The 102,500-nt window shown below is 42.0% G+C and overlaps 4 protein-coding genes and 1 long non-coding RNA gene across 8 annotated transcripts in view; 1 reads left to right on the top strand and 4 right to left on the bottom strand.

The window, feature by feature from the left end:
* Positions 1–9,531: 9,531 nt before the first annotated feature.
* LOC143301985 (uncharacterized) lies at positions 9,532–43,449 on the bottom strand. The gene is made up of 21 exons (XM_076616467.1): positions 43,391–43,449; positions 41,475–41,581; positions 40,725–40,788; positions 37,911–38,025; positions 37,031–37,054; positions 35,161–35,205; positions 33,300–33,341; positions 31,908–32,039; positions 30,299–30,354; positions 29,555–29,640; positions 28,096–28,189; positions 25,662–25,764; positions 24,667–24,756; positions 23,885–23,972; positions 22,373–22,513; positions 20,554–20,693; positions 18,182–18,271; positions 15,687–15,797; positions 13,436–13,533; positions 12,133–12,254; positions 9,532–11,948 (listed from the first exon to the last, which is right to left on the bottom strand). Exons 2-21 carry the CDS (start codon positions 41,560–41,562, stop codon positions 11,596–11,598), a joined length of 2,082 nt encoding a protein of 693 aa, XP_076472582.1. The 5' UTR covers positions 41,563–41,581; positions 43,391–43,449; the 3' UTR covers positions 9,532–11,595.
* Positions 43,450–50,536: 7,087 nt separating this feature from the next.
* Positions 50,537–57,146, bottom strand: LOC143301917 (uncharacterized). Its single transcript, XR_013057864.1, has 2 exons — positions 57,035–57,146; positions 50,537–56,540 (listed from the first exon to the last, which is right to left on the bottom strand). It is a non-coding gene; the product is annotated as an uncharacterized LOC143301917 (long non-coding RNA).
* A 692-nt stretch (positions 57,147–57,838) lies between these two features.
* LOC143301942 (uncharacterized) lies at positions 57,839–64,751 on the bottom strand. Of its 2 annotated transcripts, none has more exons than XM_076616400.1 (5): positions 64,659–64,751; positions 63,249–63,384; positions 61,509–61,703; positions 60,724–60,804; positions 57,839–59,487 (listed from the first exon to the last, which is right to left on the bottom strand). In XM_076616400.1, the coding sequence occupies exons 2-5, from the start codon at positions 63,331–63,333 to the stop codon at positions 59,270–59,272; spliced, it is 579 nt and encodes a 192-aa protein (XP_076472515.1). In that variant the 5' UTR covers positions 63,334–63,384; positions 64,659–64,751; the 3' UTR covers positions 57,839–59,269. The 2 variants fall into 2 exon arrangements, with proteins under 2 accessions (XP_076472515.1, XP_076472516.1); XM_076616401.1 differs by having other exon boundaries at positions 64,538–64,673.
* Positions 64,752–65,053: 302 nt separating this feature from the next.
* On the top strand, positions 65,054–82,336 carry LOC143301862 (adaptin ear-binding coat-associated protein 1-like). The gene is made up of 7 exons (XM_076616277.1): positions 65,054–65,147; positions 67,389–67,486; positions 68,142–68,246; positions 70,211–70,292; positions 73,443–73,551; positions 75,171–75,556; positions 80,048–82,336. Exons 1-7 carry the CDS (start codon positions 65,056–65,058, stop codon positions 80,100–80,102), a joined length of 927 nt encoding a protein of 308 aa, XP_076472392.1. The 5' UTR covers positions 65,054–65,055; the 3' UTR covers positions 80,103–82,336.
* An 11,539-nt stretch (positions 82,337–93,875) lies between these two features.
* LOC143301835 (mitochondrial 2-oxoglutarate/malate carrier protein-like) overlaps positions 93,876–102,500 on the bottom strand; it is an 18,024-nt gene continuing 9,399 nt past the window's right edge. Inside the window, exons 7-10 of one of the 3 annotated variants that reach the window (XM_076616250.1) lie at positions 102,447–102,500; positions 100,927–101,026; positions 99,730–99,781; positions 93,876–97,858 (exon numbers count right to left, since the gene is read on the bottom strand). The exon at positions 102,447–102,500 is cut by the window's right edge and continues 37 nt beyond it. In XM_076616250.1, coding sequence (XP_076472365.1) covers positions 97,682–97,858; positions 99,730–99,781; positions 100,927–101,026; positions 102,447–102,500 — 383 coding nt within the window. In that variant the 3' untranslated portion in view covers positions 93,876–97,681. Of the gene's footprint in view, positions 97,859–97,883; positions 97,955–98,464; positions 98,537–99,729; positions 99,782–100,926; positions 101,027–102,446 lie in introns of those variants that run through there. The other 2 variants (XM_076616251.1, XM_076616252.1) reach the window with 2 other exon arrangements.

The raw sequence follows: 102,500 nt of genomic DNA, 5'->3' as shown, positions 1-102,500 counted from the left end.
GAGAAAAAAAAAATTAGTTGGGTTATTGCCTGTCGCTTGGTGTACCGAAACTTTAGGCTTCGCGCACGCGCGCGCGTGTGTGTGTGTGTGTGTGTGTGCCTTACAAAAATTCTCAACTAATATTCAACTCGAACACGTTGAACTCCGAACGACTGCTTCGATGATTGCGTATGGTCCATGTATTGAGTATAATTTCAAAATGTAATGTTTAAGATGAGAAAGATCAGTTTAAAGCAAACTAAGTTCCCCAGCAGAGTAATTTCCCTTGTTTTACTGTCTACAGCAAAACGTTTGCAATAAATAAAACTTCCATGCTTAGCAAAAGAAGTTCCTGTTTGAACAAAAAATGATAATAATGACAGATCTTTTGTTGGATCGAATATCAGATCAAAGTGCCAAGTTTAGAGAATACAAAAACTATAAATATAACAGTAAATGCATTATACTCAATACATAAATAGCTTGGATTTTTTTAAAAAGTGTATCACAAGTGAGTCTTGAAGGCTTTGCTTTTCTTGTTCTTTCTTTCTTTCCCCCTTTTTTTTTCTGGGTGCACAAGACAACAGTACCGCAACCCTGACTAAGCAGCGAGTTAATGCAATCATTCATCCATATTTATAAACCAACCAAGCAGCTTTGTGGATCTGGTGGTGAAGTTATCTGCGATATTTTATTAACAAGAGGTATTATGGAAAGAAAAAAAAAATTAGTTGGGTTATTGCCTGTCGTTTGGTGTACCGAAACTTTGGGCTGCGCGCGCACGTGTGTGTGTGTGTCTTACAAAAATTCTCAACTAATATTCAACTCGAACACGTTGAACTCCGAACGACTGCTTTGATGATTACGTATGGTCCTCCTCTATAAACCGACCAAAGGCATAAACGGAAAGCCTCTGACCATGAAATGCGACCACAAACCTGTCTGATGCAGATGATGGGGAAACGTGGAGCTTTGCATCCCGCAGAAGGCGTGGCTGTGGGAGGGTAACTGAGAAAAAGGGGAGATACGGATGTGTATGGGAGATCATTCGTTTCAAAACCGCGTCGTCGTTTTTGGGTTGTTTTTTGTTGTTGGTTTTTTTTGTGTATTTAAGGGAGACTATTTGTGTCAATTTTTTTTTTTAATTCAAGGGGGGGAGGGAGGGGGGAGAGGGGATCGTTGTCTTTTTTTTCTTTTTTGTTGTTGTCTTTTCTCTCCCCCTTTTTTTTTAAAGTGAGTCTGAAAGCCTACACCATGCCAAAATGATCGTGATTTTTAATACTGATACATTTTTATTGTTATTGTTTAATCAGTGTGTGTGTGTGTGTGAGTGAAACGCTTTGAGATGTTCGAAAGCGCTACGAATAAACTTATTTTTTGTTATTATCGTCATTGCTATTGCCTTTTAAATTTTGTTATTGTCATCATCATAATTATTATCGTTATTATTTTGGGTAGTAGTCAGTTGAAGCTAGGAGGAGGAGGAGGAGTTGTAACAGGAGATGTGGTGTAGCGTAAATGGATTTGTCCGAACGCAGTGAGTATATACTGACGCCTCCTTAAGCTACTGATGCTACTAGTAGCTACTGTCATCCAGTTTGGAGCAGTGGCTTTGATTGTATCATTTCATTATATTCGTTTACTTATTCGTTCATTCGTTCGTTTATGTAGTTATTTATCTATCTTTTTACCTGTTTACTTTTCAACTTCCTCTCTGCGTGGGCGGAACAGGTTTTGTGACAGTGCCTGTTCGGACTCTTCCAGGTTTGTGGACAGGTTTCTCTGAACAGGGATGCTATCTTTCTTCTCCTTCTCCTTCTCTTTCCACTTCCTTCTTTATTTGTTTCGTTGGGTGTTTTTTTTATGGTGCACCAGTACTTGTTTTTGTTGGGGGAGGGGGGGGGTTGTTTTGTTTTGTTTTTGAACAGGGAAGAACTGTCATTGTTTCCCTGAGGGGAATAGAAGGAGGCAGAGTGCTGCAGTGTCCCAGAAATACCAGTTTCTCTATAGTGTTGTTTGTTTGTGTGTTTGTTTGTTTGTTCGCTTGTTTGTTTCTTCGGAAGAAGATGGGAGGAGGAGCGGGGGGTTTGGGGGTGGGGGAGTGTTGGGGTGGTGGTGAGGGAAGTCTTCATCTTTCTCGACAAGCAGGGAGGATGAGACAGGGTTTGTGTTTAGCGGAGTGGACTCTTCCAACTGAGAGGGAGTGGTGAGGGGCTGGAGGGAGGAGGGGGGTGTTGGGAGGAAGTGTGTGTGGGGGGTGGGGTGGGGCGGGGGGGCGGGGGGGGGCAAGATTTGAAGACTTAAGGAGGCTCCACATCATCCTGTCGTTTATGGGAGGGTGGGAGTGGGGGGAGGGGGGAGGGGATGCGGAGGGAGGAGGTGGGGGATCTGGGTTTGGTTCTGTTTGATTTGAATCCCTTTTTGTGTTCGCTGTCCAGCAGTTGTGGATTTCTTTTGGCTTGATGTGGTTTTTTGTTTTGTTTTTTGTTTGTTTGTTTGTTTGTTTTTTGCAAGGTAATACATGCCTCTCTATATTTAAGATATATGAGTGCGTGCATGTGTGTGTGTGTGTGTGTGTGTGTGTGTGTGTGTGTGTATGTGTGTGTGTGTGTGTGTGTGTGTGTGTGTGTGTGTGTGTGTGTGTGACAATCTGTGTGCACATCAGCTTGTATTTGTAGATGAGGAACAAAAAACAAAATTGAATAAACTATTATTTCACATGGGTAGTGGAGTTTACCAAACGCAACTGGTTTTTTGTTGTTGTTGTTGTTGTTTTGTTGTTGTTTTTGTTGTTGTTATTTTTCTTCTTTTTCTTTTTCTGCTAGCCCTCAACAGATAGAGAAGGAATGGTGCGTGTCTATCTACTACTGTTCTTAACCCTTTCACTGCCAAACTCGCATTTATGCAGCAGATAGGTAGAGGACTCATGTCACTGAATGGTGACCGGATCATTGGTCTGTTGTCCATGAACCTAATGCTCTTTATGTTCGGTGGTAGGATAGGTCATGTTTTCTACACATCACAGGGGGGATCCTCAGCTATTCTTAGACACCATACTTTCTGTGTTTATAGCACAGGGGAATTTTGCACTCTGAATTGATCTGGCGGTGAAAGGGTTAAACCACACATGTACTTACATAGTGATGGCGCTATCAACAGTTAATTTTTTTTTTTAAATAACAACAATAATAATGATAATAATTGACATTTATACTGCGTATTTCTCCAGCAATACTGCACAAAGCGCTTCACACTTCCTCCCCCACTCCCCACTTCCCCTATCAATACCACCCCCACTCTCCACCCCCCAGCTCCTCCCCCCACCCAACAACAAACACACACACACACACACACACACACGCACACACACACACGGAAGCACGTGCCAGAAAACACTCACACAACTGAACGTTGGAAACCACCCACCCACCCATGGCGCCCTCCAGAAAACACATCCCTGCAACATGCACTCAGGCACGTACACACACATGAGTGCACAGGTACTCGCAAACAACGCACCCAACACACATGGCAAACGGTTGCCCCACATTGAAGAAGACATTTAATTTTAAAACCAGATCATACCAAAACCAGCACTAAAAAAATTCACTGTTGCTGGAAACACACACACACACACAAAACAGAAAAAAAGCAACATGAATGCATATATTACACCAAACATCACACCCTTCAGCACATGTCAAAAAATTGATTTTATGGGGGAAATGGTTTTTTAAAAAAAACCCAAAAAACCCAATCAAACTGGGAAATAAAAATAACAAAACTACACAAATAACAGTCCACAGAAAAAAACAAAAAAAAACAAAAAAAAAAAACTCCGCCCAAAAACATCAACGTAAGGTCTGGTGTGTGACCAAAGCCAAAAAAGTTTCCGCTTCTGTTTCATGGGGGTGTCAAGACATGTGAACTGATCCATATAACACGCTACATCACATTTACTGGTTGACAAAAAAAAAAAATTAATAAATAAAATTTTAAAAGGCATGAAAAAAAACCAGAAGCAGGATGCCTGACACTCACATAAACCCAAAGCGCCGGTCAAACCTTGAAAGCCAAGCCTAGGCTTGTGTTCACATTAAAAGCCGCATCAATATTCAGAAGCAGTGTTCAATAGGTTGGTGTCCCAACATTTAAAAGCCACATGACTGAAGCAATAGCTGAGTGGTTAAAGCGTTGGACTTTCAATCTGCGGGTCCTGGGTTCGAATCTCGGTAACAGCGCCTGGTGGGTAAAGGGTGGAGATGTTTCCGATCTCCCAGTTCAACATAATGTGCAGAGCTGCTAGTGCCTGAACCCCCCTTCGTGTGTATAAGCAAGCAGAAGATTAAATACTGCACGTTAAAGATCCTGTAATCCAAGTCAGTGTTCGGTGGGTTATGGAAACAAGAACTCGCATACCCACCATGCACCACCCCGAAAACGGAGTATGGCTGCCTACATGGTGGGGTAAAAGCGGTCATACACGTAAAAGCCCACTCGTGTACATACAAGCGAACGTGGGAGTTGCAGCCCAAGAACAAAGAAGAAGAAGAAAAGCCACATCAATATTTTTACACAATAGTTTTAAGAATTTATCAGATAAACACTGGATTATGGAATCCAAGTTAATTTCTTCATAGGAAGCTAGCCATAACATTAGTAACTGCACACTTTTATGTAATATGGAAAAAAAAGAATTAAAAGAGAAAGTCGTAACTGATCAGGCAAAAGGCTCATAAAGCCTAACAGCTGTGACACTTGATATGATATGAATATTGATTATTCAAAAGCAGTGTTCCAGGTCAGATAGATATATCTGCTACAGGTAACCTGGATCCCAGTACTACCTGTCACAGGGTCGAATTGCTGGCGACTAAACCAGCACCCCCACCAGTCCTCTCAGGAGGATGGTGAGGAGGGTGGCTAGACACCTTAGTGGAAATAAATGACCCATCAAAGGGCGCCAGCTCTGGAGAGCTACCTGCGGCCACCTAGCTAAGGGAGTAAACCCTGGCAGAAAATCCGGTGCGGGGCCCCAAAGGCGGTTGGATGGCAAACTTTGTCACTTTCCGGCAGCTCCTGCAGCCGCATTGGCACCAAAACGTAACAGCCTTGCTGTTCCTTTGGATCTGTCAGCGAGGTGGAGAGGGGGGACAAGCTGCATGGGCAACAGCCTGTCTTCCATATCACATTGCCCAGGCTTATATCCGTTCATCCATCCACAAACACCTTGCACCTACAACCTGGAGAGGACACTCAGCTTTGCTACTAGCACTAGCGTCGGAACAACACGTGAAGCAACAGTTGCCGGTTATAAGTTAGCGCTCAATTGGCGTAGAGCCGACGCCAGGGATTGCTTCTGACGGTGGGAGGGACCCTCACGTCCCACTGGACAGCTACCGCCCGCCCAAGCTGGGCAGCCCCCAGCCAGTTAGGTGCTGTCCCGCCACGACCTGCCTTCTTCTATGGGTGTATGAAGATTAGGAGAATATCCGACAAGCAGGTCGTTAATTTCCGCACCAGGCAAAAAGAAAACTTCAAGAAACGGATCAACAATGAAACTGGCCTGTTGGAATGTCCGGACAATGATGCCTGGGCTCTCCCAAGATCTGCAAGACATCAGCGATGCCAGAAAGACGGCCGTCATAAACAGCGAGCTGAAGAGACTAAATGTGGACATTGCCACTCTGCAGGAAACACAGCTGGTTGACTCAGGAACACTAAAGGAGAGGGACTACACCTTCTTCTGGCAAGGAAAGAGCTCTGATGCCCCAGGAGAGTACGGAGTAGGCTTTGCAGTCAGGAACAGCCTGCTGAACATGATCGAACCGGGTAGCGGCGGTTCAGAACGACTCCTGTCTCTCCGCCTCAACACCTCCGAAGGCTATGTCACTCTCGTAAGCGCATATGCTCCAACTCTGTCCGCCTCTCCCAGACACCAAGGATGAGTTCTACGAAAATCTCGCATCAACCATAAGGAACATCCCCAGGACAGAAAAACTTGTTCTCCTGGGCGACTTCAATGCCAGAGTGGGCGCAGACAACGATTCGTGGCCCTCCTGTCTCGGTTCCTTTGGAGTGGGGAAAATGAAGGAGAACGGACAGCAACTACTTGAGTTTTGTGCCTGCCATGAACTGTGCATCGCCAACTCCTTCTTCAGGACGAAGCTCCAACACAAAGTCTCCTGGAGGCACCCGCGCTCAAAACATTGGCACCAACTGGATCTGATCCTAGAAAGACGAGCTGCCATCAGAAACCTTCTCCATACTCGCTCTTACCACAGCGCAGACTGCGACACGGACCAGTCTCTGGTATGCTGCAAGATCAAACTGCAACCAAAGAAGTTCCACTGCTCAAAGAAACAAGGGAACTCTCGCACTGACGTCAGCAAGATGTCTCAGCCAGACCTTGTAGAACAGTTCGCAGAGGCCTTTGAGAGAGAATTCGATGCATTGCAACCCAGAGACTCTGCCACAGAAAGATGGGAAACACTACGAGACACTATGTATCGCATTGCTATGGCCACCTTTGGGAAGAAAACCGCGAAGTCCCACGACTGGTTTGAGGCCAAATCATCAGAGATGACTCCTATTATTGAGGCCAAGCGCGCTGCACTCACCGAGTACAAACGGTCACCCAGTGAGAAGAACCTGCAAATCCTCAGGGCCGCCAGGAGTAAGGTTCAGCTTAACGCCAGGCGATGTGCAAATGAGTACTGGACAGAGCTCAGTGAAGAGATACAGAATGCTGCTGAAAGAGGCAACATCCGAGGGATGTATGATGGCAACAAGAAGGCACTGGGACCAATATAGAGCAAGACTGCCCCCCTGAAATCCTCCACTGGGGAAGTAATCAACGATCCTAGCCAGCAGATGGAGAGATGGGCAGAACACTACTCCGATCTCTACTCCACATAAAACATGGTGTCCAACTCAGCCCTCGATGCCATCAAGTGGATGCTGGTCATGGAAGATCTTGACGTAGAGCCAACTGAGGACGAACTCAGCAAGGCCATTAACAGCCTGACTCCAGGCAAGGCACCTGGCAGCGACGGAATTCGCCCAGACTTCATTAAACACTGCAAGACTACTCTTCTGCATCCTCTGCACACAGTCCTCTGTCAGTGCTGGAATGAGGGAGCTGTACCGCAAGACATGAGGGACGCCAAGATCATCACCCTGTACAAAAACAAGGGCGAAAGGAGCGACTGCAACAATTACAGAGGCATCTCGCTTCTCAGCATTGTAGGCAAAGTCTACGCTCGGGTCCTTCTAATCCACCTGCAGAAACTGGCCGAACGCGTTTACCCGGAATCACAGTGCGGTTTCCGAGCAGAGAGATCCACGGTAGACATGATCTTCTCCCTTCGCCAAATCCAGAAGTGCAGGGAGCAGAGGATGCCCCTGTATGTCACATTCATTGACCTCACCAAGGCCTTTGACCTAGTCAGCAGAGACGGCCTTTTCGGGGCTCTTCTAAAGATTGGCTGCCCCCCCCAAACTGCACAGCCTGATTGAGTCCTTCCACTCCAACATGAAAGGGACGGTGCAGTTTAATGGTAACCTCTCCAAGCCCTTCAACGTGCGCAGCGGTGTCAAACAAGGCTGCGTCCTCGCCCCAACCCTATTTGGAATCTTCTTTGCTCTTCTCCTGAGGCATGTGTTCAGCACAGCGCAAGAAGGGATCTACCTGCGGACCAGATCAGATGGCTGGCTCTTCAATCTCGCCCGCCTCAGAGCAAGGACAAAAGTCCGCGAAGCCCTCATCAGAGACATGCTCTTTGCTGACGATGCCGCAGTTGTGACCCACACCCAGCAGGACTTGCGGTCACTAATGGACCGCTTCTCCCAGGCCTGCAAAGATTTCGGTCTGACCATCAGTCTCAAGAAGACAAACGTCCTAGGCCAAGACACACCATCTCCACCAGCCATCACCATTGATGACTACGAGCTTGAAGTCATCCATCAATTCACTTACCTTGGGTCCACCATCACCGACAACCTCTCCCTTGACACCGAGATCGACAAGAGGATCGGGAAGGCAGCCACAACGCTAGCCCGCCTCACACAAAGAGTGTGGGCAAATCCCAAGCTGACCACGAAGACAAAGATGGCTGTATACAACGCCTGCGTCCTCAGCACCGTGCTGTATGGCAGCGAGGCGTGGACCACACATGCTCGTCAGGAGAAAAGGCTCAATACCTTCCACCTGAGAAGCCTACGGCGCATACTCGGCATCTCCTGGCAGGACAAGGTGACAAACACCTAAGTCCTGACTCGTGCTGGCCTCCCAACCATATATACCATGCTGAGACAGTGTCGGCTGCGCTGGCTGGGCCACGTTCGCCGCATGGAAGATGGTCGCATCCCAAAAGACATCCTTTATGGAGAGCTCGCCACGGGGCAGAGAAGCATCGGCCGCCCACAGCTGAGATACAAAGACGTTTGGAAACGTGACATGAAGGCACTTGAGATCAACACCGAGTCCTGGGAGGACCTTGCAGATGACCACAACAGCTGGAGAAGCACTCTCAAGAATCAGCTATGGACTGGTGAGGACAAACTGTCAGCTGCTGCAGCAGAAAAGCCAGCTCGTAGAAAAGGGACAGCAGCCGACGCTGTTGGGAGGCCAACGCGAGTCAGGACTTGCTAAGAGATGCCGAGTATGCGCCGTAGGCTTCTCAGGTGGAAGGTATTGAGCCTTTTGGCAGAGACTGTCTCTCTCGCATCGGTCTCTACAGTCACAGGCGATGCTGCTTGGTCCAAGCAGACAGCCCAGTTAGACATTAGGTCGGATATATACTCTATCCATGGTCAGCCATGACCGAAGGAGGCCTACTAAAGTTCCAACAAATGTTGTAAAATTATCTGTGTGTGCTGAAAGCTGAGAGGGGAGGGTGCAATACAACCATCCATTCCAAAATTGATCAGATCCTTTGTTTGTTTGTTGTTGTTTCTCTTTCTCTCTCTCTCTCTTTTCTTTTCATACATTCTACTCCACCAGTTGAACAGCTTTTTGATTTACGCAACAGAAATATATGGGGATTTACACTCGTCCGACACAATCCTATAAAAGTGATGCTGGTATGAATCCATTGTGTTGTGCATGAAATCATTTCCAAGACTACTAACAGGCATACCGATGTGACCAAATGTGAGTCTTTGGTACATAATAATAATAATTATTATTATTGTATAGTGCTGAATCTTGTGCAGAGACAAATCAAAACGTTTTCGCACCAGTCATTCACACGCATGCATAACATGAACTCATTTATAAAATTATGGAATACGCCAAGCAAGTTACTGATATCAAGATGCTATGGCAGAAAGCTAATGTGCTGAGGAGAGGGGGTAGGGTTAAAAAAGGAGAAAGAGAGAGAGAGAGACATAGAGAGACAGACAGAGAGAAAGTGTGTGTGAGAAAGTGAGACAGACAGAGAGAATGAATGAATGAATGAATGTATAAACGAATGAATTTTTCAATTTCATAATTAATAAAGAGAGGGTAACAACACAAGAACCCAGCTCCTGGCTGTGAATTGACAGGACACACTGAGTCACCACGCTTTTCAATTCTCACTTTTTATTATCAGTCACATCAACAGGACACACTGAGTCACCACGCTTTTCAGTTCTCACTTTTTATTATCAGTGACATCAACAGGACACACTGAGTCACCATGCTTTTCAGTTCTCACTTTTTATTATCAGTCACATCAACAGGACACACTGAGTCACCATGCTTTTCAGTTCTCACCTTTTATTATCAGTCACATCAACAGGACACACCGAGTCACCACGCTTTTCAGTTCTCACCTTTTATTATCAGTGACATCAACAGGACACACTGAGTCACCATGCTTTTCAGTTCTCACTTTTTATTATCAGTGACATCAACAGGACACACTGAGTCACCATGCTTTTCAGTTCTCACCTTTTATTATCAGTGACATCAACAGGACACACTGAGTCACCATGCTTTTCAGTTCTCACTTTTTATTATCAGTGACATCAACAGGACACACTGAGTCACCATGCTTTTCAGTTCTCACCTTTTATTATCAGTGACATCAACAGGACACACTGAGTCACCACGCTTTTCAATTCTCACCTTTTATTATCAGTCACATCAACAGGACACACTGAGTCACCACGCTTTTCAATTCTCACCTTTTATTATCAGTCACATCAACAGGACACACTGAGTCACCACGCTTTTCAATTCTCACCTTTTATTATCAGTCACATCAACAGGACACACTGAGTCACCACGCTTTTCAATTCTCACTTTTTATTATCAGTCACATCAACAGGACACACTGAGTCACCACGCTTTTCAGTTCTCACTTTTTATTATCAGTCACATCAACAGGACACACTGAGTCACCACGCTTTTTAGTTCTCACCTTTTATTATCAGTCACATCAACACAGTTCAACAACGCAGCTGCTGTTTCATCAAGGAATACTACACACACACACACGGACACACACACACACACACACACACACGGACACACACACAGAGATGCTCTAACTTCTCTCTCACTCAACCACACAATATAAGCATGCTCACACACACACACACACACACATGTATACCAAAATAGCAAAAAATAAAAGTGAAATAAAATTAAAATGAAAACACTTTTACACACACACACACACACACACGCACGCACACACTCAAACATACACGCACACACATTCAGCAAATAACAGAGACTTGTCTCCAGTGTACAGCACCTGACCATTGTGAGGTCAGTCCTAAAACACCATTCTCTCCCCCTCTCTCTCTCTTTCACCCCCTCCCAAAACAAAAACCCACTGCCGTTGCTGGTGACGTGAGCACAAGTCAAGCCTAGTTCTGTGCACATGTCCAATGACCTCCTTCATCGTTTGCATTAATGTGAGGTCAGTCCTAAAACACCATTCTCTCCCCCTCTCTCTCTTTCACCCCCTCCCAAAACAAAAACCCACTGCCGTTGCTGGTGACGTGAGCACAAGTCAAGCCTAGTTCTGTGCACATGTCCAATGACCTTCATCGTTTGCATTAATGTGAGGTCAGTCCTAAAATACCATTCTCTCCCCCTCTCACCCCCTCCCCAAACAAAGACCCACTGCCGTTGTTGATTAGGCGAGCACTAGTCAAGACTGGTTTTGTGAACATGTCCAATGAATGACCTCCTTCATCATCTGCTCTTATACAGGGATTCAAGTTGATGTGTCATTTCATGATTATACACAAACTAGCCAGTCATCCCACACAGACAGTTGATGTGTTTCGTGAGTCAATGAACACATATGCCTTTAAATTTCAGTGAAGCATGCACATTTATAAACTTGACGAGTCACTGAACATAGATTCCTTTAACTTTCAGTGAATTCTGTACATTTATAAACTCACAAAGTCACTGAACACAGATGCCTTTAAATTTCAGCAAATCCTGTACATTTATAAACTCACCGAGTCACTGAAAACAGATGCCTTTAAATTACAGAGAAGCCTGCACATGAATAAACTCACAAGTCATTGAACAAAGATGCCCACCCCGCCCCCCAAAATGCCCGTCACGTTCTGACACCACATCTGCACAGCGTTCGTTCCCAGCTCTCACTTCTGCCCCCCTTTCTTCGCTTTCTCTTTCTTCTTCTTCATCTGCTGTTGCTGTTTCTTAGCAGCGGAAGGGCTGACCGTTTTTCCCTCGGCAGCGTTCCCCTGCGACTCTTTGGAAGAGCTGGCCATTTTTCTGTTGGCGTTCCCTTGCGACTGTTGGCTCTTCTTGGCTTTCTTGAGCTTAGGTCCCCCCCTCCCCTCCTCCCCCTTCCTCTTCTGGCCGACTTTAGCTGGAGGGGTGGTGGTGGTGGTGGCGGCTTTGTCTTGGCTGTCGCCTTTGGGTTTCTTGGTTGATTTTTTTGGCTGCTGGTTGTTTTTCTTGGTGTCTTTTTGCTGGTTCTGGTTCTCCTCTGTGGACAGAACAAACAGTGAAACCAGGGTTCGGTCTTTCTCTGTTGTTTTTGTTTGTTTTGTTTTGTTTTTGCTTAAATTTGAAATTCAGAAAAATATGCAGAAAATCGTAATTTCGAATCGGGTCTAAAATTCAGAAAACTTCCTAAAAACAGGAATGGTTGGCAGCTATGCAACACCCACCTGTCGGCTTGTTCTGGGCCATCTTCTGCAGCTTGGCGACAAAGAACCCGTCCAGGTTGTGAGTGTGGGGGTAGAACCGCCGGGCCAACTTCATGGCTGGGTGGAACCGGTGCTGCTGGAAACTGCACACATGATGACACCGTCACAGCACTGATGTCATGGAGTCATCGTCAGTCAGTTACACACACTATCACAGCACTGTCATGGGGTCATCGTCAGTCAATTACACACACCATCACAGTGATGTCATGGGGTCATCGTCAGTCAATTACACACACCATCACAGTGATGCCATGGGGCCATCGTCAGTCAATTACACACACCATCACAGTGATGTCATGGGGTCATCGTCAGTCAATTACACACACCATCACAGTGATGTCATGGGGTCATCGTCAGTCAATTACACACACACCATCACAGTGATGTCATGGGGTCATTGTCAGTCAATTACACACACCATCACAGTGATGTCATGGGGTCATCGGCAGTCAATTACACACACCATCACAGTGATGTCATGGGGTCATCGGCAGTCAATTACACACACCATCACAGTGATGTCATGGGGCCATCGTCAGTCAATTACACACACCATCACAGTGATGTCATGGGGCCATCGTCAGTCAATTACACACACCATCACAGTGATGTCATGGGGTCATCGTCAGTCAATTACACACACTATCACAGTGATGTCATGGGGTCATCGTCAGTCAGTTACACACACCATCACAGTGATGTCATGGGGTCATCGTCAGTCAATTACACACACCATCACAGTGATGTCATGGGGTCATCGTCAGTCAGTTACACACACCATCACAGTGATGTTATGTGTCATCAGGAAAGTACTACATCACGCAGACAACAGGATGTAAAACCCAGAAAAAGAAGAGAAAAAGGGTGTAAACAGGTGTCCAACATTTTCATAACATCGATATATTACAATATATCTTTATTTATTAACCTGACAGGAGATTTTTCAAAAGATATGACACTTAACGAAATGTCATTTTTTGGGCATGGTTTTTGTTTTTCTCCAGTTATCTATGATTTCAAAATCCTTTCACTGTTTCATGCGAAACGATAACACAAACACACACCATTACCCATTAATGTCTCTTGTCTTTTTCACACACACACACACACCCTCAAATGCACCCACACACACCACTACCACCACCACCCTATACACATGCACCCACACACACGACACCACCCACACACTTAAGACAAACCACAACCACCACCCACACACATACACCCACAAACAGCACACCCACACACACAGGTGACTCACTTGGTAAAGCCCTCCACACCAAAGGACAGGCCTGTGGGCATCAGTCTGACGTTCCTCATGTTCAGGGCGTACTGCACCACCCACTCATTCTCCTCCACCTCAACACACAAACATCACCACTATTACTGTCATCTTTTTTTCAACCATCAGTCACAGGATACACCATGTTCAGTGTTGGCCTCGTGGTAACACATCCACCTTGGAAGCCAGATGATCTGAGCACACTGGTTCCAACCCCACAGTCACCTGTATTTTCTCCCCCTCCTCTAAACCTTGAGCGGTGGTCTGGATGCTAGTTATTCGGATGATGATGATGATGATGATATGAGTAATTATATAGCGCCTATCCTCGGTCAAAGACCAAGCTCTAAGAGCTTTACAGAGTCATTTGCATAACAGACTGCCTACCTGGGTAGGGCCAACTGACAGTTGCCATTTGGGCGCTCATCGTTTGTTTCCTGTGTCATTCAATCAGATTTCAGTTACACACACATACACACTCATACAGACATGTAACATTTTGACGATGAATCGAGGTCCAATATGCAGCATGCACTTAGCACACGTAAAAGAACCCACAGCAACAAAAGGGTTGTCCCTGGCATAATTCAGTAGAAAAATCCACTTCGATATGAAAACAAATAAAATTGCTGGCAGAAAAAAATAAAGCAAAATGGGTAGCACTCTCAGTGTAGCGATGAGCTAACCCTGGGGAGAGCAGCCAGAATTTGACACAGAGCAATCTGTTGTGACAAAAATTAATACAATACAATACAATACAATACAACACAATACAATACAATACAACACAATACAGACACACTTCCATTTCTATCACTGAGTGTTTGCAGTTACAGTTTTCTAAGTGGAGATTTGAATATGCCTGGAGGGAGGAAGCTATTTATCATACATTCTGGGAGCAGTGTTAACTGCATGAAGGGGATGCCCAGATTGACTTGTGGCGTTAACCCTTTCTATACTAAGGTATGCTATAGCGTACCTCTTGCGCACAATGTTTTGTTACTGTGGTACGCAATATTGTACTGCAAGTTTAAAAATTCACAGTTCATAGGTTAACCGTCTTGTGGGAAACTAAATGGCACAACTCTGCTCTACAGTCACCCAAAAGTGCACCTGTACTTTTATTGTGGCTAAGAATGCCTTTGTTTGAGTACAATACAATCATGCAGGCGCACAGTCACCCAACTCTGCCTTCTCGCTAGCTTGCTCAACAAGATGGCGTCTCCACCAACTTCGGCAAGTACTGTGGCTCAAAGTCGAATGCAAACTGATTCTATAGTGGATATCCTCTGTACATATGCATTTGCCCATTCAATCGCTACAATTAGTAAATGTCTATGGTTACAAAAGACCACATTTGTAAAATTTCAATTACATGAGAAAAACTCACCCCCTTTATGTCAGTTGTGAAAAACATGGATTTTATTTTAAAATATGATAAATCTGTCAATAATAAAGTGAGTGCTTTGAAACTTTGCCAGATGTTAGTTCATTCTACCCATTATATAAACACAAAATTTCACTGCTGTATGTACTTGCATTATGTTTTAGATATTTTTCTTGCAACATAAGCAATCGTCCAGTATATAGAGTATAATGAAGGAAGTCACCGGCCAGTACAGAATGAGTTAAAACAGTGACCAATAACAGGAGGGCTTTATCCTTATACTGTCAAAATGCATATAAAAACATCAAATTTTCCTACTAGCGTAACTCCTACATTATCAGTATTACCTAGTCATTACACAATGAACCTTATTTCACACTCCTGATCCAAATCAAAACATGAAACAAGACAGTCATGTGGTAACCTCACCGCATATTTGAGTAATTACAACTGATTCTTTTTTCACACAGTGACACACACAACACACATACACACAGTGACACACACAACACACACACAACACACACTCACACAGTGACACACACACACAGTGACACATACATACACAACACACACACACAACACACACTCACACAGTGACACACACAACACACACAGTGACACACACAACACACACACACAGTGACACACACAACACACACACACAGTGACACACACACCACACACACACACACACACAGTGACACACACAACACACACACACAACACACACTCACACAGTGACACACACACACACAGTGACACATACATACACAACACACACACACATACATACACACACACACAGTGACACACACACACACATACACAATACACACTCACCAGCACGCTGCATGTGGAGTAGACAACAAAGCCGCCAGTGGTACAGCAATCTATGGCAGCCAGAATCAGCTCTTTCTGAAGGTGGGAACAGCGCTGGATGTCCTTCTCATCCTGTCTCACACACACACACACACACACACACACACACACACACACAGCGACCTTCAGTCACTCAAACACTGGACTTTCTAAATGCAAAAAAGTTAAGTTTCCCTAAAATTTAAAATGTGCATTAGTATCCACAAAAAGACAAAGACAGCCACGCCAATATCCTTATCTTTAATCTTTGAACATGAAATGAAATACAGAAACATTTAAATGCATTAAACAGATATATATGGAATGGGAAATGTTGATTAAGAATTAAACGACAAGGGAACAGGTGGGAATGAAGGGGGTGGCAGCATCTGTCTTTGTAGAATTTTGTGTGGGACACTTTTATGCATATTGTTTGGAATATTTAGTGTTCAACTTCAATATCTTTATGAAATCAAACACACACACACACACACACACAAACATGCACATGCCAGCAAATAAAACCCTGTTTAGAGGTAACCATACATAAGAAATGATACAACGAAATGTACATGTATATGAAATCAGACAGACATGTACTTATGGATGTATGTTCATTTATTTTTCCTTTTTTTTTTCTTCTTTTTTTGTTGTTGTTGTTGTTGTTGTTGGGTTGTTGTCTTTTTTTTTTTTGGGGGGGGGGGGGGGGAGGGTGTGTGTGGGGGGGGAGGGGGGGGGCAATGAGCTGCATGCAACCAGGCCACAAAAATATTTTTTAAAAATTTTTTTAAATTTTAATAGAAAAAAAAAAGTTTTCCCAAAATTGTATGTCAGTCATGTCCAACTATAGTATGACCATCAGAACAGCAGAGGAGGCAACTGCTGTCCTAACTATCTGGGCTAGAATTCGATTACGGTGGAGAGTGTCTTGCCAAAGTTATATCCCCAATCTCTCGGCCAACAGGATTTTACTTTTAGGACAGTCGGCGTTGGGATGGTTCCCAAAGGCCAACTAGCCCACAAGACTGCAGCACAAAGAGCCAGTGCAATTTTGTCTCCTACTTTGAGAGTCGCAGTCCTTCATAAAGGACTAAGCTGTGGAAACCACTGATCAAACAGCTCTCACTTTGCTGTTGGCCCAACTGTACTAGTAGTGTAAGGCATGTCAGTCTGTGATATGGACTGTGCAATGATTATTCCCTAAAATTGTTGTTTAATTGACATACTCATTACAGTTCCCATAGATGTGACCAGACAAAAACTCCACACTTTTTCTGGACCGGACTGAACATTTTCCATGCCACACACAAAGCCAAACTTAATAAAATAGAGAATACAAAGAACCTGTCTGTGACACTACTACTGTACTAATGAAAGAGACCAGTGGATATCCTGGCATGTTCAATTTCCACCACTTTTTGTTTGTTTTAGTGGGGTTTTCTTTAATGCAAGTAACTCTCTGTCAAATGGTACTGGACAAGTGTTTTATCAAAATTCCAAGACTATTCCAGATCCTGAAGGCCAATAGATATTCTTCCAAGACTTTTTTTTTTTCCAGCCCTGGGAATAGTTCTCTCATTTTTCCATGAAGTTTTCCAGCCCTGGAAATGGTTCTCTCATGGCTAATTACCTCCCTTCCTCTTATTACCTCCCTCAGTCTTATCTTCGAAGCACCCTCTTTTCCTGGAAACCATCTTTCTTTCCTGTTTCAGTAGTTCATTAAGGCTCAGTATCTTCTGAGGTTTCAGGTTGTCCGCACTGCATCTGAGGTCAAGTCTTGTGGTAGCGCCCAAAATTAATAACAAGAAAGAGGAAAAAGAAGATATCTATACGGCACATTCAAACCTCTCTCAGCGTCTTAGAATAACACATCTATCAGATACAAAGCACACAGGAACACACACACATATGCATGCTACTGCATGCACAAAAATGAGACGCACACACACACACACAGTACACACACACACACAGCACACACACACAAACACACAAGTGAAGAAAGATCAACAATCAAGCCCCACACAGACCGTGGCCACTTTGATGGAGGTGTCTTCAACACGATACGATACAATACAGTACAATACAATATACAATGCAATACAATACAATACAGTACAATATAATACAGGACAGTACAATGTAGTACAGTACAGTGCAATACAATACAACCTGGGCCACTTTGATGGGGGTGTCTTTAATACAGTACAATACAGTACACTGTGATACAACACAACAGTACAGCACAGTGCAGTACAGTACAGCACAGCAAAACACAGTACAGCAAAACACAGTACAGTACAGCAAAACACAACACAGTACAGTACAGTACAATAAAGTACAGTACAATACAATACAGACCTTGGCCAGGTGTCTTTCATACAGTACAATACAGTACAATATAGCACAGCACAACACAACACAGTACAAAACAATACAATACAATACAATTCAATTCAGTACAATACAATACAGACCTTGGCCAGTTTGATGGAGGCGTCTTTAGCCACCACACCTGTACCACTGCACGGAGCATCCAGCAGCACACGGTCAAAGCCGTGCATGATCTGCAACACACAGGTACACAGGTGAACATCGTCACCTATTGTGTCCGCGCCTCTCCTCACACAAAACATCCATAACACATTATTATTATTATCATATAGATACTTATACAGCACCTATCCTCGGTCGGAGACCAAGCTCTAAGCGCTTTACAAACACAGCGTCATTTGCACAACAGGCTGCCTACCTGGGTAGAGCCAACTGACGGCTGCCGTTGGGTGCTGATCATTCGTTTCCTGTATCATTCTTATCAGATTTCAGACACGCACATATACACACTCAGATGCACATGTATGACAATTTTGTACATTTATCCCTCCATGTAGGCAGCTATACTCCATTTTCGGGGGTGTGCATGCTGGTGTGTTCTCGTTTCTGTAACCCACCGAACACTGACATGGATTACAGGATCTTTAACGTAAGTATTTGATCTTCTGTGTGTGAAAACACAAACGAATGGGGTTAAGGGACTAGGTCTGCACATATGCTGACCTGGGAGATTGGAAAAATCTCCAGGTGCCGTTACAGAGATTTGAACCCGGGACCCTGAGATTGAAAGCCCAACGCTTTAACCACTCTGCTATTGCGCCATCTATACACGTCTCTATCATTCATCCTTTTTGTTGTGTCATTTAAGCATGCTTTTTTAAAGGCAATAAATCGACTGCGGAATTCAAAGGATACACTGTTTAAATCTTTTTTTTAATTTTTTATTTATTTATCGCCAACGCCACAGCAACTGGGATGTGGTAATATGGTGTTTTCGGAATCCCGGAAAAGGCCTCAATGAAATAAACTGTTAATGATATGGGAAACACAGCTTAATTCGGGAGACTTACAAACTGGTATGACTGTGAAGATTTTTTTCACTACAATTTTTAAGCCAAATTTGGTATTGACAGACTAAGTATTTCCAGGGAAAATGGCAATGTTAAAGTTTACCACAGACACACAGACATACATACACACACACATACACTTTGTTTACACAAGTGAGTAAAAAAAAAAAAAAAAAAACCCTCCAAACTGCAGCCTCAGTTCTAGATACATCAAATCACACACACACACCCTCCCTTATCCTCCAATCATTCCAACTTCCTCCCCCTCCCCCACCACCAACCAACCTGCAATGTCTACATGTTATATATCAGTCTATTTGTACAAACAGACATTACGATAAAAATGATTACTGATAACCCAGGCAATTTTAGAACCCGTATATTGTTGACGTTACTGAAGAGACAGCATTCAAACAGATTGCAGTTCAACATTGAGTCTGTTATTCTATTGTATGAAATGACGGTAACTCTATTAATTAAACAGACTGCAGTTCAACATCGAGTCTGTTATTCTATTGTATGAAATGACGGTGACTCTATTCATTAAACAGACTGCAATTCAACATCGAGTCTGTTATTCTATTGTATGAAATGACGGTGATTCTACTCATTAAACAGACTGCAGTTCAACATCGAGTCTGTTATTCTATTGTATGAAATGACAGTGACTCTATTCATTAAACAGACTGCAGTTCAACATCGAGTCTGTTATTCTATTGTATGAAATGACGGTGACTCTATTCATTAAACAAGACTGCAATTCAACATCGAGTCTGTTATTCTATTGTATGAAATGACGGTGACTCTACTCATTAAACAGACTGCAGTTCAACATCGAGTCTGTTATTCTATTGTATGAAATGACGGTGACTCTACTCATTAAACAGACTGCAGTTCAACATCGAGTCTGTTATTCTATTGTATGAAATGACGGTAACTCTATTAATTAAACAGACTGCAGTTCAACATCGAGTCTGTTATTCTATTGTATGAAATGACGGTGACTCTATTCATTAAACAGACTGCAATTCAACATCGAGTCTGTTATTCTATTGTATGAAATGACGGTGATTCTACTCATTAAACAGATTGCAGTTCAACATCGAGTCTGTTATTCTATTGTATGAAATGACAGTGACTCTATTCATTAAACAGACTGCAGTTCAACATCGAGTCTGTTATTCTATTGTATGAAATGACGGTGACTCTATTCATTAAACAAGACTGCAATTCAACATCGAGTCTGTTATTCTATTGTATGAAATGACGGTGACTCTACTCATTAAACAGACTGCAGTTCAACATCGAGTCTGTTATTCTATTGTATGAAATGACGGTGACTCTACTCATTAAACAGACTGCAGTTCAACATCGAGTCTGCTATTCTATTGTATGAAATGACGGTGACTCTGCACCACCAACCCACAGTGTCTTGTGACCCTGACCTTGGGGAAGACGCGGCCGTCGTAGGAGGAGATGACGGCGTTGTGCACGCCCATGCGGTGCAGGTTGGATACAATGGCCTTGGCTCGCTCCGGATTGGCGTCATTGGAGAACAGACTGCCAGTGTTTTTCATCAAGGCCGCTGGACACGTGGCGAATTATGATAATCATAATAATATTGTCCTTAATGATGGGATCAAAGCGCCTCACATGAGATAATACATATAACTGTGTATACCACACACAAGCACATGTGGACGATCCAACATAGAAGTGGAAGCACATCTATACACACCAATACAATACTACAAATTGCAGATAATAAATATTTATAGTTATTGTCTATAGAATAAATCGACAGTCTGTATTTTTGTACACATATCTAATGAATGAATGAATATATATATATATATATACACATACATAATTCAATCAATGAAAAACAATAATGGCAGTGAACATTTATATGGCACTGTGAATGAACATGAAAAATTATCTTTAACCAGGCTAAGACTTCTTCTACAGTGATTTACTGATTACATACACACACAAGCACACACACTGAAAGAAAGGCAAAACACACACGCACATACAAATGAGCACACAAATACAAATGTACACACACACACACACATGACTAAACAAATATAACCACACAAAAAACCAAGTTGTACATCAACACCGACAGTCATCAACACTTCACCACCACCACCACCCCCCTGCCCTCCTTCCCCGATGTACTGATGTATGAGGACTCCGTCAGGAGCAGCACCCATGTCCACTCTCACCCCCCCCCCCCCCACCTCCCCACAACCCACACACCCCACCCTCCCCCTCCATTTCTCCGTCACCACCCTGACTTACTAATGTAGAAGGACTTTCCACATGGGGCATCACGCATGAGCACTCCAACATGATCGCCCCCACCCATCCACCCACCCCCAACGACCCCACTCACTCCACACACACCCCACCCCTCACCCCACTTGACGTACTGATGTAGGACTGTCAGCCCAGACAGAGCACATGTCAACCCCTCCATCCCACACCCCCTTGACATATTGATGTAGGGAGGACTGTCAGCCCAGACAGAGCACATGTCAACCCCTCCATACTACACCCCCTTGACCTACTGATGTAGGACTGTCAGCCCAGACAGAGCACATGTCAACCCCTCCACCTCACACCCCCCTTGATGTACTGATGTAGGACTGTCAGCCCAGACAGAGCACATGTCAACCCCTCCATCTCACACCCCCTTGATGTACTGATGTAGGACTGTCAGCCCAGACAGAGCACATGTCAACCCCTCCATCCCACACCCCCCTTGACGTACTGATGTAGGAGGACTGTCAGCCCAGACAGAGCACATGTCAACCCTCCATCTCACACCCCCCTGATGTACTGATGTAGGACTGTCAGCCCAGACAGAGCACATGTCAACCCCTCCATCTCACACCCTCTTGACCTACTGATGTAGGAGGACTGTCAGCCCAGACAGAGCACATGTCAACCCCTCCATCTCACACCCTCTTGACCTACTGATGTAGGAGGACTTTCAGCCCAGACAGAGCACATGTCAACCCCTCCATCTCACACCCCCCACCCCCATACGCCCGACCTGTCCACCCCCCGACGTACTGATGTAGGACTTTCCATCCAGGAGCAGCATACATGTCCATTCATCAATCTCCCACCCCCACCTTCCCTCCATTGCCGCCCCCCCCCCTTCCCTCATTGATTCCCCTGCCACCTCCCACACCTTCACTCACTCCATACACACACACACACACACCCACACACACACACACCCAGACATACCAATGTAGGAGGACTTTCCACCAGGCGCAGAACACATGTCCAGCACACGTTCCTTTTCCTGCGGGGCCAGCGCCATGACTGGCAGGAAACTGGACCCCCCCTGAAGCATGTAGTGTCCAGCCAGGTACTCCGGCGTCGCTCCTGTGTGTCAGTCATACAATGGTAAGGACAGAGAGAGGCACAGAGAGAGGGAGAGACAGAGAGGGGGGTGACAGAAGAAGGGAGTAAGAGAGACAGAGACAGAGACAGAAAGCTGGAGCCCCGCTGAAGCATGAGTGTCCAGCCAGGTACTCTGTAGTGTCAGTCATATAATGATAAGGTCAGGGAGAGACAGAGAGGGGGAGAAACAGATAGAGAAAGTTAGATTGAAGCAAAGACAAAGAGAGAGGGGTGGATGGAAAGGGAGAGAGAGACACAGGGAGAGATGGAGAGAGAAGGGAGGGAGACGGAAAGGCAGAGAGCAACACAGGAAGAGACGGAGAGAGGGAGACGGAAAGGGAGAGAGAGACACAGGGAGAGACGGAGAGAGGAGGGAGGGAGAGGGAAAGGCAGAGAGAGACACAGGGAGAGACGGAGAGAGGAGGGAGGGAGACGGAAAGGCAGAGAGCGACACAGGGAGAGACGGAGAGAGGAGGGAGGGAGAGGGAAAGGCAGAGAGAGACACAGGGAGAGAGGGAGAGAGGGAGAGGGAAAGGCAGAGAGCGACACAGGGAGAGACGGAGAGAGGAGGGAGGGAGAGGGAAAGGCAGAGAGCGACACAGGGAGAGACAGACTTGGGGAGTGACAGAGAAGGAGAGATATCTGAACTCGTCCTGTGGCATGAGGTGACCTGCTAGGTATTCTGGTGTCACTTCTGTAGTGTGGACAGGTCAGTATGGGTCAGTAATACAATAAGAATGCCTTTTTTTTTAAGGAGGGAGGGAAGGAGAGAGAAGGAGGGAGGGAGGGAGGGAAATGGAGAGAGAGAGAGACAAAGACATACAGAGAAAGAGATATGGAAAGACAGAGAGAGAGGGGAGAGGGGGAGAGAGAGAGAGAAAGAGAGAGAAGACACAGAGAGAGAGGGAAAGGGAGACAGCGACAAAGACAGAATGCTGGACCCTCCATCGTAGCAGGGTGACACGTCTTAGAGAGAGAGAGAGAGAGCGGGGGGGGGGGGGGGGGGGTGAGGGACAGAAAAAGAGGGAGAGAAAGAGAGAGAGAAAGGGAGGAAGAAAGAGAGAGAGGGAGAAAAGAAAGAGGAAGACAGGGAGGGAGGGGGACAGAGACAGGGACTGAGGGAGGGACAGAGTGAGACAGAAAGCAGGTCCCACCAGTTACTCTGTCAGAGTGATTTGACTAAAAGGTCTTAATGAATGAATGAATGAATGAATGAATGAATCTTTATTTTCCAATGGTGAAGATATTAGCACTTTGGACGACTTACACATCTGCCACTGTTCTAAGAGACACACAAACATGTGAGGGGGTGGGGGAAAAGATGGAGAGAGGGAGAGAAAAAAACAAACTGACCAATCGGAACCTGTGACTCAGAGATGACCAGACCAACTTTTGACCACGGACCAATGGGATCCAAGTTCACTCCACGGCTGATCAGTGCCTGAAATAATAATCATGACTCATAAAAATGATGATGATAACAACAACAATGATAACGATAATGATAATAATAATGATGATGAAGATGATAATAATAGTAATTCTTCTTCTTCGTTTGTGGGCTGCAACAACTCCCACCACTCCTATGTACATGAGTGGGCTTTTATGTGTATGACTGTAGGCAGCCCTACTCCGTTTTCAGAAATAATAATAATAATAAACAATATCACCAGCAAATTACAATTCAAAAGGAATCCATGTTCGTTTTTCATTCCTTTTTCTTTTTTTGTCCTTTATCTTTTATCTTTCTTCTTTTTCACAGCACATTTTACACAAGTAAACCTGTTCCTATGTGGAGGCCTACATGGTGGAGAAAAAATAAAAAATAAAATAAAAAAATAAAAAACCGAAGAAGAAGAGCAAGAAGAAGACAAAGAAGAAGAAGAAGGAAAATAAGAAGAAAAAGGAGGAGGAAGAATACGAGAAAGAAGAAGAGTCAGAAAAAGAAGAAAGAGGGGAAAAAAAAAGAGGAAGAAGGAGAAGAAGAAGAAGAAGATGAAGGCAAGGAATAAGGAGGAGGAGGAAGAGGAGAAAGGCAGAAAAAGCTGATGAAGAAGAAAAAGAAGCAGAAGACAACAACAGCAATGAAGGTGACGACGAGGAAGCAGAATCACAAACACGACCACACAACCCACCTGAGCCAAGTCACGTCGCCGCGTTTTCAGCGTGTTGGTGCGGATGGTGATGGGTCGGGGAACTTCATTGGCCTCCAGGTAGTCCGTGATCTGAAAGCATCACACACTGCACTACACCTGTCATACACTGCACTACACCTGTCACACACCTGTCACACACTGCACTACACCTGTCATACACTGCATTACACCTGTCACACACTGCACTACACCTGTCACACACCTGTCACACACTGCACTACACCTGTCACCACACCTGTCATACACTGCACTACACCTGTCACACACTGCACTACACCTGTCACACACCTGTCACACACTGCACTACACCTGTCACACCACACCTGTCACACACTGCACTACACCTGTCACCACACCTGTCATACACTGCACTACACCTGTCACCATACCTGTTACACACTGCACTACACCTGTCACCACACCTGTCATACACTGCACTACACCTGTCACCACACCTGTCACACACTGCACTACACCTGTCACCACACCTGTCACACACTGCACTACATCTGTCACCACACCTGTCACACCGCACTACACCTGTCACCACACCTATAACACACTGCACTACACCTGTCACCACACCTGTCATACACTGCACTACACCTGTCACCACACCTGTCACACACTGCACTACACCTGTCACACTACACCTGTCACACACTGCACTACACCTGTCACACACTGCACTACACCTGTCACCACACCTGTCACACACTGCACTACACCTGTCACACACTGCACTACACCTGTCACCACACCTGTCACACACTGCACTACACCTGTCACACACCGCACTACACCTGTCACCACACATGTCACACACTGCACTCACCTCTCTCTCACCCCCCACCCTTTCCCCACCCCGTCCTGTGCGCACACATGCATGCACGACAGAAAGTGTGGCAGCCAGGAGGAAGAAGAAGAAGAAAACCAAAAGAGGTGTGAAAGAAAGAATGGATGTGACGACTCACGTCTTGGGGGAACAGCTCCATCAGCTTCTCCATCAGGAACTCGTTGTAGGAGTAGTACAGACACAGATCTCTCCTCAACTGCACGATGTAGTCCTGTCTGCTCCTGCACACATTTTCATTTTATGTAAATTAATTAATTAGCTAATCAGTTAATTAACTGAATATGTGTGTGTGTGTGTGTGTGTGTGTGTGTAATTATGTAATGTAATACACGTAATCTCTGAATCTGTTTTATATTACTGTGCGCTAAATCATTATTTTTCTTCTTCTTCTTTTTGTGAGTTATTGTGTGTGTGTGTGTGTGTGTGTGTGTGTGTGTGTGTTTAATGTTTACAACTTTATTGTAAAGCGTTTTGAGCTCTCTTTAAGGGAGGAAAGCGCTCAACAAATGGCCATTATTATTATTATTATTATTATATTATCATTATTATTATCATTCAAAATTCAAATTCAAAAACACTTTATTAATCCACATGGAAATTAATGTGTGCAATCACAGGCTCGTTGTAGACACCAACATAAAAATGAACATGTGTACAATACACTAAAACAAGTCAGATAAAAACTCACAGTAGCTGACTAAAACAACACACACAACCCACCCCACACCCCAACACCCCACACACATGTGCACACATTAAGACAATAAAGTATTGCACAACAAGGTATACCAACAGAAAACATCCAGCAAGTAAAATATAAATATTCAACCCTCACCCCCACCCCCATGTTAAGACACACAAGGTAGTGTACAACAATGTTAAAAAAAAAAAAAAAAAAAAAAAAAAAAAAAAAATCCAACATATAGATCGTATGTAAATGTAAAATGCACACACACACACACACACACACACACACGTTCAGACAATAAGGTATTGCAAAAACAATGAAAACAAATAACATTGTTATTAATATTAGAGAATAATGAGGCTAGAAGAGTACAGGACGAACAAACAATAAACAGTGGTACCAAATCCACCTGACACCATGATAAACATGATTAAAAAAAAAAAAAAAGCCTCATTATTCTTTACTTTCGAGTCACATACCCAACGAAGCAACCATGTTTGTTCTGTATTATCTGCATATTCTGTGTAGCATATTCAGGATTCAAAAGGCTATGCCAGCCTTGAATAAAACGCTAATTTGTGTTTGCACATTCCATTGCTGCTGTGTGCACATGTCAAATGATCAGAATAAGGACAAGGCTGGAGCTTCCTTTTATGCAGAAGTGTCTGGGTTTGCTCTAATGTTCCTTTTATTTACCTGTGTGCTAGCTAAATTGGTAGCATAAGCAGCATTGACTTGAAATTGTGTCCCTTGTACATGGAGAAAGTTACCACTCTTTATTGTTTATCAATTAATCAAATGACTGTATATTAACTAATTAATCAACCAATTAATATATTAATTAATCAATCAATCAATTAATTAATGTATTTATTCATTCATTCAAATATCAAAGGTGCAACTGGCAGAAAAATTTTAAAAACCTGAAATTGTGAAAAGCTGGGGTCCACGCTGCATATATGGGCAGAGCCATGTTTGGGGAGGGAGGTTTTCATTCATTCATTCATTCATTCATTCATTTTTTATTTTTTCTTCTCCCTAAAGGCCTGATAAGTGCATAGGGGTACACTGCTGGTCAGGCATTTGCTTAGCAGATGTGGTGTGGTGTAGTGTATTATGAATATATGGAGTCGTCTGAATGCAGTGACGCCTCCAACTGTGCTCCTACACACACACACACACACACACACACAGATACACCCACACACACACACAGAGTCCCACATGTAATTACCAACATGGTGCAAAAGCTCTTGATTAGATAACATGCCCAGTTCCATTTCAGTTTCAAGGAGGTGTCTTATTCTTCTTCTTCTTCGTTCGTGGGCTGCAACTCCCACGTTCACTCCATGTACATGAGCAGGCTTTCATGTGTATGACTGTTTTCACCCTGGCATGTAGGCAGCCATACTCCCTTTTCGGGGATGTGCATGCTGGGTATGTTCTTGTTTCCATAACCCACCAAATGCTGATATGGATCACAGGATCTTTAACATGTGTATTTGATCTGCTTGCGTATACACACCAAGGGGGTCAGGCACTAGCAGGTCTGCACATATGTTGACCTGGGAGATTGGAAAAATCTCCACCCTTTACCCACCAGGTGCAGTTACTGAGATTCAAACCTGGGACCCTCAGACTGAAAGTCCAACGCTTTAACTACTCGGCTATAGTGCCCATCCAAGGACGTGTCAAAGTGTGCAGACTGATCCATACTTTTACAACACATCTTCTGTTAAAAAAAAAAAAAAAAAAGAAATGAAAAAAGGAGCAGATGTCTGACTTTTGAGCCTTCAGAGCCTTCCCTCTGTTTAAGTGAAAACACAAGATGCCAGGCTACAGCAGTCACCAGCCACACACTCACCTGTCTTGCTGTCGGCGGCCCTTAAAGTCGGCCAGAACAAACTGCACATCTTTGATCCTCTGGTGGACGATCGTCAGGTCAGCTGACAGGTGGGGTACAAAGGTTAAGGTCACACAATAAACACAAGTGGACATTACCACAATAGGAAGAACCCTGCTGCTGTCAACCGGCTACAGGTCTGATACGGAGAAGGTACCGGTGGGGGAGGGTGTGTGTGTGTGCATGTGTGTGTGAGTATGTGTGTGTGTGCATGCATGTACGTGTGTGTGCATGTGTGTGTGAGTGTGTGTGTGGGTGTGTGTGTGTGTGTGTGTGTGTGTGTGTGTGTGTGTGTGTGTGCATTCATGGTGTGGTGTGGTGTGTGGGGTGTGTGTGTGTGTGTGTGTGTGCATGCGTGTATGTGTGTGTGCATGCATGGTGTGGTGTGGTGTGGTGTGGTGTGGGATGTGCGTGTGTTCGTTCTTTAGTTTAGCGTCTTTTCACTATCAGTGATATTAGACATTTTTAAAAAATAAAAAAATAAAAAAGGGGGGCCGGGGCAGGGAAGAGGAAAACAGAAAAGGTAGAAAACTAGAAAACTACCAAAAAATGCATAACTACCATGCAATTACATTTAACAGTAACAATTCAATAACAATAATGATAATAATCAGAAACCATTAACACAATTCTGAAGTACATTAAGGGAATGTAGAAATAGGGCTATGAACTAATGCCCGTGAAAGTTTGACCATAAGAACCTTGTCAGAAATAACTTTACAAAAATCATCTGCAGAATAATTATTCTCTTTGAAATACTTGGGCAAGAAGGTATGTAACTGCTGACAGTGAAACAAACAATGATGCAAGCTGAACTGCTTACCACAGATGCATGTAACATTTTTACTATACTTTGTCTTCAGTGCATCAAGTTTTATACGGAAGAAAGTCGAGGCTATTAATCTTGTATAGCAAGCTGATGGATTCAGTATCTTTTCTTTAATAATATTCTCAGGGAATAATGTTCCATTATGTTTTAAAAACTTTTCTTTCCATCGGTTATGAAATCGACTCCATGCTATGTGTGCGTGTGTGTATGTGTGTGTGAATGGAATAGAATAGAAAAGAATGTGTATGTGTGTGGGGGGAGGGGCTGGGTGGAGGGATGTGTGTGTGTGTGTGTGTGTGTGTGTGTGTTTGTTTGCATGTGCATGAGCGTGTGGTGGTGCTGTATTTGTGTGTGTGCATGCATGTGTATGTGCGTGTGCATGCATGTGTATGTGTGCGTGCATGCCTGTGTGTGTGCTTGCCTGTGTGTATGTGTATCAATGTACATGCGCGTGTGTGTACATGCTTGCATGTGTGTGTTTATGCATGTGTGTGTGTGTGCGCACGTGCATGCGTGCACATGTTCAAACGCCAGCTCAGTGACCGATCTACAGAAGAAGCACGACTGAAAAAACAATGCTCCAAAGGATATCATCCTTCTCAATCTCCTGTCCGCTGGGCAGAACAAACTTCTCTGTGGCTGCGATGTTGGTCTGCAGCTCATCTTCCGCTAACTGACTGTCAAACACAACATGAAGCATCGTTCAGCACATGACATGATTTCACACATTGCAAGTCCATTTATATCATGCTGTTTGCATGACAGACGAATACCTAAACTGACATGCTACTGGAGTTTACAAATAAGCAAACTACTTACAAATCATGTCAGTATGATGTACATGTACAGCTAGTCATGTAGAGCTCAACAGACCTAATTAATCATTACAACACTGAAGTGAAATCTGATCTTCACCAAACTGAAGATTAAACTATAAATGTACACCCTTGCGTGGCCCCACGTTATTCCATCGTTTAATGATTAGTATTACAATGAATATCATAGTCTGTCTATCTGTCAGTATGTCTCTCTCTCTCACATACACACACATACACAAACACATCATGTTTACTTCTCTTTTTTATTTTAACATCACATCCATTTGCTTTATAACTGACAGTTACTGTGGACAGGAGAGTGTTATCCTAGCACTATGTACATATATATATATATATATATATATATATATATATATATATATATATATATATATATCCTACACACACACACACACACACAGAGACTAAAGAAAACAAAACAAAAAGCAATATAAATTAACTAAATGGAAGCTGATAACAAAAAAAACAAAAAAACAAAAAAAACAGAGAGACCAACCTGTCTTTTTTAGATTTCTTTTGCTGCTTCTTTGCTGCTTTTTCAATGGGCAAAAGCTGCACACAGACACAACACACACACACACACACACACACACAGAGGCACACACACACACACACACACACAAACATACACACATGCACACACTATCATTAACAACAACATAATAACACACAAACACACACACATGCATGCGCACACACACACACACACATGCACGCGCGCACGCACACACACACACACATACACACGCACACAATCATTAACAACGACATAATAACACACAAACACACACTCACAAACAACATAATAACACAATACGTTCCACAATCTGTCAGCTGTGAGTCATTTCAAGCAGAAGAAAGCGCTAGACAATGTCAAAAATGCTGTGCTGCTGTGAGATACTCAGTGCGCACAAAACAAAATTCACAAATTTAAAAACCTATTCAGCACAAACAGAAAACCAGACACAGAAGGCCCATTTCTCCACCTCATGTAGTCTTCCTGTTGTGTGCATTTGAATTGAAAACACTGCAATGCACCAACCCTGAAACAGCTCAAGAGCCAGGATCCTGAATACCATTTTTCTACCTTGGCCCACACCTAAAATTTGTACTCCTAGTCTCTTCCTTTGATGCAAAAGTTGTCCAAACATGAAATAATTTTCTACACAGCATATACACACACTGAGACTAAAAATGCTATTTCTGTTCTTCTTTGTTAGTCTCTTCATACATCCAACCCAAATTGTGGCTCCTCTCTTAGCAAAGTGACCAACTTAGCGCATGTAAGAGAACCCATAGCAACAAAAGGGTTGTCCCTGGCAGAATTCGATAGGAAAAACAAATAAAACTACACGCATGAAAAGAAAAAAAAGGGTGGCGCTCTCAGTGTAGTGACACGCTCTCCCTGGGGAGAGTAGCTCAAATTTCACACAGAGAAATCTGTTGTGACAAAAAAAGAGAAATACAAATACATACAAATACAACTAAAAACATCAACAACAATAACAAAGACACGTGAAATGTAGTTTTAAATGCCTTGGCGGTAAAGATGACCGTCTTTAGCACCAAAGTAATCAAAACACGGTTCTATGTGTCTGTCAAGAGACCTGTCTTATTTTCCTTGGGTTTGATCAACAATAACAAAAAGAAATAAAAAAAGGAAGAGTGTTATGTGGAGCGTTGGCCTGGACGTAACGCATCTGCCTAGGAAGCTTGAGAGTCTGAGGGCACTGGTCTGATACCCACGCTCGCCAGTATTTTCTAACCCTCCACTAGACCTTGAGTGCTGGTCTGGAGACTAGTCATTCGGAAGAGACAATAAACCAAGGTCCTGTGTGCAGCATGCACTTAGCACACGTAACAGATATCCATGGCAACAAAAGGGTTATCCCTGGCAAAATTCTGTTCAAAATCCACTTTGACAGGAAAATAAATACACTTGCAGGCAAAAACAGAAAAGAAAAAAAGATGGCACTCTCATTGTAGTGACAAGCTCTCCCTGGGGAGAGCAGCCCAAATTTCACATAGTCTGTCGTGACAAAAAGTGTATAAAATATAATACAATGCAATAAAATATAATGCAAAACAATGTCCTGCACACATACCTCTGATTCATCTGCGTCTGAATCATCTGAAGAACCACCCTCCTCCTCCTCCTCCTCCTCCTCATCATCATCATCATCATCATTGTCATCACCATCTTCGTCATCATTGTCATCATCATCGTCACTCTCCTCCTGTAGCAGATTATTTTCATAGGAAATAAATGAAATAAATCAATCAACATAAAACCAATCAGAAAAAAAAAAAAAAAAAAAAAAAATATATATATATATATATATATCATACACTTATATCTGATATCAAAGATTTCAACAAAGCATCCAATCAAGAAAATGATTCTATCATAGACTTGTTTGACAGAATAAACAAATCCACAAACTTCCCATAACAGAAAATAAAAAAATAATGATATCACATACATGTTGGTCTGAACGGTTTCTGAAAAGAATGTCCCACACACATACCTCGGATTCATTTGCGTTTAAAAACACATTATTGAATAAATAAAACAATATAATACAAATCAAGAGCAGCACTCTCAGAAAAGACGTGCATCAGAAAAAAAACCGACAAAAAGTGTTTCCTGTGTTCTTTGCAATATCATTTTGAAAGACACACAGAATGACAGATACACGTTTCTTCTTCTGCGTTCGTGGGCTGCAATTCCCACGTTCACTCATATGTACACAAGTGGGCTTTTACGTGTATGACTGCTTTTAACCCGCCATGTAGGCAGCCATACTCCGCTTTCGGGGGTGTGCATGCTGGGTATGTTCTTGTTTCCATTACCCACCAAACGCTGACAGGATCTTTAACGTGCGCTTTTGATCTTCTGCGCGCGTATACACACGAAGGGGGCTCAGGCACTAGCAGGTCTGCACATATGTTGACCTGGGAGATCTGATAAATCTCCACCCTTTACCCACCAGGCGCCATCACCGAGATTCTAACCTGGGACCCTCAGATTGAAAGTCCAACGCTTTAAGCACTCGGCTATTACGCCCGTCAGATACACAATCAAAAAATGGAAGATAACAATCATTGATTTTGTCAAATAAAAAAGGGAGATAACAAACACCCTCTATGAAGAGGGACAGTAAGCCACAACAGATCACATTGCACAAAATAATTACTGACAGAACTCCTGTTTAATTTATCAATAAATTTTTTGATTGATCAATTAATCATCTATTTATCTGTCTAATTATTCAATCATGCACAAAATAATTACTAACAGAACTCCTGTTTAATTTATCAATAAATTGATTGATCAATTAATCATCTATTTATCTAATTATTCAATCTTTGTCTGTTTATTTTTATACTCTTTTATACACACCTCTTCTCGTCAACAAATTGATTGATCAATTATTCATCTATTTATCTATCTAATTATTCAATCACTGTCTGTTTATATACTCTTTTATACACACCTCTTCTTCGTCAACTTCTGAGTCATTGAACTCGTCGCCACCCTGAAGAACAAAACAAAAGAAAGAAAACATAGTAGAACAATTCATATTTGAGATGTGTTATTGTTTGCTGGGTTGTTGTTTTTTTGTGTGTGTGTTTTTATTTACTTTGATTAAACCTGCTTGAGTGAGTAAACAGGTGTGTAATTTGAGCAACTTGTGTGTGTATACTATAGTCATTCAGATGAGACAATAAACCAAGGTTCCCGTGTGCACCATGCATCTGACACATGTAAAAGAACCCAGGACAACAAAAGGCTTGTTCCTGGCAAATCTCTGTAGAAAAAAAAATTGATGGTAAAACAAACATACTTGTAGCTGTAGACAAAAACAAAAGAAAAAGAGAGAGAAAAAAAAGGTGGCAATGCACCAAAACAATGTGCTCTCCTCGGAAGGGGGAGAGGCAGGCAGACAGACATACAGAACCAGAAACAGAAGGAGAGACAAAGATACAGTATTAACAACACACCACTCTTCATCGAACACTCTCATGGTTCTTTCGATTTAGCACATCTTTTTGACGACTGCTTATCGAATAAGTTTCCACATGAAAAATTACACATTAAATTCTGTAAGCAATTACTGGGAGTACACAAAAAAGCTATGGTGCTTCCTGTGTTAGGTGAACTGGGCAGATTCCCAATAAGTTTAAAGATAATGTGCCAAATTGTTACATACTGGATTCACATTATTCAATTACCAGAAACTTCCCTCATCAACAAAATATATAAGTCCATGTACCAACAAGAAAATACAACTTCCCCATGGTTGATTTTTGTTAAAAAGATACTCGAAATTATAGGCCTTGATCACATTTGGAAAAATCAATTCACATTCAGCGTACATAGACTGAAATACGTCGTGTATAAAAAAAATTAGAAAATGAATATATCAAATACTGGAAAGATAAAAGAGAAAAAACATTAAAGCTAAAATTTTACAATACGATTGTAGCAGAGTACAAAACTGAAACCTATCTTTTAAATATATCAGATACAAAACACAGACAAGCTTTAACGAAACTCAGAATAAGCGCGCATGACCTAAAGATTGAGAAAGGTAGATATTTAAATATTCCACAAGAAGACAGATTGTGCAACAAGTGTAACATCCTGGAAGACGAAATCCATCTTCTTGATCATTGTATTAAATATAAAACCTTAAGGCAACAATTTTTAAAGGATATTCAAAATTCGAATAACACAGGACATATTCTCAGTCAGGTGATGCTAACAGATGATGAATATATACAAACAAGATTGGGAAAATTTGTTTATGAATGCTGCTGCAATTTAGTGCATTAACTGATTGATTAATTGTGTGTTTATCATTCATTCATTCATTTACCATGGCACTTGTGTCTTATAAAACTTACGGTTTCATGACAATAAAATCTATTCTATTCTATTCTATTCTCTCACAACACCTGTCTCATTTCCCCAGCCATGTAAAACTCCATCCCTACCCCTTCCCTGCCCCCCAGGCAAAAAAGTCCCCCTGGCATTCAGCAAGAGAGACACAGGGAGAATGGGGGAGGAGACAGACAGATGGACAGAGACAGTGTGCGTGTGTGTGTGTGTGTGTGTGTGTGTGTGTGTGTGTGTGAGCGTGTGTGTATGGGTGCATGTGTGTGCATGTGTGTGTGTGTGTGTGTGTGTGTGAGCGTGTGTGTATGGGTGCATGTGTGTGCATGCGTGTGTGTGTGTGTGTTTGTGTGTGTGTGTGTGTGTGAGCGTGTGTGTATGGGTGCATGTGTGTGCATGCGTGTGTGTGTGTGTGTGTGTGTGCGCGCGCACGCGTCTGACAACATATATAAACATACCTCCACTTCTTCTCCCACTATGGGATAGTCAGAAGACTGGCCCACCTGAAATCACAGCACAATACACACACACACACACACACACACACACACACACACACACACACACACACACACACACACACAGTACAGCAACGGGCACAACAGCCGAATGGTTAAAGCGTTGGACTTTCAATCTGAGGGTCCCAGGTTCGAATCTCAGTAACGGCGCTTGGTGGGTAAAGAGTGGAGATTTTTCCGATCTCCCAGGTCAACATATGTGCAGACCTGCTTGTGCCTGAACCACCTTCGTGTGTATACGCACGCAGAAGATCAAATACAAACGTTAAGATCCTGTAATCATGTCAGTGTCCGGTGGGTTATGGAAACAAGAACATACCCAGCATGCACACTCCTGAAAGCGGAGTATGGCTGCCTTCATGGTGGGGTAAAAACAGTCGTACAAGTAAAAGCCTACTTGTGTACATGTTATGAGTGAACGTGGGAATTGCAGCCCATGAACGAATAAGATGAAGATACAGTACAGAAACTGTATAGTGCTGGTGTCTCTGCCGCTTGTCATAGAGACAGGTGTGCGTCAGTGTCCGTTTGGATCAATACTGATCTCATGTCAATCAATGTAATTACTTAATTGTGTCATGATAGCCACATGAGCATATGACTTGGATCACATTCAAGGTATTTACAATGGGCATTTTCCTGTTTAAATGTCATTCATAATATTAACTGCACCACTTGCACAGAAATAACAAACAGGACGATCAAAACACACCAAAGATTACATATCTGCACTTCTTTTTACAGTTTACTCAAAACTTGAGCACGTTAAACTGTTTCAACAAAATGAATTCTATTTGTTTTGTTTTTCATGATCAAACATTGCAGCATTTTTTTTCATTGATTCATTGTGGCCACTATCTATTTGCATAATTTACAAACCTAATCTGGTAAACCTCACACACACACACACACACACACACACCACACACACACAGCCCAGAGAGTCACGGATGAAAATCACAGAGGAAAAGACAACAAAGGAAGGTCCCATGTGCACTGGTGCACTGAAATATAACACATCAAAACAAAAGTGCTGTCCTCTGGTAGAATAATGTTGAAAAAATCCTCTCTGACAGGTACACACAGGTATGCATGCACTTAAGGCCTGACTAGTGCGCTGAGCTATGCTGCTGGCATTGATTATCCAGTATGTCCCTCCAGTATGTCTCCTCCTCTTTTCCCACATATGTATGTATTCGCATCCACCCCCCAACCCCCTTTTTATCCACCCCTATATGTATGTTCTTTGCTGAAAAAAAAAGGCTGTTGAATATGATTGAGATTGCTCACGATGTTATATATATATATGACAGTCAGTCGTGTCCGACTATGACCCTCAAAACAGCAGAGGAGGCAACTGCTGTTCCCGACTATTTGGACTAGAATTTGATTATAGTGGAGAGTGTCTTGCCTAAGTACATCCCCACTCTCTCAGCCAAGAGGGTTTTAGGACAGTCGGCGTTGGGATGGTTCCCAAAGGCTAACTAGCCCACAAGGCTGCAGCACTAAGAGCCAGTGTAATTTTGCCTCCTAGTTTGAGAGTCATAGTCCTTCACAAAAGAATAAGCTGTAAATGGTTTCCTATTGACTAGAGAAACCATTGGTAATACAGCTCTCACTCTGCTGTTGGCCCAAATGTTCACTATGTACTTGTACTGAATAAAACAAGTTTGTTTGTTTGTTTTTTTTAAAAAGAAAAAAAAAGTGTCTGCCCAGGATATGTGGTGTAACATATATGGATTTGTCCAAACGTAGTGACACCTGCTTAAGAAAGTGCACACTTAAACTGGAACAGAGTGGTTCAGCTTACCTCTGCCTCAGGGAATTCGTCAGCCTGCAAAAATGACAAACAATGGTTTTACATTCTTAAACAAATCTATTATTATCGTTATTAATGTTTGCCAATGGTATGCTGTACTATAATCCCGTATATTTATACAAACATGTACGGATAACTTTCATTGTAAATGCCGTAAGCTTCACCAGTCCATTTCTGGGAGGTGTGAGAGTCTTCTTCTTTCAAGTTCTTTGTTCATCGGCTGCAACTCCCACATTTACTCGAATGTACACGAGTGGGCTTTTACACATATGGACCGTTTTTACCCCGCTATGTAGGCAACCATACTTTGTTTTCGGGGGTGGTGTGAGTCAGTCTGTATTGTTAGGGTGGGTGTGCAGCCCAATTTTTGTTGCTCACACAGCGAGAAGTAGGTCACATGATGACATGGGCAACCCACCACCGTAACCGGCTTCTCTGAGTTTGCACTGCCTTTGTTCAGACAACTTTTCAGAAGAGTTTATAAATCATAAATGGATCAGTTTGAATACGTAATGGCAGATATATGACAAGAAACACGCTCAAGGTAAACACAGAAGACAAAAGCAAATAATGGGTGTAATTATTAAAACCAAATATATCTCGTAAACTTGCAAAAGTAGTCACCAAAAATGTTCAAAATCCTTTCGTCAGAACAGCAATTTCCACAATGAGATTTTAGCCTTACGGTGACTTGGAAAAACAGGAAACGGAGACATGCATGCACACGCAGTTCTCGTTAAAAATAACCAGGGAACCCCCAAGAAAATCATATCAAAGTTGGTCTGGACACCCTCCCTAGTGACAAACAAACTCTGACATATAAAATAAATAAATAAATTTTAAAAAATAAAATATTAAAAAAAAGACTGACCAAGGCCTCGTCACCAGACATGTCATCGGAGTCGTCAGGGGATGGAGGTGTGATCACTTCTTTCAGTTTGGTCGGTGCTGGCTTCTGCTTCTTGGTCTGGGTGGGTTTGAGCAAACTGTGCGGGGGAAGAGGGGTGGGGGAGGGGGAGGTGGGGCAACCATGGAAAAGAAACAAAACACACATATGTGAGCAAAACATTCTGATCTTCATCTGGTAGTGATATAAATATCGCACTGGTAGAAGCTGCACAGGCCAGATCATTGTAGCGGAGTGCTTTGAATGGCAGATGCTACTCACAGTCAATTTTGATTTTCAGAAGGCCTTCAATAGTATAAACAGGTAACCCGTGTGGAATATTGCATCAGAATATAGAATACCCAGCAAGTTCATCAACATAGCAAAAGGCATCTACATGGACTTAAAATGTTCATACTGATATATAAACAATGGCTGCTCAGAAAGGTTTGCTGTCAACACAGGTGTCAGGCAAGGATGTGTCCTCTCCCCATTTCCATTTGTCCTGACCATGGATGGGTAATGAGGAAATGCACACATGACAACAGAGGCTTCAACTCACTGCGAACGAAGGGTTCCAATCAAGGCCCTACAGTTTACAACCGTTTCAGATGAAGGAGCCCAATCGGGACTTTAGATAGCTTTGACGTTTTAAGATAAGAATATCTTATCTGACCTTTGCACTCTCCAAATGCAGAGTGTGTTGATGTGCTCACAAGCAGGAGAGTTATTTTCACGGTGACTGGTTCACGTGAACATTGCAGATAAATAATGGTGTCTGATCCAGTTTCTTCTCAAACACAAGGCAGACAACAGAATTAGACGAAAGGGTGCTAATGTGGCGATATAACGTTTTGAATTTTATCTGTTTCATACTCTGTGTGTTTTCCTGGATTCATTTACAAGTCATCAGTGTGTGCAAAGTTCGAACAAAAACTATGAATACTTTCATGATCTCACTGACTGACAGCATAAGAAAGGAGGAAGTTTCACATTTAGTTTGCAACTAACTCGTTATGTTACTAATTGTTAGTGATCAGTTTGGAAGTTTTCAATTAACTGATTTTAAACTTTGTTTTTTAGTGATCTTATTTCTTTCCCATTGAAATGGGTCATCAGTGGGAAAGTCAGGGGAGCTAACTGGCAGTACAAAGTGAGTTAAGTGGTCAGAGACAACAACTTGGACATGCAGAAAACCTAGCATTACTCTGCAACTCATATGACAACCAACAGGAACTGACAGATGTATTGACAAAGGCTGCTGGCAGTGTTGCACTCCTCATCAGCACACCAAAAACCAAATCAATGAATTTTAATGCAGAAAAAGGAACAGTTCAAATCCATGAAGAGGACCTTGAAAATGTAGAGGAGTTTACATATTTAGGAAGTAAAGTGCTGTCAGAAGGCAACATTGTCATGGAAATCAGAACTAGCATTGCAAAAGCTGCTTTGTAATTCAATTCTCTGAACAGCATCTGGAAAAACCAAAACATCAGTAGAAGAACAAAGCTGAACCATTTCAAATCCAAGGTCCTCATGATTCTAACATACCAATCAGAATCTGAAAGTTGGTGTGGTACTAAAGCCTTGTACAAGACATTGAATGCCTTTGAAAACAAGTGCCTCAAGAAGATTCTAGGCATTAGATGGGATGAGTTTGAATCCAGCAAGTAAGAGAAATTACTCAACAGCTATAGTATACATAACAAATGTCATCAGAAAGATGGAAATATCATGGGCTTGTACTAATTGTTGATGTATGGAGAAGAGACAACAGGAAAAACAAATAAAACTGTATGCAGGATAAAATACAAAAACATGGGTGGCGCTCTCAGTGTAGCGACATGCTCTCCCTGGGGAGAACAGCCCGTATTTCACACTGAGAAATCTGTTGAGACAAAAAGAGAAATACAATACAATACAATACAATAAGACTACCTAAGGAAGTGTTATTCTGGAGGCCAAAAGGTAAAGAAAAAGAGGATGACCAAAGCACAACCCTCAAAAGAAACTCCTGTCTGAAGGAAGAGCAGGAAACATCAAGGACCTGAAAGCAGCTGAACAGAAGGTAGCCAACAGAGAAAGATGGAGAACCCTGGTCCCAATAATGTCAATCAGGAAGAAACTTCTTCTTTGTCTTCCGTGTTCCCTAACCAGGTTAGATTTTCAGTCCAGTCAGGACAGTGAAGTCCACAGTCCACTGCAGGGACCCTGCCAGTCCCCACAGTTTCTCCTGGAGCTCCACCATGCTGGGCCATGCCTGGCATCTTAGAACGTCAAAGGTGGGGCAGGACTGCAGGATAAGGGAGGGGGTCAGTATGTGATACAAGGAAGGAGCCATTCCTATAGTCTATACTAGTTTACTACATGCCTTTGACTCACAGAATTTTTAACAATACAAGAAGAGACAATAATAATCAACATGCAGGGGAACATGGCACAGACAGAATGATTTATATAAACACGCAATTTAATTCACACAAACACACATGCATACACACAGTGAAAAATGAAATTACCAACCACCTACACCTGAAAACACACACACACACACACACATTGATAAACTATTTTAGTATTTACAAACATTTATATATAAGTTTTATAACATACACTCACTCCAAAGTCCAGTACACAGTCTGACACTCCACCTCTCCCCAAACCTCTGCTACTGGTACCAGTCCACACACACACATTCATACAGAGTGACAGACACACACTAGCAGATGTAAAAAAAAATACACACATGCACACATTCATTTACATGTCAATTATGAATACAGAATATATAACACATACCCATTCTTTTTCTTTTTCATAGGCTTCAGCGACTTTTGGTTGATAGCCATTATTTCCTCCAGTTCTGAAAATAAAAATGTCAGGATACAACCCAATCAGATCTTTCTATTAATTCTATTTCTAAAGTTTTTATCCATTTATTTTTATTTTTCTAATTTTTATGCTCCCATGTAAAACACTGACACTTTATAATCAAACAGACTGACTTCAGTTTATTTTCATCAAGCATTAGAGATTCAGACTAATATAACTTTTATAAGAAAATATTAGTCATGTTTCATTGAATTTTTCCACTTTTTGTTTAAAAAAAGTCTTCGGACACATGTGTATGAATTTTGTATACAAATAAAAGAACTATGATTTCCGGGGTTTTACAGAAAATGAGAAATGACCAAACAAAATTCCATACTTTTCCCAGACCTTTTTCAAACCACACTAAAACACAAAGCAAAACTGAAACAAAAAATCAATCAGCCGTTCTGCTGGTTGAAAGAAGACTGGCAGATATCCCATATTCCTGGCATCAATATTACATTTTCATCACTTTTTGTTTGTTTGCTTGTTGTTTGTTTGTTTTAAATGCACTAAGCTCTGTTTTATTAGAATTCAGTAACTTTTCCAGCCCTGGAAATGGTTCTCTCATTAATTTCATGATTTTTCCACACTTCAAAGACTGTATCAGTCCTGATATTGGGGGAAAAAAAAGCAGAAAAAAAAGCACTGATCCTGCAAAGACATAATTATCTTTACCTGGATCTTTCTGACGCTTCATTTTCCGTTTGCCTTTCGATTTGTTGCCAGGGCCTGACTGTGTGTCCTGCTGTCTCTTTCTCCCCATGGTGCTGCTTTCTGAAAACCTTCACACACAATACACATCCCTTTAACTCACTGAGCACTGCGCCCAAGCATTTCTCTGTCGTCAAAATCTGTCTCATGAAAACTGTATTCACATTCCTACATATGCATAAACCACAAAGAAAGGGAAATAACACCTGCAGTATTTCTGTATGGGTCCACATGTAATCTGGAGGAAAAGCAATATATTTTGAGTGCTTTGGGGTGTTCCCCCCCAATCAATATGTCATGGAATTCTGCCATGGCTGTGTAAACACTCAGGGTTAAATGGTCTAACTAAACACATGACAGGATTGACAACACCAAGTCAGTGCTTCTAACAACACATGATTAATAATAATATGCATACATTTTTGACACTTTGGAAATGGAAAGGATGCACTGCACTGTTCATGAAGTAAGTCCATGGGATTTTCTCAAATTTCTTTATCAAGCACATAGAAAGATGAGATACTTCTGTATAAGAACTGAAGACTGATGCAAGGATCATTCACCTGCCACAAAGAGTTCTTTCTCCGGGCCAATTCTTGGTCTGTAAACCTAGATGAATATGACTGGGAAACATGTATGCCTGTCCTTTTTTCCCTGTTTTTCTTTCCTAATTTTTCTTTCTTTTCTTTTTCATTTTATTTTGTATTCTGATATTGTGTTTGCTTCCTACTTTTTTTTGTGTGTGTATGTTTTGCTATTGCTTTCGGAGTTCATTGCTCTGTAAAATGTTGACCTATAAAAGTATTAAAACTGAATAAAAAAGCTCCACAACAACAAAACCCCCAGGAATATGCAGCATCATAATGACCTCCTGAAGGTAGTCTGTGACCCCCTTGAATTATGGTAGAACAGTCCCAGGAACACTCAAGAGTTTTAACTCATCAGAAACCTGTGGGAATTGGGATGTGGTAACAATATGTATGGAAATGAAAGTATCCATATCAATCAATCACTGAATCAGTCAGTGTAACTGTAAGATCATAAACTGTGTATCAATTGTGACTATCTCAGTATCTGTTCAAAAAATCTTTTTTTTTTTTTTAGTGTGTGTGTGTGTGTGTGTGTGTGTGTATGTGTTGTGTGTGTGTAAGTGTGTGTGGAGGGGGGCTTAGCCACTATGTCAGTATGTGTCTGAATGTGTGTGGGCGCACACGCATAGTTCAATCTTCACCCTCAAAATCTCCCTTCATTCTTTAAAAAAAAAAGAAAAAAAGATCTGAATCTGTCATTTGCAAGAAAACCCGACTGCCAGTTTATACTATAGTTAAAATGACTTAAATACTAAGTTAACTAACTGCAGGTCATGTTTTCATTCTATCAATAATCATTTACCATGCTAAAACAACTGCTTTAACAGAATTTTATTGTCGTTCAAAAGTGGTCTTTTTATTTATTTATTTTTCAACTGATCAAATGTCATGAACCTTTCTGTCGTTCAGACTTCCTTCACCGTAGCTGCCTCTCATCATAAACAGATTTTTTTAAATCCGTTTTATTTAATAAGGCACGAAATTGCTACTGTTTTGTTAGTTGCATGGGCTCTTCAAAATACAATGCGATAGTAGCTACTATTGGCCACTGCAATGTAATGACTCTGATCCAAAGTCTATCTTGTTACAATTACTGACTGAGACACATGAGAGAGTAACAGTCAGATGGATCATACATTCGTACGCGATTACGAAGTTAAAAACGGTAAGAAAATCAAAATTCATGGTGAGACAAAGTAAACCACGGAATGCAAAATGATTTTGTTGTCCATATTTATAAAATCAGAGTCCTTATTTCGCACAGTAACAGGTAGAAGTGTACATAAATACCTTGAAATAATCGTCAGACGTAATGCTTCAACACACGTGTTGTTCCATTCGCAATTAACCGGAAGTGTATTTCAGTAACGGAAATCAAAACGTTTCCGTTTAATGCCGTTATTTGTTTCTGTGAATGTGGCCACTTATTTTACCAATAACTTGTTTCACTTTAGTTAATTATCCAAGCTTATCGTAAAGATAACAATGTTACGTCGTGGTGCAAGTCGTCCGGCATGTACCGAATTTTCGACACGCAGCATCTGACTTGGGGTAGTTTCCGGCATAGATACATTTTGAGCATTTTCCAAACTTCCGTACATGGGAAAATGCTTACGAAATGTATATTTTGTGCACGGGATCATTATTCTTTAATTGTTCTCCACGCTCCAATAGGAGTGAAAGGATAATCAAAACTTGAAAAATGAAACGTGTGTTTAGGAAAGAGATCGAGACAAAAAAATCCCTGCATGGATTAGAATTCATAGGGGGAGGCGAGCGAAAAATAAAATGCTTTAGTGACGCTATCTTCGTTGGGAGCGTGTCGATACTCCCCCGTGTCGACACTCCCCCGTACACACGTCTGTGTGTGTGTGTGTGTGTGTGTGTGTTGGATAAATATAATTGGTGAAATTTTGCTTAAAAATTGAGATTACAATAAAACATCCTTAGAACGAAATGCTAATCATAATAAGAAGCGAACTTGACTAATCAACAAAGATTTGAATCGGTATGATTAAGCACTAATAACCAATATAATGTAATGCGATTAGCAACATATAAACAGGTAAAAATAATTAATTGTATGATTTATTTACGGCATATGGTTTTGAGGGGTGGGGTTATGCGTCAGTGTTTGCATGGATTGTTCATATTTTCGATTCTTTTTATTGATTGTTTTCACACACACACACACACACACACACACACACACGGCGCGTGTGCATACACTGACATTGTTGGACCTCGATATATTATCACCAACCAGTAAAGACCCACATTTAAGAACACACACGCACACACACACACACACACACACACACACACACATACACACACGCACGTGACACACACATGCACACACACATACACACGCACACATGAACGCACACACAAACGCACACACACGGACCATCTGACGCCTCCCCTTCCACCCTCATACATACCCATCGCCCACATACACACCCACCACCCACTGGCATACACACATACATATTCACATACATAATTCAAATGCACGCGCTAGCATACACACCGACACACACACACACACACACACACACACATCGACACAGTGAGCACAACAGACACAAAGTTGTAAGTTTTATGACCCAGCCAAGTGTTAGAGATAACACGATGGCAAAGATATAAGCGCCAGATAATACAGGGTGCGCTCGCCACCGTGCGCGCACGCACGCAAGCATCCACTTACACACACACACACACGCAAAAAAACAAAACAAAAAAACTTCAACGTACTTACCGCTTCACACACAAACACACCTTGTAATACGCGCACGCATATACTCACATATACTCACACACTCATGCACGCACGAACACACCACCACCACCAGCACAACTACGCAACTGTTGAGGTGATTCCCGGCGACATTATGCCGCAATATGTTATAGTTTGCATGCAGTGTCGCCGGCGCAGTTGATTTTTTGTTGTGTCATTCCTGCCATACATTACCGGCGACAATAATTGTGTGCATGGCGACACTATGTGCCGCAACATGTGAAAGCCTCGAGTTCGTGAACGAAATGGTTATTCCAATGAGTTCTGACCTGACTGTGTCTTTTAAAGATCTGATACCGTGAAGAACTGATTTACTATCAACACAAAATAGAATCTGAAAAACGTTTTTTCGGAAACGAGATTATACATTTTAACACCATCAGAATTGTTCAGCAGTGAAGAAGAAATTTTTAGAACTTTTCCAGATGAAGTCTCTGTTGAGACTTAAGGTTTTGGAATAACGAAAGCCGGCAGCACTTGACTTACTATTCACAACCCCCACCAGAGTAAACATTGCCATTAGCTACCCTAAAGATTATTGAATAAATACACCTACACGTGCGCGCATATTCAGGAATCCACTCGCCCCCCCCCCCCCTCCTCTCCGCCCCTCTACAAACACACGCACGCACGCACACACACATACACACACCACAAACACACACACACACACACACCACACACACACACACACACACACACACACACACGAACTCGAGGCTTACACATGTTGCGGCACATATTGTCGCCATGCACATAACATGATTATTGTCGCCGGCAATGTATGCCAGGAGAGACACACCAAAAGATCAACTGCACCGGCGACACTGCATGCGAGCTATAACATATTGCGGCATATAATACACACATTTTCAAAATTCATATGATGCTTAGTAATGATGCAAAGAGCATATATTACGTAATTTTGAAAACGCACTCTCTAACTTAACAATACCACATTAAATACACATAATTAAAATACCTGTCTGAATATCTGTTGGACTGTATCATAGACTAATGCCTACACATGTGTACACTGTAGAAGCTTGATTATTGGGTGTTTGGAAGTGATTTATGAATATTTTTAATCTGAAAGTGCTGTGTCAGGAATATAGTAAATTAAACACAATAAAATGGAAATACAATCAGTGTACATTATATACAGTTGCACTGTTCATTGGAAACTCTATACCAGCATCACCATGTGTCTGCCTGTTTATCCATCTCTCTCTCTCTCTCTCTCTCTCTCTCTCTCTCTCTCTCTTTCTTTCTTTCTTTCTCTCTCTGTCTCTCCCCCTCTCTCTGTCCTTTTTGCCAGGATGAACTGAAACTGAATACCATTTATTGTTTGTTATATGTACATTGATTTGCGGATGAATTTCTTCAAGACTGTTTAAATATGTTTCCAAGGACACTTCTTCGATCAAACAACAAGCAGAAGAATTGTCAAGTATCAAAATTTATTTTCCACGTGATCAAAAGGAGAAACAATCTACTCAGACATAATTTAATAAAATGTCACGTCCATGAACAGAATAAAATTGTGTGATGCTGTTCAAGTATCATAATACCCCTTTCCGTGCCACCCCCCATTCCCCTGGTTTTGAATAATTATTGTGGTCCATAGCCAAAGTTTATTAACACATTTTCGTTCGCTCGTGAGTTCTCTCTTTCAGCTCACCGCACTCTTTCTACTCTAAAATCCACATCAGTCCAATGATATATTCAACTCTGTCTCTGTCTTTGTCTGTCTCTGTATCTCTCTGTGTCTCTGTCTGTCTGTCTCTCTCCCTCCCTCCCTCCCATATTGATTTACATGATATTTAACTACACAATTCATTTGAAACTCCACACCCCTCTCTCTCACTCTTTCTCTCTCTCTTTCTCTCACTGTATATCTCTCTGTCTCTGTCTATCTCTCTGTCTCTTTTTCTTTCTCTCCCTCCTTCATTTTCTGTTTCTGTCTGTCTGTCTGTCTGTCTGTCTGTCTCCCTCCTCACATTTTCTCCACCAGATTAACAATCTGTTAACGAATATAAGGACCAACAATATGTATACTGGTTTCGAAGGAACACAAAGCAGAATGTTCAGGTCGTAAACTAGTGTCCCAAATTTATTACATTTTCAAACACACACCAAATAAATACATACATATCTTTCTCCTTTCCTTCCTCACCTCCTATCTCTTGGTACAAACAAACACATGGACATTCTCTCCCCTACTAACTGCCCCTTCTCTCTCCCCCCCCCCCCCCCCCCCCCGGTCCTACTCTCCCTGCCACCCCAATCTCCCCCCCTGCCCTACTCCCCCCTTCCTCCTCTCATCCCAATCCTACTCTGCCATTCCCCTGTTCTACCCTCCCTTCCCCATCCCACCTTCTCCACCCTGCCCCTCTCCCTCAACCATCTCTTTCCTCCTCTCTTTAACCCTGTTCCCCCTATGTGCCCTCTACACCTCCTCATCCCCCCACCCCATATGTCCCCACTGTGCTAATTATCACCCCCCCCCCCATACTCTCCCTAACCCTGTCCCCCCATCCACCACCCTACTCCTCCCACCCCTATATCCTCCCTGTCCTACTCTCACTCCACTGACTTACCTTCCATCTGACCTATTCACCCACAGACATACAAAAAAATTTTTTTAAAAGAATGAAAGACCACACATTTTCCTCCAAAGAACGGAGGAGTAGAGTTATAGAGTGTGATCCCCGCAGAGATCGCCCTGACTCAGAACTAAATTTGGCCAACAGTTTTCCCGCTACAATGCCACCCAACCAAACTAAAATACTCATAATGACCTGGTGTATCCACTTTTGCAAAATTTTAGCATATTTCCTTTGTGGATTTCTTTTAACTTCCCCATCTTTACTGCTTTATCAATGATACTAAAGCCCCATATTCATTTCATATAATGTTCTTGCATAATTTTATTTGGCATGATTATCATATTTTGTTGCTGTTTTCGCACTTTTATCCCTCCCCCACCAAAAAAAAATTCTTGCATAATTACCTTATTTATAAAATTATATGAGACGTTACATGACAAAAAGATAAGGTGTGATGCATCAGTAAAGTTACTCAACTGCTCTCAGCGTGTATACTGATCAGCAAACAATGTTTTTGCATCGTGTTAAACTGCACGTGAAGCGGAGAAATCAAAAGGTTTTGTCGTTATGGAAAAAACAAACAAACCAAAAACAAACAAACAACAACTAAATATTTGGTCGGAAATTACTGCCCTTTGCCTAACAGAGGGAACATCTTCACTCCCCCTTACTGCCAATATTCCACAACTGACTGAGTAATATCAGTCCCTCTCCACACCACCCTCCTGCCTCTGTCTAATTCTTCATCATGATCAAAGTGTAATGTGTTCAGTCTTAAGGATAAAGTCCTGTCATGCACGGGATTGAATGATAAGTGACTTCAACACACACACACACACACACACACACACACACGCGTGTGCACACACGCGTGCACCAAATAAATACATAGATATTTCTCTCTATTCCTCCCTCCCTCTCGGCACACACACACACACACACACACACACACACACCAAGAGAGGGGTGAGAGAGGCTTGGAGATAGATTGATGTGTGTGCATCTTTTTAAGCCACTGATGATTAGATATGTTCAATTCCGTGCATGATAAGACAATATCCCAAAGACTGAGCAGATTATATTTTGATCTTGATGATGAATAAGACAGAGAAAGGCAGGAGGTGGGATGGTGAGGGACGGATATGACTCAGTCAATTGTTGAATATTGGCACAAAGTGTAGTGAAAGTGGATGTTCCCTCTGTTAATCAAAGGGCAGTAATTTCCAACTAAACCCATTGGCTTTTTTACCCAAACAACATAATCATTTGATTTCTCCACTTCACATGCGGTTTGACACGATGGTAAAGCATTGTTTGCAAATGAGTATACACGCTGAGAGCAGCTGAGTAACTTTAGTGATGTATCACACCTTCACCTTTTGTCATGTAACGTCTTATGTTAATAAGATAATTACGTAAGATTTGTTTTTGTAAAAGGGTGAAAAACCAAGAAAATATGGTAATCATGCCCTATCAAATTATTCAAGAACATTGTATGAAATGAATATAGGGCTTTAGTATCATTGATAAAGCAGTAAAAGTTCGGGAAACGAAAATAACTGAAAGAAGGAAATACGCTAAAATGGCTAAAAGTGGACACACCAGGCCATTATGAAAATTTTAGTTTGGTTGGGTGGCATTGTAGCGAAGAAAATGTCCGCAAAAACTATCTCTGAGTTAGGGAGATCTCTGTGGGGATCACACCCAATAACTCTACTCCTCTGTTCTTTGGAGGAAAATGTGTGGTCTTTCTTCTTTTTTCTTTTTTTTTGTGTCCTGTGTGACAGGTCAGATGGAAGAGAGAGTAGGATAGGGGTTGGGAGTGGTGAACAGAGTGTGGGCAGAGTAGAATAGGGGAAGGTTTTGGGGGAGTAGGATGGGAGGAAAATAGGGGAGATTGGGTGGGGAAGGTTTGGGGGATAGGAGGAAAAGAGGGGTGGGAGTAGGGTAGGAGGAAAATAGGGGAGGGTGGGGTTTACAACTGGCAGAAGGTTTGGGAGGATAGGAGGCAAATAGGGGAGAGTGGGCAGGGTTAGCTACCAATACTTTGGAGAAAACTAGCTCATCCTTTTTACTGTTGAGAAGTGTCTGCAGCTGAATGTGTCAGAACAACCTCCTGCAGTCTCAATCACCTGCAGACACTTCACAAAAAACAAAACGAAAACACATTTTCATCCAAAGAATGGGGGAGTAAAGTTATTGGGTGTGATCCCCTCCCACCCATCTCTCCCACCCTCTGTCCTACTGTCCGTTCTCCGTCTTCCTCCCATCCTACTCTCCCTGCCACCCCCATGCTCAGCCTACTCTCCCCCCCTTCCCCTATCTCGTCCTCCTCCTAATCCTCCCTCAATCTCTTCCCCCTGGCCTATCCCCCCCAACCCCCTGTCCTACTCTCCCTCCACCCATCCTACCCCATGTCCTAGTTCTCCTCCCATCCCCCCATTTCCCCCGTCCTACTCTCCCTTACCCATTCCATCTCCCTGCCTGTCCTGCTCTTCCTTTCCCCTACCACCCCATCTGTCCTAGTCTCCCACCCCTCACCCCCATCTTTCACCCGTCCTACTCTCCCTATTTTCCCCTCTCCTACTCTCCCTTCCCCCTACCATCCTACCTGTCCTAGTCTCCCATTCTCCCCTATCTCTCGCCTGTCCTACTCCCCCTATTTCCCTCTCTCCTACTCTCCCATCACCCCATCAATGTCATGGAATATTCATATGCTGAAAGAGTGAAGCTGTTTTCACATTATTGTACATCTCAGTTCTACAATACATACATATTTTCTGCATTTCTCAGGCATGAATGCATACACACTAAAAAACACCAGAGGATTTAAGGTAAAAGGAGAAGATGGGTAAGCAGGAGGAGTAGGAGAAGGAGGAAGATGGAATGTGGAAGAGAAAAGGAGGTGGAGATAAATGATGGAGAACAAGAAGTAGGAGGAGAAAGAGGAGAGAGAGAGAAAAAAAGAAGAAACAAAAAAGAACGAAAAACACTGAAATAAAAAACAAGAAGAAACGCACCACAGAACAGGTTTTTCAAATATTTATTCTAGTTTTTCATGATTGTGTATTATTTGTTGAATTTTCATCACTCTCTCACCCATCTTTTAATTCAACAACAACAAAAAGTTCAATCTACAATCCTTTACTACTACATGTACAACACAAAAACAAACTTTCAACATTTCAAAGGGAACAATTTTTTTTCTTTCTCCCCCAAAGAATGTTTGTGTTTCAAAAATTACCAACACAAGAAAGTTTTACAGGGAAGAAACTGGAGAGAGAGAGAGAGAGAGAGAGAGAGAGAGAGAGAGAGAGAGAGAAAGAATTGTATCATATCATTTTTTGTCACAAATTTTAAATATCTATGTGAAAATTGGTCTGCTCTCCCTGCGGAGAGGGAACCTCCACCCGCCACCCTTTTTATTTGTCTGTTTTTTGGGGGGGGTTTAATTTGCAAAATTTTTTCTTCATATCAAAATAGATTTCTCTATAAAATTTTGCCACAAGCAACCCTTTCTTTGTTGTGGGTTCTTTTACATGTGTGCAGTGCATGCTGCACATGGGACATCAGTTTAGCCCCTCATTCGAAAGACTAGCACCCAGACCATCACTCCAGGTCCAGTGGAGAAGGGAAGTAAAAATTCTGATCTGTACAGGATTTGAACCTGTGGACATTTACTTCCTAGTTGAGCACATTACCACTGGGCCATCCCTACACTGTACACATGCATTCTTACATTTAAATGAGTTTCAGTTTCTTAAAGAAGCGTCACTGTGTGTGGAAAAAACCGTATATGCTACACCACATCTGCCAGGCATATGCCTGTCCAGTAACAAGACCCAATGTGCTTAGGCCTTGAGTGCAAGTATATATGTATTTGTGTACCTATCAGAGTGTATTTCTTCCAGACAGTTTTGCCACAGGACAGCACTTGTATTGCCATAGGTTTTTTTTTAAGTGCACTGAGCGTGTGCTGTGTTTCTCATCCAAATGATTAGACACTTCTTCTTCTTCTTCTTCATTCGTGGACTGCAACTCCCACATTCACTCGTATGTACACGAGTGGGCTTTTATGTGTATGACCGTTTTTAACCCGCCATGTAGGCAGCCATACTCCCGTTTTCGGGGGTGTGCATGCTGGGTATGTTCTTGTTTCCATAAACCACCGAACGCTGACATGGATTACAGGATCTTTAACGTGCATATTTGATCTTCTGCTTGCGTATACACACGAAGGGGGTTCAGGCACTAGCAGGTCTGCACATATGTTGACCTGGGAGATCGGAAAAATATCCACCCTTTACCCACCAGGCGCTGTTACCGAGATTCGAACCCAGGACCCTCAGATTGAAAGTCCAACGCTTTAACCACTTGGCTATTGCACATGTCAGACACTCAGTTTGCTTTTCCAGTCAAACTTGGAAGGGTGAGACCATGGTTTTGAATCCAGACCCTTACAGACATTGCATTGGCAGATAAGCATCTCTTAACCATTCTGCCACCTTTCTCCCCAGCCTAGATAATGATTTAAAATCAATCAGAATCAGTGTTTGTCATGTACAGATTATACAAGAAATAGTCTCATTTTACTGACAGGAAACAAATCAGTATTTACATGCCATACATAAAGAACATATATATTCATAAGATCAAAGTTTTTAGATTCCATGTAGCCAGTCATGAAATGTGTGACATGTACATCATTTTGGCTGACGGTTCATTCAGCCAGTCATGAAGTGTGTGTCATGTACCTCATTTTGGCTGACGGTTCATTCAGCCAGTCATGAAGTGTGTGACATGTACCTCATTTTGGCTGACGGTTCATTCAGCCAGTCCTGAAGTGTGTGACATGTACCTCATTTTGGCTGACGGTTCATTCAGCCAGTCATGAAGTGTGTGACATGTACCTGATTTTGACTGACGGTTCATTCAGCCAGTCATGAAGTGTGAGACGTGTACCTCATTTTGGCTGACGGTTCATTCAGCCAGTCATGAAGTGTGCGACATGTACCTCATTTTGGCTGACGGTTCATTCAGCCAGTCCTGAAGTGTGTGACATGTACCTCATTTTGGCCGATGGTTCATTCTGCCAGTCCTGAAGCGTGTGACATGTACCTCATTTTGGCTGACGGTTCATTCAGCCAGTCATGAAGTGTGTGACATGTACCTCATTTTGGCTGATGGTTCATTCAGCCAGTCATGAAGTGTGTGACATGTACCTCACTTTGACTGACGGTTCATGGTAGCTGCTTTGGGATGGCAAGTATGATAATATATTGGAAAGTACTTTTTGATCCGCCTCACAATGGCAAGATTTATGGAAAAGTTAGATATCAACACTCTTTTCAATTTCTTTTCATTTTCAACTCTGTAACTGATGAAAAACAAAACGCACCAGGATTCTAGCCAAACAATCAATATTTTTTTGCTGCGTGCTATGTATGATATCCTTGTGACAAAATTAGAAAACTCCTAAGTTAACACAAGAAACCCTGGATATGATAGCTACTGAAATAAATATGAAAGAGAAGAAATAAAGGAAGAAAGCACACATACACTAAAAAAAAAGAAAAAAAAGAAAAAAGAAAAAAGGGAACATACCCACTTCACCCTCTTCAGTAAATACAAATAAATGCTTTAAAAAAAAATTTTTTTATCACCTCACGTTCAAAACAATGTGACCTTATACTGTGTGCTACTGAATACTGTTCCTTTCTCATGAGGGAAACAACAACACACACACACACACACACACATGCGCGCACACACACACACACACTGAGTCACACACACACCACACATACACACACACACACACAGTCACACACAAAGTGTCTGCTGCAAATTTTAAACTATGACTGTATGGTGTGCCTAACTACACACATGTACCACTTACATGGTTGGACTAACATACAGAGTGATATACTCATTTTGAAGAGAAACATGCTAAGTTTATGCCATACTTGTTCTGAGCAAGTTTAAACACTTGACAGTAACAGGTGATGACAATTGTACCTAATGTGATTACAAACATAATAAAAAGCACAATGTGTTTGTGGGGTATAACACACACATACTAATCAATATATATGTGAGTATAACACACACATACTAATCAATATATATGTGAGCACACACACATACACACACACACGCACGCACATTCACACACACAAACTGCATATGGTACATTCAGTATAATCAAGCTGACGACATACCAGTGACAACAATAAAACTGCTGATAACACCGTGAATACAAAGGCACGGCAATACATGCATGTTTGTAGAAACCTACCAAAAATGTGTGAAACATTTAAACAAAAAGAAAACTTCCAAAGAAAGAAATACAAAAAAACCCCAAAAACATGCTAACTGTAAAACATCGCACAGACAGACACAAACACACACCATTCACACACATATACAACACACATGCTTTCACACACATGCACTCACACCCACACACAAAACAAAGAGTGTCAATTCACCTTTCAATGGGTTTTCCTTTCAAAACATGTGACCCACAATGTCTTACATCTACAATTAGTTTACATGTTCAACAACTTCTTGTGTACTTAATAAATGGAAAAAAAAAAAGAGAGGAAAACATGCAGGACAGCACAGCATTCCATTCACAAACAAGTAAGTGCACACACACACACACACAGAGGTACACACACACAGAGGTACACACACACACACACACAGAGGTACACACACACAGAGGTACTGAAACACCGGGTTGTTACAAAGACTCACTTTGTTCATACAAGTGAGTCAATAAATGTTATATATCTATATTTATATCCATATCTATAGAGAGATGCATTCCAGCACAGTATTCCATACACAACCAAGTATGTGCACACACACACACACACACACACACACACACACTCTCACACAAAACTGATGAAGCTGAAAAAAAAAAGCCTATCAGTTACTGTGATGGTGGGCAGAATGAAAGAGATGCGTAGGTGAAGATGAATTACACATCATAAACATTACAACTACAGGTCAGTTCAAATGTATATTATATGACCCAAATAAAATGTACACATTCAAACAACAAGCTAAAAACAAACATAAACTAACAATGAAAACATTGTTGGTAACATGTACATATTTGATACATAACAAGTTAGTATCATACATACATAAACTAAAAAGAAGAATGGAAAAAAATCCCAACATTTGGTGACACATTCAATGAACACTCAAATAATCTCAAGGAAACGACAAAGAAATACACATCTTATCAATCATAAAAATTCACAAACATATTACTGGCATCCTAAAATTCTCTGAATGCTCTGATTATAAATTGTCTAAACATCAGAATCTTGTGTACTTCAAGTCATTCTGCAATTAAAATCTGTGTCAACATATTTTCATGAACAGCGTATTCCATGGACAGAATCGGAAGAAAAAAAAAATAAATGGAAAAAAAACAAACCAAAACCAATGCTCTTACCAACTGATCAGTTTTTGTCACTGATAGAAAAAATCCTACAGATGTGTGTAAATAGACAGTATGAGTTATGTGCTATATGCTTATTCTTATACGTGTGTATGCATGTGTAAGAGCATGCAAATTTGTGTTTGAGTGAGTGAGTGTGTGTGTGGGAAGGAGAGCAGGGAGTGGGAGGGTTGGGGTGGATGGAAGTAGAGGGCAAAGGGGGCGGGGTATGTGAACAAGAGCACATGTGATTCAGATATACAAATAAAACAAATCTCATACAACAATTAACTATCTGCAGTATCCATCTCACCTTGGAACTAATTTACAAATTATGTACAATGCTCAATCACATGCTCTCTATTGTCTGGTTTGCCTGCTTCATCCATTCAGTCCCTTTAGCGCATACAAAATTCGGCTGCCCGAATCGACCTCAGAAAGAAAAGATCACACAGAATAAAGTACAAGATCAGCACTCTATGTTATAAATGTATTCATAAATCTGCCCCTTCCTATCTCTGTGGCTGCCTTCACCTCTACACTCCATCTTGCTCTCTACGATCGGCTTCAGATCCACTCTGTTCACGCATACCCAGATTCAAACACTCCACTGTTGGCCGCCGTTCTTTCTCTGTCTCTGAACCTTGCGATTGGAATGAACTTCAGGTCTCCGCACTTAGCTCTTTCAAGTCTGGCCTTAAAACCCACCTCTTCCCAAGACAGCCTTCCTTCCCTGCCTCTTCCTTGTCTTCAGTTTCTCCAATTTTTAGAGTTATGCATGCTTGTGAATGACTGGTGTGAAAGTGCTTTGATTTGTCTCTGCGAAATGTTCAGCGCTATATAAATATCATTATTATTTATTATCATTGTACAGGCCACCTATTGTTCACTCCCACACACCGCCAATTCAGCATGAAACACTGTTCACTGAATTTTCCCATCTTCACAATTAGATTTATCTGATAATAAAGTATTGAAATTCTTCAAAAGACAAAGCAAAAAACAAAACCTACCAAAAACCAAAGCCATCCCCCCACCCACACCCCAACCACCCCCCAAAAAAACACAACAAAAATAACACCAACCACCTAATGTATATTGTAAATTAACACAAATCCAATAATGATTCATTTCCAACCCATTTTTAATCCATTTTGATAAAGTTTTCTTCTTAAATTTGAGCAATGTTATCGGCAAGCATTTTAGCATCCACAGCATCCTCTTTTCAAGATCTGACCTGTTCTGGTATTTTCGGATCATTTCAGTACAACTCAATTTCTCTCCCCTCTCTCTCTCCTTTGCTTTATGTCTTATATCATGAGAATAATGATGATGTTGATGGCACATAGTGATGATGGGAATAATATGATAAATTAAATAAATGTGTTACATTGCTGTAGCTTGTGTACAACCGGATATGAAGCCATTTTTTGAAGCGTGAACACAATTGACAATTTGTTTTATTCCAAAACATTATGTACCAATAATACTATTCATGGTTACCTAGTACTCAGAAACAATTCTGGGGGAACACTGACCAACCAAAACATATTCTGGGGGAACAGAAACCTGGAGGAATAGACCAACCAAAACATTTTCTGGGGGAACAGAAACCTGGAGGAACAGACCAACCAAAACATTTTCTGGGGGAACAGAAACCTGGAGGAACAGACCAACCCAAACATTTTCTGGGGGAACAGAAACCTGGAGGAATAGACCAACCCAAACATTTTCTGGGGGAACAGAAACCTGGAGGAATAGACCAACCAAAACATTTCTGGGGGAACAGAAACCTGGAGGAACAGACAAACCCAAACATTTTCTGGGGGAACAGAAACCTGGAGGAATAGACCTACCAAAACATTTTCTGGGGGAACAGAAACCTGGAGGAACAGACCTACTAAAACATTTTCTGGGGGAACAGAAACCTGGAGGAATAGACCTACCAAAACATTTTCTGGGGGAACAGAAACCTGGAGGAATAGACCAACCAAAACATTTTCTGGGGGAACAGAAACCTGGAGGAATAGACCTACCAAAACATTTTCTGGGGGAACAGAAACCTGGAGGAAAATAGACCAACCAAAATATTTTCTGGGGGAACAGAAACCTGGAGGAATGGACATATCCAAAACATTTTTCTGGGGGAACAGAAACCTGGAGGAATAGACCAACCCAAACATTTTCTGGGGGAACAGAAACCTGGAGGAATAGACCAACCAAAATATTTTTCTGGGGGAACAGAAACATGGAGGAATAGACCTACCAAAACATTTTCTAGGGGAACAGAAACCTGGAGGAATAGACCAATCAAAACATTATCTGGGGGAACAGAAACCTGGAGGAATAGACCAATCAAAACATTTTCTGGGGGAACAGAAACCTGGAGGAATAGACCAACCCAAACATTATCTGGGGGAACAGAAACCTGGAGGAAAATAGACCAACCCAAACATTTTCTAGGGGAACAGAAACCTGGAGGAATACACCAACCCAAACATTTTCTAGGGGAACAGAAACCTGGAGGAATAGACCAACCATTTTCTAGGGGAACAGAAACCTGGAGGAATAGACCTACCAAAACATTTCTGGGGGAACAGAAACCTGGAGGAATAGACCTACCAAAACATTTTCTGGGGGAACAGAAACCTGGAGGAACAGACCTACCAAAACATTTTCTGGGGGAACAGAAACCTGGAGGAATAGACCTACCCAAACATTTTCTGGGGGAACAGAAACCTGGAGGAATAGACCAACCCAAACATTTTCTGGGGGAACAGAAACCTGGAGGAATAGACCAACCAAAAACATTTTCTGGGGGAACAGAAACCTGGAGGAATAGACCTACCAAAAACATTTCTGGGGGAACAGAAACCTGGAGGAATAGACCTACCCAAACATTTTCTGGGGGAACAGAAACCTGGAGGAATAGACCAACCCAAACATTTTCTGAGGGAACAGAAACCTGGAGGAATAGACCTACCCAAACATTTTCTAGGGGAACAGAAACCTGGAGGAATACAAACCTACCAAATAATCTTTCTTGTGGGAACACAGACCCGTGGGAATATAGACCAGGTCCCCAATCTGTCAGCTGACAAGCATCATAGTAAGAACACCACCATCATTCTGTCCAACCAAGCATCACTGTATATCTTTGCTGTGTACACTAATGCATATACGCCTATGTACCAGACACAATTAAATGTTACATGGCCATGGTTTTGTGTGATATAATAATAAATAACAAAATGGAGAAGAAAAATCAAGTATAAAAAAAAATAAATTAATAAAAATCGGGGGGACCAAACAAAATTATCTTTAAACACATCCCTGATTTAAGAAGAAAAACACAACATAAACCCCTCATACACACATGCCAAACTGCATGATACAGTTCACTGCACTGAAGCTATGCACAGATTCTCCATCTACGAAAACAAACCAAATCTCATCACTTAATCAAGGAGTTTTCGCCCTTCACACCCTACAGGTGCTATGAATTAACAAACGCATGATGTCACTTGATAACGGAACAACGTTCAAAAGCAGAACTCGCTTTGGGCAAGCCCAACAACTTAAGGAAGTTATGTAAGTACCTATTCTAACGGAATACAATAAAAAATCTCATTTTTGTCGCTTCATTGACAGACGACTGATCACTCAATCAAACACAAGCAAACCACTGATCAACCTCACATAGTAAGCTCAATAAAACTGGAGCTTGCTTTATCTTAAAAAAAAAAAAAAAAAACGAAAAAAGAAAACAAAGACCTATATCAATAGAAAGACAAAATAATAATAATAATAATAAAACACCGCAAAAGGCATGATTTTGGCTCTTTCAGTCTTTGGTCTTTCATCACAAAGCAAATTTCTTGGCGGTTAGAAATGTCCATCCCACCTCTTCCTTTCCACTGCCTCTCACCCCATCCCACCCGCTTCACACACATACACCACACACACAGACACACACACACACACACACACACACAGACACACACACACACACAATTTCCACGTCTAAAACCCAGCAGCCGATTCCAACAAACTGTGCAGCCAGTCATTCAAGCTGAAGGAAGAGAAATATTTCTTCAGTCCAGCTCTCACTCTCAGTGTCAATCCCTCAAGCAGATGCAAGAGAGACACTTTTTCACCACCACCACCACAACCCACGGCCCCCTCACTCCCCACACACCCCTACCACCTCCCCCCGCCGGCCCCCCAACCACACACACACACACGCATGTCCATGTCCAAAAACCCAGCACAGCCACCAATTCCGACACCTCTCATCATCAGTCATTCCAGTGGATGGAAGCCAAGTATTTCTTCAACTCCACGGCTGCGTCGGCCATCAAACTCTCACTCAGAATCTTCACCAGGTCTCGAACCCTGGCCTCCGGGTGTCGGCGTTTCCACATCAACAGCAGCTGGTAGATGTACTCCCGCACATGATTGCTGTACTCCTGGTCCAGTCGCCATAGCGATGACTGGTCCAGCTTCACCTTCCGACCTGTGGACGACAAGAATAGGCACAATAGCTGAATGGTTTAAGTGTTGGGCTTTCAATCTGAGGGTCTGGGGTTCGAATCTTGGTGATGGCGCCTGGTGGGTAAAGGGTGGAGATTTTTCCGATCTCCCAGGTCAACATATGTACAGACCTGCTAGTGCCTGAATCCCCTTCATGTGTATACGCACGCAGAAGATCAAATACGCACATTAAAGATCCTGTAATCCATGTCAGTGTTTGGTGGGTTATGAAAACAAGAACATACTCAGCATGCACACCCCCGAAAATGGAGTATGGCTGCCTACATGGCAGGGTAAATAAAAAATGAAAAAAACGGTCATACACGTAAAATGTTACATGTCTGTCTCAGTGTTTATGTGTGCATGCCTGAAATCTGATTAAATGACACAGGAAACAAATGATGAGTGCCCAGTGGCAGCCGTCAGTCGGCTCTACCTAGGTAGGCAGCCTGTTGTGCAAATGACCCCGTGTTTGTACAGCGTTAAGAGCTTGGTCTCCAACCGAGGATAGGCGCTGTATAAGTATCCATATCAGTCAATCAATCAAAAGAAGAAATGAAATCAACAAGTCTGCTCATTCATAAGCCTTTTCTTTTTCATATTCACGACTACTCCAAAAAAACAGACATGCTAACTATACAAACAGTAGTGAATGCTCTTCAAACTCACGCCACACTGATTTCATTTCAACACAGGGTCAGAAGTCAAGGGGTTAAAGTGATAACAATCAGAGCGACTACAGCAAGGCAGAAGGAAGGCGGCAGAATGGTCAAGATGCTTATCTACCAATCAATGCAGTGTCTGTGGGGACATGGGGTTCAAATCCCAGCCTCACTCTTTTCTCCCACTTTTGACTGGAAAGTTAAACTGAGCGTCTTGTCATTCCGATGAGAAGATAAACGAAGGTCCTATGTTCAGTATTTACTTAGTGCACTGAAAAAGAACCCACAGCAACATAAGTGTTGTCTTCTGGTAAAATTCTGTTGAAGAAATGCACTTTGACACACACACACACACACACACACACACACACACACACACACACACAGAGATATGCATGCACTGAAGCCCTGACTAGTGTGTTGAATTTTACAGCAGGTCAGGCTTTCGCCAAGCAGACAGACCGGTACATGGTTTGTCTGAACACAGTGATGCCTCCATAAGAAACTGAACCTGAACCTGAACCTAGGACTGCAGAAGAGGAAAGAGGGGTGCTCACACAATCGTCTCCAGTTGCTCTGTTCATCACAGGAGTTGGCCACAAAACTCAGAAACTTCTTCTCTATCTGTCGCTCCAGGTCTGAAAGAAAAGCAAGGCATATGAATAACTGATGCGTGCGTGTGGATGTGTGTGTGTGTGTGTGTGTGTTTGTCTTGTGTGTGTGTGTGCTTGTCTGTCTGTCCGTCTCTGTGTAGGTCTGAAATAGAAGGATTTATCTGAACAAGTCATATAATCATGTGTTTTCGTTTTTCATGTGTATAAGTGCATGCTTTATGACTACTGCATTGAGTATTAATGTGTGTGTGTGCATGCATGTGTGTGAGCGTGTGTGCAAGAGTGCTTGCGTTTGTGTGTGTTCTTTCTTTTGATCAAGGTCTTTACACTTTAAATGGCATCAAATGAGGAAAAGAAAACAAACAAGCAGAAAAAAAACCCTTAGCAGGAATAATTGAGGAAAGCAGCTTGAATTTCACATAGAAAAATCTGTTGTGACAACGAAAAACAACAACAAAAAAACCCAAACTTCCCCACACCCCACAAAACCAACCCTCCCCCTCAAAAGAAAGTTAATGATAAATTGCAATATCTATTATACACTTCTGTACTTCTTTTTTTCTTTCCCTTACCAGCATAAGTGTAGAGGTAAAAAAAAAAAAAAAAAAAAAAAAAGTCCCCCCCGCACCCCCAAATCAACCCTTTCCCCTACTCCCCTAAAAGAAAGTTTATCATAAATTGCATTATCTATCATACACTTATGCACTTCTTTTCTTTCTTTCCCTCACCAGCATCAGTGAAGTGGTGTGACAAGTCCTCAGGGGGAGGTATCGGCCACAAAGCCTCATCGTCCACTTCACTGGCAGGGGGCCGCTGTCGTCGGCGGTAGCGGAAAGGGTTCACCACAATCACTGGCCACTGGGCGTCTGTTGTTGAACAGTTAAAGCGTGACTCCTGTAGCCTGCCAAGAACTCTGCTGATACCTGTGGGATCCAGAGGGTGGGGTGTGTTACACTGTCCACAATGCTGTTTTAACTCTTCCATCGCCATGTGGAAAACACTCCCCAGTGCCAAACATTTCAGAAACGATGCTCTCAGTTACAGGCTTCTGTTCATGTCAAAACAATACAAAGGACCTGTTCACTTCAAACCTGGTCAGGGGGCAAAGGTTAGTCACTCTTCTATTGGCGGGGAACCTGGCTCCAGCTGTCGAGCTTTGTTGCAATGTGAAAAATGGTCTTATCAATATGACCCCTCAATACTGACCAAAGTCACCTATGGCGGTGCACTGTCTAGTCAACTAAAGTCACCTATGGCGGTGCACTGTCTAGTCAACTAAAGTCACCTATGGTGGTGAAAGAGTTAATAAAGAAAAATCATAAGTTGATTTCTTATCAATTATAAGAATTCACAAACAATCTGAAGGTGATGTGATGTTTGTCTGATATCTAATTCATAATTCAGAAACAATCTTGAGATCATGTTATCTCCTTCATAAATGTATATTTCCTATAAGCTGATATCTTTCTTTTATAATCTTAAGTTGATGTTATCTTCATTACTCAAGTATTTTGATATCATATTCACAAACAGTATTAACTTGATGTTAATCCTTCACAAAAGTATTACATGTTTCATAAGGTGATATCTTATCTACAATCTTACAGCTGTGTTACTTTCTTTACAAAAGTAATTTATAAGTTGATATCTTCTTTGCAAACAATCTTATGGGGATGTTATCTTCTTTACAAAAGTATGTATAAGAACAACAACAAAGAAAAAATTATGGACCAGCCTCCGTGGCGAAGTGGTTAGCGTCACGGACTGATGGCTGGGAGGACGCGGATTCGAATCCCAGCGGAGGTGGGTTTTTCAGCTAATGGCTGGCTCCTACCCAGAGTTGAGTGTGCTATGGGCTTAAATGGGGAGACTGCGACCACACAGTCAAGTGTCATCCACTTCACGAATGCGTCTTTGGGTGTGTTGCTCTAATTACCTGACCAACACTGCAAGTGTCTGTATCTTCACAGGCCTGGTTAACGCAGGGATATCATTATGACAGGCAGCGTAGAGTACAGCCCTGTCAAGTAGTCGAAAACCAAAATGGACCTCCATAGCGACATCATCATCGTCATTGTCACCCTCCTCCTCCTCCTTCATCATCATCAATATATTATATAAAAAGAAAAACAGTCCCAAAGTCTGTGGCCTTTCATGCCCTGCTCTATTCTATGTCCAAGCAATAAAAAACAAACAACAGCAACAGCAACAACACTACACACACACGCACACACACACAAACACACATACATACACTGTACACACACACTGCAAATAATGCTGCATGAAACCAAGCAAAACATACCACCCATTCTCCAACAAAGTGAGAGAAATCTATCTTCCCATGCACCTACCCTCCTGCATCCCCCCCCCCCCCACCATCCCCCTAAACTCCACCCCATCCCAATCACACTCCTACCCCACCCTTGCTTCCAAACACACAGAGAGGAGGAAACAGACAGACATACTGTCATTTCCACTTGCTGGAGCAGAGGCACGGTCATTCACCAGGTCACCACTGTTACTGCTGTCTGACTGCTCGTCAGAAGCCATTTCATCATCAGTTATGACTCACTGTTGGATAATCAGTGCTCACAAACTTCTCTGTAACAAATTAACAACATGTCATTGTCACTTCTGACACAGTGTTGAAATATTACTGCTCACAAACTTCTTTGTGAACAAATAAACACCATGACATCATTAGTTGTTGTTTTTTCTCAAGGCCTGACTAAGCATGTTGGGTTACGCTGCTGGTCAGGCATCTGCTTGGCAGACGTGGTGTAGTTATGACATTGTTTTGGAATATTACTGCTCATAACCTTTTCTGTAACAAATCAACAGCCAGCCATTGTCAATTATGCCTCAGTGCTGGTATATTTCTGCTGACAAATTTTTCTGTCACAAGTCAATAAGTTTTTGTCAATTATTTAAATACCACAGCTCACAAACTTGTCTGTAACAATCAAGAGTATGTCATTGTCAGTTTGATACAGTATTTTGATATCACTGCCCACAAATCAAATTAAACTTCTGTGTATGTGTAACTAATTCAGTAATTGATAAAAAATGTCAAATCAAAAATGCTTGGTGATCAATGCATTAGTGACAATTTCAAATTTTGTTTTGGATGATTTTTTGGTTTACTTATGATTCACAACAACAAAAATCCAACCCTTTGACTGCTGTTGATGAGTATGCTCATCAATGAATGGTTGTCACTTCACTGAGATAAGATGAAGCTTACAGGTCAGGATGTCTGTCACCACTCAGTAATTTACTATCCATATCAGGACTTCTTTCTTGTTAGACTGTGCTGCTTTTGTTCAACAAAGTCAGTAATACCATTGATAAGTACACACAAACAAAAGTAGTAACTGCAATTCTAATTCATGCCACACTGACCTCATTTCCCTAAGGTTCAGCAGACATGAGTTGTTTTTTTGTTTTTTTTGGTTTTTTGTTGTTGTTTTTTAGTGACACCTCCTTGAGCTACTGAAACTGAAAACTGAAACTGAGGTTAAATGCTGCTTGAATGAACTGAGGAAGTTAATCAAATGACCATAAACTGGGCAGATGTTTTAGAGTTTGCAATCACTGGAGTTACGTAACTGCAGCAAAAAATTTACTGGATTCATATTTCAATGTTAGATAAACAGCTTTACAATTTTTCACACACAAAAATAATATTTTAGTCTCTGACAGTTCACTACAAGCACCACATAATGATAATGAGAATATGACGCTGAATGCTGACCAGTCGGAGTGACTCGAACACACACACACTGCAAACTGGAAATGGTCCCTGTATTCAGGCTATAAACAGGTGGTGAAACAACAGGGCAGCTCGCGTGTACATAAATATGTAACACACTCACAATGTAAATATCTCCGCAGTCAGCGTAAATATGATAACATGCACGTGATGAACTGAAACTTAGCAGAAGTTGGTCAAACCAAGGGGATTCCCAGTCAATGACGAAAGAATCATCTCCCTTGAAAGTTTCGTCTGCCACTTGCAAAATGACACATTTTCTAACTCCCCACATCCCCCCCACCCCCTCTCCCACCATTAGAAAAAAGAAAAAAAAGAAAGAAAAAAACACAGAAAAAGAAAGAACTAAGAGAAAGAAAAAAAACACACACACTGAAATGGACTCCAGAATAATTTGCATTCCTCTTTAAGTTGTGAAAACATATATTTCGGCATGTTTCAGTTGACACGGTTCCATTTGTGTCAGTTCCAATCCCAACATTTATATTCCCAGCGCCAGCATGGCTGACAGTGCGTACGAATCCGTATTGTTGGTTAAAAGTGAAGTGTTTGTCTACAAAATTCCTCCTCGTCCGTCCAACAGAGGATACAGGTACGCATATACGCATGGTATTGTCTCACGATAAATACATTGTGAAAAAGTAGACGCTGTGTGGCGTTTTCTTTAAAGGTCCTTCTCCACGACAAACACTTGACACACATGGCCAACTCACTCGTGCTTCAAGCGTAACCATGTAAACTGTGACAAAATGAAGCTTTGTGTCGAACAGCTGATGTTGTTATGTTACAGAAGGCTTTAGCATGACGAGTGGATAGTTCTTTCTTTAGTTTTTTTAAGAGCACAGTCAGTCAATTGGAGAGGGGGAAGTTCTGGAACTAAATCACCGTGTGAAGTGGGTGTGACAAAAGAAGGGGCGTGTGGGCGTGGGCATTTTACATAGGGGTGGTACGGGGTGGAGGTGGATGGAACTGGGTAAAAAATGAATTTAAAGAGAGAGAAAGATGACAGCCATGATAAATGTAATCACTGAGGGCAGAAGCCAGAATCACTTTATGACATGGAACTGTCAAAAGATTTGTAGCTGTTTTAGTTAAAGTGAAACTTATTTTTCACCAAGAACAGGGAATGAGATTTTAGAAATGTAAAGATAAAGGTTCATAACTTCATACCGATAAATCCGTTATTGAAAATAAAACAATATTTAGACAACACCTTTCCTATTAGCCATATAGTAGCCATATATATGGATGATATTTCAACTTTGGGACAGTTGCATAGCTCAGTTCTATAGCTCAGCCTTTCTGTGTTTGATGTGTCTTTTCTGAAATGATACTTTGTGTGCTTTTTATTCGTATAGTATTTTAGTCTGTAACAGTTTTGATACTAATTTGCTTGGTTATGCAGGACTTTCAAGGAATTTTAATGAGTGTGTGTCGTGAATATTTTGACACAGTCTCACTTTCACAATTAAATGTCAGCATGTTTAGAATCAGTTCAAATGCTGATGTTTTGTTGTTTGATAAAACTGACCTTAAAAAAACTGTTGTTTGATAAAACTGGCATTTAAAAAAAAAAAAAATTATTTGGTGATTTAGACACAAAATGTAAATGAATCAAATGTCAACTTGACTGTTGCCTTTAAAAATTAATATTCACTGTATGACCCAAAGAGCAGCATGATGTGAAGAGTTTCAGATATTGCAGAGTGCAGCCATTTCCTTCCACCACCAAACTACGTCCCACTCCTTTTCCCCGCCTTACCACAGAAAATAAACAAACAGGGCCCTTCCTCTTGTCCAAAGAGTACATATAAACAAAAGTAAAGATTAAATGCTTTCATCGTCATTGTCGTAATCAATACCATTTCAGTAATGTATACTGTGTTCACAACAGTATGACGTCCACTACCAGTGATTTTGTCATCTACATCATCATATCATTATCACCCATTTCCCATGATCATCACCCTAACGATGATTACCACCGTTACAATTACCATCACCACCACCATCATCATCATCATCATCACCATTAACATTCATCATTTCCCGCCTTCACTGTTGTCATCATCAGCATTAATCATGATATACCATGATAACCACCACCACCATTATCATTATGATATAATAATATATGACCATGGTGCTGCTATGTTTTGATCAAACAATACCACAGGGTACTGTTGCCACCCCCATCATCACCATCAGCACTAACCATATACCATGATCACCACCACCACCATTATATGACCATGGTTTTGCTGTGTGTTGATCACCACCACCATTATACTATGAGTCTTTATGACCATGGTACTGTTGTTTGTTTGTCAATGGTACTGTTCCCACCACCATCATATATCATGATATTGATAACCACATGGTGATGCTTTGTGTGTTCATCAAACTACTACTACTACTACTTTGTTTGTGGGCTGCGAATCCCACGTTGACTTGCAGTTGCATGTACATGAGTGGGCTTTTATGTTTAGGGCCGTTTTTACCCCGCCATGTAGGCAGCCATACTCCGTTTTCAGGGGTGTGCATGCTGGGTATGTTCTCGTTTCCATAACTCACCAAACGCTAACATGGATTACAGGATCTTTAACGTGCGTACTTGATCTTCTGCTTGCATATACACACGAAGGGGGTTTGGGCACAACCTGGTCTGCACAGTGTTGACCTGAGAGATTGGAAAAAAAACCTCCACCCTTTACCCACCAGGCGCCGTTACTGAGATTAGAACCCAGGTCCCTCAGATTGAGAGTCCAATGTTTTAACCACTTGGCTATTGCGCCTGTCTGTCATCAAACAATTTACCACATGGTGTGGACAGGGCAGCAGAGTGGAAGTTGGACGCCCCAGACTGGACAGGACGACTGAGGGTGGTGTCCATCAACAAGGATCTCTTCATCAAACTGGAGAACAAGGATGGTACGTAGTGTTGTCGTTTTCATTGTTTATGTCATTGTTGTCGTTTTGCTTGTTGTTGTTGTTGTTGCAGTTCTTCTTCTCCTCTTCCTCCTTCCACTCCTCCTACTCCTACTCCTGCTTCTTGTCCTCTTCCTTCCCCTTCTTTTAAATTTTTTTTCTCCTTCTTCTCCTACTCTCCACCTCTTACTCCTACTCCTTCTCCTCTTCCTTCTCCTTCTACCTCTTCTTCTTTCTTGTTCTTTGTATTATCGTTCCTGTTCTTCTTGTTCTGCTCCGTCTTCTCTGTTTTTTATTTCTTCTTTTTCTTATTTTTCTTCTTCTTCTTTTTTTTCTCTCATTGTTTGTTGTTTTATTTGTTCAGTATTATCCTTTCTTTTTCAGTTTTCTTGGGCATGTCTGTGACCTAGTGAGTGTGGCTGTACAGTTGAGACAGTTTTTATCATGTTGATCATGTTACATGTATCTAATAGGTCTAGCACTGCATAGTTTGGTGCGATTTGGTTATTATTTTTTACATGTAGCAGCATCAAAATAGTGCTTGTGGTCAGCTGGGTTATGAACAGTATACTCTGATTTAAACTAAAGTGAAGTGTATATGCATTGTAATATACATGTGCCGAGTACAAGTCCTTGATTGCGTTCTTTGTCTTCACAGGTGAATTATTTGCACAATGCCCGGTGGAGTGCTACCCAAGTGTTGCTGTTGAACCTGTCATGGATTCCAGTCGATACTTTGTCATCAGGATTAAAGATGAAAGTGGTAAGGTTGGAGTGTGTCACAGTGAGAGAGAGAGAGAGAGAGAGAGTGTGTGTGTGTGTGTGTGTGCGTGCTTGTGTGTTTAGTTTCGTAAATCTACAATGCCTCTTCTTCTTGGTTTGTGAGCTGCGACTCCCTTACTCACTTGTGGATGCGAGTGGGCTTTCACGTGTATGGCCATTTTTACCTCCACCATATAGGCAATCTTACTCCATTTTCGGGGGGGTTATACCAGGTATGTTCCTGTTTCTGTAACCCTCTGAATGCTGACATGGATTACAGGATCTTTAATGTGTGTTTGATCTGCATGCATACACACACAAAGGGGGGTCAGCAGATGTGCAGACCTTGGAGATCGGAAAAATCTCCGCCATATACTCCCCAGGTTCTGTGACCAGGATGCAAAGCCAGGACCCTCAGACTGAAACACTGTAACCAGTCGGCTGTAGCACCTATTCCTGTTCAGTGCTGATTAGCAAGCAACATGGACTGACAGTTGAGTCAGAGCAAGTGTGCATTGTTATCGCTGGTAGTGGTACAGCTGAACAGCAGTCACCAGATACCCCCAACCAAGCAGCACTGAATCACACAGATATGCACATAAGTTTCAGCTAAATACAGAAAGCTGTATTATCAGTCATCAGTGGTTTCTCCACTGGAATGGAAATTCATTTACAGCTTAGTAAAGGACTGTGACTGTCAGACTGGGAGGGAAGATTGCACTGGCTCTTGGTGCTGCAGCCCTGGGGGGCTAGTTGGCCTTTGGGAACCATCCCAGCACTGACTGTCCTGAAGCCCTCTTGGCTGACAGAGTGGGGATGTAACGTGGGCAAGACACTCTCCACTATAATCAAATTCTATCCCAGATAGATGGGACAGCATTTGACTGATCTGCTGTTCTGGTGGTTCTAGTGGGGCATGACTGACTATTATGCATGTATCACTAAATGTGAAAAGCATGCATTGCTGACCTGTCTGAATATTTTGTAATTACCATGATACCAAACAAAATGGAAATGACATTTATTATTACACTCATTGATATCAAGTGAAGATCTGAGGACAAGTGTTGTTTAAGGTGGTGGTGATTGAGGTTCTGTCAGCTTGGTGTAACACCTGGGATGAAAGAAGATGAAGAATGCTAGAATGTGATGTATTTTTGTGTTTAATTGCATTGTTTTTACTGTTTGTTACAACAGATTTCACAGTGTAAAATTTCCACTGCTCTTCTTGGAAAGAGCATGTCGCCATTGTGCAATACCACTTTTGTTTTTCTTCTCCTGTCTGCAAGTGTATTTGCTTTCCTATCGAAGTGGATTTTTTTTGTTTCTACAGAACATTGCCAGGAAGAACCCTTTCCTTGCTGTGGGTTCTTTTATGTCCAGTAAGTGCATGCTGCACACAGGACCTTGGTTTTTCGTCTCATCCGAATGAAAGAAAGAAGAGAGTAAAAATCCTGGTTCGTGTGTATATATATGGGAAGCCCATGGACACAGGTGCATTACCACCAGGCAACTTCTCTGCTTCACTATACTTCCTACATTGTGTGCCACCACTACTCCTATATTGTGCGCCACCACTACTATATTGTGTGCCACCACTACTCCTATATTGTGCGCCACCACTACTATATTGTGTGCCACCACTACTCCTATATTGTGCACCACCACTCTTATATTGTGTGCCACCACCACTACTCCTATATTGTGTGCCACTACTCCTATATTGTGTGCTACCACTCCTATATTAATATATTGTGTGCCACCACCACTCCCCCTGTATTGTGTGCCACTACTCCTATATTGTGTACCACCACTACTATATTGTGTGAATGTCTGTGTACATGCATGTGCACATGATTGTGTGTGTGTATGTTTGTGCATACTTGTGTGTGTGTGTGTGTGTGTGTGTGTGAGTGTGTAAATTCATCACTACATGTGTGCTCATGTATGTGTTTTACACTACAGGGAGAAGTGCCTTCATTGGGATAGGGTTTGCCGACCGATCAGATTCCTTCGACCTCAACGTGTCTCTTCAGGACCACTTCAAGTGAGTCAAGACCAGCATGGGGTCTTACTTTTTTCTTTCTGGTGGTGGTGTTGGTGGGGGTTGGAGGGGTGGTTCTCTCTCTGTCCTGCTATATTTTAGTGTCTGTTGTATTTCTGGCTGCTTACCTGTTTTTGCAGCATTGCAGTTTAGAGTTATTCATGTGTGTGAATGACCGGTGTGAAAGTGCTTTGATTTGTCTCTGCACAAGATTCAGTACTACATAGATATATTAATTCTTCTTCTTCATCTTCATCTTCTTCTTCATCTTCATCTTCTTCTTCTTCCAGTGAATTTGTGTCTGTATATACCTAGAGCTGTGTGTGTGTGTTGTGTGTGTGTGTGTGTGTGTGTGTGTGTGTGTGTGTGTGTGTGTGTGTGCCTGTTGAATGTGTGTTCATGCATCTAAAATGTCTGACTGTATGTGTATTGCGTGTGTACACATTCATAGGAAGATAAGAATAACATCATTATTTCATAAAGGGAAGTTACGCAAGGAGTGACAAAACATAACGACTGAACGCTAAACTCGACGTTTTGAAGAAGAAGAGAGGAAAAGAAACTGTGTTCCTGTGAGTGCAGGTGGCTGAAACTAGAGGCTGCAGAGCAAAATGGATAAAACCCATTTGTGCTGAAATGTTAGACTTTAAATTGTAGTTTGTTTAACCCCTAGGCTGCCTGCATGACGAGATAACTCGTCATGGCAAGCTTGTATGCTTCGCTGCCTGCATGACGAGATAACTCGTCATCGAAATATTCTGACTTTTCCCTGGTTTGCATTCACTTCATTGGCAAAAATAGTGGTAGCTTTAGCCTGGGGAATCTCTCTAGATTCTATTCATAGCTAGAAACCCCATCTACGTCATGAAGCAGTCCTTTATTTGAACGTTTTGGTTGGGTCACTGTCCAAGTGTTTGCCTGACTTCTCTCCTCGCTCGCTCAACAAAATGTCGGACTGACGCCGTGCTCAAGACATGCGATCGTGACGAACTAAATCAACCAAGATTTCTTTCTTTAGCTGATGCTCAGAAGGAATTGAAGCGTAAATTCGAAGAAGATAGTGATGAACATTTATAGGACGATCTGATAGAAAATAAAGGGAGTAATCAAGAGAGTGGCCAAGATGTGACTGTCAGTGAGTGATACCGGCTGTACAGATGTTAGCAGACGACAGATGACCGAATTAGCAGCAGAGCGATATTCTTGGCACGCAGCCAACGCGGTCTGATGACAACTGAATCAAGTGACCGTGTGAGAGGGGTGAGGAGGAAGGGGGTGCAGACTGAGGGGGCGTGGCCTCACATCCATCGTATCACTTGGAGAAGTCACAATGTATTGTGTATCTATCTCTTAAAAAAATATATATATATATTGTGGTTGTTCTAGTATGATTTTGTGTTTGCAGATATCCATTTGTCCAGAAAATATGATGTTTTTGTGCAAATTACCTGACTAATGTTTGTAATGAACAAGTTGAAAATGTGACAAAAAACAAAACACTGATTTCAAAACAACAGCATGTCACTAAAAATATATAAAATGGGAAAACAGCATGTGTTTTGTATTCTTTATTCATTTACCTTTCAGAAAATATATACTTTTATGGGTCTTTCTCCAATAACAAAGAGCACAGAATTTTTTGAAAATTTATACCCGTTTTTTGTGGAAAAAACCCTGGCAAATAGATTTCACTTAAATCTTATTTTCCTGGCAGCGAAAGGGTTAATGAAAAGTACCTGGAAAGTGTTGTACCCCATGTTCAGACTCTCCAGAAGTATGCATGATAGAAGATAATGCAGCTGTTTTTCTTCTTCTTTGTTCATGGGCTGCAACTCCCACATTGTATGTACACAAGTGGGCTTTTACATGTATGACCGTTTTTACCCTGCCATGTAGGCAGCCATACTCCGTTTTTAGGGGTAACTGTTCTGAACGCTAACACTCTGATCTTTTTTTGACTTTAGGCAGATACTATCAGTGGCCTGCTCCATGATGCAGGTGATGATTTCTTGAGGTCAAATATTCTGCATGTATCAAAGCCATCCTCAGTTTCTTGACCATTTTTACTCCGCCATGTAGGCAACCATGCATCGTTTTCAGGGGTGCATCCTCAGTTTGAATTGAGGAGACAGGTGGGAAAGTAAAAAGCTGAATTGGCGCTGTGTTCTGCCACAGTTCACAATGTGCAAGCGACAGTGCCATTTTGTGAACATTCCTGACTTGCTATAAGTTTTTTGTTTTGTTTTTTGTTTGGTTGGTTTTTTCACAATCTTTGTCTCATCATTATGGAACTACAGAGCAATGAAAATAACAATTATGAATTGTTTATATTTTTCAGAGCTTGAAACTGCAGTCTCATTTGTTTTGTTGGAGAATAAGAGAAATTTACGAAAGTTCTTTTAGCATGGCATGTTTTATGAAAACAGTGAACGACTGGCCGCCACATTGATAGGTCATTTCAAAATTGTAAGCTTCAATGACTGATGACCAACACAAAACCTAAACCCAGATATGTATATTGGTCATTTCAAAGTAGTATGCTTTAATGTCCAACGACTGACACAAAACCTAAACCCAGGTATTTGTATTTTGTATTTCTCTTTTTTGTCACAACAGATTTCTCTATGTGAAATTCAGGCTGCTCTCCCCAGGGAGAGCGCATCTTTTCACTACAGCACCACCCATTTTTTGGTATTTTTTCCTGCGTGCAGTTTTATTTGTTTTTCCTATCGAAGTGGATTTTTCTACAGAATTTTGCCAGGAAGAACCCTTTTGTTGCCGTGGGTTCTTTAACGTGCGCTAAGTGCATGCTGCACACGGGGCCTCAGTTTATCGTCTCATCCAAATGACTAGTGTCCAGACCACCACTCAAGGTCTAGTGGAGGGGGAGAAAATATCGGCGGCTGAGGTGTGATTTGAACCAGCGCGCTCAGATTCTCTCTCTTCCTAGGCGGACGCGTTACCTCTAGGCCATCATATGTATGTATGCCTTTGTGTTTTTATGTGTGTGTGTTTGTTTTTAGTGTTTGCATGGAAATGAGTATATTTGTGTCTCTGTGTGTGTGTGTGTTTATGTGTGTGTGTTTGTTTTTAGTGTTTGCATGGATTTAAGTATGTGTGTGTGTGTGTGTGTGTGTGTGTGTGTGCATGCAGGTGGCTGAAGCAGGAGAAGGATGCAGAGAAAGCGACCCAGGAGCTGTTGCAGGGGCCGTCACTGGACCTGGGCTTCAAGGCTGGACAGACCATCCACCTCAACATTGGGGTCAGCTCCGTTCTGTTACCTTTCAGTTTCAGTGCCAGTCTCTGAAGGAGGCGTCACTGCGTTCAGACAAATCCATTTACACGACACCACGTCTGCTTGGCAGATGCCCAACAGTATAACCCAGCACGCTTGACACTGACAGGCCTTGAGTGCATTCATGTATATTTTGTATACCTATCAGAGTGAATTTTTAAATTACAAAATTTTGCCAGAGGACGACACTTTTGTTGCCATGGGATCTTTTTCAGTGTGCCAGGTCCATGCTGCTCATGGAACCTCAGTTCATTGTCTCTTCTGAATGACTAGACGCTCAGTTTGGTTTTCCAGTCAGATTTGGGAGAAAGGGCAAGAGAAGGAGTTGAACCGACACCCTCACGGACACCGTGTGAGTTGAACCGACACCCTCACAGACACTGTGTGAGTTGAACCCACACCCTCACGGTCACTGTGTGAGTTGAACCCACACCCTCACGGACACTGTGTGAGTTGAACCCACACCCTCACGGACACTGTGTGAGTTGAACCCACACCCTCACGGACACTGTGTGGACAGAAAAACCTCTGAACCATTCTGCCACCTTCCTTGTCTGTTGGGTTAGCACTTCTACACAGTGTGACTGCTGCAGGGAACACTATGTCCGTTAAATAACTGTGATTACATTGGCCATCAGCTCATGGGAAGGAGTTTAGCCCCTTAACTCTCTCCATACGAATGGCGAAAGAGACAACGTTAACAGCGTTTCACCCCAATTACCATCATCAAGATATTGCATGCGGAAGGCTCTTATACTGAAGAGGTGAATGTTGACAAAGAATACCACAATTCTGACGACGGAAGCTAAAGGTTGGGTCATTCAGACACCCACTGGACATCCGAGGGGTCTGTGTAGAGGAGAAGAGAGGACTGGCCGTACTGAGTGAGTTAACAGTTGAATCTTGGTGAAATGAGATCAGCGTGGCCAGTCTGAAGTGCGGTTGCAGCATTTTACATGTAACACCATTTAGGCAGCCATACTCTGTTTTCGGGGGTGTGCATTCTGGTTTTCCATAACCCACCAAAGGCTGACATGGATTACAGGATCTTCAACGTGTGTATTTGATCTTCTGCGTGCATATACACATGAAGGGGGTTCAGGCACTTGCAGGTCTGCACATATGTTGACCAGAGAGGTCGGAAAAATCTCCACCCTTTACCCACCAGGTGCCATTACTGAGATTCGAACCTGGGACCCTCAGATTGAAAGTCCAACGCTTTAACCACTTGGCTATTATGCCAGTGAGCAGCACTGTATTTCCAAGTCACAAAATTGCTTGTTTGATTTCAGCTGTTTGTGCGTTTATTGGTGGTGCTTGTCAGTATCAGTATCAGTAGCTGAGGTGGCATCACTGTGTTTGGTCAAATCCATATACGCCTCACCACATCTGCCAAGCAGATGCCTGACCAGCAGCGTAACCCAACACGCTTAGTCAGGCCTTGAGAAAAAAAAAGGAAAAAAAGAGAGAAAATTATGATAATAATATTGATAACAATAATAATGAAAATAAAAAGACAATAATGGTGCTTAATTAAAGCGGTGCAGTATATGTTGTTGCTGATTTGTGTTCTTCTCTCCTTGCAGACCAAGAGAAGCGACGCCCCCCCCTCCAAGTCCAGACCCAAACCTCGCGCCATGGGGGGACCTCTGCTGCCCCCGCCCCCGGCCAGCAGCGGAGGGGGCCCCATGAAGATCCCTCCGCCCTCTGGTGGGGGGTTGATCCCCCCTCCCTCCACCGGCCCCGGCTTTGTGCCCGCTCCCCCTGCCCCCTCCTCCTCCTCTTCTAACCCACCTGCCCCCACTGCTGCTGGTGGCGGTTCTTCCAACGTAGATCTGTTGCTGGACCTGGGGGGAGGCAGTGACTGGTCCAGCTCTGCCCCCGCTCCTCCTCTGGCGCCGGTTACCTCCCTGGATCAGAGCGGCGGGGACGTGTGGGGCGACTTCACCAGTGCCAGTAGTGGTAGTAACAGGTATGTGTGTGTGTGTGTGTGTGTGTGTGTGTGTGTGTGTGTGATTTTGGTTTTGAAGTGATGATGATGTTGATAATGATGATGGTAATAATGATGATGATAATAGGAATGATAGTAATGATAATAACGAATAATAATGATTACAGTAGTTATGAAAATGATAACAGTGGTAATGATGATGATGATAATTATGAAAAAAAATAATGATAATAGTTATAAATGACTATTATGATGATGATAATGATAATAATAAGAAGAATGAAAATAATAATAATAATAGTTAGTATTATAGTAGCTTAATGATAATAATGTAGTAGCTGCAACGAACACTTAATCAGTGGTTTTCTCAAATAGAGCTCAGGGCTCTTCACATGCATGCACAAGACTCATTAACTATGAATGTCAATAATAAGTAACAAAATGATAAAATAAATTAATTCACACACTCCATACAAACGGACATCATACCACTCGTCTAAGTCTAGTCAAATTTATTATCTCAGAAAAACTCATTTGCGCGCACACACACACACACACACACACACACGCACACAGCACAGCACAGCACAGCACAGCACAGCACACACCACCACACCACACACTACACCACATACCATACCACACACCACAACACACACCACAACATACACACCACACCTCACACCAAACCACACCACACCACACACCGCACCACACTCTACACCACACCCTACACCACACCACATTCCACACCATACACCACACCACAACACAACACACTACACACAACACCACACAACACACCACAACACACACCACACACACCACACACAACACCACACCACACCACACACCACACTACACCACACCCCATACCATATACCTCAACACCACATCACACCACACACCACACCACAACACAACACAACACACACCACAACACACAACACACCACACCACACCACAACACACCACACCACAACACACCACAACACAACACACCACAACACAACACACAACAGACACACACACACACCACACCACATGCCACACACCACACCACACCATACCACACCACACACCACATCACACAACACAACACAACACACCACCCCACCCCACCCCACCCCACCCCACCCCACCCAACACAACACAACACAACACAACACAACACAACACACACACAACACACACACACACACACACCACAACACAATCTCTCTCTCTCTCTCTCTTTCTCTCTCTCTCTCGCGCTCGCTCTCTCTAACCACTCAGCTATTGCGCCAGTCAGATGGAACTCAAAAGAATACAATTATTAGAAGAAGGGAGATTTTGAGATGGGGAGTACTGACGAAGAATATCAGAGAGCTGTTCAGGGCCAGTGTCAGTGAGAGATGAGAAGATGATGAAGGAAAGTGTGGTGGGGATTTCACCAGCACTGGCAGTGACTGGTGTGTGGGGTGTTTTAACTCACTCTGGACGAATAGTTCTCTCCCTTGCTTTTCCAAACAGATGACCCATTTGTTAGGGTTAGGAAACAAATCACAAAAAATACAAAACATAAAGTAACTGAATGAAACTCACTGTACTTGACCCACTGACCCCTCTCCTCACGCTGTGTGAACGCCCATCCCCCCCCCCCCCCCCCCCAGCCCCTTCTTCACTGGTCTCAGAAGCTGAGTCATTATCAGTACCTTCTTGCTGGTTGCTTTCTTCACTGCAGATACTTAATTCACCGTTTTCATCATCCTCGTCGATGTCGAAACCTTCAGTTTGAAGCATTTCAGTGACTTCAGCAGTGGTAAAAGCCACTGTCATGATCTAGTTTGCTCCAAAAATTTCCACTTGTATCGCCTGTGACGCCATTTTTAGTATGTATGCAGATTAGCATGTCATGTGGGGTCCTGAACTCGCTGGCTGGCTGTGGAGTGTGTTGTTATGGAATCTCATGAAGAAACTTTCCATTCGACCCTTGACACATTCACAGTGCCCGGTGTAGATGCGATTGTTATGCTACCCCATGAGGAAAAAGTGGAAAAAATTTTAATTGTCGAAACCGCTATAGCATTCCGTTGTCCGGAACGCTACCTTACGGCAGGAACGCTATAGCGTTCCATTGTCCGCAGTGAGTTAAAAGTGTGGTACGGCTGCATTAGTCACAAGGTTAGGGCATTGGACTTTTCATTCTGATGGTTTGGGGTTAAGGATGGCGATTTTTCCCAACTCCCAGTTGAAAATATGTTGCCAGACCTGCTGGTAGTGGAACCCCCTTTATGTGTATAAGCAAGCTGAAGATCAAACGTGCATGTTAGAGATTCTGTAATCCTTGTCAGCTGCAGCATTTGGTGGACAATGGAAACAAGAACATGCCAAACAGCTACACACCACACACCACAAAGAGAGTATGGCTGCTGAAGTGGCTGGGTGAAAATGGTCATGCATGTAAAAGCACATTCCTACATAGAAGTGAAAATGACAGTTGCTGCTCACATGGCAGAAGAAAAATGTATGGGGGATGTTTTTGCATTACAGTGACAGACAGTAGTATGGGCTGTATGTGTGTGTGTGTGTGTGTGTGTGTGTGTGTGTGTGTGTGTGTGTGTGTGTGTGTGTGTGTGTGTGTGTGTGTGTGTGTGTGTGTGTGTGTGTGTGTCAGTCCAGTCTTTACCACACCACTGACAGCAGAGTGGTGCGTGTGTGTGTGTGTGTGTGTGTGTGTGTGTGTGTGTGAGAATTCAGTCTTACCACACCACTGAAAGCAGAATGTTGTGTGTGTGTGTGTGTGTGTGTGTGTGTGTGTGTGTGTGTGTGTGTGTGTGTGTGTGTGTGTGTGTGAGAATTCAGTCTTACCACACCACTGAAAGCAGAATGTTGTGTGTGTGTGTGTGTGTGTGTGTGTGTGTGTGTGTGAGAATTTAGTCTTACCACACCACTGACAGCAGAATGGTGTGTGTGTGTGTGTGTGTGTGTGTGTGTGTATGTGTGTGTGTGTTTGTGAGAGAATTCAGTCTTACCACATCACTTACAGCAGAATGTTGTGTTTGTGTCTGTGTGTGTGTCTCAGTGTAGTCTTACCACATCACGAACAGCAGAATGTTGTCTGTGTGTGTGTCTCAGTGTAGTCTTACCACATCACGAACAGCAGAATGTTGTCTGTGTGTGTGTGTCAGTGTAGTCTTACCACATCACTTAAGCAGAATGTTGTGCGTTTGTCTGTGTGTCTGTATGTGTGTCTCAGTGTAGTCTTACCACATCATGAACAGCAGAATGTTTGTGTGTGTGTTTGTGTGTCTCAGTGTAGTCTTACCACATCACTTACAGCAGAATGTTGTCTGTGTGTGTGTCTCAGTGTAGTCTTACCACATCACTTACAGCAGAATGATGTGCGTTTGTCTGTGTGTCTGTATGTGTGTCTCAGTGTAGTCTTACCACATCACTTACAGCAGAATGTTTGTGTGTGTCTATGTGTGTGTCTCAGTGTAGTCTTACCACATCATGAACAGCAGAATGTTTGTGTGTGTGTTTGTGTGTCTCAGTGTAGTCTTACCACATCACTTACAGCAGAATGTTGTCTGTGTGTCTGTGTGTGTGTCTCAGTGTAGTCTTACCACATCATGTAAGCAGAATGTTGTGTGTCTGTGTGTGTGTCTCAGTGTAGTCTTACCACATCACTTACAGCAGAATGTTTGTGTGTGTCTCAGTGTAGTCTTACCACATCACTTACAGCAGAATGTTTGTGTGTGTGTTTGTGTGTCTCAGTGTAGTCTTACCACATCACTTACAGCAGAATGTTGTCTGTGTGTCTGTGTGTGTGTCTCAGTGTAGTCTTACCACATCACTTACAGCAGAATGTTGTCTGTGTTTGTGTGTCTCAGTGTAGTCTTACCACATCACTTACAGCAGAATGTTGTCTGTGTGTCTGTGTGTGTGTCTCAGTGTAGTCTTACCACATCACTTACAGCAGAATGTTGTCTGTGTGTGTGTCTCAGTGTAGTCTTACCACATCACTTACAGCAGAATGTTGTCTGTGTGTTTGTGTGTCTCAGTGTAGTCTTACCACATCACTTACAGCAGAATGTTGTGTGTGTTTGTGTGTGTGTCTCAGTGTAGTCTTACCACATCACGTAAGCAGAATGTTGTGTGTCTGTGTGTGTGTCTCAGTGTAGTCTTACCACATCACTTACAGCAGAATGTTTGTGTGTGTCTGTGTGTGTGTCTCAGTGTAGTCTTACCACATCACGTACAGCAGAATGTTGTGTGTCTGTGTGTGTGTCTCAGTGTAGTCTTACCACATCACTTACAGCAGAATGTTGTGTGTGTGTCTGTGTGTGTGTCTCAGTGTAGTCTTACCACATCACGTAAGCAGAATGTTTGTGTGTGTCTGTGTGTCTGTATGTGTGTCTCAGTGTAGTCTTACCACATCATGTACAGCAGAATGTTGTGTGTCTGTGTGTGTGTCTCAGTGTAGTCTTACCACATCACTGACAGCAGAATGTTGTGTGTGTGTTTCAGCAGTACACAGGCAGCTTCGGCCAACAGCGGGGGCACAAACTGGGTCCAGTTTTGATGATGGGAGAGCGACGCAGTGTGAACGACCTGGATTACCTGTGTGAATGACGTAGACCTGTGTGAATGATGTGTACCTGTGTGTGAATGATGGATGTCTATTTCCTTTGGATCTTGCATTTCTTGTGTGAGTGAGTGGGGGGCTGTTATGTAATTCTGCTCAATGTTTCTTTTGTTGTTGTTGTTGTTGTTGTTTTTTTACACTCATTTCTGATTCTGAACAGCTGAAATATGGTGATGGATTTTATGAAAGTTTTGTTTATCAGAACTTCTGTATATGTGTGTGTTTTGCCTTTGAGATGAAAGTATGCAAATGGACGTACATATTTGCCTTTGGATCTGTATGTGTGTTCATATAACTATGAGATCCTCTGTATGTGTATATATGCATATGTGTCAGTGAGAACAGATGTGAATGTCTTACTTTTACTTACTTATTCCTCTTGATTCCGTGGGGAACATAGGGCCGCAACAACACTCCTCCAACGCACCCGGCTCTGGCTGGTCCTCTTCAGTTCGGCCCACGTCATTCCGGCCGCCCTTGTCTCTGCCTCAATGCTTCTCCGCCAGGTCTGCTTCGGACAGCCAATTTTCCTTTTCCCCTGTGGGTTCCAATCAAGACCCTGTCTTGTGATGTTTGTTGCAGGCTTGCGTAGTGTATGGCCTATCCATCCCCATTTCCGTTTCTTGATTTCCGTCTCCAGTGGGGCCTGTTTTGTCATGTTCCAAAGTTCTTCATTGGAGACAACCTCGCCATCTGATGTTCAGGATGTTTCTTAGACATCTGTTGGTGAATGTCTGAAGCTTGTGGGTGCTGGTCTTTGTCACTCTCCACGTCTCTGAGAATGTGAATGTCGACATGCACTTATAGCATCACACACACACACACTCCCACACACACACACACTCCCACACACACACACACACACACAGATGAATAGAAAGATGTAGATGCATGCTGAAGTGTATTTGAGAAAGTGGATAGGAAGGCATCCGTCAGTTTTGGAAGACTGGATTTGCACCCTGGGTGGTGACTGGTTGCAGTACACTTTTGTTTTATCACAACAGATTTCTCTGAGTGAAATTTGGGCTGCTCTCCCCAGGGAGAGTGCGTTGTTACACTGGAGCGCCACCCATTTTTTTGTTTGTATTTTTTCCTGCGTGCAATTTTATTTGTTTTCCTGTCGAAATGGATTTTTCTACAGAATTTGCCATGGACAACTTTTTTGTTGCAGTGGGTTCTTTTACGTGTGCTAAGTGCATGCTGCACATGGGACCTTGGTTTATTGTCTCATCCGAATGACTAGCGTCCAGACCACCACTCAAGGTCTAGTGGAAGGGGAGAAAATACTGGCGACTATGGGAATTGAACCGGTGCACTCAGATTCTCTTGAGTCCTTCGCACATGTTGTGGACAGGTGAATTCTGACATGGGTCTGTCAGTCTGACTTTGGACCGTTTTTCTTGTGTATCTTTCAAGCATGCTTACTGTTACTGATGTCCCGGAAATATGGATATTTGCTGCATGTCCCAGAAAGTAAAAAAATTCAACCATTACATTTTTTCCGAAGTATCTAGTGGATACAAGTGCACCCTTGGATTGCCAAAGACACGTCGTTAAGATTCATGGAAAATGCTGGCAAATATTATTGAAGCCACTTCATGAAAAGCCGGAACTGTCCGAACAATACCGAAGCCATTTTGTGAAAGTCTGCTCGATTTCCATGACCGGAGAAGTAACTTCGGCAAGACCAATGCGCATGCGGGTAAGCACTGACTGTGTATGTTTGCTGAGATGTTCCAGAAAATAATACCCTGTTCCTGATTCTAATGTGTGTTGTTCCTGAAAAGCAAATTAAAGGGGTAGGCGTGCCTGATCTTTACCTCAGAATGCTGGGCAAGTGTTTCTTCTAACCTGGAGAGGCCTTTCTGCCTGCATTGCCTCCGTTTGGAGAATATACACCGGTATGTTGACGCTTGCTTTGTGGGATGGTTGAAGTAAGTTGTCAGCTTCATTGTGTCTTTGAAATTGATCTGAAATTTTGTAGATCACAATTTTTGTGTCGGTGTGTGTGTTCCTGAGCCCGATGAATGGTTATTAATTTTGGTTTAAATCTCAGTTTTGTGGTCCCATGATTTTTGTTTCATCATACGTTTTCTTCTGGATATTTTAATTGGGGTGAAAGGAAAAATGTTTAAAGAGGAGCAAGTAATTTGAATTTCTTTATCCTGTAGTTTTGGGGTCTTTTATTTTAATTTTATCTGATATGGGATCAAGGATTTTATTTTGATCGCTTGTTGTTGTTGTTGAAGTAGTGGACATAGCTCATGAACTACCAACCTCAGTCAGTGAATGAATGTCCTCTTGAAGAGAACATGATTGTAGACCTGGATGATATGTTTCACTGATGACACTGGTTGGGTTTTGTGTGGGGTGGGTGGAGAAGGGGGGTGACAGTTTGTGTATGTGTGTGTGCATGTGTGAGTGTGTGGCATCTTTTTTTTTTCTTTCCAGAGACAGGGTGAAATTACAAGGGTCCTACTATCACATTCAGTTATCAAACACATACAATACCATGACCCACTGGTACAGACTCTGGCAGGGGGAGTCTGTTTCCCTGTCCTGTGCAAACTACTACCCATGCTGGAGAAGGGAGAAAATGAAAGTAGTTGGCACTAGTTACCCCCCTCACCCCCACACCCCCAGTGTATTACCTCCCCTGTGCATGCTTGTAGAGCATCAGGGTCTGTGTCTGAAACGTGCACTTCTTCCGTCTGTCTTCCAGTTTTCCGCTTTTGTTACGGAAGTGTATGGAGTATGTCTAACCGGCGTGTCTGTGAGCTGCGTTTTGAAGTTTGAGTGGATGTTACATCAGCACTGTTGTGTAGTAAGTAGTAAGCAAGCGTATGGCATATGGTGTTTGGCTGGGAAACGTGTTGGCAAACTTTTATGAGAAAGGGACAGAACATTCTTCTTTTTGTTGTTGTTTTTGTCTTATCATTATTTAAAAATGATCTGTCATGAATTCAAGATCTGGAGTTTTTTTCTTTCCAGGTTTTTTTTCTCCTTTTTCCTGTTTTATTCTCCTTTATTGTTTATTTATTTATTCATAAACTATTTTTTTTTTTTCAGACTATTTATATTTTTATTTATTATTAGTTTTAATCAGTTTTTTGTGTATTTGATTATGTATTTATTCATTTTAACTAACTTTACAGCAGATCTGAATATTGTTCTGATCTCTGAATCTTTCTGTTCATTGTTTATGTATTTCACTCTTTTTTTTCTTTTTCTTTTGTTTTTAAAGAGAGATCACTGTATTTTGATGTCATCACATCTTTGCAGAACAGTTCCATTTTGTGTTGCTATAGAAAGGGTATAATGATTGATAATTATGATGAATAAAAAAACAGACGTGAAAAGGTTGTGTGTACTGGTGTGTGTGTGTGTGTGTGTGTGTGGTGTTGTCAGTTCCATGTCTCAGGCAATGAAGAATGGGGGAACTCCAGAAGTGTGGCCTCATGTGCTGTTTCTTCACAAGTTCTGGGCTATAGCCTCATACATTTTTTTTTCCCCAATTTATTGAAAGTGTTATACCCCCGAAAACAGAGTATGGCTGCCTACATGGCAGGGTAAAAACAGTCATGCACGTAAAAGACCACCCATGTATGTACGAGTGAACGTGGGAGTTGCAGCCCATGAACGAAGTAGAGAAAGTGTTTTTGTTGAAGATAATGTAGAATGCAGCTGTCGTGCTGTTCAGGGGCTGTCCTAGATTTGAGTTCTGGAACAGAACTGTTGTCTGTGTGGTATGTGTGTGTGAGTGAGTGTGTGTGTGAGAGAGAGAGAGTGTATGAGAGAGAGAGAGAGAGTGGGGGGATGTGTTAAGTGTAAGAGAGAGAGAGAGAGTGTGTGTTTGAGAGAGTGTGTGAGAACTGTTGTGTGTGTATGTGTGTGAGGAGAGAGAGAGGGGTTTTTTCTTTGAAAATGATTAGGAATAATATTTTTTATTGGTTATGTTGAATTCAATTCTGAATATTTTGTGCATTGTTCAGTAATAAATAAACCAAGACACACACAGATACACACACACATGTACATAATCATTTATATATACACACTCACACATAAAATGTAAAATGTTTCTGTAAGTGGACCTGTATGTTCAGCGGAGCTGTAAATAACAAACTGATAAATGAATAATGATGAAACATTTTTGTAATAAATTTATCTTGATTTTCTTATGCCATCACCATGCCGCAGCAGCCGTTTGTATGTTAGTTAATGTCGCTTTGAAACCATGTTTCAGTGACAGTGTGTTTGTTGGTGTGTTTCACAGGTTATTTGCTGTCAGTTTTCTTCTGGCTGACTGTATATTATATTATGATAAATCTGCTGCATCAGCAGAGCAGTGGATACAGAGCTGACAATACCGTGGTTTGCTTCTGTTGGGTGCCAGAGAAGTGTGGATCATGTTTGTCTTTTTTATGTTGTAATTTATTTTTTACATGGGTGTATACAAATGTATGTACACATACAGTGGTTTGTGCCTTTGTCAGAAAACGTGCACACAGCACACACACACACACACATATGTAAGTACACACACATGCAGACAAACAGACAACCCCCCCCCCCACACACACACACACTTACCAGTGTGAATATATATCTCTCTATCTATTTATCTATCTATACATATGTTCACACAGACACCATTTGTGTGTCTGCTTTGAAGTCCCAACATGTCCATTAGACAAATAAACAACATTGCTTTCAGAAGTCCCAACTCCCTTTCCCTCCCTCCCACTCTTCTTCCCTCCCCACCCCCACATCCTCATTATCCATGCCTCTGTCACAAACAGTTTTCTATGTACATAGTATAATCACATACGTTCACACACAGACACCATTTTTTGTGTCTGCTTTGAAGTCCCAACATGTCCCTTAGACAAAAAACAACATTACTTTCAGAAGTCCCAACATGTCCCTTAGACAAAAAGCAACAACAACGTTACTTTCAGAAGTCCCAACATGTCCCTTAGACAAAAAACAACAACATTACTTTCAGAAGTCCCAACATGTCCCTTAGATAAAAAAAAACAACAACATTACTTTCAGAAGTCCCAACATGTCCCTCGGACAAAAAACAACAGCAACATTACTTTCAGAAGTCCCAACATGTCCCTTAGACAAAAAACAACATTACTTTCAGAAGTCCCAACATGTCCCTTAGATAAAACAACAACAACATTACTTTCAGAAGTCCCAACATGTCCCTCGGACAAAAAACAACAGCAACATTACTTTCAGAAGTCCCAACATGTCCCTTGGACAAAAAACAACAACAACATTACTTTCAGAAGTCCCAACATGTCCCTTGGACAAACAACAACAACATTACTTTCAGAAGTCCCAACATGTCCCTTGGACAAAAAACAACAGCAACATTACTTTCAGAAATCCCAACATGTCCCTTGGACAAAAAACAACAACATTACTTTCAGAAGTCCCAACATGTCCCTTGGACAAAAAACAACAACGTTACTTTGAGAAGTCCCAACTCCCTTCCTATTCCCTCACTCTTCTACACCCCCCCACCCCCCACCCCCTGTCACTCCCCTAGCCCTCTCATTATCCATGCCTCTGTCACAAACATGATAATAGAACTGGCCTGCGCTGTTCGTGGGCTTCTTAAAAAAAAAAAAAAAAAAAAGTTTCCAGTGCCTTACTCCACAGTTTTTTTTTTCTTTTTCAAATAATCTGCTTTGTGTGAGTGTATGTTTTATTTTACTCTTTTTGTCACAACAGGTATATCTCCCCGGGGAGAGCGTGTTGCTACACTGAGAGCACCACCCTTTTTTTGTTTCTTTTTTTTTCTGTCTGCTGCAATTTTGTTTTCCTATTAATGTGAATTTTTCTACAGAATTTTGCCAGGGACAATCCTTTTGCTGCCGTGGGTTCTTTTACGTGCGCTAAGTGTATGCTGCGCATGGGAACTCGGTTTATTGTCTTATTCGAATGACTAGCATCCAGACCACCACTCAAGGTCTAGTGGAGGGGGAGAAAATATTGGCGAGTGTGGGATTCGAACCAGCATGCTCAGATTCTCTGCCTTCCTATGTGGAAGAGTTACCATCAGGCCAACACAACACGTGTATGTGTGCGATCATTTTGTTTGTTGTTTGTTTTTCTCATCATGAAATGTTAGGGTGCTGTGGTAGATTCGGTTAGGCATTGGACTTTTGGTCCAGTGTTCACCGCAGTGATCATGGTTCAAAACCCCTTTTCAGTTATGGTGTTGAATCCTTGGGAAACGAACTTTGTCTTTCCTCCAATTTTCATCACTGTATCTGGGTGTGAAAGGGTACACAACTTTGGTTGGGGAAATTTTTTATTTTAATTTTTTTATTTGGGGAAAGTTATATAGTGTCGGAAGGAGAGCACTGGGCCCTGCTTTCCTGTGCCAAGCCCTGGACACAGTGAATATGAGTTCACCATGGCTGTAGTGGAGTGATGGCCGAGAGGTAACGCGTCCGTCTAGGAAGCGAGAGAATATGAGCGCGCTGGTTCGAATCACGGCTCAGTCGCCGATATTTTCTCCCCCTCCACTAGACCTTGAGTGGTGGTCTGGACGCTAATCATTCGGATGAGACGATAAACCAAGGTCCTGTGTGCAGCATGCACTTAGCACACGTAAAAGAACCCATGGCAACAGAAGGGTTGTTCCTGGCAAAATTCTGTAGAAAAATCCACTTCGATAGGAAAAACAAATAAAACTGCACGCAGGAAAAGATACAAAAAAAAATGGGTGGCGCTGTAGTGTAGTGACGCACTCTCCCTGGGGAGAGCAGCCCGAATTTCACACAGAGAAATCTGTTGTGATAAAGTTTCAGTTCAATTTCAGTAGCTCAAGGAGGCGTCACTGCATTCGGACAAAGCCATATACGCTACACCACATCTGCCAAGCAGATGCCTGACCAGCAGCGTAACCCAACGCGCTTAAATGTGTTGTGATAAAAAGAGATACAAATAGAAATACAAATATAATATGCTATGAGTGCTTTAAGTAACTGTGCCTTACTCAACTTTTCGCTATCTAATGATCAGCTTTATGTGAGTGAATGTATGTTTTTTTTGCTATGAAGTATAATTATGGCTGTCCTGCTGTTAGAAAGAAAACTTGACTTTGAAGACTTCTTCTTCTTCTTCTTCTTCCACACCCCCTAACTTTGAAAACAAAAATATTGATTAAAAATTGAATGGAAAGTTTACAGTTGCTGACAGTATTTTGTTGCGTGGCTGACATAACATTTGTGCACATGCTCAAAGACACAACACACACACACACACAGACACACACACATGATGTGTTGATGTGACACTTGTAGTTTTCAGCTCTAATGGAATAGCATTGAATGCTGAAGTGTATACAAGTAGTTATATCGCACCTCTCTTCATTCAAGTCCCTCTGTTAATAAAAGACTTTTATGTTTTGATTTTTTTTCTGTCGTTTTGTCACGGGCATTCCTCTGTGTGTGTGTGTGTGTGTGTGCTGAATTCACTTCCCTTGTGTGTGGTTGAGGAAACTTGACTGTGTATTATTTTGCTACATACATCTGAACAGTGATCTGTTATTGAGGACTGAAGTTCTGTATCATTATGGTTCAGTGCAGTTTTGTACAAAGCGTAGATCTGAACTGGTTAGGTGTGTCTTTGAAGGGAACATAATTATGGCCTCATTTGGTGTATGTTTGGTCTTTTTTGTGTGTGCCTTTTTTCACACATTGCCTATTTGATGTAAGGTGAATTGTTGTTGTTGTTATTATTATTAATATTATTTAATGCACACAGTTTTCACCGTGATTTGAATGATCATGGCAGAATATGAATATTTGAGAATATCGATTGTCTTTCTTTTTTCTTTTTCTCATACTTTTTTCATTTATGAGAAATCAGAGGGCACTTGAAAAGGTTTGGATGAACAGAACAGTCTTAATGTTTCTCAAAATTCTTTTATTATTATTATTTTTTTAAAATAATCATTAGCATGCATAGGATTAGATTAAGAATGTTTGGCTTGGCACATATTTAGCTAACATGAAGATTTTCTTTTCCTTCTTTTTATGATTATTATTCATATAGATATATATGAACATTATTCTATAGATCTCTTCCTCTCACTTTTCCTTCAGCATATATGTTCTTTTCAGAACTTTATTTGATCATGATTGTTATTTGCCTCTCACCTGTTCTTTAGCATGTACATTCTATCCAGAACTTCATTTGATCTTTTTTTCTTCTTAAATAAATGAAATGCTGATGAGACACAGCAGTGTTGGTGTTTCTGTGAGAAGGGAATGACTGCTGATGAGACACAGCAGTGTTGGTGTTTCTGTGAGAAGGGAATGACTGCTGATGAGACACAGCAGTGTTGGTGTTTCTGTGAGAAGGGAATGACTGCTGATGAGACACAGCAGTGTTGGTGTTTCTGTGAGAAGGGAATGACTGCTGATGAGACATAGCAGTGTTGGTGTTTCTGTGAGAAGGGAATGACTGCTGATGAGACACAGCAGTGTTGGTGTTTCTGTGAGATGGGAATGACTGCTGATGAGACATGGCAGTGTTGGTGTTTCTGTGAGAAGGGAGTGACTGCTGATGAGACATGGCAGTGTTGGTGTTTCTGTGAGAAGGGAATGACTGCTGATGAGACACAGCAGTGTTGGTGTTTCTGTGAGAAGGGAGTGACTGCTGATGAGACATAGCAGTGTTGGTGTTTCTGGGAGAAGGGAATGACTGCTGATGAGACACAGCAGTGTTGGTGTTTCTGTGAGAAGGGAGTGACTGCTGATGAGACACAGCAGTGTTGGTGTTTCTGTGAGAAGGGAGTGACTGCTGATGAGACACAGCAGTGTTGGTGTTTCTGTGAGAAGGGAGTGACTGCTGATGAGACACAGCAGTGTTGGTGTTTCTGTGAGAAGGGAATGACTGCTGATGAGACATAGCAGTGTTGGTGTTTCTGTGAGAAGGGAGTGACTGCTGATGAGACATAGCAGTGTTGGTGTTTCTGTGAGATGGGAATGACTGCTGATGAGACATGGCAGTGTTGGTGTTTCTGTGAGAAGGGAGTGACTGCTGATGAGACATAGCAGTGTTGGTGTTTCTGTGAGAAGGGAGTGACTGCTGATGAGACACAGCAGTGTTGGTGTTTCTGTGAGAAGGGAACGACTGCTGCAGAGAATGGTTCATTTCATGTGGAGCGGTGGCCCGGCGGTAATGTGCTGGAACTCTTTTACTCCCCTCACAGTGAAAAAAAGGAGGAGGGTGGCAGAATGGTTAAGACACTCATCTGCCAATACAGAGAGTCCATGAGGGTGTGGGTTCGAATCCCACTCTCTCCCTTTCTGCCAAGTTTGACTGGAAAATCAAACTGAGCATCTAGTCATTCAGATGAGATGATAAACCGAGATTCTGTATGCAGCACACACTTGGCGCACTGAAAAAGAACCCATGGCAATGAGAGTGTTATCCTTTGGCAAAATTCTGTAGAAGAAACCCACTATGATAGGTACACAAATATGTACATGCATGCACTCAAGGCCTGACTAAGCACGTCCGGTTACGCTGCTGGTCAGGCATCTGCACCACGCAGATGGATTGGTCTGAATGCAGTGATGCCTCCTTGAGAATCTGGAGCTGACACTGAACACCTACCTCTGTGCTGGATCTTCAGTGGTGGTGGTGTTCAGGATGCAAGTCACTGAGATTGGACAATAAACTGAGTTCCTGTGTGCAGCTTGCACTTTGGGCACGTGAAAGAACCCATGGCAACAAAAGGGTATATGTATTTGTATTTCTTTTTATCACAACAGATTTCTCTGTGTGAAATTCAGACTGCTCTCTCACCCCCGAAAGCAGAGTATGGCTGCCTACATGGTGGGGTAAAAACGGTCATGCACGTAAAAGCCCACTCATGTACATGCGAGTGAACGTGGGAGTTGCAGCCCACGAACACAGAAGAAGAAGAAGACTGCTCTCTCCAGGGAGAATGCGTCGCTACGCTACAGCACTACCCTTTTTTTTTTTGTATTTTTTCCTGCGTGCAGTTTTATTTGTTTTTCCTGTCAACGAGTGGATTTTTCTACAGAATTTTGCCAGGAACAACCCTTTTGTTGGCGTGGGTTCTTTTACATGCGCTAAGTGCATGCTGCACATGGGACTTCGGTTTATCGTCTCATCCGAATGAACTAGCGTCCAGACCACCACTCAAGGTCTAGTGGAGGGGGAGAAAATACCGGCGGATGAGCCGTGATTCGAACCAACACCCTCAGATTCTCTCTCTTCCTAGGTGGACAAGTTACCTCTGGGCCATCACTCCAGGGCAAACTCCCTGGCAAACTTCTGAAGCAAAATCCACTTTGATAGTGAAACAAATGCACTGGCAAACAGGAAACGAGAAGAAAGGGTGGCACTGTCATTATTATGATTATTATTGTTGTTGTTGTTGCTTATAGTCCTGCTGACCATGCAGGCCCATATCAGGACTAGCCAACTACACAAATGTCCAACCGCGTTAAACAAAACTGTCAAATGCACAGAAAACTGGTGGCACTGTCGCACCCGTCACAAGGAATTAATGTTTCTTTTACAGTGACTAAAATGTTTGTAGGCACGCAAGCACGTATGTTAATGAGTGCACACACTCCACAGCACACTCACCCAAGCAAGGTTTTTGATGTACTGATTTATTGCATAAACCCACACAGGTAACATCACCATTTTATATCTTTTGATAAGTATTATAGCTGTTCAGTTTAAGTATGTCTTGACACAACTATTCATGTTAGACTTGTATAAATGCATTCCAATTCTGATGGCACATTACATCATTATCCACTTCAGATTCAAATTACAACTCCTAACCTTCAAGTCAAACCACTTACTCTTATTGTCACAATTTCATTCAGTCCTCTTACTCACTCTCACATTTGATAAGTGTGTGTAATTTTCATTACAATTTATTATTATTATTATTATTATTATTATTGCTGTTGTTGTTGTCATTTATTTTCAGCATTTAAGATAAATTTTGCTTTACAACCTTGTCATATGGATTCTTCTTGAGATAGAAATAAATTATTTTGCCTGCAAAATTCTTGAGTTTTGCAACGAGAAATGTCTTCTCACTCACTATTTCCTAAGAAACAGTGGCTGCAGTTAACCCTCAAAGTGCTGGATATAATAAAACATACTTACAGAAATCATGCTTAAAACAAAGGGATAGTTTGCCTCCGCTACCTGTGCTCTGATTTGGGGCATTTGTATGCTTATCAGTAAGAATAAATAGGTAAACCTATACATTTTTGGAAAGTAGAGTGAATGAAGAATCAGATAAAAGTAAGAAAAAGGCTGTACCTTGTAAGTAGTTGGAGATATTCCACAGGATATAAACAGCAAATTTTGCAAACTTGTTTTCCAAAAACGTCAACCACAATGTTTATAGGTATTTTCACATCTTTTACAGAGTCAAAATCTCAAAATTGGCATTAAACTGTGCAGAAAATGTTCTGGCTGCAGAATCATGAAATGAATATAACTGAAACAATGAAATTATAAGCACTGTATTATTTGTTTGAGACACACCCACCGACGCCACGCACACGCACATCTACAATACTTTATGCAATCACAGGCAAAAACAGAAATAAATGTTTTCTTTTAGCTCATGTTGCTTTCAAAAGCAGCAAGAATGCTTTAAATCAAAATAATTTCCAGTTTTCTAGCTTGATTTGGTCAAGAAATCGCAATAAACCCATGCCTAACCCACTTTACCACCCCTCCCCACCCCCATCACCCACCCCCCAGTTTTTGTGGCTGGAGACACAAAACTGAATGAACAACAAGCAAGCCAGCATGCCCAAGTGTCAAAATAACAAAGCCGTTTTCACCAGAATCCCTGTCAGCAAATGAATCATCACTAGTGACAAGGTCACTCATTTCCTGAGCTTTGTCAACTTCAGTGTCACTCATTGTTTACAAAAAATACGAAGATCTGGACTTATAAACTTGGTCAAAGTTTGTGCAAACACAAGCAGGGAGGCAGTAACACCAGAACGAGGCAGTTTTACGAAGGCTGCCGAGCATAGCCGTACGATGTCGGACCTTATGTAAACAGAGCCACGATCGTGGCCCATCGCACTTTACCGGGAAAGCCACGATCGTGGCTCATCGCGCTCTCCGGGTTAACATCCAGAGCTAATATACGTATATTCAAAAAGTAATAATAATGTGAATTAATTTAGTGTCTATTCTCTAAAAAGGGGGTCCATAGGTACTTTACCTAAAAATCTAATGGGTAAAATCCACACACACCCACACATACACATCATCTCTCTGTCTCTCTATACACACACAATATAAATATATATATATATATATACATAGAGAGAGAGAGAGGGAGATACTGATACAGACAGAAATTTTTTTTTTTTTTCCTTTTTTTTTCCTGCCCCATCATCCACGCAACAGAAGAAGAAGAAATTTAATCCCTTTGCCCCTTTTGGGATGTGGAGGATACAATAACAATACATTCTCATTGAATCACAACTTAAGTCCAACGATGTCTCCAAAACATGCAAAAACGCACACCCACGCACGCACATACACACGTGCTAATGATAATGATTTACAACAAAACAAATCAAACTTAAACATAGTGACAAGTATGTTTTAGATGTAACAAAAGTTACAAACCCTTTCCAAGTTTTATGAATTTACTTAGATTAAGTTGTGTTTTCTTCCCAACACTGAACAAATTGCATAAACCGAACATTGACATATGTGATTTATATTTATGTAGTATCAATTCATTTTGAATTACAGTATTTTGGGGACTTCTAAAACAAAATGAAATTCATCCCTAACAATACCCATATTACATTCCTTGCAAAAGGAGGAGTTTGTATTCTACTCCATGTTTGGTTATACATATATTTACCATGTCAAAACTGATGCAAACTAGGCCTATCGGTTTGCTCTGCTTGGCCAAATTTCGCGTGGCTAACAGTGAAAAGACGACCCGTCTTGCCCGGTCTGCTCTTAGCCAATCAAACGCCTCTAAAAGCTACAAGGGCTGAATCATTCCTTTGGCCAAGGCTCTTGACACCATCTTGTCATTCCTTGCAAATTCTGTTTTCACCTTCTCTTCTTCCTATTTTGATCTGCAACCGACGGGCCCAATAGCCGAGTGGTTAAAGCGTTGGACTTTCAATCTGAGGGTCCCGGGTTCGAATCACAGTGACGGCGCCTGGTGGGTAAAGGGTGGAGATTTTTACGATCTCCCAGGTCAACACATGTGCAGACCTGCTAGTGCCTGAACCCCCTTCATGTGTATATGCAAGCAGAAGATCAAATACGCACGTTAAAGATCCTGTAATCCATGTCAGCGTTCGGTGGGTTATGGAAACAAGAACATACCCAGCATGCACACCCCTGAAAGCGGAGTATGGCTGGCTACATGGTGGGGTAAAAACGGTCATACATAAGTCCTTCCAAAAGAAAAAAATCTCCTCTTCATTCGTAGTGACAGCAAATGCTGGAAAGTTAATGATTAAAAAAGAAAAAGAAAGGCAAATGCACATTTTTCAAGAACTGTATGGAAAATGTCATCAGGAGTGGAACGTGTAGAGAGATTTGACCCTGTCTCTTCACTGGGGTGTGGGGGTTAAGTAGGTGGTCTGACCATTCAATAGGCGAAACAAGTTTTTCAGTCGGCTATTTTATTTTCACCTGCTGAAATATCCCTTCCCCCTGATAAGGATGTTGTTACGTGCTTTTATCTTCTCTTTCTATCAAGGAGACAAAAAGTACACACATCAAGAAAACATGGCAAGGCATGGGCAAGCAATCAACCACCCAAAAAAACAACAAAGCAACAACAACAACAACAAAAAGTTAATATCAATTGTGTGTTAAGTACTACCGCAAAAATCATGCAAAAGGAAAAATCCAGAATACAAAATACGGCAACTCTACAGAAGAAACAAAGTACCGCAAAACAAGCCCAAAATTATGCTGGATAATTCACACACATCCAAGGTATTTGACATCACCATGAAAAAAACAACAACAAAAAAAGGACTTTTTTAAATAGAAATATAATGCAGAACACAAAACAAAATATGTAATGATTTTGCAGCCAGCAGGAATATGCAAAGCTACACTGTACAAAAGCTATACAAAACTGTAAATGAACACAAGATATCTGCAATCAGTAATAATATTCAAAGACACACATTTAAAAAATGAACACATACTCACATGCCCCTCCCCCCCCCACTCCCCCCCCCCCACTCCCACTCCCCCCCCCCCCCCCCACCCCCACATACACCCCCCACACACATATTCAATACTCTTTTTAATACTTTTGGTATGTGAATGTACTTCACAAATATGAACTCAAAGGACAATCAGATCCAGGTACCTGTGAACAAAAGCTCACCTACAGTGGTACAAAACTGCTGCAAAACACACCGGTAATATCTAATTATGTAAGTCAGAAACAAAAATATCACAATTATTACAGAGACAGATTTATGGCAACTGAACATGCGGCAATTTGCATTTTTATCGAAACAAAGTCAAAAACCCTGTTAACTTTTAAACCTGCTGAGTGGTCACATAATACACCCTGCAAGGCAGCTTCTTCTTCTTCTTTCTTTCTTTATCTGTCCTCTTGTACCATCTAGGGCGTCGAGGGGAGAAAGAGCTGACGGGCCCTGGCAAGCTGGAAGGCCTCGTTGGGTGGAATGTTGTGGGTCTTCAGGGAGCATTGTAAACCTGTCTACCACATGGCCAGTCCGACTATCGATTATGCCATGACCCCTGAACCCATGGCTAAAACTGTAGGGTCAGAGTGAAACGCTGAATGAATTGATAGATACAGAGACAGACAGACAGAGGAATAAATAAATGAATAAATATTTAAACAAATATACAAATAAAAGTTAGATAAATGAATAAATACATAAAAAATCAGAAGAAGAATAAAAATTGGTTAAACAAACAAATAAATAAATGAATTTTGTAACTTGAGCAAATGGGAAAAATGTGTTTTGATTAATTCATAAATATAATTCATAACAAACACAAAAAAATGAAAAAAAAGGGGGAGGGAGTGGGGAGGGTGTGGGTGGGCGGGGGGGGGGGGGAGAAGGGGGATTGTGAGGCGGGGAACAGCAGCAAGCAAGTATGAAATTTGGTCTTTCCCCAAACAGAAACCACCAACGGTCATCTGAATCAAACATACAAAAAACATAAGTACCTTTGACTTTCTCACTGTAATCAATTGTGTGCCTCTGCTATACCAGTGATTTGAGCAAACTGCAATGAACTGTGTTATCTGATATCACAAATTCTCTCAAAACAACAACCACAACAACAACACAACAACAACCTTCAAACAATAACAACAACAACAACAACTGGAGTTTGGTTTGTATAAAAAACTAGAAACTAGTTCAGAAATAGTCATGAGAATAAGATCAGTGAGCCTAACTCTCATCTGTTGAGCTTGCTGGCATCTGGATAATACGGTTCTGTTCCAGAGGTTTAAGACAACCACAAGATGGGCTGAAACTGACCTTCAGTGAGACATAAACATCACAGTTCTCACCTCAGCATGCAGTTTGGTGTCAGACAGATAGAAGAAGATCCAGGTTTGATTTAGTGATGAATATATACATTGAGACAAATTTGCTTAGCATACCACTGATTATCATAGCATCAGAAATAATCCTGTATTATTTTCCTTTTCATGCTATTATTATCATTATTATTATCATTACTATCATTATTTTTATTTCTATCTGAATTTTTTAAAACTATCATTATCAACTAATTAATTAGTTTATTTATTTATCCTCTTGTTTTTCTTCTTTTTTTTTTTTTGCAAGTTCAAATTATAAAAGACTGCAGAACTCACAACACCACACAGCAGATATATAATAAAACATTATTATTATTATCATTATTATGATTGTCATTAACATTATGATTGTTATTATTCTTATTAATCAAATAATTCATCTATTATTATTATTATTATTCCTTTTTTTGCAAGTTCAAATTATAAAAGACTGGGAAGTAAGCAGAGGAAAAGTTAAAAAACTTAAAGCACCATGCAACATTTTTCTTGTGTATTCCATTATGGCAAATTTTCTGTTTTTCATAAACATTGTCAAAATTCAACTGGCAAAATCACTCAAGCACCAAATCCAAGAAATACAAAGAACAATTTTCACCAAAAAAATCAAATGAAAATTGTTTCTGAAATTTCAGTTATGGCAAGGTTTTCGGGATATAAGAAATGGTGAACGTAGTAGCGGACATAAAAATTAAAAGTCAGGGACTGACAATACTGTACTGAAAAAAAAAGAAGAAAAACTAAATTAAAAATCAGTGGCTGCAAAGGTTTAAATCAGACACAGATAAGATTCAAGCTGTTCACTGACCACATACATGTGCCTGAAGAAGCAGCTAGCGTGTTCAGTGAGAGGCCAGTAGCCGACCACAAGCAGCCTGCATAGTTTCTTCTTCTTTGTTCATGGGCTGCAACTCTCATGTTCACTCGTATGCAAATGCGTGGGCTTTTACGTGTATGACCGTTTTTACCCCATCATGTAGGCAGCCATACTCTATTTTCAGGGGTGTGCATGCTGGGTATGTTCTTATTTCCATAACCCACCAAGCACTGACACGGATTACAGGATCTTTAACGTGCGCATTTGATCTTTTACTTGCGTATACACATGAAAGGGGTTCAGGCACAAGCAGGTCTACACATAATTCATGTTGACCTGGGAGATCGGAACAATCTCCACCCTTTACCCACCAGGTGCTGTTACTGAGATTCGAACCTGGGACCCTCAGATTGAAAGTCCAGTGCTTTCACCACTTGGCTATTGTACCCGTCACCTGCATAGTTCAAATCACCTCTTATGACTTAAAAACATTTTATGAAAATGTACCTGCTTTTTAAGAATTAATGGCCCTTAACCATAAAGTCCGCACATGAACATTTGCATTCATGTTCAAAAACCCTCCACACAAACCTTCTCACAACAATAATTCAGGTTCGATGATAACACTGTCATACTTGAAATGCAGATGAAAGTGTATGCGAGTCCTGCCAGTGTCATGGTCATTGTGGAGAATATGTTTGTTTGTCTGTTTGTTTCACAACACACACTGGTGATGTGGTCGTCATGGAGAATGTGGTTGATTGTCTGTCTGTTTCATACACTGCCAGTGACATGGTCGTCGTGGAGAATGTGTTTGTTTGTCTGTTTGTTTCACAACACACACTGGTGATGTGGTCGTCATGGAGAATGTGGTTGATTGTCTGTCTGTTTCATACACTGCCAGTGACATGGTCGTCGTGGAGAATGTGTTTGTCTGTTTGTTTCACAACACACACCCACGACGTGGTCGTCATGGAGAATGTGGTTGATTGTCTGTCTGTTTCATACCCTGCCGGTGACATGGTCGTCGTGGAGAATGTGTTTGTTTGTCTCTTTGTTTCACAACCCGCCAGTGGTGTGGTCATCATGGAGAATGTATTTGCCGTAGGCCTTGTTCATCTGCTCCAGGAAGATGAAGGTGAGCACGGTGTGGGGACCCAGGCGGGCGTAGTACGGCGTGAACCCCTTCCACAGGGAAAAGAACCCTTCCTTCCGAACTACCTTGGTCAGTACGTCCTGCAAACATCGTCATTATCTTCATCATCGTCATCATCATCACTCCTTCCACAGGGAAAAGAACCCTTCCTTCCGAACTACCTTGGTCAGTACGTCCTGCAAACATCGTCATTATCTTCATCATCGTCATCATCATCACTCCTTCCACAGGGAAAAGAACCCTTCCTTCCGAACTACCTTGGTCAGTACATCCTGCAAACATCGTCATTATCTTCATCATCGTCATCATCATCACCCCTTCCACAGGGAAAATAACCCTTCCTTCCGAACTACCTTGGTCAGTACGTCCTGCAAACATCGTCATTATCTTCATCATCGTCATCATCATCATCACTCCTTCCACAGGGAAAAGAACCCTTCCTTCCGAACTACCTTGGTCAGTACATCCTGCAAACATCGTCATTATCTTCATCATCATCGTCATCATCATCACTCCTTTCACAGGGAAAAGAACCCTTCCTTCCGAACTACCTTGGTCAGTACATCCTGCAAACATCGTCATTATCTTCATCATCGTCATCATCATCACTCCTTCCACAGGGAAAAGAACCCTTCCTTCCGAACTACCTTGGTCAGTACGTACTGCAAACATCGTCATTATCTTCATCATCGTCATCATCATCACTCCTTCCACAGGGAAAAGAACCCTTCCTTCCGAACTACCTTGGTCAGTACATCCTGCAAACATCGTCATTATCTTCATCATCGTCATCATCATCATCACTCCTTTCACAGGGAAAAGAACCCTTCCTTCCGAACTACCTTGGTCAGTACATCCTGCAAACATCGTCATTATCTTCATCATCATCGTCATCATCATCACTCCTTTCACAGGGAAAAGAACCCTTCCTTCCGAACTACCTTGGTCAGTACATCCTGCAAACATCGTCATTATCTTCATCATCGTCATCATCATCACTCCTTCCACAGGGAAAAGAACCCTTCCTTCCGAACTACCTTGGTCAGTACGTACTGCAAACATCGTCATTATCTTCATCATCATCGTCATCATCATCACTCCTTTCACAGGGAAAAGAACCCTTCTTTCCGAACTACCTTGGTCAGTACGTACTGCAAACATCGTCATTATCTTCATCATCATCGTCATCATCATCATCACTCCTTTCACAGGGAAAAGAACCCTTCTTTCCGAACTACCTTGGTCAGTACATCCTGCATACATCGTCATTATCTTCATCATCATCGTCATCATCATCACTCCTTTCACAGGGAAAAGAACCCTTCCTTCCGAACGAACTTGGTCAGTACGTCCTACAAACATCATCATTATAATCATCATCATCGTCATCATCATCACTCCTTCCACAGGGAAAAGAACCTTTCTTTCCAAACCACCTTGGTCAGTACATCCTGCAAACATTGTCATTATCTTCATCATCGTCGCCATCATCATCACTCCTTCCACAGGGAGGGGGGGAAGGGAGGCAGGCATATACATACGTATGTTTGAATGTATATTCATATGTATGTGTACATTATGCTTGTGTGTGTGTGTGTGTGTGTGTGTGTGTGTGTGTGTGTGTGTGTGTTTTGTCAGTCACATTTTGTTATGTATGTGTAACACTGATGTAATAATTACATTATGTATAACACAATGTGTTTTGTAAAGCACCTAGAGCAGGTTTCTGAATAGTGTACTATGTAATAATCCATTTTCATCATTATTATTATAGTTACCATCATCATTCTTAGTAGTAGTAGTAGTAGTAGTAGTAGTATCATTATTATTATCATCATCATTACCACTGTTATTATTATCATTATTATTATTATCATTATCATGATCATCAATATTATCATTATTATTATCATCATTATCATTATTACTATTATCACGTCTAATCACTCACCACAGCACCGCTGTACTCTGGCTTGCCATCAATCATTTTCATGTTCTGGATTCTGAAAATGAATGAATGAATGAATGAATGAATGAATGAACCAACAGATATTTAAATCAATCAATCAATCATCAGTGAATCAATCAATCAATCAACAAATCAAGAAATATATATTAAGTAGGTGGACAGACAAACAGACAGATAGAAAAATGAATAAATACATAACTTAATTTGAAGATGAATCATACTGAATGAATAAGTAGATCAATAAATAATGGAAAAATGAAGAAAACGTTTATTATCTCTATCAACTTTAGATATACCGAGAAAGTTACATAACAAAAAACAAAGAACACCCAAACATATAAAACAGAAGAGAAAAATATAAGAACTTAGCTTTCATGATAAATTCTACATAGTGACTCTGACAAAGTGATATCCTTGATAGACGGTGGATGGTGGATATGCATTGGTAGGTATGAATGAATTTCCAACAGTTCAGTGTGGAATTACAGCACGGTATGGTACCCAGGTGACAGCGGTGTGTGATGTACCCATATGTGGTCACGAAGACCCAAGTGACTGCAGTGTGCGATGTACCCATATACAGTCATGAAGGCCAACGTGACAGCAGTCTGCGATGTACCCATAATGGTCATAAACACTCAAGTGACTGCAGTGTGCGATGTACCCATATATGGTCATGAAGATAAAGGTGACAGCAGTGAGCGACATACCCATATATGGTCATGAAGACTCATAACGGAATGATGGCCTAGAGGTAATACATCTGCCTAGGAAACAAGAGAATGGACGCACTGGTTTCAATCACGGCTCAGTCGTCAGTATTTTCTCACCCTCCACTAGACCTTGAGTGGTGGTCTGGATGATAGTCATTCGGATGACACGATAAACACTGAGGTCCCATGTGCAGCATGCACTTAGCACATGTCAAAGAACCCACAGCATCAAAAGGGTTGTCCCTGGCAAAATTCTGATGAAAAATCCACTTTAACAGGAAAGGAAATGTAAAAAAAAAACTGCAGGCAGGAAAAAAATACACACAAAAAAAAAAGGGTGGTGCTCTCAGTGAAGCGACATGCTCTCCCAAGGGAAAGCAGCCTGAATTTCACACAGAGAATTCTGTTGTGACAATACAATACAATACAATACAATACAAGTGACAGCAGTGTGCGATGTACCCACCTGGTCTTAGCGATGTCGACTGGCATGGAGGCTGCAGTGGTGATCAGCCCACTAATCATGCTGGCCACAAAGTGAAGGAAGAGGCCGTCATGGAAATATCCTGGCAAAAAAAAAAAAGAAAAAAAAAAAGAAGAAGAAATTCATACATCTTACACATTTTGCAACAGGTCACTGAGGGAATATATCTGTTTTAGAAATGATGGCAAGCTTCCTTATAAACGATGTCAAAATGAACAATGGCGTTGATAAGACTGAAGCATGTGATCGTTACTTGAATCTGTCATTAACTCTTTTGCCACCAAGTGAAAAGTTCTCCCCAGGGCCAAATATTTTAGACTCAACGCTCTCCATCGCATGGTTCTGTTCTTGTCGAAACGACAAAGCGGACTTGTTAACCTCAAACTTGGTCAAGGGGAGAAAGTTAGTAAATTTTCTGTTATACAGGAAAGCTGGCTGCAGCTGTCAAGCTTTGTTACCTTGTGAAAAAAAACGGTCCATTTAACATGACTCTTCGATGTCGACTAAAGTCACCTGTGGCAGTGAACTATCCAGTCGACTAAAGTTGCCTGTGGCGGTGAACTATCCAGTCGACTAAAGTCGCCTGTGGCAGTGAACTATCCAGTCGACTAAAGTCGCCTGTGGCAGTGAACTATCCAGTCGACTAAAGTCGCCTGTTGAACTATCCAGTTGACTAAAGTCGCCTGTGGCGGTGAACTATCCAGTCGACTAAAGTCGCCTGTGGCGGTGAACTATCCAGTCGACTAAAGTCGTCGCCTGTGGCGGTGAACTATCCAGTCGACTAAAGTCGCCTGTGGCAGTGAAATGTCCAGTCAACTGAAGTCGCCTGTGGTGGTGAACTATCCAGTCGACTAAAGTCGCCAGTTGGCAGTGAAATGTCCACTCGACTAAAGTCGCCTGTGGCAGTGAACTATCCAGTCGACTAAAGTCGCCTGTGGCAGTGAACTATCCAGTCGACTAAAGTCGCCTGTGGCGGTGAACTATCCAGTCGACTAAAGTCGTCGCCTGTGGCGGTGAACTATCCAGTCGACTAAAGTCGCCTGTGGCAGTGAACTATCCAGTCGACTAAAGTCGCCTGTGGCAGTGAAATGTCCAGTCAACTGAAGTCGCCTGTGGCGGTGAACTATCCAGTCGACTAAAGTCGCCTGTGGCAGTGAAATGTCCAGTCAACTGAAGTCGCCTGTGGCAGTGAAATGTCCAGTCAATGTCCAGTCAACTAAAGTCACCTATGGTGGTGAAATGCCCAGTCGACTAAAGTCGCCTGTGGCAGTGAACTTAGTGAACTAAAGTCACCTATGGCAGTGAACTGAAGTCGCCTACTGCAGTTGACTCAAGTCGCCTATGGCAGTAAATGTAATGAAAGTCACCTATGGCAGTGAACTTAGGTCGCCTGTGGCAGTGTACTGTCCACTGGACTAAAGTCGCCTGTGGCAGTGAACTGTTCAGTGGACTAAGGCCACTGGCCTATGTTGGTGAAAGAGTCAATGAACACTTATCACTACCTGTATTCATCAGCATCTGCTTGGCCTGGGAGTAAGAGGCCAGCTGTGCTGCAT

This window comes from Babylonia areolata, chromosome 28 (genome assembly GCF_041734735.1).
Source record: "Babylonia areolata isolate BAREFJ2019XMU chromosome 28, ASM4173473v1, whole genome shotgun sequence".
NCBI classification, from domain to species: domain Eukaryota; kingdom Metazoa; phylum Mollusca; class Gastropoda; order Neogastropoda; family Buccinidae; genus Babylonia; species Babylonia areolata.
This window is presented reverse-complemented; position numbering and strand designations above follow the sequence as displayed.

Bases quoted from the DNA above. Each gene is read 5' to 3' on its own strand.
- LOC143301942 (XM_076616400.1), bottom strand. From the start codon at position 63,333: ATGGCTTCTGACGAGCAGTCAGACAGCAGTAACAGTGGTGACCTGGTG. The intron at 61,704-63,248 runs GTATGTCTGTCT...TGGATCCCACAG, and splicing joins TCCAGCAAGTGGAAATGACA to GTATCAGCAGAGTTCTTGGC. The intron at 60,805-61,508 runs GTGAGGGAAAGA...CTTTTCTTTCAG, and splicing joins ACACCACTTCACTGATGCTG to ACCTGGAGCGACAGATAGAG.
- LOC143301985 (XM_076616467.1), bottom strand. From the start codon at position 41,562: ATGGGGAGAAAGAGACAGCAGGACACACAGTCAGGCCCTGGCAACAAA. The intron at 29,641-30,298 runs GTTGGTCTCTCT...TGTGTTTGACAG, and splicing joins AAGAAATCTAAAAAAGACAG to TCAGTTAGCGGAAGATGAGC. The intron at 18,272-20,553 runs GTCAGGGTCACA...TGTGTGTTGCAG, and splicing joins ACGGCCGCGTCTTCCCCAAG to ATCATGCACGGCTTTGACCG.
- LOC143301862 (XM_076616277.1), top strand. From the start codon at position 65,056: ATGGCTGACAGTGCGTACGAATCCGTATTGTTGGTTAAAAGTGAAGTG. The intron at 65,148-67,388 runs GTACGCATATAC...TGGTGTGGACAG, and splicing joins CCGTCCAACAGAGGATACAG to GGCAGCAGAGTGGAAGTTGG. The intron at 73,552-75,170 runs GTCAGCTCCGTT...CTCTCCTTGCAG, and splicing joins CCATCCACCTCAACATTGGG to ACCAAGAGAAGCGACGCCCC.